General features: G+C 40.5%; 1 protein-coding gene and 1 non-coding gene across 3 annotated transcripts; one reads left to right on the top strand and one right to left on the bottom strand.

Annotated features, from left to right (window-relative positions):
- Window positions 1-16,360: 16,360 nt before the first annotated feature.
- On the bottom strand, window positions 16,361-16,463 carry LOC124523246 (U6 spliceosomal RNA). Its single transcript, XR_006964966.1, has one exon. It is a non-coding gene; the product is annotated as a U6 spliceosomal RNA (small nuclear RNA).
- Window positions 16,464-30,498: 14,035 nt separating this feature from the next.
- NPR3 (natriuretic peptide receptor 3) lies at window positions 30,499-102,039 on the top strand. Of its 2 annotated transcripts, none has more exons than XM_047074201.1 (8): window positions 30,499-31,255; window positions 44,581-44,703; window positions 54,776-54,942; window positions 91,476-91,611; window positions 97,305-97,399; window positions 98,771-98,906; window positions 100,806-100,890; window positions 101,928-102,039. In XM_047074201.1, exons 1-8 carry the CDS (start codon window positions 30,499-30,501, stop codon window positions 102,037-102,039), a joined length of 1,611 nt encoding a protein of 536 aa, XP_046930157.1. The 2 variants fall into 2 exon arrangements, with proteins under 2 accessions (XP_046930157.1, XP_046930151.1); XM_047074195.1 differs by having other exon boundaries at window positions 100,803-100,890.
- The last annotated feature ends 42,140 nt before the right edge of the window (window positions 102,040-144,179 follow it).

Genomic DNA, 144,179 nt, shown 5'->3' with positions numbered 1-144,179 from the left:
TGCCTGCCCAGCACCCATGAAGCCAACCTCTGGTTACTGCCCCTTGATTTTCCTTTCTGGAATGCAGTCTTGGTGGAACTGCCAGTCACAGTGCCCCCTCCCGCCTCCACTCCCATTCCCTGGCCTGGGGCTGGACAGGGGATCCAGATGATGTCAGGCAGACTCTCCCTGGAATCTGAGGCTTGAAGCACAGTGACACAAAGACTGAAAATAGTTGACGCTGATTCATTCCAATGGTGGAGGCCCCAAACAGCCTCCTGCTTATTAATTCCTGCTACTTTATTCCCTGGGTTTGCCTAGATTCTGTCCCTCCCCAAAGTTGCTGATCAGCCATTACTTTAATTCTGTAGGCTAACCTTACCTTTCAATGAATCCCTCTATTTTTGATAAGGTTAGCCAGAGTTGGTTATATATACACAACCTTTGATGGGGCCATAAGGGTAAAGTCTGGTAGAAAGGGTTAGCGATAATGCTAGGTAGTTTTGTCTGGAGTCAACAAAATAATGTGGAAATAAAGTCATATGGATAGCATTTACTGGGGCTCCTCATCGGGCTATTCATTCTATAAACACTACTGAAAGAAACTGTGGAGCTTAGCGGCTTTAGCATCAAATAGAGCTGGTTCTCTGACTTACCAGCTGTGTGTGACCTTGAGCATGCTACTTTAACTCTCCAGGCCTGTTTCCTCAGAGGTAAGTTGCAGATAGTAATAGTATAAACCACATGGTATTGTTGTGAAGATTAAATGAGACAAGATACATAAAACTTACAGTAAATACTTACAATATAAGGTGCTATTATTACAGTTTTGATATGTATTATGAGACAGTCATTGAATTACGTGCTGGGGGCGCAGAAGTAGTAAGAGAAAAGAAATTAAATCCACCCATATTTTTCTCGGAAAAAACATTGACTTTGAAGAAGTACATTGATAATCTGCTTCAAGTGCAAAGCAAGGAATTAAGCATCTCCAGGGAAATGCTTAATTAAAAGCCAAGTGAGGATGGGAAAAGAAATTAGCCAAAGAATGACAGATCGGAGATTTTAGAGTAAAAAGTGATGTAATATGACGCAGCCTGTGTGAAGTTAGGGGACAGTTGTTATCTGTGGTTTATTTCTGGAGTTCTCTATGGGATTATGGAACTAAGGGATGGCACCCAGCCTATAATTTATATTATACTCCAAAAACAGACCCTTGAAATGGGATTTGGGGATTGGGTTGTGTATATATTCAAGAAGCACAGAGATCACTTACTTGGTAGGGGAGAAAGAGACATAGATAATTCATGGCATGCAGTGGCATCATGCCTACCCAAATTATCACTGCCTGACAGCAAGAAGTGAAGTGCAGGTGAAGGGCACAGCGTGGAGAGATCAAGTGGCTGTGGGACTTAATTGCTATAGCGATAGTAGTGTTTGTAAGGATCATGGAGTCACCTGGCTCCTTCTGAGAACCCTAGACAGTCCAAGAGAAATGAAAAGCTTTAAAGATAAACTTAAGAATACACACAGGGAGCCCGAAGGCCTCCATGACAGCTTTGAGGGAATCCTTCCTTCTTTGTGACTGCAGGGTTGATATGGCTGAGGGGTAAAGGGTGAAGAGGTACAAAAACGATCAAATGCTTATACCTGCTAGGCTTACCTGGGGTAAGGGCAGTGGTGGGCCTGGAGCGGGACATGAGATGCGGTTGGTTTGAAGACATTTGGGCAGACATGGACAAGGCTGAGAACTTTCAGTCTGTAAATTCCCCTTAACTCCCTTGCCAACTGAGGAAACCCCACCCCTCTTTGAGGGAACAAGCCTTCCTCTTCTAAAAAAGTCTTTTATACCTGGCAATTGTCTCCCAAACTAATGTCATCACTCATTGCCTCCAGGCCCATAACAAGAGTTAAAGCCTAGAGAGCCCTAATAGAGAGGCACAAAGGCTGGTCTGGGAAGAGAGAGTTTATACAAAGCCACAAGATGTCACTGATCTGTATTGACAAGAGTCTGGGGAGCAACTATGAGAGCAGGCTGTAAAGGTGTTAGACAAAAAGGGACACTATTTAAGGCTCTTTTGGTCTGAATTATTAACATTGGAGTGCTCTTCAGGGATTCTACATTTAGCGTATTGACTTTAGTGCGTTAAGTTGGCTAACCAAAATCTGCACTCAGCGGCCATGTTGTGACAGATTGTATTTTCCGAAGCTTTTGGAATATATATCCCATCTCATATGCTTAGCTCTAGGCTAAGTCAGTTCTCTTGCTATCACAGTATAGTTTGGAGGACAATGGTCATTTTGATATCCCATAGAGGATGGAATTATGCTAAATGGGACCTGGTGGTCAGGAGGTAGCAAACCCCTTTGATGTCTTACCAAGAAACAAGTATGCCTTAGGACAAATAGGGTCTGGAATAAGAAATGATTGTGCGGTAAGTCTGGCTGAGATCCCAGCTGCCCTGCCCCTTGAACCTTATGACCAGCCTAACCGGCAGTAGGAGAAAATTTCTTTGGGAAAAGAAACTCCAATATAATAAAAGTAAAATTTTTATTTTCTAATTTTTATAAAATAATACATGCTTCTTACGAAAAAATTAAAAAATTTTAAAATGTTTATTTAGAAAGAGAGGGGCGCCTGGGTGGCTCAGTCGGTTAAGCGTCTGACTTCAGCTCAGGTCATGATCTCGCCGTTTGTGGGTTCGAGCCCCACGTCAGGCTCTGTGCTGACAGCTCAGAGCCTGGAGCCTGCTTCAGATTCTGTGTCTCCCTCTCTCTCTGACCCTCCCCTGCTCATGCTCTCTCTCTGTCTCAAAAATAAATAAAACATTAAAAAAAAAATTAAAAAAAAAGAAAGAGAGAGAGAGAGAGAGAGAGAGAGATTGTAAGTGGGGGAGGGACAGAGAGAGAGGGAGACACAGAATCCGAAACAGGCTCCAGGCTGTCAGCACAGAGCCTGATGCACGGCTGGAACTCACAAACTGTTAGGTCATGACCTGAGCCAAAGCCAGATGCTTAACCAACTGAGCCACCCAAGTGTTCCCCCTGCCCTGCTTCTTATGAAAATGTTAAGAATACAAGAAAAAAGAAGAAAATAAGTAAACTATAACCCCACAACCCATATAACTGTGGATTCTATTTTGGTGCATCTCCTCTCAGTGTTTTTTTTGTTGCTGTTGTTTTTTAAATGCATATAAATGTCTTTTTCTTCAGAAGAGCTAATTATATAGGACACAGAATTTTATAACTTATTCCATTAAGTATGTTAAAAGCACTTCTTTATTCTTCAGTTAAAAAATCTTTAAACATTTAAAAATTTTTTTAATGCTTATTTATTTTTGAGAGAGACAGAGACAGAATGAGAGTGGGTTAGGGGCAGAGAGAGAGGGAGACACAGAATCGGAAGCAGGCTCCAGGCTCTGAGCTGTCAGCAGAGCCCGACGCGGGGCTCAAACTCACAGAGCTGTGAGATCATGACCTGAGCCGAAGTCAGAGGCTCAACCCACTGAGCCACCCAGGCTCCTCTAAACATTATTTTAAATACCTGTTTCATGGTTTGTTGTATGGATAGCTCATAATTTACTTAATTTCTTAGCTGTGGATAGTTAGATTGTTTTCAGTCTTTAGCTGTTATGACAGGTTTTGCTGATCAACCCATTAAAAATTTTATTCTATTAAACTAAAACCACAACCTATAAAAGAAAGAAAGCTATGACCTGAAAAGTAATATTTCTTTAAATAAAAAAAATTTATGTGGAAATAATATACATGCATTTTAAATTGGGGAGGAGGAAGGTAAAGCATGCATGTGTCCTTGCAACAATGTAAAACTTACTGAACGTAATGCTTTTGTGATTTAGGTGATTAGTTCAGCTCCATATCCTACCGCTTGGAGTGATGTCTGGTACAGAATTATGTGTAAAAGCCACAGTTTGTATACATTTCCCTTTTTTTTTTTCCATAAGAGCTGATAAATATCAAATAGCACTTCTACATGACATTTCGGTTTTGGTTAATTCCGCCTAAGAACGACTTGCCTAATAGGGGCCTGTATTAATCATGATTTCTATTTTCCATATTTTATGACGTTTGACATCTTGGGAGGCCCTGGCTGGGGAGAGACTGCCCCTCCCAGGGCTGGCTGGTTCCTGGAGCCCCAACAGCTCCCTGGTGAGTGTCATTTTCATACGCACATTAACCCATCCAAAGTCTGACTCTCCAAAGTCTGACTCGCCAGCTACTTCCTTTATTTCACTCACACGCCAAACCAATGTTTCCCCTGCCCTAAATCAGGTACTGGGCAACTGGAGACCACCCCTCTAGCTTAGAGCCCTGCAAAATTATTCAAACTACTCAATCTTAAACTTGCTCAAATCTGTCAATCCTGCCTCACCCCTCTCTTCCCCCAGGAACCACAATAAAGACTCTGGGTCATCCTTTCTCCTTTGCTGCTTCTGCCTCCTGGCTTTCCCTTGGGGCCCTGGCCCTGTGTGGTGTGGTGGCCGCATCCACGCCCCCACCTTGGGAAACGTAAGGAATAAACTCTTCTTTCAAAGGCAATCGTCTCTCTGTCTGTCACCACCATATTTGACTAAAACAAATCCCTAGTACATCTTAGAACACCTACCTTTTCTCCTTAACCATAAACATTCTAAAGCTGCCTGGGGTCCCAATCCCTTAGCCTTTCCCGGTTTATGGCAACATCCATGCAGGGCTGGTGGGCATCTGAGGTTTTAGGAATGCCCAAACCCTGAAGTTCTATACACTGTGTGGACAAAGTGGTTCCCCCCATAATACAGAATGCCCTTTGGGTATTACAATCTGGGTTTTGTTTTTTACTTTTAACTGGATCTTCATGGTCTTTCCTTGTTCAAAAGAAGAAAATAATCCATTATTTTGCTTCATAATCTTTGAATAGCTGCATGAAACAAGAGGGCCCCTGGATTTTAAATGACAAAAATTTATCTATAGCAAACGGAAATTTTACCCAGTGCGATTCTTTCCCCAAAGCCCAGTAATGGGCTTGTAAAAGATGTTAACCAAAGCCTCCATTTGATCTCCATAGCTCTGGCAGCTTAAAAATAACTCCTGCTGAGAAACAGAAAAGTGCCGGCAAACAATGAGATGAGGAAACACAGGCGCTTCTAGGAAAACCTGTGATTCAATAGGAAAGTATAAATCAAACAGAAATAGAACCTGAGGGCTTATGTACATATTAAAAAAGACTTTTTTTCCCCTCTGAAAAATAAGCTTGGTAGATAGCTTTTTTAAAAAAATGACTTACTTGATGAAATGCTGAATTGAGAAAATGTAGAAAATTAACTCAAACATTAAATGCTCACTGAGTAGCACGTTTACACACTGCAGGCTCAGGACAAAAATTGCAAAAGTTCTTAATAACATAATGTGTGGTAATACAATAAAACCTGTCGTACCGAGGAACGATAGAGTCACCACGCCTTAATTCTTGGCTTGTCTTCAGTTGGTGGCAATAAGGTATTCCCTTCACTTTCCAGGCCCTCCTCCATCCGTGAAATCAAAGAATTGGACTGGCTGAATTCTTCCAGTTCTAAAAGTCTGACATATTAATAATTTACTTGAGACTCTTTCTGTGACAATTCCAAGCCCATCTTTAGATCTTCAAATTAGAAAACCCTCTGGTAGGGACCTTTCCTCTTAATTTATTAGCAGGACCAAACACTTCTGATATATGTCAAAATATAGATGCATGCATTTACAATTTATAATAAAGAAATGAAAAAAAAAGATTAATGGCTAAAATGGAAAACTCTTTGACAATGATTTCTCGAAGCAAGGAGGGTAGATGGTGTTCAGCACAGCTATGGAGTCCAGAAGCCCACCACGTTGGTAGGCTCTGAATCGCTCTTCACTATGAGAGTGACAGTTGACACTGGCAAGTTCGATCCTAGTTCTGGTTGAATCTAAACCCCTTATTTTGCTTGTGGAATACTCCTTAGGAATATGGGCTTTCAAATTAAATAACTGGGTTCGGATCCCAGCCCTGTCACATACTACCTGTGCTACTGCAGACAAATCATTCCATTTTTTTGAAGGCAGTTTCATCATCTCTGAAATGGAGCTGAAATGCCTACTTTGGAGAGTTACTGTGAGGTTTCAATGAGATAATATATGTAGAGCACTCAACTGTGCTTTGTTCTTGTGGAGCGAGCACTCAAAAAGGAGTTCCTCTTACGGTTCTTCAAAAAACTAAAAACAGAACTACCCTACAACCCAACAATTGCACTACTAGGCAGTTATCCACGGGATACAGGTTTGCTGTTTCGAAGGGACACATGCACCCCCATGTTTATAGCAGCACTATCAACAGTAGCCAAAGTATGGAAACAGCCCAAATGTCCATGGATGGATTAATGGATAAAGAAGATGTGGCATATATACACAATGGAGTATTACTCGGCAATCAAAAAGAATGAAATCTTGCCATCTGCAACTACGTGGATGGAATTGGAGGGTATTATGCTAAATGAAATTAGTCAGTCAGAGAAAGACAAAAATCATATGACTTCACTCATATGAGGACTTTAAGAGACAAAACAGATGAACATAAGTGAAGGGAAACAAAAATAATATAAAAACAGGGAGGGGGACAAAACAGAAGAGACTCATAAATATGGAGAAAAAACTGAGGGTTGCTGGAGGGGTTGTGGGAGGGGAGATGGGCTAAATGGATAAGGGGCAGTAAGGAATCTACTCCTGAAATCATTGTTGCACTATATGCTAACTAATTTGGATGTAAATTTTAAAAAATAAAAAATAAAAAAAAGGAGTTCCTCTTATTATGCTATATTGCCTTCTCAGATCTCAGTTCTGTGCCCTTATGATCTTGTGAGATTAGGAAAAAAAAAAGAAAAAATGAGATATGATTTATAATAATATAAAGGAAGCTGGGGGGAATGGAACATCTAGTATAAGAGAAAGATGAATTGTTTTGCAAATATAGAGAGTAGATCCTAATAGAGTTTACAAAGGGAAATTAAGAAATGACAGATTAAAAAATTTCAGTATCAGATTGGGAAGGAACATGACATTTTTTAAAAAAAGTTTATTTATTTTTGAGAGAGAGAGAGAGAGCGCACACAAGCAGGGGAGGGGCAGAGAGAGGGAAACACAGAATCTGAAGCAGGCTCCAGGCTCTGAGCTGTCAGCACAGAGCCCGATGAGGGGCTCAAAACCCACGAACCAAACTGTGAGATCATGACCTGAGCCAAAGTCAGATGCCCAACCCACTAAGCAACCCAGGCACCCTGGGAAAGAACATGACATTTTGACTGTCATAAAGCTTTCATACCACAGACATTTTGATAAGCAGATGGCAAAGGGTATGATTACTATTTGGGTGGTAACAGCAGAAAACAACCAGTGGCTTCACATCTTCTTCATCACCCTGGAGACTGAAATACATTCAAGGCCACTAAGTTTTTTTCTGCTTGGAGTAGACATTTGCCTTTTTTCCCCCGTCTTTTAAGAGTTCAACTTTTTTTGTAAGAGCACCCAGCTCATGTTACAAGTCTTGATGGGAGGAGACACCCACCTTCCATGTCAGAAGCCAAAGGGAACATTTTCTCCTTTCCAACCTGCACACACAGCCAGGGCTAGCCCTGGAACTGAGGTCTGCAGACTGGACCGTCTCTCAGACTCTGGCTCCTCTCAGAGATATAGCGGCATGTGGGCTGGGCTCTCGCTGGGCCTACCCCTGCTGAGTTCTGTGGATTATCTATTTTACGGCTTGGTTGTGAGCTTTGCATTGCCTCCAGTGGCTTCCCAGTGAAATCCCCTTTTTGCTGAAGAGAACCTGTTTGGTGCCCCAGAAGCGGACTCTGAGGAAAGACTTTGAAAGCAAGTAGCTTATTTGGGGGGTGGCAGAAACATTGGTTAGGAGGGTGGTGAAGTGAGATGGGAAGGGAGGCAGCTGATACAAGGTGTATAATCACAGCTACCACTGTGGGCCCCTGAAATGACCCCCCAGCGGAAGGAACTCTTCGAACCTGTGGAAACATGGATCTTTGAGTTAGCTTGCTTACGTCGGGCAGGCATTGGGATCGCGGGCATTGGGATGGTTATGCACTGACTTCTGTTAGTCCTAGCCTGGGGACCGCTCTGGGGCTGCTCACTGTCCCACCGTTCCAGCTGCCCTTAGCACAGGGAGGGCAGGCTTCTCCTGCTCTGGGGAAAGCCTCCAGTTAGAGATGCAGCCAGTGGCGGTTGACTCTGGGCTGCAGCACACAGAGGGGATATAGGTGAGGTGCTGAGAACGGCCAGTCCCAGTTGCTTGAGAATCAGAACCAGGACTGACACATGCCAGAAGCAAGGCTGCAGCCACGCCGGCCACTCCCGGGTCTGTAATGCCAAGGTCACCTGCCTCTCTGACACGTCCACGTCTTCCTAATAGTCTCAGCCCCCCAGGCGCCCCTCCTTCCAGATGACTGGACCTCGGCAAAAAGAGGCCAGGCAGCTGTGTGCTGGCTGGTAGGGAGTGGAAAGAGGAAAGGCTCTCCTTGACCTGATTTCCACAGTGGGAGGCAGAGCACCGAATCCCACCTAGATTGTCCTAAAATTGGGAGGAGTGGGGGTTGGGGAGGCCGTGGGGGAAAAACCCTGATGAATATGCATTGCAGAGATCACTTCGGCATCTCAATTTTCACCTACATTGGCATCCCCACACCATGCAGCCAAACAAGAAAATCACCTGCCTAACATGATGAATTATTCTTCATGTAACTAATATGAAGCCCCCCCAGGATCTACACCCATCTCCTGATCTGGCTATTAGGCCAAAAAACAGGGTTAAATCACAGTAAAACTCGGCTGGAGAAGTGCCAACCTGCTAGGGAGGATGGAGGCTGTGTGAGGGAACGCACTGACATGCGCTAGCAGCAGCCGGGAGGATAGAGACGGAACCGGATCCTGAGGGTGCCAACTCAAGGGGGATTAGAGCTTAATGAAATAAGAGTTGATCACGGGAGCATTCTTCCATGATATGCAATTTAACACCTTTGGCAATGACCCTGGGAAATGATAGTTTTTGAAAGTTTGAAGAAAGGCAAGGCCCACACCAAGTGAAGTAGAAATTCCAGAACTGCTGTGGCAGATGGTGGAAAAGTAGGTCAGAAAGCTCAGAGAGGAGTGCATGCTGGAATGGACATACAATTGAAGACCAGAAAGCCCATTCTGGGGAGGGGCCCAGAGAACAGTCCATTTACCAACATATTAAAGAATGCTCTGGTGAGAGGGCACCAGATTCACTCTTTGGTTGTTGTCCCTGTAGTACAGGGCTGACGATAGAACTGGGTTTCCTGATAAGAAGGGGATAAAAGAACTCCAAAATAATAAAGACCAGCAGGTCTTTAATCATCAGAAGCAATGAGGCTACAAAATTGAAGGGTCATGGGGGTGGGTGGATCTGATGTCTAAGAAGCCTACAGAGTTGGTTAATAGATGTGCTCCCCGGGAGAAAGACAGATGGGCAGGCAACAAAGGTATTGCTTAATTTAAACCATTGAGAGAAATCAAGGATGGATGATAAAAGGGTTGAATGCAGCCAGCCCTAAAAGTCATAATCCTTTGCTCAGTTTTCAGACATGAGCTGTTTTAAGACTCCGATACCTTGAATTTAGGAGCCATGTCTCCAGAAGGAAAGATACTGCAACAATATGACAAGTAGATATAGTAATGTTTCCTCTAGTCCTTTCCCAGAGAGACCTGTGGCCATTTGCTTAGATAACCAACCACTGGGGAAAAGGAATAACCAAACATTTCAAAAACTGTTGGACATAGGGGACAAGTTGACATTGCTATCTTAGAACCCAAAGCAGTTTTATGGATCACTGTTACAGTGGGGGCAAGTGGGAGGCCAGTAATAGAGTCTTGACCCAGGTCTATTTCCTAGCGGGTTAGCTGGGTCTATAGACTGACCAGTGGCCATTTCCCTGGTCCCTAAATTGGTATATGGCAGAACCTCTACATTTGCTCCTGGGCCTGAAAGATAAGAGCACCACAGTGAGAATCCCTGAAGCTCCTTATCCCCTGCCCACTGCCCCAGCCCAGTTAATATTACATCCTCATGGGAAATAGCACAGGCTCATGTTACCCTAAGTGATGTAGGGGGTAGTGGCCCTCATGCATCCCTGTTTAATTCACAGATTCGGCCCCTACAAAATCTAGACTGATCACGGAGGACTACAGAAGATTACCACCACTCAACCAGGTAATATCTTGAACTGCAGCTGTTGTGCCAGATTTGGGCATGTACACAAAGCCTTAGGCACAAAGATAGTGGTTAATGAACACTGATGTGAATGAACACTGAAGAACACTGATGAATGTGCTCCTTTCCATTCCCGAAAGGAGGATTAGAACAGTTTGTATTTCACCAGAGGTGGACAATGGTATACATTTATGGTCTGTGAATGCTCTTACCTCGAGCCCCTGCTCTTTCCACATGAGGTGGATGACTGTTCGGCCCAAAGCTCTGCTCCTTGTGAATACTTCCCTTCACTGCCGTGTTTCAGGGCTGCCCCTGAATTGACTACAGCATGGCAGCAGTCCATTTTCAGCCCTGTGCCCCTTCATCAGTTGGTCAGAAGGGGGCTCTACTCCATACTGCTTTGGGTGTGAGCTGAAAGAGGGAAACATGATAAACCCACCTAGAATGCATTCCTCTGCATTATATTAATGGATTTCTGTCACCTCAACTTTGTTTAACATTGGTCACCTTAGGTTAATATTGGAGAAACCCAAGCTGCCTGAGGTGGCATACCGTGAATCCAGAATCTTAGGTGAAGTTACCTGTATCAGTCTAGGTTCAACCAGAGAAACAGAACCAATGGGAGATATATATTAAAAGATTTATTCCACAGAATTGGCTTAGGTGATTGTGGGGGTGGCAAGGCAAGTCCAAAATTTATAAGGCAGGTTTGCAGGAAAGGCAGGTCAGATTTCTTGAGTAAGAGCCTTATCTGCTATCCACGGGTGGAATTTCTTCCTCATGAAAGACTCAGTTCTACTCTTAAAAGCGTTTCAACTGATTTAATCAGGTCTATCCAGGTTACCTATAGTTTCCTTCAGTTAAAGTCAACAGGATTGTGGACTTTAATTATATCTACAAAATACCTAGAAACGCCTAGATTAGTGTTTGATTAAATAATTGCAGGACTACAGCTCAACCAAGTTGATGCATAAAAGTGACCATCACAGTACCTATAACATTAAATCCAATCTCATTAAAAAATCAAATCTTGTAATGTATATAGCATGGTGACTATAGTGAATATAACTTTATTGCATTTTTGAAAGTTGCTAAGAGAGTAAAGTTCTCATCACAAGAAAAAAATTCTGTAGCTATGTTTGGTGACAGATGTAATCTACACTTAACGGTGGTGATCATTTCCCAGGGTATGCAAATATCTAATCATTATGTTGGACACCTGGAAATAATACATTGTATGTCATTTATACCTCGATAAAAAATCAAATATGAATGTTTTTCATTTCTTTAAAGAAATACTTCATTTTTTTCTTACGTTTTTATTTAAATTCCAGTTAGTTAACATATAGTATAATATTAGTTTCAGGTATAGAATTTAATGATTCGACACTTCCATACCTCTTTGACATCGGCCATAGCAACACTGCTTACTAAATGTGTCTCCTGAGGCAAGGGAAACAAAAGCAAATATAAACTATCGGAACTTCATCAAAATAATAAGTTTCTTCAGAGCCAATGAAACAATCAACAAAACTAAAAGGCAACCTATGGAATGGGAGAAGATTATTTGCAAGTGATATATCTGATAAAGAGTTGGAATCCAAAATATATAAAGAAGTTATAAAACTCAACACCCAAAATAATGCAGTTAAGAAATGGGCAGTTAAGGGGCACCTGAGTAGCACAGTCAGTTAAGTGTCCGACTCTTGATCTCGGCTCAGGTCACGATCTCACGGTTTGTGAGTTTAAGCCCCACGTGGGGCTCTGAGCTGATGTTGTGGAGCCTGCTTGGGATTCTGTCTCTACTTCTCTCTTACGCTCCCTGCATGTGCTCTCTCTCTCTTTCTCAAAACAAATACACTTAAAAAAATAAAAAAATAAAAAGAAATGGGCAGTTAAGAAATGGGCAGAAGATATAAACAGACATTTTTCCAAAGAAGACATCCAGATGGCGAAGAGACACATGAAAAGATGCTCAACGTCACTCATCATCAGGGAAATACAAATCAAAACCACAATAAGACAGCACCTCACACCGGTCAGAATGACTAAAATTAACACAGGAAACAACAGATGTTGGCGAGGATGTGGAGAAAGGGGAACCGTCTTACACTGTTGGTGGGAATGCAAACTGGTGCAGTGACTCTGGAAAATAGTATGGAGGTTCCTCAAAAAGTTAAAAATAGAATTACCATACGACCCAGCAATGGCACTACTAGGTATTTATCCAAGAGATTAAAAAAAAAAAAAAGACTTCCTTTTTAAGGGCAGTTTTAAGTTCATAGCAAAATTAAGAGGAAGGTATAGAGGTTTCCCATATTCTTCTGCCTTCATATGTGTATAATTTCCTCCTAATTATCAATAGCTGACACCAGAATGGTACATTTGTTACAAATGATGAACCTACATTGACACATCATAATCACTGAAAGCCCATGGTTGACATTAGGATTCATTCATGGTGTACATTCTATGGGTTTGGACAAATGTATAATGACACATATCCATCATTATGGTATTAAAAAGATGATTTTCACAGCCCTAAACATACTCTGTGTTCTTTGTATTCATCTCTGTCCACTCCCCAAACTCTGGTAACCAGGGATCTTTTACTATTTCCATAGCTTTGTCTTTCCAGAATGTCATATAGTTGGAATTGTACAGTATGCAGCCTTTGCAGATTGATTTCTTTCACTTAGTAATATGCATTTAAGGTTCCATGTCTTTTCATGGCTTGACAGCTCATTTATTTTAGTGCTGAATAATATTCCATTGTCTGATGTGCCACAGTTGATCGATCCATTTACCTACTGGAGGACATCTTGATTGCTTCCAAGTTTTGGCAATTATGAATAAAGCTTCTATAAACATCCATGTGCATGTTTTGTATGGGTATAAGTTTTAAATTTCTTTGGGTAAAAACCAAGGAACATGACTGCTGGATCATATAGTAAGAGTATGTTTAGTTTTGTAAGAAACAGCCAAACTACTGTACCATTTTTCATTCCCATCAGCAATGAATGAGCGTTCCTGTTTCTTCACATCCTTACCAGTATTTGGTGTTGTTAGTGTTTCAGATTTTGGTCATTCTGGTAGGTGTGTTGTGGTTGAATTGTTTTTTGGCCAGCAAGTTTTTAGATCTTTCCATTACTTTGTGAGTTATTTGGGAACACTTTTGAATAAAGAGTTCACCAATACCACAACAAATAAAACTGAGTGTTACTGGGTACTAGGCAGGGCACTTTGGATTTTACCTGTATTGTGTCCTTAAATACCATGAGATCAGTACTATTGTTGCCCTCTTTCATTTGTGAGGAAAGTGAGGTTTAGGGAAATTGCCTAAATTCATTCAGCTGGAGTTCAGTCTAGGTCTGACTGACTTCAAGTTTCTGGCTTTTTATTTTAGAACAGTTTTAGATTTACAGAAAAGTTACAAAGATATACAGAGAGTTCCTATATTCCCAGTGCTATGGACTGAATGTTCTGTCCCAGAGTTCATACGTTGAACCCCAGTATGATGATATTGGGAGGTGTGACCCTTGGGAGGTGATTAGGTAATGAGGGTGGACCCCTAATGCATGGGATGAGTGCCCTTGTAAAAGAGAACCCAGAGAGCTCCCTCACCGCTTCCACAATCTGAGAACACAGTGAGAGATTGGCTCTCTATGAAACAGGAAGTGGGCCATCACCAGATGCTGAATCTTCCAGCACCTTGATCTTGGACTTCCAAGCCTCCAGAACTGTGAGAAATAAACGTTTTTGTTCAAGCCACCCAGTCTATAGTATTTTTGTTACAGCAGCCTGAATGGGCTAACATACTCAGTTTCCCCTAATAATAACATCTTATGTAACTATGGTACATTTGCTCAAACTATGAGTTTAATACTGCATTACTACTTACTAAGCTCTAGACTTTGTTCAGATTTCACCAGTTTTCCCACTAATGTCCTTTTTGTATCTCAGGATCCAGTCCAAAATACCAAACTGCATTTAGCAAAGCTTAAAGTTTTGTGGTACCTGGGTGGCTCAGTCAGTTGAACGTCCGACTTCAGCTCAGGTCATGATCTCACAGTTTGTGAGTTCGAGCCCTGCATCAAACTCTCTGCTGTCAGCACAGAGCCATCTTCAGATCCTTTGTCTCCCTCTCTCTGCCCCTCCCCTGCTCATGTTCTCTGTCTCTCTCAAAAATAAATAAACATTAATAAAAAATTATAATAAAAAAAGCTTGTGGTTTTAACCATTTCACTTGGATTGCCCTATAGAGAAGTTTATAAATCTACAAAAAGGTATACAGTTCCATAATTGTTCTATGGGTCTGGGTGACACAGCTTAATAACGGGACTGTTCAGGTTGAACATTTTTGTTTTCTTTGAATATGTTTGACTGTTCTGATTTTCAGATATACTTTGACTTTGGTATCTGACCTAAAAACTCAGAAACTTTTCCTTAATGCTTTTTGGAATAGGTCTCAGTAACACTTTTTTTTAGTTTCTTAGTTTTTCAGAGAAACAAGCTCCCTAATAACCATGATAGTGCTACTTAAAACTTTTTTTTTACATTTTTTTTTCAACGTTTATTTTATTTTTGAGACAGAGAGAGACAGAGTATGAACGGGGGAGGGGCAGAGAGAGAGGGAGACACAGAATCGGAAGCAGGCTCCAGGCTCTGAGCCATCAGCCCAGAGCCCGACGCGGGGCTCGAACTCACGGACTGTGAGATCGTGACCTGAGCTGAAGTTGGACGCTTAACCGACTGAGCCACCCAGGCGCCCCAAAACTTTGAAGTCCTCTTGTCCTGATGACTTCCTTCGATATGCCTCTACTGACCTCTTCCTCTTCCTTTCCATTCCTGTTGCTATCAATTTAGTCCATCCAGGAAAAGACTGTTTCACATCTGGATTATTATAAGAACCCTCAAAGGCTCTTCTAACCTCTAGACTCCCTTCAGTTCCAAACCCATCTTTAATATCATGACCAGACTGACCTTTTAAAATCTTTAGTTTCATCATATTATCCCCCTACCTAGAAAATCCTCAGGCTCTGCTTGATGATTTCGGGAGAAATAATCAGGCTCTAAAATGTTATTAAAACCTTTCTCTGTTCTTTTTCCAAACCATAGTCCTATGGTTTTTCCAGATGAACCCTTCACCCTAACAAGTCCATTCCTCTGAGTCCATCCAGAACACTGTCACTGACTCAGAGTTCATGCTTATGAGACTACCCTTGTTTGGAATGTCCATTGTCTTCTCTTTTCTGTGTCCAAATATTTTCTATCTTTTAAAGAATGTTCAAGGTTTATCTGATGGCTCTCTAGGATGTATGAAGAATAATTCTCTTCTCTTAGTAATTCAGAACCTTTACTGTTTAAGTTTATCAATGTGTAAAAGTGGTGAAGGGAAGCCAATTTGTAGTTCTAATTATGACCTTTATGTGTCTTCTCATTTTGTTATTACCACTACCCACCTGTACACAGTCTCTGTCTGGGCAAGATTCTCTTGCCTTGTGCTCCTGGGTACAACTGGAACAAGAACAGAACTTCTAAAGACTTTCTGTAAAACAGAATAAAATGAAAATAAACACCAAATTTCAAGAAGCCACAAATAGCCCAATTTACAAAATATAAATTACTCAATCTACCTTTAGTACTAGTTAGGATTAAGTTCAGATGTATTGGCCAAAAACTCAAACAAAGAATGGCTTAATAATTTAGTTTGTTCATTCTTGTAAAAGAAGCCTACCAGTCTGTCACTGGGGACTCAGATATTGATTTTTCTTTTCTTTTTTCAGTCATCACTATAAACATTTATTTTATTAAAAAAATTTTTTTCAACGTCTATTTATTTTTGAGAGACAGAGTGTGAGTAGGGAAGGGGCAGAAAGAGAGGGAGACACAGAATTCAAAGCAGGCTCCAGGCTCTGAGCTGTCAGCACAGAACCCAATGTGGGGCTCGAACCCACGAACCGGGAGATCATGACCTGGGCCGAAGTCGGACACCCAACCAACTGAGCCATCCAGGCACCCCCTAAACATTTATTGACATATATCTAGCCACCATTGTTAAAATCTTTTTTTTTTAATTTTTTATTTTAATCACCCGGTGCTCATCACAAGTGTACTCCTTAATCCACATCACCTAAAAATGTGGAATGCTCACAAATTTGTGTGTCATCCTTGTGCAGGGACCACACTAATCTTTGTATTATTCAAATTTTAGTATATGTGCTGCCAAAGCGAGTGCAGATACTGATTTTTCTACTCCACCATCGTTGGCACAAGGACTCCATTCCTTGTCATTTCACAGTCTAATATTACTGCTGGAACTCCAGCCATCATGTACATATTCCACGGAGGAAGAAGGGAAAAGACCAAGGAGCTCAGTATGCCCCTCCTTTAAGAGTCTTCCTGGAAATTTTACCCAACAATTAATTTCCACTTACATTTGATTAGTCATATTTGTTATTATTTTATTATTTTTTATCCTTTTGGGTTTTTGATTTTATCTTTAAAAATGCTTATTTATTTTTTGAGAGAGAGCGAGAGACAGAGAGAGACCATGAATGGGGGAAGGATATAGAGAGATGGTGACAGAGGATTGGAAGCCGGTTCTGCACTGACAGCAGTGAGCCCAACGTGTGGCTCGAACTCACGAACTGTGAGATCATGACCCTAGGCAAATTCAGATGCTCAACCAACAGCCACCCAGGTGCTCCTCAAGTTTTTATTTAAATTACAGTTTATTAACCTACAGTGTAATCTTAGTTTCAGGTGTATAATTTAGTGATTCAACCATCATTTAATAAAACACTCAGGGCTCATCACAAGTGCCTTCCTTAATATTCATTACCCATTTAGTCCATCCATCTGTCCACCTCCCCTCCAGTAACTCTCAGTTTGCTCTCTGTAGTTAAAAGTCTGTTTTTGGGGAGCCTGGGTGGCTCAGTCAGTTAAGCGTCCAACTTCAGCTCAGGTCATGATCTCACAGTCCATGAGTTCGAGCCCCGCGTCCGGCTCTGTGCTGACAGCTCAGAGCCTGGAGCCTGCTTCCGATTCTGTGTCTCCCTCTCTCTCTGCCCCTCCCCTGCTCATGCTCTGTCTCTCTCTGTCTCAAAAATAAATAAAAACATTTAAAAAAAAGTCTGTTTTCTGGTTTGCGTCTTTTTTCTTTCCCCTATGTTCATATGTTTTGTTACTTAAATTCCACATATGAGTGAAATGATATGGTATTTGTCTTTCTCTGACTGACTTATATCACTTAACATAATGCTCTCTAGCTCCATCCACATTGTTGCAAATGGCAAGATTTCATTCTTTTTGATGGCTGAGTAATATTCCATTATATGTACCACATCTTCTTAATCCATTCATCAGTCGATGGGCATTTGGGCTCTTTCCATAATTTGGCTATTGTAGATAATGCTGCTATAAACATTGGGGTGCATGTATCCCTCCAAATCAGTATTTTTGTATCCTTTGGGTGAATACTTAATAGTGCAACTGCTGGATAGTAGGGTAGTTCTATTTTTATCTTTTTGAGGAAACGCCATACTGTTTTCCAGAGTGTGATTGGCCACATTTAGTTTCACACTGCCATACTTAGTTTCGAGGGAGGCTGATCAATATAGTTTTTCATTAGAGAAGATCGTTGCCTTGAATAAAATGGGGTTATGCTAATAAGCACAAAGGGAAGAATGGGTATTGGGTGGACAATTAGCCCTCTCTACCACACATTGCTTCTATGGCTGAGAATCTCTGTTCAGAAGATGTCCTTGCACTACAAAGCTCGAAGTCACATTGTCTCTTTTGTACTTTGAACTTCTCCCCAGTCTCCATGTAGGGGTGTTGTCTTAGAACCAATTATGTCAGCATTTCCTCAATCTCCTGGGCTGGCTCACCCCAGAAGAGCCAAATATTTCTGTAGGTTTGTCTTTCTTGGTTTCAGTTTTTGGCCAGTGAGTCCCACCTCTTTCTAGGTGACTCTCAGGAAAACACAAGTTTAGTGTAATATGTTGTGGAACTGTCCTCTAGGATAGTAGACTGTAATTTTAATGGCTCCCAATAAAGCATGGATCTGGTACTTACCCCCTATGTGATGCCTTTCCACGTTGATTTTGGATTTGGCCATGTGACACACTTTGGTCAGTGAGACATCAACAAATGTCAAGCCAGAGACCTGATATGTGCTCTTGCACTGAGGCTTGCCTACTTTTATCAGCTCTGTGTAAGAAATGCAGGCCATCTTGTCAGAGAGGCTGCATGGATAAGAATGGAGACATTCCAGCTGGCAGCCCCAGTTGATCTCCAGGCATGTGAGTGAGGCCCTCTTGGATCTTCCAGCCCCAGATAAGCTGCCAGATGATTATAGTCACGTGAGTAATTCTAGACAAAATACCAGAAGAACCACCCGGTTGAGCTCACGTACAGGATCATGAGTAAATAAATGGGTGCCGTTTTAAGCCATTAAGTTTTGAGGTGGTCTTTTATGCAGAAAGAAACCTGAGCCATCTTGGATATTGCTCAGAGATGTTGTGGCTTGGGCTAGGGTTGTGGATGGGTCATACCTGCTAACCACAAGGCTGTGGTTTCAGGAACATATGCTCTAGTAAGCACTTGTTCTCGTCATTCAACATCCTTTCTCCCTCTTTTGGTAACAATACTGGGGTTTTACTTGGGGCCGTCAGTTATTCAGTTCTCACACGTGATTGCTTTGGCCACAGTGTTTGGACAGGAAGAGGTAGGTGATCTAATTCAGACAATTAAAAGTCAGGTTTAGGATTTGCTCAAATTCTCTTTTCATCTAGAAGACAGACTCTGCCGTTATGTAGGGTCTGAGGAAACTGGCTCAGCCCTCTTTTTTGGTAATGAAGACACACTAAACAGGCATTAGGAAGTTTTGCTCTAAAGACGTTCCTAAAGGAAACCCTCGTGTAGAGCTTGTGGGGACGTAAACTGATGCTGCCATACTGCAGAGTAATCTGGCCATAATAAATACAAACACATACACCTCTGACCCAGCAACAAATGCCCTAGGGAAACTCTCTAGGGGACACAGATGATCATCTTCATCAGAGCAGTTTCTGGCAGCAGAGAATTAACACTAGTTGAAAGCTAGGAGGATGAACAAGTGAAATATTGTGGAATACTATGCAACATTCAAAAGTAATAATGTAGTTCAGCACCATGGCTGGTTGGAAGATCTTGGCACTCATCTCCCCCACAAAAACAAACAAAAATCCCAGTAAGTAAACAACTACAAACTGGTGAAAACAGCTCTGGGGAAGCTCTGGACTACAATGAAGGAGCAGCAGAACTCTGCAGAGCTAAGAAACCGAGGATGGCTGCATAGAAAAGAGTAGGAAACATTTTACCTGTGTCATCCCCTCCCCCTGTCCAAAACAACTCAGCTCCAAGAAGGATCCCCTTGGAGGGATTTTACCCCATGGAGGAAAAAGAGAGCAGAACCCTAGTAAGCCTCACTGCCCTTGCAGCCTTTGCTATTGAGGACACCTGCAGTCCTCACCAATACAGAGACCATCTGATGGAGCTGCCCAGACTCCCCACTGGTCCCCACTGCTATGCTTCTTCCCCATGGCTGGAGCTGTCACTGCACTGACATAATAAGGGCTATTATATGACAAACCCACAGCTAATATTATACTCAATGGTGCAAAGTGAAAAGCCTTTCCTTTAAGATTAGGAAAGGTAAAAGGATGTCCACTCTCACCACTTCTATTTACCATAATATTGGAAGTCCTAGCCATGGAAATTAGGCAAGGAAAAGAAATGAAAGACATCTAAATTGGAAAGGAAGAAGTAATAGTATCTCTTTTGCAGATCAGATGATCCTATATAAAGAAAACCCTAAGAACTCCACTAACAAACTATTAGAACTAACAAATGAATTCAGTAAAGTTGCAGGATATATAATCAACATACAAAAATCAGTTATAGGTATCTATATGGTAACAATGAAGTATCTGAAAGAGAAAGAAAGGAATCCCATTTATGGTGGCATAAAGAACAATAAAATACTTAGGAATAAAGTTAACCAGGCAAGTGAAAGACCTGTGCACTGAAAACTATAAGACAAATTGAAGAAGACACAAATAAATGGAAAAGATACCCCATGCACTTGGATTATACGAATATTGTTAAAATGTTCACACTACTGAAAGCAATCTACAGATTCAATGCCATACGTATTAAAATTCCAATGGAGGGGCGCCTGGGTGGCTCCGTCGGTTAAGCGTCCGACTTCGGCTCAGGTCATGATCTCGCGGTCCGTGAGTTCGAGCCCCGCGTCGGGCTCTGTGCTGACAGCTCAGAGCCTGGAGCCTGCTTCCGATTCTGTGTCTCCCTCTCTCTCTGACCCTCCCCCGTATATGCTCTGTCTCTCTATGTCTCAAAAATAAATAAACATGGGGCGCCTGGGTGGCGCAGTTGGTTAAGCGTCCGACTTCAGCCAGGTCACGATCTCGCGGTCCGTGAGTTCGAGCCCCGCGTCGGGCTCTGTGCTGACAGCTCAGAGCCTGGAGCCTGCTTCCGATTCTGTGTCTCCCTCTCTCTCTGACCCTCCCCCGTATATGCTCTGTCTCTCTATGTCTCAAAAATAAATAAACATGGGGCGCCTGGGTGGCGCAGTTGGTTAAGCGTCCGACTTCAGCCAGGTCACGATCTCGCGGTCCGTGAGTTCGAGCCCCGCGTCAGGCTCTGGGCTGATGGCTCAGAGCCTGGAGCCTGTTTCCGATTCTGTGTCTCCCTCTCTCTCTGCCCCTCCCCCGTTCATGCTCTGTCTCTCTCTGTCCCAAAAATAAATAAATGTTGAAAAAAAATTAAAAAAAAAAAAAAAACATTAAAAAAAATTAAAAAAAAATTCCAATGGAATTTTTCAAAGAACAAATACTATCCTAAACTGTTTATGGAACCCTAAAAGACTCCAAGTAGCCAAAACAATACTGAGAAAGAAGAACAAAGCTGAAGTATCACACTTCCTGATTTCAAACTATATTACAAAACTATAGTCAAAACAGTATGGTTTTGGTATAAGAACAGGCACACAAACCAGTGGTCAGAGCTGAGAGCCCAGAAGACCCACGCATATATAGTCAACTAATCTTTGACAAGGGCAACAAGAATGCACAATGGGGAAAGGGTACTCTCTTTAATATGATATTGGGAAAACTGCATATCTACATGCGAAGGAATGAAATTGAACCTGTATCTTACACCACTCACAAAAAATTAAGTTGAAATGAATTAAATACTTACATGTAAGACGTGAAATCATAAAAATTATAGACAAAATCAGGGAAGAAGCTCTTTGACATTGGTCTTGGTAATGATTCCTTGGATAAGACACCAAAAGCACAGGTGACAAAAGCTGAAAGAAACAAGTGGGGCACATTAAACTAAAGAACTTCTATACAGCCGAAGAAACCATCAGGAAATTGAAAAGGCAGCCTATGGAAGGGGAGAAAATATTTGTAAACCATATATCTCTCTCTTTCAAAATAAATAAACTTAAAAAAAAATAATAGAGTACTGTATACTTGAGTACTTGCTGAGAGTAGATTTTAAGCATTCTCACCAAACACACAAAAAGAGTTAACTATATGAGGTGATGTATGTACTAATTACCTTGACCTTGGTAACTATTCCACAATATATATGTCTATCTCATCATGGCGTTGTACAATGTAAATAAGTACACTTATGTTTGTGAATTATTCCTCAATAAAGTTAGGAAAAAAAGAGATCACCAGTTTTAAAAATTAAACAAAATTAAACAAAACAAATTAAGGATGTAAAATTTTCACCTAATAGTTAAGATCTATCCATGTCATTCTCTGTGAAAATGAGAAATAGGACAATACAATTTCTATTTTGGAATAACATATGCATGCATGAGAAACACTCTTTTTCAAGAATATAGATGTATCAATGGCATATATTAAACACAGAAAGATGATCCCATGGAGTAAAAGGAATGTGAAGAGAGCAATGAAGGAGAGAAATTAAGAAACTTTCAGATCGATATGTGCCAGATTGAATGTGCCAGGAATTGAGGTTGTGATTAATTAAAAAATTTGTACCTGAGGTTTAAAAAACCCCATAATGATTTATTACAACATGAATGATTTGCAATTTGAGACAATTCATACATGTAATATACACTTGAACATGAGAAAGTGGCCCACGTAGAAAGTCTTCTCCATGTCATACTTTGAGACTTCCAAGAGTCTGCAACGCAATGGATTCTGTTTAAAATAATCTTTACTATTTCCCCCAGGCAGTTAGTAAAGGAAAAAGAGAATATGGGCTGACAAGAGAATATTTTTGTAGGATGGATGAAGAGGAAAGAAGAACATTTAATGCCAAAGGAGTTGTCAACAATTGAAAAGTAACAATGTCAGCTTGAAGAAACAATTTTCTCCACTAGTGTCAGGGCGAAATTTGATGTCACAACATGATCACCAAAAGTATGAGAGGGCAAATGTCAAGAATTTTCCTGATGTTTTCCTCATGGCATTCTATTCTATTTTAGTCTTATGTATCAGCTATCCAAGATTTAATACCTAGTGGAATGTACTTGCTGGAAAGAAATAAAAAATTGCATCTCACGGCATTGAGCATTAGTGTGACAGAAATGTTCCTCATCGACCTTAAATTCCAGTTCATAGCATTACAAAAGATAATGAGCTGATTTCTTTTAGGGTACTGCATTTTTCTCACTGGCAAGAAAATAATCAAGAATTGAGCACGAGTGATGAGATGCTGGTGTATCAGTGTGTTGAGACCTCTTAAAATTGATATTTAGGATTTTTAGCTTATAAGATTATTTGTATACTCAGAAATCCAATATGGTCATATCTGAATGTTCTGAAAATTATGAATTTAGAAGTTTATATATATGTGAGTTTGTATCTATGAGCGAATTTCTCTTTGAATTATCTCTTTTTTCCTTTCATTACTTTACTATTTCTCTTCTAAATTCTGTTTTATGGGAAATTTGTATTCTTTGGATTTATCAATGGTGCAGGATTAAAGAAAAAAATCGCAGCCCTCATGCAGTTTATATTCTAATAGGTTAATGTTTGTTAATTTAGAGTACAAACTGTTCGATACTGTAATGTAATAACACCAGGAAAATTATATTTATGTTTTTGAAATTTGATATAATTTTGTCCTTATAACGTTTCTCCTAAACATAGCATATTCGGCCATTATAATGTGATTGCTAGTGCATAGATTTAAGTATAACTTGGGTCAAATCATATCCCCAAATAAAACAAATGACTGTCTGATATGATAGGTTTAAGCTATAGAACACCATTATCCTTGATACACTATAGGGATTTTGAAAGGTTTGCTGAATTGGACAAGAGCATTAAGCCCTGGGCCTGATACTTTTATTACCTGGGTTTTTAGTACATTAGGATACCATTCTATTCTTTTCTCATTATTTATTATAATGTACACAATCTATAAATACGTTCCTTGCAACACAATCCTCTTTGTACTTCCATATAATCTTTCTATTGCTTCCCCATCCTCAAAGTCCTGCCCCTTTGAGCAGCTGCTTCTATTTTTTTTCTCTTTTTAAAGAAATCACTCTGTGATGTATCCCTGTCTCCCTTGTTCCTGTTAGTTCTCTGAGGTTGGAGGCAGCCTGGATTTCTGGAGGCTTTTAGATGTTAAGGGCAGCTGTGGGTGGCAAACATCAGTGCCTGCTCTCTTTGCTCCACTGTGCAGAAGGAAGAATATTGAACTAGCTCTTGTCTCAAGCTTACCAGGAAATATCTGAGGTTGGACATCCAGGGCCAATATCACAGTGATTGCCAAAAGCGTTTCCCCCTAGGGAAGCCACTGTCACCAAATAAACATTATTAAGTGAGGTCTGTTGTGATGAGGCAATAGATAGTTCTAAGCAAGTTACACATAAGCCACATCATTTGGGGTTTTGAATTAATTCCTTCATTCCATAAACATTTATTGAACACTTACTTGGTGTAGTACTTTTTACCAGGCATTGAAAGGAATTTAATAATGAGAGCTGCCATTTATTAATTTCCTCCTGCATACAAAGGACTGCATCTATTTTTTCTGATCCTTACTCCTACAACTCTATCTATCTATCTATCTACCTATAGATATATTGTTTATATATAAAAATATAATATGTTTATAAATATATATAAATACATATATATTTACAGTATATATACTACAATATATATAACATATATTTTTATTTTATTTTATTATTTTATTATTTATTTTTTAATATATATATATATTAACGTTTATTTATTTATTTTGGGGGGGGAGGGACAGAGAGAAAGGGGGCGAGAGACTCCCAAGCAGGCTCCGCACTGTCAGCACAGAGCCTGAGGTGGGGCTCGATCTCACTATCTTGAGATCATGACCTGAGCTGAAATCAAGAGTCCAATGGTTAATGGACTGAGCCACCCAGGGACCCCAACACCAGAACAATATTATTTTCTCCATTTTAGAAGCAAGAAAATTGAGGCAAGTGGGGAAACTGGCCAAGGAGGTGAGGTGATAGCCTACTGACGTGCTGTGAGGGTTCTACGCATGTGCTGGCTCCCCAGGACGCCACTCTGAAGCCTGGATCCCAGCCCTGATGTGCCTCCCTGGAAATGGAAGTAAAACTGAGTGTGCTCATAACCCTGAGGAGCACGGTGGAAGCTCAGAGGGGAGAGGTGGATGTTGCTGAGGTTTGTGGCTGTTAGTAAAGGCTTAAAGGAATAGCACAATCCAAGAGAGGAGGACCCAATGGCTGTGGATTTTGCCCTAAGGACATTTTCCCAAATTTCCACTTTATATTTTTATGTGCTTTCACAAATCCTTTCTGGAATAATTCAATGCAATGTACAAGTAATTATACCAACAGAATATAGTCAGTATTGGTATGCATGAAGCTGAGGCATATACACTGTTTTTTGTGAATGAGATACTCTACATTAAATAACTTACCTCTAAATCAATGATAGGAGAATTCTTCATGTGGCTTGCAAATCCTAGGAAACATGTCAGTACTCAGGTTAAATCAGACCAGTTGTATGTTTTTCAGAAGTCTTTCTAACGTCACTTTGTCTCAGGACATCTTCAAAGGAGTGAAAACAGAATGTAGTTAATGGAAACCTGTAGTTAATGGAAACCTGACAGTAATTTAGAAACAAATCTGACCATAAGGAAGAAAATCTGTTAGAGCTGTGTTTTCAAAAGAATCCCTCAAGGCCACCTTTCACTGCAGTTTCTGATGAAATTGAATCATAAATTTAAATAGAAAAAATATGTAATTGCTATTATTTATAGTGCTGGAAAAAATCCTAGATTTCTATAATAGAAGAAAAAGGGTCAATCAATGAATAGGGTCCCTGCTAAAGAAAGCTAAAACCCTGAGGCAAAGTTTTAATTTAATTTTTTGGCATTCACCGATTTCCCTCCCATGTCTTGAATGGTTCCCTCTAAAACATCAAATATATGTTAAAAATAAAACCTCAATACAATACTCATTAAATTACAGAAATGTTGTGAATTGTGTGTAATATTCTTTCATCTTTTCTGCCTCTAGGGGGAAGTGTGTTTTCAACAATTCTGTCCCCAGAAGGTATTTTCTTTGTGGGCTGAAGGCTTCACAGGAATATTCTTTAATGTGACCTCAGGGCTGGCTTCACAAGGGAGATGTTCTCTGCGAAAATCTGGAAGGGCTCTTGCTTTAGAGATTGCCATGGGGATTGTGAGGGAGAAGATCATACAGACAATTAAAACTGGTGGAGAAAATTTCCTTATAGCATTTCTAACACATTTCAAAGAATTACATGTTGAGGTTCCTTAGATAATGCTGTCTTTCCTGGTGGTAGAGGAATTAACATATAGACACTGCTTTCATTTCAAAGAGCTGGAAACCAAACAATTGAATATAGAAAACTGGCCACTTTATTTTAAAGTTAAAAAAATATAGTTTGTGGATATAGATGAAAACATTTCTAAATCCTATAAAAAGTCTATTAGTTTCTGTAATAATCATGTTTAGAGCTAACATTGCCTTTCATTTGGGTAATTTTCTTTTATTTTCCAGGACTTCCCTCTAACTTTCTTTTGTTTTCATTCAGCAATTGTAGCCATAATGTACTAAGTGAAAAGGTTAGCAATCTTCCACCCCCCCCCATATCAGTGTTTTACAGAATTAAAAGGAACAGTATTTAAAAACTGAGTCTGAGGGATGAGTTATTTCTATTTGTTTTCTTTTCCCCTCTCTTCTTGGTTTGATTCACTTTTATGATTATAATGCTGCAAAAAATTCTATTATAACCTATTAATAATTATCTTAGTGTGCTGTATATCCTCAAAACTTAGCCACATATAAAATAAAATTTTTATACAAAGACTGTTATTATTTAATGAAAATTAGCTTTGTTTCCAAACCTTTTTTAGATGGTATAATAGGTGGTAATGCTTATTTCTAATTCAATCTCAGGGATGAAGATATATTTAAGTATGTATTTTCTATTCTTTGGCCTTAATGAATGAAAGGTGTCAGGCTGCGTGACTTCTAAAATCTTTTCTAGTCCTAAGATTGGAGAACTTCATGATAGTCAAGATATTCACACAGACTTCCAGCCATTTGGAAAAATTTTAGTTTGATGGAAAGTAAACTTGTAATATTACAATTCATATACTTAAATTACTTGATGGGGTTTCCTATGATGTGCATATTTTCAATTAAAGATTTTTCTTCAAAAATCCTAATTTCAAGGGGGTGCCTGGGTGGTTCATTCAGTTGTATCTGACTTCGGCTCAGGTCATGATCTAGTGGTTCATGGGTTTGAACCCCCCATCAGGCTCTGTGCTGACAGCTTGGAGCCTGGAGCCTGCTTCAGATTCTGTGTCTCCCTCTTTCTCTGTTCCTCCCCCGCTCATGCCATCTCTCTCCATCTCTCAAGAGTAAATAAACATTAAAAAAAGTAAAAATCATAATTTCTATAAAATAAATAAGTCCTGGGGAGGTAATGTATAGCATGTTGACTACAGTTAAGACTGCATTGCATATTTGAAAGATGCAAAGAGATCTTAAAAGTTCTCATTACAAGAAAAACATTTTTGCAACTATGCATGGTGATGAAAGTTAACTAGACTTATTGTGGTGACCATTTCCCATTATATAAAAATATGGAATCATGTTGTATATAAATTATACAACATAATACATATTACAAGACTAATATAATGTTATGTATTAATTATACCTCAATTAAAAAAATCCTAATTTCTGCTCATTGAAAAATTTTAAGGGGTGCTTTGAACACCAGCATGGGCAGTAATGCTGGTTTTTCTGGTTCTGCTGTCTAGTTTGGGGGCTCTTCCTTTCCACAGGTTGGTTTCTCGGTGCCCTTGAGTAACAGGCTGGAAGTTGAGAGCTCTGATCCAAAGGCCACTGGGAGACTATGATACTCATCCAAACGCAAACGTACTGCCCTGGGCGTGACCCTCGGTGCCGGTGGGGCAGAGGCCTTCACGCCCGGTGCCACTGAAACCCCAGACTCTCCTAATAAACCCACACCACATAGTGTGCAGAATCATATCGCCATTGGCTGGTGTTCCCCAGACGCAGGGCACAGAAAGCAGTAATAGGAAACCTTGGTTCCTTCACGTCTCCTGGCAACCAGTTTCAAAATCCATTTAAGACCCAAGGAATTCGTGATATAGTCGTGTTCTCTTTTTTCTTTTTCTTTCTTTCTTTTTTCTTTCTTTCTTTCTTTCTTTTTCTTTCTTTCTCTCTTCCTTCCTTCCTTCCTTCCTTCCTTCCTTCCTTCCTTCCTTCCCTCCCTCCCTCCCTCTTCCTTCCATCCTCTTTCTTCCCAGGAGTTCAGGGAGGATTTAATTGCTGTGAAGTGCTAAATCTAATTTCCAGTATGTGCGAATTACCTCTTTGTGGAATTAAAATTTTATACAGATGCCTCTTTTGCTGCTGATTTGCAGCTCTGATTAAATAAATGAGAGTTCATGCAGGGGTTGGAAGGTCCTACTTGGAAGTTTTAGGGATCATGGTGCATAATCTGAAATCTAAATGACCCAGAGAGTGAAATGTTATCCATAATCACACTTCCGGTGCCAGAAAGAGCGTTAAGGAGGTGTTTTAAATGGCAACAAGCGCTGTTACTTGAAGTTGCCACGTCTCCTTAAATCCCAGTTTGCCTTTTCACCGTCACAAATAAGAGCGATTGCTGTTTGGGGCCTCCGTGTTTAAAAGAAAAAAAAAAAAAAAAGAAAGAAAGGACAAAGAAAGAAAAGAACAACCAACAACAAACCAACCAAATGCAGCGCCTGGGACGGTGGCACCGGCGATAGCAGTCAGTCGGATGCAAGTTTCTGCCGAAAGAGGGCGTTGGTCTAAGACTAATAGAAATTCGTGGACACAGACACCCAGTCTAATGAAAGCCCATTTAAAATCATTTTCACCTTATTTTAATTTGTGGCCTTTAAGTATCAGAATTCCCCAGTCCAATGTAGCACGTTCACACTGCAAATGACCTCGGCGTGTTGTCACTTTCAGCGGGTCAAGTTCCATTTGGACCTGCCCTGAAGCGCGGCGGACTTCCGCGAGGCTCCTCTGGCCGCGGACTTCACCGCCGTTTCCATCCTTGTCCCCACTGCCGTTGTGGCTGTGACCAGTGGCAAGCCTAGGTCTCCGACACAGGACCTCTCTCGGCAGTGCAGAACCCGGAGCACAGTGTGTCGCGCGCTGGCGAGGAGAAGCGGTTAGAGCGGAGGGTGGTGCTGCTGCACCCAGGGGACCCTCGAGTGACGATTTAGGGAGGTCTCTTTAGCTACCTGGTTTGGCAAACAAAACCCTGAGGACGCTTCGGAGATGCTCTTCAAACTATTCGCCACTTCGAGAAGCGGAACTCTTCGCTCGCCTTTGGGAGCAACAAGTTTCGCTTTTCTGCTTGCAGCGCGCCTGAGGGGCTTTGCGCGGGGACACTGGAATCCTGGAAACGCTACGACTCCCGCGCGAACCCGCGTGGCCCAGGGGGAGGACGCGGGCGCGTAGCAGGGGAAAGCGGGGTAGGGAGGGGTGTAAGTAACGCCTCGGCTAGCTGGGAGTTCTGGGTCCTCGATCGAGCCGTCTGCCCTGGGACCTTGGTCCCTGTTCCCTGACCTTGCGCCAAGGGACCAGGAAGGTCGGTGCCCGCCCCGAGTTGGCGCGTCAGGAGGGAATTTGGCCGGAGTGAGAAAGAGGTGAGAGCGAGCGGGACCTACGGAGTTCTGCAACGAAACTACAAATTTCTAGGACCACCCCCTTCCTCTAATCCAGTTATTTTTTGCATGGTGTGTGTGTGCCTGTGCGCACTTCTTTACTATCAAACACATTTCCCTGTGTAAAGCCTGGAGCTGGGGAAAGCGCTGCCGCGTGCGCGGCCAGGGTAAGGCGGGGGACCCCAGGGGTGGTGCGGTGTGCTGGGGGCTCCCGCCGGTGCGGACGAGGGCGACTGCGGCTTTAAGGCCAAGGCCGAGGGGTAGCTGGGAGCTGTTGGGGTTAGGGACCCGGGAAGGGTGGGAAGGTAGGGGTGCGGGGAGGAGCCCTGATGTAAGAATGTTAATGAGAGGCTCCCCCAGCCCAGCCCCCATCACTCCCCACCCCCACCCACCCCACCCGCTGGAAATACAAGCCCAGCCTCGGAGCGCCTTGTGTGGTAACACGCTCCGCCGCTGCCACGCTATTTAAACGCGGACTATGGATCCAGGAACCGGCGCTAATCAATGAGATCAAATGCGGGGGAGATACACCGTCAATTACAAGCACTTGGACAAGTCTAACTTTTTTTTTCTTTTCTTTCCTTTTTTTGTTTTGTTTTGTTTTGTTTTTTACAAATACGCTTTCAAAAGCAATCTTAGCAACGCCCAAATAAGAAGCCACCTCTAAGTAAAATAGTATATATAAAGGGAGGGCAAATATATATATATATTTATTTATAAGTATATATATATATATATATTACAGGCGTACAGGTTTACACGCGGTGAACTTTTTCTTCCTTCTCTCTCTCTCTCCCTTTTTTAAACGAGTGACATTGCAAAGGACTCTTCCTCTCTGTCTTTTGTTAAGTTAGTGAAAGGGATATTCTATTTTCTTAGAGCGCCCAAGGGGGCGCAGGGACCTCGCAGAGAAGAGTGGGGAGGAAAGAGGAAGGGTGGGTGGGGGGCAGAGGGCGAGTCGGCAGCGAGGGCAAGCGCTTTCCTGCGGCACGATGCCGTCCCTGCTGGTGCTCACTTTCTCCGAGTGCGTCTTGCTTGTCTGGGCGTTGCTGGTCGGCAGCACCGGTGGCGGTGGCGGCGAGGGCGCCAGCCCCGGCGGAGGGCGCCAGGAGAGAGAGGCGCTGCCGCCGCAGAAGATCGAGGTGCTGGTATTGTTACCCCAGGACGACTCCTACCTGTTCTCCCTGGCCCGGGTGCGGCCGGCCATCGAATACGCGTTGCGCAGCGTGGAGGGCAACGGGACCGAGAGGCGGCTTCTGCCACCCGGCACTCGCTTCCATGTGGCTTACGAAGACTCGGACTGCGGCAACCGCGCACTTTTCAGCCTGGTGGACCGCGTGGCGGCGGCACGCGGCGCCAAGCCGGATCTCATCTTGGGGCCGGTGTGCGAGTACGCGGCAGCGCCGGTGGCCCGGCTTGCGTCGCACTGGGACCTGCCTATGCTGTCGGCAGGGGCACTAGCCGCCGGCTTCCAGCATAAGGACACGGAATACTCGCACCTCACGCGCGTGGCACCCGCATACGCTAAGATGGGTGAGATGATGCTCGCCCTATTTCGCCACCACCAGTGGAGCCGCGCCGCGCTGGTCTACAGCGATGACAAGCTGGAGCGGAACTGCTACTTCACCCTCGAAGGGGTCCACGAAGTCTTCCAGGAGGAGGGCTTGCATACGTCTGCCTACAATTTCGATGAGACCAAAGACTTGGATCTGGACGACATCGTGCGCTACATCCAGGCCAGTGAGCGAGGTGAGCAGGAGCGCGCCCCGGGCTTCCGGCCTTAACCCTACCGCTCTCGGCGGCTCTCCCTACGTACCCGTCCGCTCCTCTGCGGAGTCCACTACCCACTGCTGCACAGAGGACAGGGGGAGATCGCGCACACGGGGATTCGCCGGGGCGTGCGCTGTTTGGCTGCGACAACCTTTGACTATCGCCCTTCCAGGTCTCGGGGTGAATGCAGAGGGCCTGGGGGAGGGGCGTCTGAGCCTGCAGCTCCCGCTTGACCAGGTCCGACAGGTGCTGTCGAACCGCTTGGGCTTTTCTTCCTCCCTCCCCCTTCACCAGCGCCAGTCTAGTGATTGCGGGCGCACTCCGATGCCCTGCTCCAAACATGGTCTGAAAACGTCTCAAGGCCGAAAGAACTTGTTGCCCAGTCGTTTACCGACGTGTCGCCCCCCACTAGTGCGGAAGCGTATGCGGACTCACTGCTGGCTCGCCGCTATTTGGCTAGCTTGGTTGTGCGGTTTTCCTGGCTGCTCCTTCCACAAATCCCAGCTTTCTTTTAAAGGGTCATTGTTTCGCCCTTCTCATTTCTTCTGTGCCCCTTATAAACGAGCTCCTGCGGTTTCCACCAAGAATGCCTCGTTGTGTCTGGACTCAGGTTCACTTAACACCCCCACCCCCGGTGCGTTCGAAACCGCGGTCTCTAAAGCGTCCTGACTGAGGCTTTGCGCGAGAGAGCGCTGGAGAAGCGGGCGCTGTGCTGCTTTTCCAAGTGTACCCCCCCAAGTTTTCTCCCCGGGTCTGTGGAGGTTTGAACAGCCACCTAACTGAACAAAGCTCAAGGTTGAGGATGGCGGCTATGGCTACAGCGAGCGGGTGGAGAAGCGGGTGGTCGCGGATACCTAATTGCAGATGCCCCCAATAAGGCCCCTTTTACAGCAGCGTAGGCTGCGTGAAGGTGGGCTGAGGTCCCAGTAAAGTGCGGTTCCCTCCTTCTGGGTGTCAGGTTTGGGGTGCAAGGTGCTCAGGGAATCCCACCTCTGCTCCTCCTCGGCGCGCACGTGCCTGGATTGTCAGTGGTGCAGTCCGGGCAAAGCTGCCCACGACCCCACAACCCCACGACCCCACGCGGGGAAGCTAAAGGGGAGAAGGACTGAGCCAAACACAGGGCTAGCCCACGATTTGGCAAGGCCAGGCGCCTGGACGCTGGCCGTGGGACACAGCGCAACCGGAAGCTGGGGGCCTCAGGAACAGGTGAGAGTGGGCAGAGGCTCCACGGAGGATGGCGCTGTGGCAATCCCTTTTTCCCAGGTTGGCCACTCGGACTCGACTCCGGAGTGAACGCACTCTTTAGAGGGAGGAGACGGGAGGTGTTGACAGTGGGGATGCACCGCCAAGTTTTGAGCGTTGAACTCCAGTCTGTCTGCGCCGAATCCCTGCCAGACAAGCAGGCGGGGCGCCGGTTTCGCTGATTATGAAAAAGGGCACTTGTGTCCAACCGCTGCGGACTCGCCACGCCCGGCGGAGAAACCCACGTTTACTTCTTTCCCCTCTCCCTGTCCCCAGGTTACCGCAGACCCCTGCAGACCTCGGGTTCCTCTGTTCTTCGGAACCTGGTTTTTCAGCTCTTGACTTTCGAGGGCCAGGCGTTTCCAGGGCCTGGCTTTGGAGGCCAGGAAGGGCTGGGAATCGGGGGCGTGTTACCCTGAGGGCGCGGGCCTCGATCCGCCTAGGCGTCTATGCTGCCAAAGCCCTGAAGGTCTAAATGCTGGTGGTGGTGAGCCATGTACACATGGCCTGCGATTCCTGGCCTAGAGGAGCGGTCAGCCCAGAGGAGGACAGGCCCCTCAGCCTCACAATGGTGTGGCTGAGGCGAGGGGTAGAGAGGAACCAGTGCCCTGGTAGGCCCGGGGGCTCAGAGGCCTTGGACTATAGTCTGGTGCTGCCGATTATTTTAAATCCCGGAGCCTCAGAGCTGTTCCCAGGTCTTTTTGCTGCTGCTTCTATGTTTTTCTTTCACGTTTGAATTTAGTAGTGGAAGTTTGCTGGGCTGAACTGTATGCTTTACAGGTGATAAGGCCACCATGCTTACTCTGAAATACATTTCCAGCAGTGATCTGGTGGAAATATAAATATTCAGAAATATACAACCAAAGTTTCTCTCCTAAGCCTTCACCCCCACTCCCCATTTCTGTACCCTCAGGAGAGAAAGTTGCTTGATAACAAAGCTCTCTTTGGGCACCTTTTTAAAAAATTAAAAAAAATTTTGTTTATTTAATTAAAAAAATGTTTATTTTTGAGAGAGAGACAGAGCGTGAGCAGGGCAGGGGCAGAGAGAGGGGGAGACACAGAACCTGAAGCAGGCTCCAGGCTCTGAGCTGTCAGCACAGAGCATGGTGGGGGGCTTGAACTCGCAAGCCCTGAGGTCATGACCTGAGCAGAAGTCGGAAGCTTAACTGACTGAGCCACCCAGGTGCCCCCAGAATGGTTATTTATTTATTTTGAGACAGAGAGAGAGCAAGTGGGGGAGGGGCAGAGAGGTGAGGGGGAGAATCCCAAGCAGGCTCTGAGCCATCAGTACAGAGCCCAACTCAGGGCTTGACCCACAGACTGAGAGTTCATGGCTTGAGCCAAAATCATGACCTGGACTGCTCAACTGACTGAGCTACCTGGGCGCCCCTTTCTGGGGACATTTTACTAATCACTCTTACTTCTCCATAAGTGGTTAAAGTACTAATCACTCTTACTTCTCCCAGAGCACCTGCCCTGGCTCAGGCATTCACTGGCAAAACAGGTGGGCTGCTGCTAAACCTCGGTACCTCGGGCTCCTCAGGTCAAGTAGGGGTGGTTGGGGCACCCCATCTTGGGGATGCTGGGAGGGCTAAATGAGCTAACACACGGGATGTGCTGAAGCAGTGCCAGACACACACTAAATGCGAGGTTTTATTATAGTTATTACTATTTTATGTATGTGATGATAATCGCCCTTGCAGGGGTGAGGCCCTGCTGTGGGGAAAGAACCCTGGAAGGAGAAGCAGGTACTCTGGCTTTGGCATCTGCACTCAGCTGCTGTGTGGCCGGGCATGGCACTGACTTTCTCTGAGGTGGAATTTCCTCCCCGAAACGGTGAGGTTGGATGAGAATCAGGCCTCTTCACACTGATCCTGGGTTTGGATTTGTGCTCATTCAGGTATGAAACATATGACGGACCACGTTTTTGTCCTTGAAAACTCCATGTTAAACCTCAGAGAACTAGAGAGTCTCCCATCTCCCCCCTCTTTTGGAGGTAACATTTTTGGCAGTTTTTTTGATCTTAAATTAATCTTTATTATTTTTTTTAATGCTTATTTATTTTCGAGAGAGAACATGAGCGGGAGAGGGGCAGAGAGAGACGGAGACACAGAATCTGAAGCAGGCTCCAGACTCTGAGCTGTCAGTACAAAGCCAGATGCAGGGCTTGAACTCATGGACCATGAGGTCATGACCTGAGTTGAAGTCAGGTTTAACCGACTGAGCCACCCAGGCGCCCCTGATCTTAAGTCATCTTTAAGATCATATCACAGATGTCTGAATTTCTTAATGGGTAAAAACTGATAATGCCACCATCTCAAATAATAATATGACTAAAATTTTATTTGGTCATGTGCTGTACTGTAAAATGAAGGGACATTAATCATTCCTTTTAGGGACTTAGCATTGAAATCAATAGTTAAAAATTTCCCCCCTCTTTTATCTTTAACCAACATATATCATCACCAAGATACACACACCTGAGTAAATATTCATAAAAAATAATGATCTTTATTTAAAACTGATTCAATTCTAACGCCTACTACTGCCCTCAGTATTCTATACTCAGCAATAAATTTAGTTTCAAAAAGGCTAGTTTAAAAATAAAGATTTTTTCAAGCAATAGAGGCTAGCAGTTGTTTTGTCTATACATGTTATGAGATGCAGAACGAGAAGTCTTACACACACACATTTTTGTGTGAAGAACTATAGTTTTATCCTTTTAGTTATTAATATGTCATTACTCTGGGGCTGCATAACAACTGTAGAGATAACAGTATTTAATCAGTACAAGAGCCATTTATTTTTAGAATTAGCCTGGGGTAAATGACCAAGTGGTGGGTCAGCAGAATTTTTGAGCAAAGAATGCATGTTAAGTGTAAAATAACTAACACACAGCAGGGGAAGAAAGAAGCATTGTAAGTTGTAGTGTTGAAATTCTGAAAGCCTTTGGAGTAGATGGAACTTTGTGAACAACAAAAATAAAAGTGCAATCTCTGTTTTGCAAATGAAATCCATTGTTGTATAGCGTAGGAACAGCCAGAAAGAAGTATTTTTTAAAAATATTAATCTTATGGGAGTTAGTTACATAGTTTAAAAAGTCAGAAGATTGGACGTTTGGGTGGCTCAGTGGGTTAAGCGTCTGACTTTGGCTCAGGTCATGATCTCACAGTTTGTGAGCTTGAGCCTTGCATCCGGCTCCATGCTGACAGTTGCAGAGCCTGCTTGGGGTTCTCTCTCCTTCCCTCTCTCTGCACTTCTCTCTCTCTCTCTCTCTCTCTCTCTCAAAATAAATAAATAAACTTAAAAAAAAAGTAAGATTACACAAGCCTTATTAGGAACAAGAATTTCCTATCTTGTATTTCCCATTTCTCACTTCCCAGAGGAAAGCTTTTTTTGTTGCTGGCAAGTATATTGGTTGAAGCAAAAACAGTATTTGATCAAATCAGCAGCTTTTTCTATCCCCAAATTCTTTCCCTGAGAAAAGAAACAAGTGGTTGCCTTCCATGATGCTAATTTCAAAAGAAATATTAGCCATAACTTCCCATACCAGTGAATTTTTAATTTCATATTTTTTACAGATGTTACCTGTGAATTTATTTATGTAACCTTCCTCAGTCTACACACACACACACACACACACACAATTTATTTATTTATTTTTAATTTAATTTATTTTTTAAAATTTATATCCAAGTTAGTTAGCATATAGTGCAACAATGATTTCAGGAGTAGATTCCTTAATGCCCCTTACTCATTTAGCCCATCCCCCCCCACAACCCCTCCAGTAACTCTTTGTTCTTCATATTTAAGTCTCTTATGTTTTGTCCCCCTCCCTGTTTTTATATTATTTTTGCTTCCCTTCCCTTATGTTCATCTGTTTTGTATCTTAAAGTTCTCATATGAATGAAGTCCTATGTCTTTGTCTGACTAATTTCTCTTAGCATAATACCCTCTAGTTCCATCCATGTAGTTGCAAATGGCAAGATTTCATTCTTTTTAATTGCCGAGTAATACTCCATTGTATATATGTACCACATCTTCTTTATCCATTCATCCATTGATGGACATTTGGGCTCTTTCCATACTTTGGATATTGTAGATAGTGCTACAATAAACATTAGGGTGCATGTGTCCCTTTGAAACAGCACACCTGTATCCCGTGGATAAATACCTAGTAGTGCAGTTGCTGGGTCGTGGGGTTGTTCTATTTTTAATTTTTTGAGGAACCTCCCTACTGTTTTCCAGAGTGGCTGCACCAGCCAGTGCAAAAGAGATCCTCTTTTCCGCATCCTCGCCAACATCTGTTGTTGCCCGAGTTGTTAATGTTAGCCATTCTGACAGGTGTGAGGTGGTATCTCACTGTGGTTTTGATTTGTATTTCCCTGATGCTGAGTGATGTTGAGCATTTTTTCATGTGTCTGTTGGCCATCTGGATGTCCCCTTTGGAGGAGTATCCATGTCTTTCGCCCATTTCTTCACTGGATTACTTGGTTTTTGGGTGTTGAATTTGATAAGTGCTTTATAGATTTTGGATACTAACCCTTTATCTAATATGTCGTTTGCAAATATCTTCTCCCATTCTGTTGGTTGCCTTTTAGTTTTGCTGATTGTTTCCTTCGTTGTGCAGAAGCTTTTCATTTTGGTTCATTTTTGCTTTTGTTTCCCTACTTCTGGAGACATGTTGAGTAAGAGGTTGGTACGGCCGAGGTCAAAGAGGTTTTTGCCTGCTTTCTCCTCGAGGATTTTGATGGCTTCCTGTCTTACATTTAGGTCTTTCATCCATTTTGAGTTTGTTTTTGTGTATGGTATAAGAAAGTGGTCCAGGTTCATTCTTTTGCATGTCTCTGTCCAGTTTTCCCAGCACCACTTGCTGAAGAGACCATCTTTATTCCATTGCATATTCTTTCCTGCTTTATCAGAGATTAGTTGGCCATATGTTTGTGGGTCCATTTCTGGGTTCTCTATTCTGTTCCATTGATCTGTCTGTTTTTGTGCCAGTACCATACTGTTTTGATGATTATAGCTTTGTAATACAGCTTGAAGTCTGGGATTGTGATGCCTCCTGCTTTGGTTTTCTTTTGCAAAATTGCTTTGGCTATTCGGGGTCTTTCCTGGTTCCATACACATTTTAGGATTGTTTGTTCTAGCTCTGTGAACATGCTGGTGTTATTTTGATAGGGATTGCATTGATGTAGATTGCTTTGGTTAATATTGACATTTTAACAATATTTATTCTTCTTATCGAGGAGCATGGGATATTTTATCATTTTGTTGTGTCTTCTTCAACTTCTTTCATAAGCTTTCTATAGTTTTCAGTGTATAGATTTTTCACCTCTTTGGTTAGATTTATTCTGAGGTGTTTTATCCAGAGGAAAGTATTTTCAACCCTTGCAGCTATTTCTGTTGGTATTTGGCTTCAGACCTCCAGAAAACAGGTTACTTTGATTATTTCAGTTTTTGTTTTTCTCTCTTGCCATCCCAGTGGAAGATGTTAGTTTGGTTCTCTTCTACTGCGTGTTCACCACACACTCAAGGTTTTCCTTGCAGCCATTCTTTCAATGGCTGTGTGAATATTTTTGGTTAGCTCAGCATTCAATGTCTATATCATTATTGCCTTCTAAATGCTATTTGTAGTTGGCCCATATAGGCTATTACAATGATATTTCCTTTATTGCTGTAGTTTTCCTTGGGCTAAAAAAAAGTCTGTTTTTGATTGTTTGCTTAGTGTCCTATGAGCTTATAACTAAATCATCTATCAACTCTATTTTAAGCCCCCTGAAATTTTCCGGTTTGGTTATTATCTAGGCAGTTTGCGCAGTGTCAGTCTGGATTCTTTCCCCAACACCCCCCTGTATCTCCCATTGCCTCCCTATCTCTCTCTGTCTAGATCTCTATGGGTTCGTCTTTCTTGGCTTATGCTCTTGTTTTGGTGAGCACATCCTCCAGGAGTTTCTCAGAAAGGGTGGATGAGAGCTAAAGCTTGATACCTTTCATGACTGAAAATGTCTTCATTCTTCCCTTATACGTTATTATGGAATTCTAGGTTGGAAATCGTTTTCCCTCAAGATTTGAAGGATTGTCTTCTAAATTCCACTGCTGCTACTAGGAAGCTGAATTGATTTGGATTCTTGACCTGTTGTTTGTTATCTGTTATTTTTTTTCCTGAAAAATTTTAGAATTTTCCTTTTGCTCCCAATATTTTAACATTTTTAAAAATTATTTTATTTAAAAAAACTGTTAATGTTTATTTATTTTTGAGAGAGTGAGAGAGAGAGAGAGAGACAGAGCACAAGCAGGGGAGGGGCAGAGAGAGAAGGAGGCACAGAATCCAAAGCAGGCTCCAGGCTCCGAGCTGTCAGCACAGAGCCCGATACGGGGCTCCATCTCATGAACCATGAGATCATGACCTGAGCCAAAGTCGGACACTTAACCAACTGAGCCACCCAGGCGTTCCTTAGAATTGTATTATTTTGATGTTCAATCTAGGCTTCCTGGATCAAAACGTTACTTTTCTTACTCTTTTTCTTCTATTTGCCACCTGTCATTTATTTATTTATTTATTTATTTATTTATTTATTTATTTATTATTTAAATTGAAGTTAGTTAACATAAAGTGTAGTCTTGGCTTCAGGGGTAGAACCCAGTGATTCATTTCTTACATATGACACCCAGTGCTCATCCCAAAGAGTGCCCTCTAACGCCCATCACCCATTGCCCATTTAATCCATCCCCCCCACCCACCTCCCCTCCAGCAGTCCTCAGTTTGTTCTCTGTATTTAAGGGTCTTCTATGGTTTGCCTCCCTCTCTGTTTTTATCATATTTTTCCTTCCCTTCCCCTGTGTTCATCTGTTGAGTTTCTCGAATTCCACATATAAGTGAAATCATATGATATCTTTCTCTGACTAATTTCGCTTAGCATAATACACTCTAGTTCCATCCACGTTGTTGCAAATGGCAAGATTTCATTCTTTTTCATCACCGAGTAGTATTCCACATATTCTTAATCCATTCATTAGTCTTTGACATTTGGGCTCTTTCCATAATTTGGCTATTGTTGATAGTGCTGCTGTAAACATTGGGGTGTATGTGCCTCTTGGAATCAGCATTAAAAATTTTTTGTTAATGTTTATTTTTTGGGGGGGACAGTGTGTGAGTGGGGGAGGGGCAGAGGGAGATGGAGGCTCAGAATCTGAAGCAGGCTCCAACCTGTGGAGCTTGAACCCACAAGCTGTGAGATCATGACCTGAGCCAAAGTCGGACACTTAACTGACTGAGCTACCCAGGTGTCCCTCGAATTAGCATTTTTGTATCCTTTGAATAAATTCCTAGTAGTGCAATTGCTGGGTCGTAGGGTAGTTCTGTTTTTAATTTTTTGAGGAACTTCCAGAGTGACTGCACAAGTTTGCATTCCCACCAGCAGTGCAAAAGGGTTCCCCTTTCTCCACACTTTGCCAGTCTCCGTTGTTTCCTGATTTAATTTTAGCCATTCTGACAGTACCACCTGTCTTTTAAAAAGAAATTCCTCTTATTTAGATATTCCTCTGACTATGCCCCAGATTTCTATTAAGTTTTGGTTTCTAATTTCTGCTATCATATTTTTGATTTTCAGCACATAGCATATCTTGCTTCACTTTCATGACATAACATCTCTTTTCCTTTTTTTTTTTAAAGTTTATTAATTTTGAGAGTGAGTGAGCAGGGGAAGAGCATAGAGAGAGAGGGAGAAAGATAGAGTCCCAAGCAGGCTCTGCGCTGGCAGCACAGAGCCCGATGCGGGGCTCAAACTCGTGATCCATGAGATCATGACCTGAGCCGAAACCAAGATTCAGATGCTTAACCGAATGAGCCACCCAGGTGCTCTGAAAATATGTTTTTACTGCTGGTAAAACGTATTAGAAAATATGGATTTAGCTTTGTTGCCAAGAGGGCCTATTTGCTATTATTTCTCCCCTAATATGTGCCCTCCACAAGCAGACATGTCCCAAAAAAGGAAGGAAGAAAAGGCTGGGTCCAGCATGCCATTTTTGGTTTTAGACTCACCAATCCAACAATTTAGTCCTTTTCCTCTGGGGTGGGTGGGGGGAGAGGGATAAATGGCGGTCCATTGAGAGAGGAGGAGTGTCACTCTCTCAGAGGTTGCTCCAGATGGAAACTTGAGCCGGGGGAAAAGATAGCCTCCTAACTCAGTTATGCTACCTGCTCTGTTTCTGGTTCTCTGAATTGACCTCTGTAGTCACCCCTCTGCACTTCTCTCTCTGCCCTTCTTAGAGTGATTGCAAGAACATATTGTGATTGTGAGAAGTCACTTACAGAAGACACTGGGAATCAGATGGTGGAGGATGCCATGGAACATCACAAGTTCTTTGGCAAAGAGAAAAATAGAGCAGAATGAAGAACACCCAGAAACTTAGGATCACACTGTCATCCCCTCTTTCAGAAATTTAACAATTTGACCAAAAAACTTAGTATTTATATATTTAACTATACTTAAATACAACACAAATTGTCTTAATTGACCTTCATTTAAGCAGCCTGTAGGATTAGCTGAAGGTCTCTTTTTCTCTGTACACTTTATTGACTGTTGGTGAATGCTGGTAGTTGTATACTTCTCCTGAGTATGCCCACACTCTTCTCACACTTGTCCGTGTCCTTTCCAAGAGTTGTTGCCAAATGTGTTTATACCACTTGTACTTATTATCATAAGTATGTAATTTAATTAGTTATTATATAAACTGATGAAACATGAGTAGGAAGAGAAAGCTATTTTAGTGAAAACTATTTTAAACCTTCTGACAGATTGTATAAAGGCAAGTTGTTAAAAATAGTTGCTGTGGAGTTAGGCATGAATGAAATAGCCGTAAGAGATTAGGGAACAGCCTACAGATCGAGAAGGATTCTGCATTCTCTCTGCTCTGCTGGTGTCTGTGAGTACTTGTTCCAACTTAAACTGGATGATAATGTACATTATGGGTTTGTTTTATGCAAGAAAAAAACAATATCCTGTCCATGGACTTGGAAATTAAGATTTCCTTTTTGAGAGTTTAACTACATGGTCAATACAAAGTGGATGAGGTATAAAATAATCAAAATCGGGGCACTTAGGTGCCTCAGTCGGTTGAGCATCTGACTTTGGCTCAGGTCATGATCTCACCGTCTGTGGGTTCAAGCCCCACATCGGGCTCATTGCTGTCAGTGCAGAGCCTTCTTGGGATCCTCTGTCTCTGTCTCTTTCTGCCCCTCCCCCGCTTGTGCTCTCTCTCTCTCTCTCTCAAAAATAAATAAACCTTAAAAAAAAAAATCAAAGTCTGCTTACATAGACACACTGCTGCTGTGGGTCACTCTTGCCCAGCCCAAGCAGGTACTGACATTTTAAAGAAAGAATATGTCTGTCAGAAGGTTTGGTCTTGGTGGTGATAGGAATAGGGAGGAGATGGGCCAGGACTGTAAAAATAGACAAAGAAGTGATAGAGGGGCAGGTGTTGGGCATAGCCTGTCCAGGACTTGGGGAAGCTTGTGCTCTGGCCTAAGGACACAGCCTGCTCGGTCCTGGGCCACGTATAGCACTTGTATGGCCTGGTGCCTTTGGGTGCCTGAATCCTCCAACTGACGTCCCTGAGTCTGATTTCATCCTCACTAGCATTCTACTACCTTACAATTTGGCTTATCAGTTGGCATGCCCGGGTACATGCTGACACAAATGTGTTCGTGACCACTCTGGTTATCATTGAAATCAAGTAGTCTGCGTCTCAGGGTGCCTAAACACATCTGAGTTAGGGGGTGCCTGGGTGGCTCAGTCAGTTAAGCGTCTGACTTTGGCCCAGGTCATGATCTCATGGTTCCTGGGTTCAGGCCCTGCATCGGGCTCTGTGCTGACAGCCCGGAGCCTGAAGCCTGCTTCAGATTCTGTGTCCCCCTCTCTCCCTGCTCCTGCCCCTGCTCACGCTCTGTCTCTCTCTCTCTCTCTCTCTCTCTCAAAAATGAATAACCATTAAAAAAAAAACCCAAAACATCTGAGCTAGGTTATTGGGACTCTGCCTGTAAGCAATGACTCTATTTTTTATGTGCTGACAGAATCAGGTTCTATATCCAGGGGTTTGGAGCCAAGCTCCAGACTATGATCAGTTGATCAAAAGCTGATAAGAGCTGCTGGACAGTCAGCCAGAGCCTCCCACGGCCTTCTGCAGATGCCCACTCTTGGAATCTGTGCTTTTCAAACTTGTCCAGCCTCAGCCTTGTCCTTATTGGCTGCTCTGTAGGACTCTATGGCTCTTTTGTCATTCCAGCGTCGAGAATTGAATCAGAGCTAAAACAAGGGTCTAGGTCATAATAAGCGATGAAGAGTTTCTTTGAAAGCTTCCTTGCTAAGGCACCTTGGAATTTGACTATTTATTCCAAATATATAACAATATTTCCAGGCACAGATAACACCTATCCCCACAGTTATAGACCTTTAGGAGTTTTGTATTGTTAAAACTTGTTTTTCAGAGCTTTTACCCTGCATACAGAGCCCTTTTGTGGTAAGAAATGTCAGAGTCATGACTGAACACTTTGAATTAACATGCACAGTAAACAGAATATCAAGTGCGTAAACCTTCACGTAGGTTTGTTTTACGTCTTTCAGCACCCATGCTTTTTCAAAGAACGTGTACATCGCGGAGGGCTGCACGCATGGTGATAATATGGTTATAGCCCCCAGACCTCTCCAGGGCTTCTGTTTCCATGTATGCAGCAAAACACAGTGGTCTGTGTTTTCATGGACCAGGGCCATCAACAATGATCAAATTAACTAGATAACGGCCAGGTACCCACTTCACTGTTGGCTGATGTAGCTCTTATGTGGCGGGCAACAATGTTCTGGAGCTGTTTAAAGCTTCTCAAGTTTGACAAGTGTGGGTATAAGCTGAGAGAACATGAGGTGGGGCCTGGAATTCTGTTAACTATTTCCTATATATGTAGAGACAGCTTGAGAAAAATGTTTCAAAATTCAGACAGCAGAAAGCTTATACCCCTCACTGAATCCTGATTTGCCAAATGACTGTTCTCCCTCAAACCATTCAGTTTGCTTCTTCAGGAAAATGTATTTTCCATGCTGTTAAGTATTAAAAGCAGTTGACACACTTGACTGGCTTATATTGGGTAAATCTGATGAAACATTTGAGGTATTTTTAAAGAACTTTATTTTGAAGTAATTTTACACTTTTGGAAAAGATGTAAGAAAGTATAAAGAACCTTTGCACAGCCTTCACCCAGATTGTTACCAATTATTAACATTTTGCCACATATGCTTTCATTCCAAATCTCTCCCCTCCTCCTTCTCCTGCTCCTCTTCAAACACACACACACACACACACACACACACACACACACTCACACAATGATCTTTTTATGGACCACTTGAGAAGTAGGGCCATCATGTTCCCTTACCCCTAAATACTTAAGTCTGTGTTTCCTAAGAACAAGGGCATTCACTTACGTAACCACAGTATAAATATGAAAAGCAAAAACTTGAACACAGATGCAACACTGCTATCTAATTTACATACTTATTCAGATTTCTCCGGTTGTCTCAATAATGCCCTTTATAGCAACACTTTTTTATTATTTTTTTTAGGATCCAGAATCACACACAGTATTTAAATTTCTGCTCCTAAAAGTCTTTTTAGTTTAGAACATTTCATCAGGCTGTCTTTGTTTTCATGAAACTGATCGTTTTCATGAGCAGAGGACAACTATTCTATAGACTGTTCCCCAAGTTGAGTTTTTGGCCTCTCTCCTGATTAGATTTATGTTGCCCATCTGACATTTGGATCCTGGGTGTAAGCTCATGAATGTGTTCCCATCGTTGATGATATTGGCTTCCATCACTTGGTTATGCCGGTGACCGCTTGCTTTCTCCACTGTAAAGTTACTATTCACTCCCTCTGTAATTAGTAAGTAATGAGTGAGGAGATGCTTTAAGGGCTATATTAGTACCCTGTCTCCCTCCCCTGGTTTCCGCGTCCCTGCTATCCTCTGGGAAGGGGTGTTTCATGCATGTTGTTTGTTCCTCCTTCCCCAGTGGTGATCATGTGTGCAAGCAGTGACACGGTCCGGGGCATCATGCTGGCAGCGCACAAGCACGGGATGACCAGTGGAGACTACGCCTTCTTCAACATCGAGCTATTCAACAGCTCTTCCTACGGTAAATGCTTATACCGCTTCCAGTCTCCCCTCCCTCGAAGGTGTCAAAACGAGGTCATGAGAAAGCGAGTAATTTGAATTACCTCAATAGATCTGGTTCCATAAAAAGGGTTTTAGAAATCTGTGATATTGAACACTCTGGGGACTTCTTGTAAGTTCTCACGCTTTTCTTCTCTGAGAACTCAGCAAGCAGATACCTCATACTGGTGATGGCAACAGACTTGTTTGGGAGTGAGCATAGCTCTCTCCAGTCCTCCAGATGGTTGTAAATCCAGGCCCTAAAGACCCCTCCTCAGTGTGTTTCCAACTGCAGGTTGCCACCATGATTGACTATCGGAAGAATGTTAGTGAGATTTGGGCATAATTTTTAATAGGATAGACTAGAATATATCAACATAATAGAACATGCCAAAGTGTATTACACATTGCATGTGTATTATTTCATAAAACTTTTATTTTGGAAATATAATTGTATGTGTGTATATATTTATACACGTTACACATGTGTTTGTAATGGGTTATAGTGTGAAAGTAAAACAACTATTACTGTAAATTGAGGTAAAACCTTTTAAAAGCTACTGCTCCCAGCCCCTCTTCCTTCCAGATTACTGCCCATTAAGCTTCTCCTTTGTAGAAGTTCGAGATCCACCAACACATATGATTGAAAGAATATAATTTCTTAAAATGGATCTGGGGAAGTTCCCAGTGTTCCTGTGATGGAGGGTGTTTAAGAAGGCCATGAAGATCACAGATACAAAACATTTTCTCCCTATGTGATTAGGGCTCTCTCTGAAGGAGACAGTATAGAGCAATGGCACATTTTCTTAAATACTGCATCTTGACTGCTCAAAGCTGAGCAGTTATAGGGAATCATAAGTGTGCTTATCACAAATGGCTTGTTTATGCTGAGCTCGACTTCCCAGTTCTTGCTGTTGAGATATGGTTAGACAGGATCTAAACATCGAAGCATCCACCTCAGTTTCCTGCTCTGATACCCTGGCTTATTCAAGCAACCCAAGCAATAGAGCATTGTGCATAAACAGATAATAAAACACAGTTCTCACAGGGATAAACAAAAGTTGATGAAACACAAGTAGCTACTGCTTCCTGTAGTGGATAAGATTGGAGATTTGAGGCTTGTAGGGTAAACACCATGTTTTTCCTCCTTGCTGCCATGGTTATCTTTCCCCTTCTCTTTGCATAAGCAAAGTGCTGCTTTCACTTTTTGACCACAGATCAGAATGTAATTATGTTATTGGCTATAGCATTGAGTTCACTGAGATAGTAGTAGAGACTGGTGAAAAATGAAAAACATTTATCCTGAGTTTTGTAAGTTGGTAATGCAAACATAGTATTTATTTGGAGAAAATGATGTGAATGCACAGTATAAATGGGCCAGGGCAATGCAAATATTAGGTACCGGAATTTCTTGCATCTGCAGGTAAAGCTTGTATTACTTTTCCTTGCTAATTATAATACATGAGTATTAAGAAAATTTGAGAGAAATAGAAAATCACAGGGCAGAAAGTAAGTTACTATAATTCTGCCACCCAGCTAAAAGTATATTGATAATATGTAGAAGCATGTACGTCTTGCTTATTTTATAAAAAAACATATTTACGAAAATATTTTTTAATAAAGTGTTGATACTGTTTCAAGTGTGGCTACATAGTATTTTGTAATGCTGATATGCCATCTTTATGTAAATAGTCTGTCATTTTTCAATATTTATGCTGTTCTCAGCTTTTTACTATTAAGAACAGTCCTATATTGAGTGGCTTTGTATGTGCGTGCACACATGCACATACACATAGTTATACATACATATTATCTGTAGGATAAGTTTCTTGAAGTAGAATTTCTGGGTCAAAAGTTTTAAGTTTTGATAGATATTGCCAAGTTGACCTCTAAAGAGGTTTACCACTTTATGCTTTTGCAACAAGCTATGAGATTGTCTGTTTTTCTGCATCCTTACATCATCTAACTTTTAAATTATTTTATATATTTGAACTTCTTTTTATGTCCATAAGCTAAGTTTTTCAGTTTCTTTATTTATATTCTGTACCATTCTTGTTGAGTTCATTCTTAGAGGTTATGTTTTCTGGTTGTTACTATGATGGTGATCATTTCCCATTACATTTTATAATTGTAGTTGTTATGTAGATAAGCTATGAATTTTTATTTATTTATTTTGCAAGAATTCCACATATTAAATCCTCTGTTCCAGTAGTTTTTATATCATTTTCATATAGGATAAGAGTTTTTCCTTCATTTTGAAGTTGAATATATATTTTTCTTTTCTTATTGCATTGGCAAGAACCTCCAGAATATTATTATATTATATATATAATATAATATATATATATAATATATATATTATATTAATTTTTGACTTCTTGAACTGAAGTACATGTTAAGGTATTCTTTTATTTCTAGTTTCTTAAGTGTGGTTTTAAAAATTGGAAATGAGCAGTGAATGTTATCAAATACACTTGACATATACTTTTAATAAATTTCCCAATATTGAGTCCTTGTAGTATTCTTGGAATTAAGTACATTTTGTCATGATGACTTTTTTAGATGCACTGCTGATTTTATGTTTTTAGAATCTTATTTAGGATTTTTGAGTCTATATTCATGAGTGAGATTGGACAGTAGTTTTCTTGCCTTGAGGTGGTACTGCCAGTTTTAATATCAGGTTTATATTAGCTTTATAAAATTAATCGGGACACTTTCCATTGTTTTTGTGCTCTAGAACAGTTTATATACCATAAGAATATTCCTTGAAAGATGGAAACAATTCAACTCTGTATCTGGACCTAACTTCTTTTTAGAGGTAATTTTTGAAAAACTTAAAAAAATAGTTTTGAAATAATTTTAGACTTAAAGAAAATCTGCAAAAATAATATAGAGAGTTCATGTATATCTTTTACCCAGATCCCTCTAATGTTAACAACCTAAATAACCATAGTACAATTATCAAAATAAGAATATTAACGTTGGTACAATACTACTAACTAAACTACAAGTCTTATTTGAAATTTACTACCTTTCCTCCTAATGATCTTTTTCTGTTCCAGGATCCAAACCATTTAGTTGTTGTATCTCCTTAATCTTTACCAATCTGTGATATTTTCTTAATCTTTGTCACTTATGACCTGACACTTCTGATGAGTTTGTTATTTTGTAGAATGTCTCCCAGTTTGGATTTATCTGTTGTTTTCAATGGTAAGATTGAGTTTAAACTTACTTGGCAAGAGTACTACAAAAGCGGTGCTGTGTCCTTCTCATTGCATTATATTAGTGTATAATCAGTGTAATTTTGGGTCAACTTTTTAAAACATATTTTTTCCATGAATTCAGTTTTTCTGCTTCTTGAAAATTTAATTGCAGAGTTACACAGTGTACTCTATATAACCTACAAAGTATCCTTGGTGTTTCTGATTAGGTACCCTTTCTTTTTCACCTGATGGTTGTCAGGTTTTGGGCTCTGGCATCAGTCTCTCTGAGGGGCTGTGCTCTTGGCAAATTGATGCAACCCTGCCCTCCCCCGCAAGTCTTAGTTTCTTCTAATGATAATAATAGTACTTACTTCTTCATATCAGGCTGAGTAATAAATGAGATAATGTATGTGAGATACATAGAAAACTTGTTGAAACATAATGAGTGTTTAACAAATATTAGCTTTATTATTAGTGTTAGTTTGCTTTGATGATTATATATAGTACTCAAAAAATGGTAAGTTCATAAACTCTTCTTGGTATAGTTTTATAGATAAGTTCAGGCCATACATTCCATTAACAAATTAACCAACTTTATCTAATACAGCCTAGGAATGGATGTAGGTGCATTAAGAATTACATCTGCATGCAAAACTCCCACCTATAGTGATTTAAACAAATGTAGAGGTTTATCCTTTACAGAGGTGGGCAGTTGAGAGCAGAGGTGGTCGTTCCATAATGTCATCAAGGATGCAAACTTCTGTTTTTTGGCACCTTTAATCTTAGTGAATGGTGTCCATCCTCAAGATCACAAGATGGTGGCTAGGACTCCAGGGATTGTGTCTTCAATCTAGGCAAGATGAAGGGGGAAAGAGACCATCTCCGTTGACTCAGTTCTGTTTGAAGGCTCTCTGGAAGCCTCTCTCATTAACTTCTTACATATCATTTGCTACCCCTAGTTGTGAGGGAGGGCAGTAAATGTGCGCTTTCAGCTGGACTCATTGTTGTCCCAAATCAATTTAGGAATCTGTTACTAATGGAGAAAGAAGAATGGATGATGGGAAACAAATGTCCATGTTTGCCACAGACCCTGAAGCCCTTTCCTCCTCAGAGTAGAAGCAGTAGACAGAATGTTATGGCAGGCAGGGGGACCTGGACCAAGATTCTGGTGTCCATTATCAGTAAAGGGTCCTCTCTGAGATTTTGTGCCTGAAGAATCAGATATATGTTCAGGAAAAGTTTTTCAACATCCTCCTCTCCCTGTGCTTCCCCCATACAAGTTCTAGGAAAAGGCTCTCTTTTAATTAATACTTAACTTGCCATTGGATTAAAAAAACATATGGGCACTGTGTTCATATTTACTGATTACTGGATTGTTTGGTCTTGATGAGTACTCAAAAAATTATCAGATTTGCCCAAATTATATTGTTACAGGAATTCAGAATATACTATGGGGGGTGGGGGATTCAAACGATGGAAAATAAGACCGAAAGGATAGGTTTAACAAAATCTAGAGAGAAGATGATATATATTGCCTTGTAGAGTTTTTAATAGCACCTCTTGGCATTCTTATTCATTGGCATTATTGTCTTTGGATGTAAGTTAGGTGGCAGGTTATTTAGGTGATCCTGTCCAGGACTGTAAGATTACTGTAGAGCTTTCTTGACTTCCTGATTAACTCAGAGAGCACTAATTAAGGTGAAGATGAAAGTGAAGTAGAGCTAGGTGAGGCACATAAATTGACTTGCTAAAAGTGGAAAAATAGAAACATTGAGGAGAGATTAGATTTATTATGTTTTGCTATAAAAATAGTATATGCCCATTAAAGTCAGTTTGTGACCATGAGAAAAGAAAACGAACTTTCATACAATCTTTGAACTGTAACATTTAGACGCTTCCTCCTCTGATCTTTCTTTCTGTGTTACTTTGTTTTTAACATTTTTGTCATCCCATTGCATTGCTCAGTTTTAAAGCTTGGAACACCCCAAACTCTGATGAAATGAATGTAGAGCAGGTATGGCATGGCACCAGTGTTTGGAGTCTGTCTTGCATTTGAATCCTGCCACTGTTGTTTATTAGCTAAGTGGCTTGGGGCACATTAATTTCCTTGAGCCGCAGTTTCCTTGTCTGGAAGGTGGCAATCATACTTAGATCTTCTTCATGGAGTTTTTATGAGGAATAAAGAATGAAATGCTATAGAAAATGCCATTCACAATGGAATCACGCAGTAAGTGGTGCTGTTATTACTGATGGGAGGAAGACTGGACCAGCCTAGCTCATGACAAGCATTTAACACCTAGACATTTGGAGAAGGTAGAGTGAGGCAAGGTCAGTCCAGGTGAACTCCAGGCATTCATTTCTTGGATGTATTCTGTGATATTTCAGCTTGTTATCCCAGTGTGGGTACCTTTTGCCAGTTCCAGCTCCCTGGCCACAGGAGGGCTTGATGGTGAGCAGGTTACTTCCTCTTTCACAAATATTCTGTGCCCTTACTCTAAATGCTAGCTTGGGACTCCGTGATGTTTAAAACAAAACAAAGCAACACTTTCCTCACTCCTGAACCAACTTCAAAGAATCACCTTCTCTGCCCTACTTTTCACTAGCAGACTTCTTTTTCATCTTCTTGATCCCTTGCTCAGGAGCATTGAAAGAATATGACATTAGTGCTCACCACTCTGAAAGTGCCATCATCAGGGTCACCAATGACCTCACTACCAAAGCCATTGGCCTACCTCAGAACAAGTCTCTGTGCCTCTAAAGCAGTGCTGTCCAGTGAAACTTTCTGTGACGCTGCCTCTGTTCTGTTCTAGGTTGCCCAGTATGGTGGCTACTAGCCACACAGAGCCATTGAGCACCTGAAATGTGGCCAAGTGTGACCGAGGAACCAAATTTAAAATTTTATTTAATTTTAATTAATTTAAATGTAAATTGTCACACATGTGGCTGGTGGCTGCTCTATTAGGCAGCACAGCTCTAGAGAATTTTGTATTGTTTCCACCCATTTGTTTCTGGAAATCCTGTTTTTCTTTCTTTCTTTCTTTCCTTCCTTCCTTCCTTCCTTCCTTCCTTCCTTCCTTCCTTCCTTCCTTCCTTTCATTTATTGTCAAATTGGTTTCCATACAACACCCAGTGCTTATCCCAACAAGTGCCGTCTGCAATGCCCATCACCCACCTTCTCCTCTTCCCCACTCCCTAACCCTGTTTTTCTTGGTTTTGGTGGCACAGCATTCTTTGGTTCTCTGTTAGCTCCTCTCTGTCTCCTCTTCCTCCTCCTGCCCACTAGAAACAGCATCCACAGGGTGTCTGTGCTCAACGCTTCTCCTTCTCTTTCTTATCCAATGTGGTCACTCCCTGGTTTCACTTGAAGCCATTTGGAAATGGCATCCAATACTCTCTAGTGCTCACTCCTTTTTCTGGCTTCAGACTGCTATTTCCAACTCTAGCCTGGTGTTGTCACTTGGGCATTCTGTAGTTAGTCACCTTGGGTTGACTGTGACCCTAACTGAAGTCATTACCATTTCCACCTCATATCCCTCTTCTGCCATCTGGCTCTACGCTTTCCTTTAATAACATCCCATTTTCCTTTCCTCTTTGGCGTCATCAGCGACGTGCCTCTCTTTTTGTTGTCCCTCACTCCCTAACTCTTCAGAGTCTTGAGATTCCTCTTGCACTGTCCTCTGCTTTTATTCTCAAGGACTCTCCCTCTTACGATTGTAAAAGCAGTAAATATTTTGTATTTATAATTTACTAGATTCAGAAAAATGCAAAGAAAAGAAAAGAAAAGAAAATTTTCCTAACTACCCAAAGAGCCATGTTTAGTTTTTTGGTGTGTGACTTCCCATTAGAGCCTCTTGTAACCTCTTGCCTGGATTACTGTGGCTGTGAACCCTCCGTGTCTCCCCATTCTAATCCATTGCTATTTCCCAAGGCATGATTCTGATCATGTCATTCTTCTGTTACACTCGTAAATCTCTAGAGGCACCCAGTTGTCTACTGAATTAAATTTGTCCTCGCTGATGGGGCATCATGCCAAGCTAACTCTGCTTTTCCAGTGTTCAACACCCTGTGTATGGGAAATGTTACTGACATATTACAATAAGAAATGCCCACAAAAGTGAGAAGTTACAGTATCAATTATGGTTGTGACAAGGGAACTATTAATTTTGCTCAGATTTATTTAAGCATTATTGTTTCCATTTTTTTTTTTCTAGAAGACAAAACTCTACAGTTATTCCTCTTTGGATTGTGGTAGACAGATTTATTACATTGGATTTCACTTCTTTCAGAAAAGAGTGTTTTCCTATTTCATAACAGAGATAGTTACTGTTTCCAGTTGTATATGTATTTTCTAATTCCACAGAATAAAACCCTTTAGGGTTAAGTATTTTCTTTCTTCTGTGTCTGGAGAATACTCTTTCCCGGAGCTTAGAAACTCTGACCCTCTTTGCCTACAAAATACCATTCCTTTTGAGTCTTGGTATCTCAAATCAATTATAAATGAATCAATAAGTATTGATTGCATGCTTATAAGAAATGGGTTCCTCCTTGGGATGAAGAATGTTCTGGACATTCTTAGAATTGGGGGTCTTCCTGGCAAATGGATCTGGCTCCTTAACAGAGACTGCGTTGCCTGGGTCTTGAGCATCCCGCTGGGTCCCCTGGCTGGTGGCAGTGGCTGTAACTCACTCACTACGGGCACAGCTGCTGTGCACGTTGCAGCTTCCTTGGTGTTTGGGAGGTTTCATATGAAGGAGGAGGACTTTGTCAAGTTTTGTTTGGTGGCTTGAAATTTAATCTGTGCTCATTGAGAGCGGATCTAGTCCTTAATGAATTCTGTCCTCAGCTCTGTCTTATTTATCTTTTAACAGCTCCCTGGCACAGAGTAAGCAATTAATAAATGGTTGCTATTAATAGGATTATGGTTATACAGATGCCCCCACAAATAAATTCTTTGCCTCTGCCTTTTCTCATGCTCTAGACTGAGGCTCCCAGCTGCCTACTTGATGTTATACACATTTGCACCTTTGCCTGTGCCACAGGCTCTGCCAAGCACGCCTTTCCATCCTGCTCTCCTTCTATTAAAATCCTATTCACACATTTAGGACCAGCCGATACCTGCTCCTCCACCTCCCTCGAAACCATCCCCCTTAGGAGTGTGGGAGCCTCTTGCCTCTTCCTGTACCCTCTGCATTGTTTCTTTGTATTCCCCCGTCTCCTGCTATAGTAAGCTAACTGTTACCCTGTAATAACTTCAGTTATTTACGTGTCTATTTCTGAATCCCTCTTTTTTTTTTTGAGAGAGAGAGCGAGAGAGAGAGAGAGAGAGAGAGAGAGAGCGAGCATGAGTTGGGGAGGGGCAGAGAGAGTGAGAGAGAGAGAAGGGGAGAGAGGATCCCAAGCAGGTGCCACACCCAGTGTGGAGCTTAATGGGGGGCTTAATCTTATAGCTGTGAGATCATGACCTGAGCCGAAACCAAGAGTCAGATGCCCAGCTGACTGAGCCACCCAGGTGCCCCTCTAAACCCCTCTGTGATGGTGGTGGAGACTGTTCAAGACGTTCATGACGTGTCCTGTGCTGGCTATCACAGAACCTTGTGTGTGGTATACAGTTAGTTAGTGTTTGTCTGATTTAAGCTGTGGTAGAAGTTCCAGAGCCACCGACTCTTTATGGAGCTTTGTCTGTAAGAGCAGAGTGAGTGCCTCGAGCCCTGGCTGCACACTCCCCAGGCATCCTCACTGCTTAGCTGCTGGGCTCCACGTGTCCACTGTGGACTAGGGGCTTGGTGTGAACAACTGACTTTGATGTTGAACTCTAGCGGGCTGAATTCCTTGTTGTATTTCCAGAGATCTGTAGGGGTCATAATGGTAATTCATAGAAACAACAGTTTATTGCCACATGTTGGAAGCCCATGTTTCCTTTTGGGGTCCTGCAGGCCACATATTTCCTCAAAAATGAAATCATAACGAGAAGAGTAATGATTCTTATCCGTGTAATCTGCCTTTGCTTTTGTGAGAGGGAGTGCTGTGAAGCAGGGAGGACCCAGTTTCTCAATGCCTCAGTTTCCTCATCTGTAACATAGGATAATGTGCCCGAATCACAGAGAGTCTTGTAAAGATTCAATGAGTTTATATGTATAAAGTGCTCAATAAACAGAGCTTTTATTGTTATATATGTCCAATAAATGTTAGCAATTTTAATTTTGTTACTATTGATGCACTGATGAATATTGTCCAAAAAATAATTGTTATGGTGCTCCCAACACTACAGAGATATAAACCCTCGTGTTCACCTGAGCTGCTTTTATTCTGAAGAGATTCCAGAAATATTTCAAAGAATATCAATAATGTCAAACTTTTCCCTGTGAATGGTGCCAGCTTTATCATACTTGTGCATAAGTCTTGTGCACAAGACTTGTGTTGTCACACATAGACTTTCCTGTCATTCCACATCTACATAACATCAGGTTTGTTGCACAGTAGTAACAACTCGGTTGACCTCCACAGTTGATTGTAGGTATTAAAAAAATGTGAATGGAAAGGAAGACAAATTTACTTCTTACTCCTCCAGTGCTGGATTCTCAGGTGCTGAAAATTACAGTTATGTGGTTGAGGCAGTGAAGTCCACAGTGCTTTTATGTTCCTCTCCCATTTCAAAGGAACACGTGTCCAAAAGGCCTTCTTCTCCTTTGAGGATCTTGATGTGGTCATGTTATATCCAAGTGCAGAACTGTGACAATACCGCTTGCCCCAGCTGCCAAAAGTAACATGTAGTGACACGCTGCAGCTGAAGAGGGAGAATGGTCCCTTTATGGTGACTGCCTTGGAATTATAAATATTTTTCTTTCTCTGTAGGAGATGGCTCGTGGAAGAGAGGAGACAAGCATGACTTTGAAGCTAAGCAAGCATACTCATCCCTCCAAACAATCACTCTACTGAGGACAGTGAAACCTGAGTTTGAGAAGTTTTCCATGGAGGTGAAAAGTTCTGTTGAGAAACAAGGACTCAATGAGGAGGATTATGTAAGTTCTTGATTATGAGCCGAGACCTTCAGCATCCCGAAAACAGTCTTCTAATTAAATCAGAGGTGACAGTGTCCTATTCTGAACCATTCAAAAATCCCTAGGTTCACGTCTGAATGTCACTGAACTTTTTGTCTTTTTTTTTCTGACCAGTTCCCCCCTCCTCCATGTCCGTCACCCCACTTTTCCAACTGCTGCAGGAAGGAGAATTGCTTTTTGTGGGTACTTGTGGCCATGCTGAGCAGATGTCTATACACTTCCAAGGCTTATTCGACTGGGAGCATGGTGGGGGAGAAGATGGACGAAGGAATGCCAAAGTTTTGCATGCCTAATTTTTCCAAAGCTTGATGGCATAAGATATTTTGGGTTTTAGAAGGCTCTTTCTTTCGGCCATCTTTTTGGCGACTCTGCTTTTCTCTCCTGTGGTAGCGTCACTTCCCCTTGGGTATTCTCGAGCTTCCCACTCCATTAGTGGTGTTTTACTGATGCATTTTCCGAGGGTGGACTAGGGTCAGAAGCTTTGGCCACACTAAGGATTGAGCAGAGAACTCATCTGAGAGGTGGCACCAAAGACAGCCGGCCACACCTCACTTGATGCCATTGTTTTGCTGCTTCTGGTGTACTTTGCTATGCGGGCGCTCAAACTCTGTGTCCTTCCAGCAAATTCTTTTCTCAGAGCAGGGTGAGCAGTGCACTCCTCAGGCTGGTTGGGGGGTTGTGTGTGTGCCGGTTTTCAAAACTGTTCATTCCACAGAGTCCAAAGTGGAAAAGGAGCACCTTCTTAATGATAGATATATGGCTTTGGATAGTCCTTGCCCAAAGTGGATAATGACCATCTTCGTAAGACGAGCTTCATTTGGTCACTTCCAAACAGGGCCTCTCTCGATTTCCTTATTTGAAGGAGTACAGGGTGCAGACATTGTCCTCAGACAGACCTACATTCAGAGCTTGAGGTGAACACTTTTTAGCAGTGTGATCTGGGGCAAATCGCACAGTCTTTGTCCAAACTACTGCTCCCTGTTGGAAGGATTACAGATAATCTATCTGAAGCTTTTAGTGCTATCCGCATCACAAAGTTGGAGCTCAATAAATGAGGCCTCTTTTATGCTATTATTATATCATACCTGTCTTTGTAAGAATGATTTGCTATCAAATAATGTACAAAAGTTCTCATGAATATATTTATTCATGGCTTAAATGTTATATATGTGTATAATATACATGTCATTTAAAATATATACATATGCATACATACCGGATGGTTCTGATTTAGAAAGCCAAAAGGTGTGTGTATACGCAAATGTGAGCCATGTATGTAATTTAAAATTTCTAGTAGCTACATTTTTTAAATGATTTCAGGAATAGGATTTAGCGATTTATCACTTACATATAACAGCCAGTGCTCATCCCAACAAATGCCCTCCTTTTAATGCCTCTTGCCCATTTAGCACGTCCCCCCACCCAACATTCCTCCAGCAACTGGCAGTTTGGTCTCTGCATTTAAGAGTCTCTTATGGTTTGTCTCCCTCTCTGTTTTTATATTATTTTTGCTTCCCTTCCCTTACGTTCATTTGTTTTGTATTTTAAATTCCACATAGAAGTGAAATCATGTGATATTTGTCTTTCTCTGATTTATTTTGCTTAGCATTAATACACTCTAGTTCCATCTGTGTTGTTGCAAATAGCAAGATTTCATTCTTTTTGATCACTGAGTAATATTCCATTGTAAATATATACCGCATCTTCTCTATCCATTCATCAGTCAATGGACATTTGGGCTCTTTTTATAATTTGGCTATTGTTGATAGTGCTGCTATAAACATTGGGGTGCATGTTCCCCTTCAAAACTAGTAGCTACATTTTTAAAAAGTTAAAATAACCAGGTCAAATTAATTTGAATAATACATTTTTTTTAAAAAAAATTTTTTTTTTCAACGTTTATTTATTTTTGGGACAGAGAGAGACAGAGCATGAACGGGGGAGGGGCAGAGAGAGAGGGAGACACAGAATCAGAAACAGGCTCCAGGCTCTGAGCCATCAGCCCAGAGCCCGATGCGGGGCTCGAACTCACGGACCGCGAGATCGTGACCTGGCTGAAGCCGGACGCTTAACCGACTGCGCCACCCAGGCGCCCCATACATTTTATTTAATTCACATATAAAATGTTCTTTCAACGTTTAATCAATATAAAAATTATGGATGAGATTATATATTCTTTTTTATTATATAAAGTCTTTGAAATTCAGTGTGTGTTTTACCCTAATAGCATGTCTAAATTCAGTTCAAATGCTCAGTAGTCATGTGACTAGTGGCTACCATATTGGAGAGTGAGTTCTGAATAATGAAAGAAGTAGAACTTTTGCAACAGAGACCAAGTTGAAGGAAACCTATGATAGTATTGTCATTATCCAAATCCTTTGCCTCAGGAATAGGAAAGAATGTAAAGGGCACTGAGCACATTTTGTTTGGCCTCCTACCTGAGGCTGTTGAAGTTAAAGTATTACAGTAGAGGCTGTCCAACACAATGATACTTCTTGGGCAAAAGAAGTATGTATCTTTGTACCTGCTACAAAGATCCATAACATATTCCAAACCATGTGTCAGTGCTTTAGAGATTAGTTGTAGTTGTGGATTTTAATACTGCTTCCCTCTGATGATGGGATCATTAAAACTGACTTTATAAATAAATAAAAATTATGAGTAGAAATTAGAGCTAGTTATAGTAATTTATTCCAGTTCTGAAAATATGTCTACTTTTCATACTTACGTGTGTTTTAGTTGGGCTCTTTTGAGTTCATCAGGTTAGTTTAGACAGGAGGTTGTGGGGGCTGTTGTGGGGGTTATTGTGGGAGAGGGAGCTGTGGGAGCCAAAGACCCAGGAGCTGGTGCAGCTGGGACTCACAGGTGTGAGACTTTGCTCTAATGCAGCAGGAGATGTTTAGCACAACTAGAAAGACTTAGTGGTCTTCATTCTAGGGCTCAGCTCCTTTCTAGGTCATTCTGCTTCTCTTCTTTGTACTAATGGGTTGTCTTATCTCTTTACTTAGAATTTCAGTTCATGACACTCATCATGGGCTCTTCGGCCTCTGCTATCGATTTCAAATCCAGCAACTTTGGTGGAATCTCTTATTAGTCCTAAAATTTACCACTTATTCTTTGAACAATCACATGGCTTGTGGATAGAGACAATTTTCTTTCTTTTCAATTCTTCTCCTAAGTATGCTTGATTGAAGGTATACTTCATTAAATTAAGCATATTAAATTAAGTATATTTTATTAAAGCTTTTAATGGCACTGGCTAGGATTCCAGTACAGAATTGAATATAAGCAGTGATAGTGGACATCCCTGCCTTGTTCTTAACTTTACTACAAAGAACATATAACACATTTCATATCTGTTCATATCACTGTTTAAACATAATGTTGAGTGTGAAGTTTTTGGGAGAGTCCTTAGATTATGGAAGTTCCCTTCTATTCTTTGTTGGTGAAGTTTTGTTTTGTTTTGAAAGAATTACATATTTTGTTGGAATAACTGAAACGAAAATAGCATAGCAAGCATCGAAGTTTATATAATGTAGGTTTAAGTTTATATAATATAGGTTAGGGGAAAGGCTTTGGACACAGGTTAAAAAAATTTTTTTAACGTTTATTTATTTTGAGAGAGAGAGAGAGAGAGCAAGCAGGGGAGGGGCAGAGAGAGGGAAACAGAATCCCAAGCAGGCTGCACGCTGTCAGTGCAGAGCCCGATGTGAGCTGGATCTCACAAACTGTGAGATCATGACCTGAGCCGAAATCAAGAGTCAGACACTTAACTGACAGCCACTGGCACCCCCAGACACAGTTTTTATTGTAGGCACTGTAAATTGTAATATATCATTGACACTGTGTCATATATGTTAGTATTGTATTCATCATATTTAGCATGTTGGGAGCATCCCTGGAAAGGTCGTGATATTCTCAAAATGCAAAAATTTGAGGGGCGCCTGAGTGGCTCAGTGAGTTGAACATTCGATTTCAGGTCAGGTCACGATCTTACAGGTTTGTAAGTTTAAGCATTGTGTCAGGCTCTGTGCTGACAGCTCAGAGCCTGGAGCCTGCTTCAGATTTTGAGTCTCGCTCTTTGTCCCTCCCCCACTGGCTTTCTCTCTGTCTCTCTCAAAAATAAATAAACATTAAATGAGAAAAATGCAAAAATTTGAAACTTTAAATTTTTATAAGGCTATACTAAAACATTGGGAGGTTGGAATGGCTATGATTTTTTAAGTAAAATTACTATCCTATATTTTTAACTTAACAAATTTTGATGGATTAATGCAATTTTGTTTCCAAAAAATTGATCTCCTTTCTCTTCCTCTCTCCGTTTTCCCCTCCATTTTCACCCTTTGTCCTCTCTTTTTAAATTTGAGTTGTTATTGAGATAATTGCAGAGGTACATGCAGTTTTAAGATGCAATACAGAGAGATCACTTGTATACATTGCCCAATTTCCTCCATTGGTAACATTTTGGAAGATTATGTATATACGATCACAATACAGATATTGACACTGACCGTACTCAGCTTTCCTCAGTTTTATTTGTACTCCTGTGTGTGTGTGTGTGTGTGTGTGTAACATAGTATATGCATATTAAGTTCTATGCAGTTTTATCACCTGTGTAGGTTGGGGGTGTTTGAATTTTATCAAATGCCTTTTCTGTATCTGCTGAGATAATCAGATGGTTTCCTCTTTATTCTATTATAATGTAATGAGTTACATTAATGAGTTAAACTTTCCTCTTTTCCAGTTTTATTGAGCTATAATTGATATATAACATTGTATAAATTCAATGTTTGATATATGCACATACTGTAAAATGCTTACCACAATAAGTTTAGTTAATATCCATCACCTTGCATAGTTACAAACTTTTTTCTTGTGATGTGTTTAAAAATTTTTTTTAATGTTTATTTATTTTTGAGAGAGAGAGAGAGAGCAAGCACTAGCGGGGGAGGGGCAGAAAGAGAGGGAGACACAGAATCTGAACTCAGGAATGGCGAGATCATGACCTAAGCCAAAGTTGGACGCTTAAGACTGAGCCACTCAGGCGCCCCTCTTGTGATGAGTTTTAGGGTCTAGTATCTTTGTAACTTTCAAATATACAATACAGGATTGCTAACTATAGTCATCATACTGTACATTAGATTCCCAGAACTTATTTATCCTATAACTGCAAATTTTTGTACCTTTTAATGACCTGCATTACTAGATTTTTCTAATTTTAATAATGTCTGCACTCCTGGCATAACTCTGGTCGCTCTACACTTCAAGACTTTGAGCTTTTCTACTGCCCAGGTCGTATAGTGGAGAATAAGAGGCTATTTGCTGCCTGTACATTAGCATCTCTGGGTCAAATATCTACTCTTGTTTCCCTTGTCTTTGGTGGGTGGTTTGGTGGGTGCATGTGTGTGGTGTATAGAAAATCAGATTGCTGGGGCACCTGGGTGGCTTAGTCAGTTGTGTCCAGCTTTGGCTCAGGTCATGATCTCTTGGTTTGTGAGTTCAAGCTCCGCATCAGACTCTGTGCTGACAGCTCAGACCCTGGAGCTTGCTTCAAAATCTATGTCTCCCTTTCTCTCAGCTCTTCCCTGGCTCATGCTCTGTCTTTCTCTCTCTCAAAAATAAATAAAAACATTTAAAAAGTTAAAAAAGAGGATTATTTAAAAAAAAGAAAATCAGATTACTTAGGGCTCTTCTATCATTGGGGCTGTGGGTGTTGCATGTACTGTAATGGTCATTAGTACAAGTGTCTTATGATGATATTTCTACCATTCCTATAGGTAATATAAAAATATTTTTAAAAGTACATTTGTTTTCTTACTATTGAACCTACTGGAGACCTGTTCCATTCTGATACATCATGTTTTAGTAGGGCCCACGGGCACCACTGGAGATGGTGTGACCTGATGGTTAAATATGCAGGCTGGGGGTGTCATAGACCTGGTTCTGTCTCTTACAGTTCTTATCTTGGGCATATTTCTGAAACTCTGTGCATTAGTTTACTGACTCTAAAATGGGGATAATAATTTTTAACTGACAAGGCTGTTGAAAGAACTCAAGGATTGTATATAAATAATACTTAACACAATGTCAGGCATTTAGTAAATATTCAATGGATGATAGCTATTATTTCTCTTACTCTTGTTTCTTATACTCCAGACCAAAGTGTATGATGCTCCTGCATGCCTACCGTAACTAGTACTTGTACTTAACCTTCAGATCTCAGCTCAGATACCATCATCTCCATATGTGTCTTTCCTGACACTCCAAACTATCTTATGGCACTCTGATCCTTACCATCATAGCCTCGCAGCTAGGTGGGGAATTTTCTTTTTAAAAATTTTTTGGAATGTTTATTTATTTTTGAAGGAGAGAGAGAGACAGAGCGTAAGCAGAGGAGGAGTAGAGAGAAAGGGAGACACAGAAAGCGGGCTCCAGGCTCTGAGCTGTCAGCACAGAGCCCAATGTGGGGCTCGGACCCACAAACCGTGAGATCATGACCTGAACCGAAGTCGGACACCTAACCAACCGACTGAGCCACCCAGGCGCCCCATCAGCTATGTGTGGGATTTTATAATTAAATCTTGCCTCTTCTACCAGACTGTCACCTCTGTGAGAGCAGGAACTATGTCTGTTTCTGTTTATTCTTGCATCCTTTTGCTGTATGCTTGGCATAAAGGAAGCAGCCAATACACTTAAGCTTTTATTATTATGCTTATTAGTTTAGTTATTATTAAACCAGAAGGACATCAAATTCAACCTACTCCTAGCATGGTGACGGAAAGGTAGAAACTGAGGTCCAGTCAGGTGAGGTGGCCTTTCCAAATGTAACCTGTATGCTGCAATCAATATAGCAATGGTGAGTGTTGAATAAATCCTATGCCTAGACCTTGTTAGGTCCACAAAACCAGGAGTTCAGTTTCACTTGTCCTGTGGGAGATGGTATTGGGAGACAGTAATGGGTTTTCACAATGGGGATTCTGAAGACCCTCTAGCAGTCATTAGAAATCTAAAGTTAGAAGTAAAGCTCTGCTGGAGAGGCCCTCAAGTAGCAAAGGGGCTCCCAGCGTGGCTCAGACAAGTGTTTGCAGAGTGCCTGCCTGGCTTTCTCTAGTGGTTTTATTGTGTTGCCCACATGGGGAGTGGCTCTGACTCAAGGATATCTTAATGGGTGTTTGGCCTTTGCCATGTGAGTGGTTCCAATTCTAGGGCACTGGTATTTGGTTTTAGAATGCACTGTGTGGTGGCCAAGCCAAGATTAGTTGCATCCCCTGAATCCTGGTTCAGTGACTTTCTTTTTCCACTACATCAGTCTGACCCTTTTATTAACAACATGCCCACTATGGGGAGTGAACCCGTGACTTGAAGATTAAGTGTCTCAAGCCCGACAAGTGAGTCTGGCAGGCAACACAGGCTGAAGGACTTCTCTTCTTTTCTTGCACACTGCCTCCCCAAATATACACTTTTAAAATACCAATTTCTCCTTACTCTTTCACACACTTCACAAAATCTGCTGGGACTCTGTCTCTTCTTCATCAGCAGCAACCTGTATTTCCTATTTTCTTCTGGAGTGTAAATCATTATTTCTTAGATCATGAGATGTTGTTTACTGAGTGCTCCAGAGAACAAGGCTGTGAGCTTGATATGTGACCATGCCGTGGTCCCATCTGGGGTGAGATCCTCATCACCTACAAATTCTTAAGCAGGTATATAAATATCCATGGCCACGAGCTCTGGAAGCCCACAAGATCTGCATTTCTGTGCCAGGATGGATATTAAACATTACGCGCCTCAGTGTAAAGCATTCTCATACACTGACGGTACTCACAGAGATGTGGACCATTTATCTTGTAGCAGACCATATGTGGTGCATATGTGAAAATATCCATGTTTCTAGAGAAATGACATTAAACACAGTGGAGTGGGTTCATTTAGTTCTTTAGTGAGAAGTCCCTTCCAAATTCATCCAAGTTTCCATGACCTCTTTAAGTGGATAATGATCTCTTGACTTAGTGTGCATTAACTCTATACTTATGTACAAACTTTTGTGTGTAAGTGAACATGTGCGTATTTCTAGAGAGAGGGGCCAGTACCCCCCACTTGATTCTTAATGGGGTCAGTGTCACAAAAAAGTAAGAATCATTGAACTAGATGATGGCTAGTCAGCATGCCATTTGCCCAATTATTGTCCGAAGCCCCTTTTATTCTCATGGATAGGGCACAACATGGTGTATACACTGCTGCACTGAGAAATCACTCCCCTGGAAGAAAATGAAGGAACACTTAAATGCTTGAATATTTACTAATCTTAAATTTGAAAAACATTAGTTTTATTGCTGAGATGAAAGAGATACCAAGTCATTCCTTCCTTCCTTCATTCTGGGCTAGGGAGTCAGTCTAGTCTTTCCAATTCCTAGTGTTTTCACACTGTCTTTAAGAGGTAGACTCAAATTTGTCCTTGCTACTATTTCTCAGTTTAGGCTGAGCCAGTGTTGGAGACATCTCTTCCTCTCTGGCAGCCTGTCTGACTTCTCAGTCGTGTAAATCCCACTCTTGGCCTTGCCCCTTTCTCTCTATTGTGTTTGGCACTTCTGAAGCCCATTCACTGGCTGGCTTCACGAGCTGTTGGCTCTGCCTTTGGGTGAAGCTCACCTTCTTTCCCTGATGTTGTTGTTGTTTAAATCAAAATAATATATGCCATTCTAGATTGACTATAACAAGTGAAAAAAAGAAACAGACTGAATTAAAAATAAATTTATGGTACTGTATGAGTTGTAGACAAACAGGAGTGTCCTGTTCCTCTCTATTCCTGACTTCCATTCCTTAGCGGCAATAATCCTTAATGTTTCTATTGGCTTTTTCTAGTGTTGCCCTCTGTATTTCTAAAATAGCTTCTTGGTATTGCTGTTTTTGATATGAGAAATTTGATATAGCTCATCATTTCCTAAAATGGAAAAAGATTTAGCTCCTTTGCACACTTTCTTTACAAATATGTACTTTTCCTCCCATCCTCCTAATATTTTGTAGCATAGTTTTTACTTACAGGTACATTCATAAAATTTGAATAATAGCTATCCCACCTTATTAAGAGCTATTATTATTATGACCATATATATTGAACCATGTAGCAGAACCGTGTAGTGTTCTATGATTACATTTCCTTTCCTGTGTAGCTTTTTTTCTCCGAAGTTAATAATTTCCTTCCTTTTTAAAAATTTGCTTCCATGTAGTTTTGTTTCATTCTCATTCCCTAGAATGATGTTAGTGATTTTTTTTAGCCCTTTGTTTTCCTGCTCCTGTTTAGAGTAATTACTTCCTTTAGTATAAACCTGGAAATTCCTTCAGTTTTCTCCTGTATCAGTTTCCCTTTTTAGTGGATATTAAATCTCCTTCTTAGTTGAATTTCACCTTAGTTTTGAAGAACAAGATGATATGAGTAGAAAATCTTTTGAGACTTTGAATATCAGAAAACATTTTGTTTTATTTTTATATATAGTCAGTTGTTTAGCTGGGTATAAAATTTTAGTTTGAAGATTAATTTTCCCTCAAATTTTGATGACATTGCTCTATTGTTTTGCAGCTTTTGGTGTTACCATCCTGATTATTTATCTTTTTCATGTTATTTTCTTTTTCTCTATCCCGAAGACTTTAGTATTTTCTTTACATAATGGTGATTGCTTAATCAGAGTCTAGTCTGGAAAAATTAAATACTTCAACAGAAGGAATTTAATTGGAGAAACTAACTTTAAAGTGTAGAAAGAGCCAAAACACCAAATAGAATAGTAAGGCAAGCCAGAAATTAGCAACAGCAAAAAGCCATTACCACCTCCAGAGCTAGAAAGACCAGGGAAGAAAGAGTCTTACGGGATCAAAGACTTAGAGCTGCTCATAGGAGCTAGCAGCATGGAACAAATACAACCTCTCCCAGAGATGGTACCTAAGGCGAGGTGAGAGAGAGGAAGACATATCCTGGCTTTCCCCTTACTTCCTGACTCTTCCATCAGTGCTTCTTTTGGCTGAACCAACCAGAAGTCAACTGACAGGGAAATGCAGCCTGGAAGAATCGTCTTCCTATGATTTAGAGCAAAGCAAAGCAGGTGTAGGGAGGGAAATGAATTGGAGACCATAAGGCAGACAAGTGGCTCACTGGTGCTCTGATGTTTCACAATGATTTCACCTTGGTGTGTGTCTTTTAAAATCTTTGTGCTGGTCACTTTGCTTGCTCTTTCCAGAAATTTTAAAGTTGGATGTTGGCTCTTGTCAGTCAATTCTCTAATTTTTTCTCCCATTTTCCAACTCTGCATTTTTCTTTTCCTTTCTGAGAGATTGCCTCACCTTTATCTTCCAAAGATATTTGGAATTTTTAATTTCTGCTATCATATGTTAAATTTCTAAGAGTTCTCTCTTGTTCTCTGAGTGCCTCTCTTTCTAAAAAATAGTACCCTGACATTGTTTCCTGGATTCAATATCTTATCTTTCTGCATATATCCTTTCTTTCATCAGTTCTAGAACACATTTAACTTACCTGAAGTCGGGATCCATTTCATAACTGGTAGACTGTCATAATTTAGTAAGTAGAATTTTTTTCTAAGGGAACATAAAACAAAGGTGCTTTTTATAATTCTGGTATCTTACTTTTGCTGACACAAGGTGTTTTTTGTAAGTTTTCTTTAACTTACATTGCATTTTACTTACATCAGATTCCTTATAAAAATATTGTGATTTCTTTCATATTACAAGGTTTTCTTAAACTGTTGGTAATCCTTAGCTGTCTGTTTATATTTAAGGGTGAGCCATGAAAGAGGCTATCTAGAAGCTCTGTGTGCATGGGAATGTGTCTAGAAGTAGACTTTATTGTAGGGTAATAACATGTTGAGCTAGCTTTTTCAAAGGGTTATCCCAAATATGATTAGCTGGAGGTTGTATCTCCTAGGCTTATCAGTTTCATTAAAGAATTCTCCTCCAACGGGGCACCTGGGTGGCTCATTCGGTTAAGGATCTGACTTCGGCTCAGGACATGATCTCGTGGTTTGTTTGTTTGAGCCCTGCAGAGCCCAGCTCTGCACTGACAGTGTGGAACCTGCCTGGGATTCTCTCTCTCTCTCTCTCTCTCTCTCTCTCTCTCTTTCTCCCTCTCTGCCCCTCTCCCACTTGCACACATACTCTTTCTCTCTCTCTCTCAAAATAAATAAATAAATAAACTTAAAATTTTTTTTGTATATAAGAAAAAAGAATTCTCCAAATCTCTTCTTGAGAATCATAAGCCTTTCCTACATTCTGGGAGCCCATGGTGGGGAAGCTTCACCTTTAGGATTGCAGACTTTCCACTTAAACCTGATTTTCAGTTTTATGCTTCACCTGAGCTCTAGATGTGCCTGGTACCTTCCTGTTCAGATCTTTTTTTGTGTCAACACCTTCAGCCAATAAACCTCCTTTTTTCTGCCTGGTTGGGAAGGGGCAATTTTTTTTCTGGGTAAGGTTTGGTGATGGCTGGAAGGTGGGGTGCACTTGAGTTGAAGTGATCCATTATTAGACTTTCAATGAATCCCGCCATTTTCATCTGCAGGGCATCCCTACCTCCAGAGGTAACTAGTGTTTCCAATTCTAGAACCTCTGTACAGGAATTCTTTGTTTCTTACTGGAGCTGCCTGCCCTGTTCCTGTGCACACTCTCGTTTTAGTTTTTCAGGTCTGTTGAATTGGTTACCCCTTTCCAGCTTCCAAAATTTTGTTGACATTTCTCATCTATTTCCTTCCTGTACTCTTTCCACTTATAAGTTTATACCTTAAAAGATATTTTTATTGTTGTTTTGGTAGGGATTTTGGAGGGAATGTGCGTTTTACCAGAGTGGTTTACCAGAAGTCACCCTGGATTGTTGACTCTCAGTACCGTGTAAATGTTCAGAGATGGTGATGGCATCTTGGGTTTTTTTTTTTTTTTTGCTTGTTTGTTTGTTTGTTTGTTTGTTTGTTAGTGCAGGGGTAGGAGGGTAATCTTATATTCAAAGCAAGGAAGAAAGAGAGTGTGTGTGTTGGAGAGAGGGATCTATCATGTTTCTTTTGGCCTCAAATGCTGTAGCTCCTTTAGAAATTCCTGTTCAGTTATAGTTTCCCTTCTAGTGGCTACTTTTTCTTGATTTACCAACTTAGTGCTCACTCTTTCCCCCTCACAGACATACCTGCCTTCTGTGATTCTTTAAAAGCAATTATATAAAAGTGACATACATTGACAGTAATACTAAGAAAACGGTTGTCTTTTACAGGTTTGTCATACTGGTGTATGAAGACCTTTTTCTATTTTATGTCTAGGGCTAAACTCCTCTAATACAGCTTATGGACCAGCTTCACTTGTAAGTGATTCCTTTGTATATATACAGGAACATCATCTAGGGATCCTGTTGCCAGTATAAGTAGAAGTTTAGGTTTTAAAGTAGATTTTTTAAAAAGCCAAGTCGACTCAGTTAAAAGTTTGAAGATGGGTTATTTAAATAAAAATAATGGGAGCTATTTGTGTCCTGATATGTTATTTGTAATTTGTCACAATGCAGTGGTAGCAGTTTAAAACCCTTTCTAGAATCTGCTAGGACTCTTTTATTGTAAAACAAAATATTTCAGAAAAAAAGTTAAAAGACATTTGAAGATGTAAAACATGTTAAGGGGCCCCAATGTGGGGCTCAGTTACCTTCCTATGTAGGGACTGTCTCCTCTGAATGTGATCCAACCCTTAGTTATCTCCGGGGTTGCAGACAGCATTACTCTAGAGCCAAAGGCAGCCCAGCTGGGAAAGAGCTATAGAAGAGAAGGCAGAGTTCCTGACTGTGAACTAGGGCAGTGAACTTGGGCCGAGAAAGCCTTTGGCCAGGTCCCTTTACCTCTTGGGGCTTCCTCTGTTGTAAAACCAGATATTTGGGCCACCACCTCGAGAAGCTTTCCCATTTCCGGGTTTCTGTTATTAACATGTGGAAAGTGTTTTTCTAATTTAGAATTGTCCTTCTCTGGGTATGGAATGTACATATCCCTTACTGAAAAATCACAGTGTAACAATCATCACAAGTGCTCCCCAACCCCCCCCACCCCCATTTTTAGGAGACTTTTATGACAATGTACTATTCTGCTGCTTGTAATATTACATCAGGAAAGTCTCTTGGAAATTTTCATTACTCCAGCTTTAAAAAAACAAAGGACCAACTTTTCTTCAGCTTTGAACTGGTCACTATTCTATGATGTGTAGCTGTTTATATATGCATAATTCACCTTTGTATACATGAATTCAGTAATTGTAGTGTTCTGTCTTCAGTTTGCATTAGCAAAGATACAGCTACAAGTGTACTTTTGCAAGCACAAAATTACAGCGTAGTTTTTAAGAATGGATCAGAACTGTTTTTTAGTATTTCTCCAGTTAATTTCAGCAATGGCTTTTTGTTGTTGTTAAAGAAAGGTGTTCTAGTTATAAAGAATATGTAGAGTCTTTTTTCTATGAAATAATGCTTCATCCTTAGTGTTTTGGCTTTCAAATTCAGTTTCATGCTTCTTAATGCCACCTCTGTTCTTGACTTGGGGTAGAATTTGGTAACTGCTGTTTTTATTTCTAACCAGGTATTCTGAGCAGGGGGTGATTTTATAACCTTGAATATTTGCTCGTTTGAGGTTATGGGCCACCCATAGCTTGTTTTTTCTCCTTATTTAAAAGTTGAAAATTTAATTAAACAAATATTCCGGCAGTGTTTGGTGCACAATGGTATTGTTAGGGAGGTGGGATATGTATTTGGGCATTTCCTCTCTTCCAGGTTTCCCTCTGACACTCAAAAATGAAAAGGGAAGCTGGAGAGCAGCTGATGTATCTAGCCAAGGTATTTGAACAGAGACAAGTTTAATAAATCATTGTTTAGATAGGCAGACATTACATTTTGGAAAGTCCGAAATGTTGAAAAACAACTCTCAATTCCTTCAATGAGGGGACGGCCTAGCAGTAAAGCTGTCTAAACCAGCTTGTATTTTGACACTGGTTTTGCACAGGAACAGTGTGGGAAGTGACATCAGTTGAAAAGTTATCAGATCATCAATAAAATCTTTGCCAGACACTTCACCCCCTCTTGTCTTAAAATAGTATCATTTAATTGACTCTGTGCACTCTGATTGAGATTTTTAAAATTAGCTCTTCGGTGAAAGTAATGTAAGAAAAAACCCGCAGCTGATGGGTGCAAGCCCTGTTGGCCCCTCTTCTCGTGAGACTGTGCACAGGCAAGTTTTCGTGTCTTCCAGAGATACGTCAGAATGGAGGAGACTCTCCCCCGTGCACCAGCCATCACCCCTTTTTGTCCTCACCCCCTTTCTTTAAAGCCAGCCCGGGAATAATTTGTCCGAATGAAAAGACCCTTTCAGGCACTGGAGAGCTTCGCTAATTGTATTTGAAAGAGTAAAAGCAAACCACAAGTTGGCTTTTAACAGCAGAAAAATAATGAGTTCACATGCCAACATATTAATAAGATTAGTTTTATTAGGAAAATGTAATCAGCAGACAGTGGCACTGCAAGAGGAATGGCTTATTAAAAGCCATTCTTTTTTCCAGCTAAAGAAATACCAATTGGCTTTCAGAACACATTTAAATAAAGATGTACTGAAATCTGAAATATAGTTACTTCCCTTTTCTTGAAATACAGAGGAAGAATCCTTTGAAATAGATTATTCTTACAACTTTTAACTCAATTAGTTGTGCCAAATTAGAATGTTTTAAAAAATTGGGAATCTCCCGGTTAAAGTACTTTTTTGTTTGATTGTAAATAATTGTCCATTTGCTTGTGATTTTCACATGTTGGCAGGTGTGGATTGCTTAATTGCAAAAAATACTATTTTTTTGCAGAATAGGTGCAATCTGAAAATGTTTAAAGAAGAGCCACAGTACCTATGAGAAAGGACTTTTCCAGGCAGTAGGTTTCATTTTGACCTTTTGAAAGACAATTATTGTTTTTTCCATTTCCATTGTGTACAGTGATGTAATTTCAGTTAGAAAGATATTTTGCAGTAAGGGTGACAATATACTCAAATATGCATGACTAAAATAGCAATGCAGTGTGGAAATGTATTTCACAATTGAAAGGCTAAGCTGTTTTACTTTTTTTTCACATCTATTGTCACTTAATGGAGTAGAGGGCATTTTAGTACATTTGGCCAAATTCTTCACAATGAAAACACAACTTAACTTCTTTTTTTTTGGTGTTTATTTATTTTTGAGAGAGAGAGAGAGGGAGAGAGAGAACAAGCAGAGGAGGGCAGAGAGAAGAGGGAGACACAGAATCTGAAGCAGACTCCAGACTCTGAACTGTTAGCACAGAGCCTGACGCAGGGCTCGAACCCACGAACTGTGAGATCATGACCTGAGCTGAAGTTGGATGCTTACCAGACTGAGCCACCCAGGCGCCCCTTAACTTCTTTTTAGAATTATCAGATCACATAAAATATGGACTGTGGATACATGACCAGTCTAGCTTGCAGAAAGAACGTGCATTAGCTCCCACAATTATACTCCTTACCGTAAGTGAAGGAGCTAATGGCAAAATTGTAGAGGATGAAAGCTCTGATTTTTTTTTTTTTTTTTTTTTTTTGCTTTCTCCCCTGGTTCTCCTGGGCGCTCAGGGTCTCAGCATCCGTCTTTTTCTACTTGGTGAAGAACTCATTTACACAAAGATACTGGGGTTCAGCAGATGGGCCTTACCAGGATATCACATTTAAAGGAAGGATCTAGAAAAGGAAGACTCACATAAATGAACCTAAAGGTGGTATTTTGTTGTCAGGAGGAGCCTGACATATGAAAGAGCCTCAGGTGAAAGAACCTCCCATATGTCAGGATTCATTCTTTCTCGGAGAGCTCTGCTCAGGAGACATTGCTTTAGTCAGATCACCCCACGGCTAGAGCAACACAGTGATTTCAGAAACTTCAACTCCCTTACACGAAGCCTTGCTCTATTTCACCAGTAGAGCAAGCAGCAAAAGGACTCTGCATCTCACATAATTTGACAGGAGCCAGAAGAGAATGCCCGTGTGTTCAGCCTTCCAGCTTGGGAGAAGGGAGGCAGACAGGGCCTGGCCAGCTTTGTTGGCCACTGCACTAACACAGGACTCTGGTGTTCGATGCTGACAGCAGCCACAGGTTTTTAAAGTCCAAGGGTAGATTTCTGGTTCATGAGGCCTGGCCATTGATGCTGCTGCCCGTGTGGGTGGATGTGGTGGAGGAGCCCAAGGTAGTGGTTCAATAAATATTAATTAATGGGCATTAAAACAATTGGTGACCTTGGGGCATGCCACCTTGTGTGCCAGAGACTTTAATCTGTGAAATGGAGAAAACCGCACTGAGTTGCTCTTGGGAGTTATGAAAAATGATTGTAAAGGGGTTTTATAAGCTTAAGCGCTTTGAGTGATAGTGTCCAAAGAAAATAGCCCCAGTAGCTGAGAGCAGAAGATCCCATAGCCCTGCAAGCAGCAGGCAGTAGCAGTTTTAAATGACACCCTTCCTGGGGCCCAGCCAATTGTTAAAAGAGAGGAACTAGAATAATATATTGCTAGGGACTCAGTCCTCTTCCCAGTTGTGAAATTTGAAAGTAGCTCAAGCTGTAAGAAATTATTTTGGATTAGTATTTATTTTCTGATTCTTTCCCCTCTGGAGTGAATTTGCTTCATTTCGTAAATTTCTAAAAATCTTGCTCCCACAGGCTGTGATTGGAGGCAGGGAGGAGATGAACAGGGGATATCTTTTTTTTTTTTTTTTTGGTATAATAAACAATTTGACAATTGGTCTAAATTTGGAGATCTTTATTAGTTATTTCCTTTATTCTATCCTTTTCCTGTTATCTCTGTGTGAGATAATTACCCACTCACCAAAGTCAGATGGCTGTGTTTCTATCCTGTCATAAAGATCTTGAAGATTTGATTTCATTAGCAAATGGCCCTGTGTCAGATTTGCCCAGTGTTGCCATACAAGTTACATGCATTTCAATTTTAGGACATTTTTCCTTCTCTCTTCTCAGCAGTGACATGTATTTATGTCAACCTTATGTCCAAGAATTTCTTGGGTAGAACAGATTTCAGGTGTAGTTCATATGCTCTCTAGGTGCACATGTATTTTTATTGACCACTTGACCCAGTTTATCACCATGTGTATAGTTAAGCCTGAAGATGGTTATTGTTTGAATCTGTGTGGATACCATGAAGCATTTATCGAGGCCTTCCTTTGGTCAAGGCATTGTGCTGGGTCCAATGAGGACAATTTAGTGTCTGTGTGGGTGTCTCTGGAAGGATAGTTAAGAAGAGATGGGGACAGATGAGCCTTCTGAGTGAAGCTAAGTGACTCCAAGCTTAGAAGTTGGAATGCCATTAGACACATTTAGGGAATAGTGAGCAAAATAACCTGGCTTGACCGGAAGGATTTCACAGGGGAGTAGTTTGGAAAGGTCTCCTGGTTTGAAATTTGCCCCTCCCTTGGCTTCCAAGACACCACCGTCTCCAAGTTCTCTGCCCACTGGGGTCCCCCCTAGTGTCCTTTCATGAATCCTCTTTTCCACTTGCTCCACAAATACTGATGTTTCCCAGGGTTCTTCCCTTGGCCCTTTTCTCTCTAAACACCACTTCTGGGCAGCACATCCACTTGTCTAGGTGGGATGTTCATCTCTGTGGATAGCACCTAAATTTGCATCTCCAGTTGCAACCTCTCTCCTGAGTGGCAGGCCCCGCTTTCAGTTTCCCACTGGCTCCTCCACCTGGATAACACGGTATCTGCCTGCCTCATCCTTTTTTTGGGAATTGCTCCATCTCAGCACTTCACTGGAATAAGCATAAAGGGGGTGAGTGAGGATGGAAATTTGAATTCAATGAACTTGTTCTACCCCCAGAAGGAAGTAGGAAGTAGGAGACTATAGTCAATAAGAGATTTTCAAGGATTTTGAAAGTAGAGCAGCTCCAGGTGATGACAAGGTCTAGGGTCTTACTCCCCAAACAGTGGTCATGGAGTAGCTGCATTAGTATCAACTAGGAGATTGTAGAAATGAGGAATGTTGGTGCCCCATTCCTCAAACCTACTGAATCAGAATCTGCATTTGAACAAGATTCCTAGGTGAATTGTATGCACATTAAAGTCTGAGAAGCATTGGTCTAGGGCATGTGCATGAGAGTGAGTTGAAATTGAGTGCAGATGAAATTTGTCAGATAATGGCAGTCAGGGAACCAAGAGGCTATGGTGTTGGACGAATGAATAATGCACAGGGACATTGAAATCTCCCAGTATGAATGCAAGAACGTGGGTGGAGAGGAAGAATGTGAGCTGACTGCCAACCTCCTTAATGCATTCATTATGCCCAGGGAGTGGGGGAGGGTCCTTGCATCAGATGACAGTGATATTTGACAGAGAATTTTTGACATCTCAGTTCTTTGAGAACACAGTCTCTAATTAGGACTTTCCCCCTTTAAGTTCCCTGTCTCAGCTCTTAAAATAACATAGCAGGTTCTTAAATGATGATGAATTGGCTTTATAAGCAGTGGACTTAATGAGGCTAAGCCCTTTTTTTCTAGCTTATTTCAATTTACAATTTGTCTTTTCTTTTTCTTCTTCTTTTTTAAAAATTTAAAAATTTATTTTTATTTTTTTAGCAGCCCTAGAGCTCTCTTTAACAATTGAAGAATCTGGTATCCAGTATTATTGCCCCCCCCCCCCCGCCTTGATCCTATTTCCCTGACAATTAAAAACGTGTTTGCTAGGATAAACTTTTGCGTTCTTTTTTTTCTTCCTCCTGATATGCAGATAAGGTCTTGGAAATCTTATGTTAGAGAAGTCGTGTTAGTCTTTGAAAGAGGCTGATATCCTTGGTGTTCTATCCCTGCGTGTGAATTCGGTCCTTAGGGAGGTGCCTTGCTTGATAAGCAAGTTAACACTGATGGTGGTGCTGGTTTGGAGTCTGGAGTCTTTAGTTCTGGTTGTAGCTCCTGATATCTGCGTGACTTCAAGTGAATCAGGCAACAGTTGTGGGCTTCAGTTTCTCATTTACATAATACGCTGGTTGGACTGAAGGAGCTCTAAATTCCCTCATGTTGTGGAATTTTGTAATTCTGTAATTCTTTTGGGCTATACCAGGAATTTCTTCTTTTGTGGCCAATATGTTTATTGAGCTCAGTCTTATTCTACCTTTTAAAATATTGGAACTGCCGCCATGATTCAAAATCATGACACATCTGCATCTAGAATACTGTCACTGTTTTGGTAACTTTCTTAAGAGTAATGAGTCGCCTCACATTAGCAGAGTGTATGTTAGCTCTACAGATTTTAAGAAAGAAATGGAGTATCTTTTAATTGCTCAAGGGGATGAAAAACTTTTCTTAATGAGATAGACTTAAAAAGACCAGTCTCTTCAAAATGTATAATAATATGTAGCATGATCCAACCTTGTGAAAACTATGGGCATTTCTTGAAATTTGAAGACTTAACTGAATTCTCAAACTGTAGACCTGAAGGCATACTTTCAGGATAATTACAAGGAATGACTATTTTTCCTGGTAGTTAGTAAGCATATGAAACTCATTATTTGCATAGTTTTCAAAGGCTGTCTTAAAATATGTTCCAGAATGATTCAGATAAGTTCATTATGATGGATTCCAAATGGGACTGAGAGTGTGGTGATCATTTGGTATGTTGCCCTATTCTTTTAGCATGATATTTAAGATCTATAAATGTCTTTAAAAAATTATTGATTTAAAATTAAAAAAAATTTTGATTGATGATAGAAGACAAAGAACTAGACTGAACAAAACATGAATGTTGACCTGATTGTTAGTATTTTCATACGTTCTAATCGCACCAACTGTGGAAAATTTCCATTATTTTCCAGGCTGGAGTTGTTCATTTAGGGAACTGATTAGTAAAGAAAACTTTTTTTTTAAGAGAGAGAGAGGGAGGGAGGGAGAGAGGATCTTAAGCAAGCCCCATCAGTGTGGAGCCTGACACAGGGCTCAACCCCGTGACGCTGGGATCATGACCTGAGTCAAAATTAAGAGTCAGATGCTCAACCAGCTGAGCCACCCAGGCACCCCAATAAAGAAAACTTTTTATGTGGGAAATTTAAAATATATATAAAAAGAGGGAGCACGATGTAGTGAAGCTCCATGCCCCCATCACTCAGCTTCAACAACTCAGTGTAATTTAATCTATAAACTTTCCCCCACCTTCATCCCCAACTCCTGATAATTTTGAAGCAAATCCAAGGTGTCCTCTATTTCATCTGTAAATATTTTAGTTTGTATCTAAATATAAGACTCTTTATTATTTTATACAAGTATAGAATATAGTATTGGTAACTATAGTCACCATGCTATATATTAGATTCCCAGAACATATTCATCTTATAACTGAAAGTTTGTACCTTTTGACCGACATCTCCCCATCCATTTCTCCCATCCTCAGTCCCTGGCAATCACCATTCAACTCAGTTTCGATGAATTTGACTTTCTTACATTCCACTTAGAGGTGAGATCATAGAGCATTTGTCTTTCTCTGACTTATTTTGCTAGCATAATGCCCTCTAGGTTCACCTATATTGTCACAAATGGCAGGATTTCCTTCTTCTTTATGATTGGATAATATTTCATTGTATATCTACCAGTTTCTTTATTCATTCCTCAGTGGATACTTAGGTGTTTTTTGTGTCTTGGCTATTGTGAATAATGCTGCAATGAACATGGGTTGGCAGATGTCTCTTCAAGATATTCCTTCAGACATATACCCAAGAAGTGAGATTTCTGGATCATATGGTAGTCATAGTTCTAATTTTTGAGGAATTTCCATACTGTTTCCCATAATGACTGTACTAATCTACAATCCCACATACAGTGCACAAGTGTTCCCTTTTCTCCACATCCTTGACAATATTTGTTATCTCTTGATTTTTGTTTCATTTTTTTACTTTTTATTGAAAAATTAAAAAAAATTTAAATTTATTCTTGAGAGAGAGAGAGAGACAGAGAGCAGAAGAGGGGCAGAGTGAGAGAGGGACACAGAATCCAAAGCAGGCTCCAGGCTCCAAGCTGTCAGCACAGAGCCTGATGCAGGGCCCAAATCCACAAGCGGTGAGATCATGACCTGAGCTGAAGTCGGACACTCAACTGACTGAGCCACCCAGGTGCCCCATTTAGTTTTTATTTTTTAAATATTTATTTTGAGAGAGAGAGAGAGAGAGAGAGAGAGAGAGAGAGAGAGAGCTCAAGCAGGGGAGGGGCAGAAAATCCCAAGCAGACCCCATGCTGTCAGCACAGAGCCTGAAGTGGGGCTTGATCTCACGAACCATGAGATTATGACCTGAGCCAAAATCAAGAGTCAGATGCTTAATCCACTGAGCCATGGAGACACCCCTTGTTTTTTAAATAATAACCATTCTAAGAATTGTGAAGTAATATCTCATTTTGGTTTTGATTTACATTTCCCTGATGATTAGTGATGTTGAATACCTTTTCATTGTACCTGTTGGCCATCTGTATGAACTGTTTGGGAAAAATGTCTATTTGGGTCCTTTGCTCATTTCTAAATTAGATTATTATTATTATTCTCTGTTGACTTGTATGAGTTCCTTATGTATTTTGAATATTAACCCCTTAACAGAAAAATGGTTTGCAAATATTTTCTCCAATTCCATATGTTGCCTTTTCATTTTGTCGCTGTTTCCTTTGCTGTGCGGAAGCTTTTTGATGTGATATAGTCTCACTTGTTTGTTTTTGCTTTTGCTGCTTGGGCTTTTGATATTATTGTCATATCCAAAAAAACATTGCCAGGACTAATGTCTACGAACCTTTCTCCTATGTTTTCATCTGGTAGTTTTATGGTTTCAGCCTCACATTTTGAGTTAATCTATTTTGAGTTAATTTTTGTGAGTGTTGTAAGATAGAAACCAATTTCATTTTTTTACATGTGGATATCTGGTTTTCCCAACACCATTTATTAAAGAGACTATCCTTTCTCTATTGTGTATTCTTGGTTCCTTTGCCAAAGATTAGTTGATCATATATGTGTGGGTTTATTTTTAGGCTCTTGATTCTATTGTATTGACTTCTGTGTCTATTTTTATGCTAATACCATACTGTTTTGATTGCTATATTTTTGTAATATGGTTTGAAATCAGGAAGTATGATGCTTCTTGCTTTGTTCCTTTTTCTGAAGACTGCTTTTGCTGTTTGTGATCTTTTCTGGTTCTATACAAATTTTAGGATTTTTTTTTATTTCTATGAACATTGCCATTGGAATTTTAGTAGACATTGTATTGAATCCATAGCTTGCTTTGGGCATTATGGGCATTTTAACAATATTATTTCTTCCTAACCATGAATGGACAGGATATTTTCCATTTATTTGTGTCTTCTTCAGCTTCTTTTTATCAATCTCTTAAAGTGTTCAGTGCACAGATATTTCAGTTCCTTGGTTAAATTTATTCATTCCTAAGTAGTTTATTGTTTTTGATGCAAATACTCTTATTTCTATTATCATAAATTTGTTTTACCTGCTCTTAAACCCATATAGCACATACTATATGAATGGAATCATACAGTGTATACTCTGTGCCTGGCTTCTTTCACTAATATGCCATTTTGGAGATTTTTCATGTTTTATGTATTCACTTTTCTCTTTTTAAAAGTGCTGAGTAATATTTTATTATATAAATATGCCATAATTTTACAATCTATTCTCCTGTTGATGGACCCTTTTTTTCAGGTTGGGACTATTATGACTAAGGCTGCAGTGAGCATTCTTGTACAAGTCTTTTTATGGACATATGCTTTCATTTTCATCGGGTAAATATGTAAGAAAGAAATTGCTGGGTCACAGCATAGGTCTATGTTTAACTTTCTAAAAATCTGCCAAAGTAATATTGTTTTAAATCCCCACTAGCAATGTATGAGAATTACAGTTGTTTTAAAATCTCATCTACGTTTGGGGTTGTCAACTTTTTACTTTTAGCTATTCTGATGGGTGTAGGATGGTACCTCATTGTGGTTTTTAAACTGTATTCCCGTGGTGACTAGTGATTTTGAGCCTCTTTACATGTGCTTGTTGGCTTACTTTACTTTTGTAACTTGTTTGATGAAGTGTTTTGCCCAGTTTTAAATTGGGTTATTTATTACTTTTGTTATTGAATTTAAAAGTTCCTTTTTAAATATTCTGAATGTAAATCAGAAATATGTATAATGAACATTTTCTTTCAACTTTTCACTTCTTGGTATTTTTAATGATACTTTTTGATGGCAGAGGTTTTTTTTTTTATATTGATGAAGTCTTTTTTTAATGTGTGTTGCTTTTTTGTATTCTCTTTAATAAAACTTGCTAATCCCAAAGATAAAAAGATATCCTGTTTTCTTTCACAGCTTTATATAGCTTAAAAAAATTTTTTTTTAATGTTTATTTATTTTTGAGACAAAGAAAGACAGAGCGTGAGCATGGGAGGGGCAGAGATAGAGGGAGACACAGAATCCAAAGCAGGATCCAGGCTCTGAGCTGTCAGCACAGAGCCTGATGTGGGGCTGAAACTCACGAATTGTGAGATCATGACCTGAGCTGAAGTCGGACACTTAACTGACTGAGCCACCCAGGCACCCCTATAGTTTTAGCTTTTATGTTTAGGTCTGTGATCCTTATCAAATGAATTTTTGTATATGCTGAGAGATAGGAATCAAGTTTTAGTTTTTTCCCATATTTTAAAAATAAATTTGTTCCATTACCGTGTGTTGAAAAAATTCTGTTTTTCCCACTGTGAATTAAATGCCTTGGTCAAAACTCAGATAACGATATTAGTGTGGATTTTGGATTCTATTCTGTTCCTTTAATCTATTTATTTGTATATATACCAATTCTATACTGTCTTGAATACTGTGGCTTTACAGTAAATCTTGAAATCTGATAACACAAGTCCTCTAATTTGCTTTTCTTTTTCAGGGAAGTTTTGCATGTCCTAAGTTCTTTCTTTTTTCTGTATAAATTTTAGAATCAACTTGTCAATTTCTAAAAAAAAAACTTGCTGGGATTTTTGATTTGGATTGTATTGATCTGTAGACCAATTTGGGGAAAAACTGACATCTTAAAAACACTAAATCTTCCAATCTGTGAACATATATCTCTCCATTTATTTGAGTCATCTTTAATTTCTCTCAATAATGTTTGTAGTTTTCTGTGTGGCGGTTTTGCATGTCTTTGGTTAAATTTATTGCTAATAATTTTATGTCTTCTGATACTGTTGTAAGTAGAATAAAAAAATTCATCTTCAGTTTTTTGTTGGTAGAATATACAGTAGAATATACAGAAAGTACAGTTGGGGTTTGTATGTTCACTTTGTATAGTTTCTGTTCTTTAGATTGAGATATTTACTATTGATATATCTTTTTAAAAATTAATTAATTTTTATTTATTTGCTTATTTTAATTTTTAATTTTTCTAACATTTATTCATTTTTGAGAGACAGAGAGAGACAGAGCACAAGGAGAGGGGTACAGAGAGAGAGGGAGACACAGGACCCGAAGCAAGCTCCAGGCTCTGAGCTGTCAGCACAGAGCCTGAAGCAGGGCTTAAACTCACAAACTATGAGATCATGACCTGAGCCAAAGTTGGCCGCTTAACTGACTGAGTCACCCAGGAGCCCCACTATTGATATCTTTAAGATCATGGACTCAATTTGCTTTTAAACTTATCCAGTGAATATTTCTTTTTTCAATATTGTACTTTTTAGTTCTAGAATATCCACTTGTTCTTTTTTAAACCTTACATTTCTCCGCTGATTTCTCATTTGGTCCTTCTTTTTGGTCATCTTTTTCTTTAAGTCTTTGAACATATATAAATCTGCTTTAAAGTTCTTATCTGCTGATTTCAACATTTGGATCATTTCAGGGTCACTTTTTACTCACTATTTTCTTGACTATAGATGATCTCTCCTGCCCCTGAATGTCTACTTTTTTTGAGTTTGTAATAGATGTTGTGGATGATATTATGGAGAGTGTATTCAGTTATGTTCCCCTGAAGGGTGATTTTTGTTCCAGCAGGCAGTTAAATTACTGACCACCCACTTTGAACTTTTGGAAGCTTGGTTTTATTTTTTATTAAGGTGATTCTGTTTTGGGTTACTTTCAGTTTTAGGATGAATCCTTAGTCTCTTGGTATAGACTTTACTTCTAAGGTGTGGCCCATATGGGGTTTTACCAGAAAGCCTGAGATATTTCTCAAGTTACAAACTCTAGAAGGCAGCAATTTAAATGTTCCTTAGCTTCTTCAGCTTTCCAGCTGTTGCTTTCTACTGGATTCCTTGGTGTCTTTCTTGTATATGTGCAGTTTAGAAATCAATTAAGGACTCGGGGCGCCTGGGTGGCTCAGTCAGTTGAGCGTCTGACTCTTGATTTTGGCTCAGGTCATGATCTCACAGTTTGTGAGTTCGAGCCCCACGTCAGGCTCTGTGCTGACTGCATAGGTCCTGCTTGGGATTCTCTCCCTCCATCTCTCTCTCTCCCTCCTCGGCTTGCTTTCTCTCTCTCTCTTCCAATTTCAAAATAAATAAACATTAAAAAAATCAACTAAGGACAGAAGTTTATGAAACAGGTTGGAATGCTCCCTTCTCTGTGGCTCTCTCCTGCCCAGGATTTACTCCCTCATTGTATGTCCTCAATATCAGCTCTGAACTACACCCTCTGACCTCTAAAGCCAAGAAGGCTGTGACTTTCTGCTTGAGTCCTAGATACCCCAAGACAAGGAGTACCCTTAGAAGAAAACCATATACGTTTAGTTTTTATGAAATGTGGTCCATTTTTTCAAGGATCAAATTTCCTCTGTTTTTGGCCTCTTTTTTGGTCACTTCCTATTGTCTTCAATTAGTTCTTTTTAAAACTTTTTGTTTAGAGAGTTTAATTTCTTTTTGAAAAATTAATCTAATACAAATTACTCTGCCAGTACTGGAACTCTTTTTAAAAACACAGCTATAATACTATTACCCCACCTGAAATCTTCCAATAATTCCTTAATTTCCTTTAATAAACAGTGTTCAAAATGTGTAGAGAATTAAGCTTCTTGTAGGGGAGATAATATTTAGTTTTATTGTGTGTGTGTGTGTGTGTCTGTGTGTGTGTTTAGCAAACTTGATGGCAAAAAATTTATTAAAAGAAAAAATGTTCGGCAGTGTCCAACTCTTGATTTTGGCTTACATCATGATCTCACAGTTCATGAGTTCAAACCCTGCATCAGGCTCTGTTCTGACAGTGTAGAGCCTGCTTTGGATTCTCTGTTTCACTCTCTTTCTGCCCCTCCTGCTCATGCTCTCTCTCTGAAAAATAAATAAACATAAAAAAAAGAAAAGAAAAAGGTTCATTCATTTACTAGCTGAGGATTATTTGTTAGTTTCAGCATGAGAATCCTGTATTGGGTGTCAAAATCTGGAAGTCTTTCTCTTAGAAGTACCTGCTGAATCAATTTTATGGCAATCTCAACTACATTAGACCCAGTCAAAAGCAAAGAGTATGTGAAAAAGGCTTTTGAGCAGCTAAAGCAAACATCTAATTTATTAATTTTATTATAGGAGAATCTCTCAAATCCTCACTCAGAAACTGTTTACCCCCATTTTAAGTACAGTTATAATGAGCTTTGTGATTTCTTTCTCCAGCTTACAGAACATTAATAGTAGTAAGTCTGAGAGAAGAAGATGGCATCTAGAAGTAGGCACAGTGAAAGTAACAGGTAGTGACAGGTGACAGTGGAGTCAACTCAAGTGAGTACAGTCTCTGTGTTAGATGCAGGGCTAGATTCTAGGAAAACTAAGGTACCTAACATATGGTTTGTGCATTAAGGGGCTTGTGGAATGTCAGGGTATGGAGGCATGCAAAAGAGTAAAATAGACTGGTGAGTGAGATAATATGTGCACTAAGTGTACTTGTGGAAGAAAGGAGGAATTGGGTGGTTCAGGGAAGGATGCAGCAAGAACAAGTTTGAGTGGCTCACAGAAAGTTGATGTGTCCATTAGGATCCCGGGAGGAAATAAAAGACACACTGAAAGGAAATGAAAGAGAACTCAGTAAAGGGACTATTACAAAGGTAAGTGTGGAATTAAGGAAAATCAACAAACAATGGCAAAGAACCTCATGGCCTGCAAATGTGGGAAGCTGTTACAGCCCCTAGACTAGAAGGGGCAAGAGGAGGGAGAGGTTTCTAGCACCCATGAGGTCTGTGGCTGTTGGGGAGAACCACCTGTGGCATCTGGTGGAGGAGTGCAGCCTCTCACATCCTGACCATTATCTCCTTCTACCCTCTCATCTGCTGAACCAACCAGAAACCAGAGGGCAAGGGGACCCAGTTGATGTTGTCCATATATGCCAGCCTCACAGGGCACAGAGCTGGTTGAAGAAGGGTGGAAGGTGGATCTGGAGAGGGTAATCTGAGAATGTCCAGTAAAGTTGAGTAGGAGTTTGCTTTGGATGAGACAAGACTCATGTGGAGGGCATTCCAAGCCCAGGGGCTAATGCGTAAAGGTACTTCATGGCATGCTCAGAGAATCTAAGAGATTTTGTAAAGAGTAAGGCATAAAGTTCTTTTGGGAGTGTGGCTAATAATAAAGAGTGTTTTTCACCACCCTGAAACATTTAGACTTAGTTCTTTAGCTGTTGAGAACCCTGGAGTCACCAACAGGAATGGCTAGATAAGGAGATGCAGAACAATCAGTAGCCAAGGGAAGGAAGCATTTCAGAAAAGGAGGTGGGTCCCAGCTCATGTTCTATCAGAATGGAAGAAGTGAGAATATCCAGAAACATAGAAGTCTGGTGTCAGCATTGTGTAAAGAGCCCAATACACTTTCCTTTTCTTTTTTCTTCTCTTCTCTTCTCTTCTCTTCTCTTCTCTTCTCTTCTCTTCTCTTCTCTTCTCTTCCCTTTAGAGAGAGAGAGTGCACATGTGCACATGGGGACAGGGCAGAGGGAGAGGGAGAATCCCAAGCAGGATTCACACTCTGTGCAGAGCCTGCTGCAGGGACTCGATCTCATGACCATGAGATCATGACCTGAGCTGAAATCAAGAGCTGGACACTTAAGCGACTGAGCCACCCAGGTGCCCCCCAGTACACTTTTCAATAGCAATGAAGCCTACTGGACTGGCTATTGTCATAGCCTTACATATGGAGAATCGTAATAAGTTAATATCACATTCAGCATACTTATGTTACCAAGGCAGGAATGTATGTGGCTAATTTTACAAGCACTTCCATCAAAAGTGTTTATATTATTCAAAAACTTTGATACTTAGAGAAATAATGTTTAAGAACCTGGAAACTGCTGATATGAGACATCTTTTTTTTTATTTGATGAAACTGGGTAGATGAAGCTTTGCTACATTTATTACTATTATTTATCAAAGTCATCATATTTTATGTTGTGTGCTAGTTAAAAAAACATTACATTAGTAGATCTTTTATTACATGGTTTGGCTGCTGATGTGCTTGGAACGGACTGGTCTCTGAAGTAGGACCCTCATCCTTAACATCCAGCTTGTTTAGATGCTCCTTTGGCATAACAGGCCTTTTTATTAATTGCTGGAACACAGTTAACTTTATCTGAGTCAATGACTTATCAGAACTCCTGATCCACTTGATCTGAGTCATGTTGTATTAGCTCTGGCTTAAAGACTGGATTAAGAAACGAGGGACAGTTAGCTTGTTGCCTCATGTACCTTCTCCTCCTTTCTTCTTTCATCTTCTGCCATCTCATTCCCCCTCTAGGTGTGGGTTCTATTCCTCCATCACCTTGAAGAACATTGTCTTAGTCTTCTCATTCATAGTCTCTCATTGCTCTTTCCAGTCTATGTACTCAACTTGTAGAGCTACCAAGTCAATTAAAAACACAAAGTAGAGCACAAAGCTTTTTTTCCAGGATTAGTTGGCTGAGCATATCAATAAGATAAATGTCATAACTAGGCAGTTCTGGTTTGGACCCCTACTAAGAGCTTGTCCGCCCCAACATTTTCTGGAATTTTGACCTAATCAATTGACCAAGATATCTCCATTCTGTTAAAGGGTTAGTCAGAGTCTCTTTCAGGGGATAATAACAGGACTTATCTATGAAAGTTTTGTCAGGACTAAATGCAGTAGAACTTAAGTGTTTACATATCTCTTAGCATGTAGGAGATGTTCAGTAAAAGTTAGCTGTTAGGATAATTATCTGGCAGTAAAGAGAACTGCTTGACTTTATTCAACCTATCATTTTGTAAACTTATTAGACACATTACTGCTATTTCTAGAGTCATCCATTACATTTTAGAGAATTCTTCCTCTGTGGAATACAGCTTGGGAAACTCTGAATTAAAAATTGAACAAAATTAAGCTGCTGACTGTTCACAGTGATTGAATAAATCAAAAATGCTAGAACTAGGAATTAGTGTTCTGGATCTCAGCTCAGTCCTTACCACATCTTGAAATTGCTTAAAGAAAAAGGGACTGGTTTTATTTTAAGATACAAGACAGAAATGAAAAGAAGTAACTACCACCCCTCCCCCCCAAAAAAAAACCCACCTAAACTTGGATTTTTGCTCATCTCTTCCTTGCCATCGTATCTATAGATGACTCAAGAAATTCAGGAGAAGTGATCTGAAGTTCTCAGGTTGTCTAAAAGGATGTCATCAAGTTGGAGAAATTAGAGTTTACATGTGCTTTCTGATTTTGGCCTTTTGGAAATAATGAAGCCAGAAATTGTCCTCTCATGTTTCCTTGTCTCCATCTCCCTTTGACTTGGTCACCCCTTGTACTGGCTTGGGCCTACCTCACTATCTGCTGCATGCCCCAGCCCTTCTCTCATTGGATTTTGGTATACACATTTACCCACTTCAACATTGAGCCTGACAGGACCACAGACCCCTGGGAAGAGAGGCCAGAGAGTGTCCAGAGCAGTCTTGGGGGTTTGGTCACCAAGCCTTCCAGAGGTACATCTGGTCAGGTACTGGTGGAAATCAAGGCCAAGGGCAGACATTGCTCACTTGATCATCTGAAAGCCAGGGACAATTATGTCATTATGTATGTGTATTTCTCAACTAAGCCATCAAGGGTAAGGGTGATGAGAAGCATCTGGATATGACGTGTGTGTGACACATTCAGAGGGTAGATATATCAGATGACTGAATTCTCTGCATGAGCAAGGGGAGAGTTTTTAAGTCATTATCATTTGCTTGTGCTCCACAGCCACCAATTCCAACAGGCCAATTCCATGGAGTCCTCCTCTACCTTGTTGCTCCCCACCAGCAGGCCCCACATGGCCTTCCTTGCTGAGGTTTGCTTGTGTAAATAAATGAGTGCCATGTATCAGCACTGTGGTGCCTGCATTTAGCCTCCACTGCTGCTGCAGTCATTAAAAGGGCAGTCAGTTGCTGTGGTATGGAAGACAAATGAGGGGTCATAAGTTGACTTAACAATCTTCTCAGGACTGCTTTTGTTTAATGATGCATTATGTGTTAGGTGATGAGAGAGAGAAAAAAATCTACCTCTGTTTGTCGGCAGCTACACTCTAGGCTATAAGATCTGAGTTAATCCTAGTAGGTATTGCTATAGGGGTGGGGCTGAGCCCAGGATAGAGATAGTTATTTGAAAAACTTAAGGCAAACCCCAGCATAGGGAGAAAGAAATATGTCAGATATTATGGCAATGCTTCGGCCTAGCACATAACTGGGTTCTGGCTCTCTCCCTGATGTGCTGCCTCACTGTTGTTAATAAGCCACTTGACCTTTGCATTTCCTCAGATTTCAACTAGGATAAGGATTTAGATTTTCAACTTAACTTTCCTCAAGGCTAAAATAAGCAAGTGACCAAGTGTGAATTCCATGAAGGCAGGCCCAGTACAGAAGAGCAGACATTGGGAGTGTCTGCCAGTAAGAATGAGAACTCTGCCTTTTGGTGTTGAAGAGGTTGTGATGTCCATTGGATTATGGAAGTTCTTGCTGTTATCCTAAATTATAGAGTAAAAAAAAAAAATTTATGTTTATATTTGAGAGGTGAGGGAGGGGCAGAGAGAGAGGAGACACAGAATCCAAAGCAGGCTCCAGGCTCTGAGCTGTCAGCACAGAGCCCGATGTGAAGATTGAACTCCCGAACCATGAGATCATGACCTGAGCTGAAGTCAGAGACTTAACTGACTGGGCCACCCAGGTGCCCCCTAAATTATAGATTTTTAATTTTTTAATTCAACAGAAAGTTGAATTAAAACAAATAGTATCTCTGTTTTTATTGCATGTAGATCACTTGTAAAGTGTTCATCAAATGTATAATGTTCTCTAACCTTTGGCCTACCCATGTAGCATGCCCAGGCAATTTCTTTCCCCTGTCCATGATCAACAGGGGCCCAGCTGGATAAGTTTCATTTGAGGGTCTTATTACTAATTAGACAAGTTGCCATTGTTCCTGCTATGATGGACCCGTCTCTGGGTGTCCTGGACCCGTCTCTCTTCTTACCTTTTCAGAAAGCCATCAAAATTTCCCTTTCCTCCATCTCCCCTTCAACTGAGTGAGAGGTTAAGGGTCATGTCTTTTTCTTTTTTTTTTTTTATATATATGAAATTTATTGACAAATTGGTTTCCATACAACACCCAGTGCTCATCCCAAAAGGTGCCCTCCTCAATACCCATCACCCACCCTCCCCTCCCTCCCACCCCCCATCAACCCTCAGTTTGTTCTCAGTTTTTAACAGTCTCGGGTCATGTCTTTTTCAAAAGACTTTTGAGAAATGTTGCCCAACACCCTCAGCTTTCCTCATTTGCATTACGAACCATTGGTTTGTGGCAAGGAAGATAGAACCACTGTGTGATATGCTTGAGTTACGTGGATACCACAAGCAAAATCCCGGGGCAGCCTAGCCTTAGCATTTAACTTTGGTAGCTTTCTCCCAGTAGCCTCGGTCTGAGAGCTTTAGAGTCTTTCTCAGATATCCAGACATCCCAGGAGCTAGATTACTGCTGTGTTACTCATTCTCACTTTACAGAACAGCTGAGGCATGCAGCATACTTTGCTTACTTGTTTGGAACTCAGGCATTGAAGAATTCATCTATCAATCTATCAACTTACCCCCCCAAAGAGAAATAAGAAAGACTTTGCTCACTGTCACAGATAAGAGCCATGTTATGAATGGCAACTCTATATGCTCAGTTAAAATATAACAAGATTTCTATTCAGCTTTCCCCATGATAGAGGATTAAAAAAAAATTAAAAAACACTAATGGACATGGCTGACAGGCACTATCAGAGACGAAGGCCAGTGGCAAAATGGCTTTCTTTCATTTGGAATATCTGATGCTGGCCAACTAAAAGGGCAAGATCAGGAGGATGGAGATGAAATGATGAGAGAGTTAGTGCCAGCATGCTACCTTGTTCTGGAAAACTTCCCAGAGTGAGTGGAAGATGATGAACGACTTCCATCTTGTTTAAATGATAGATACTTTATTTGATGATACCCAGCACAAATAATTATTACTCTGACTCTTGTCCCTCATTGCTTCATAACTTTCTGCTTCATAACTTTCTAGTATGGAGTTCATCTATGTGTTTTGTGGAACTGTGGGGCTATTTGGTTGAGATTGTAAACTCCCAGGGCTCAAGAACTACATTGTTCTCTCTTTAAAAAAATTTTTTTTAACACTTATTATTGAGAAAGAGACACAGAGCATGAGCAGGGGAGGGGTAGAGAGAGGGGGAGACACAGAATCTGAAGCACGCCCCAGGCTCTGAGCTGTCAGCACGGAGCCCGATGCGGGGCTCAAACTCACAAACTGCAAAATCATGACCTGAGCCAAAGTCGGTCACCTAACCAACCGAGCCACCCAGGCGCCTCAAGAACTACATTGTTCTCTTAACTCTGTTCGGTATCTAGCAGGGGAATGGCTGCATTTAGGAATTTAATTAAGACTTATGCTTAATGACGGTACGGAAGAGCTTTTTGGCTAGAAATGATGCTAAATACTGGAATACTCAGGTAAGGGTATCCTATTGTCTTTGATTAGTAACTATAGCATGATCTGTCATGGATCATGGATTTCGAGGTTCAAATTTTGTTATGACCACAGGCAGGGGGACAGAGCAGATGATCTTGTTCCTTTCAGCCTGGAGGTCGAGTGAAAAATGTTTCAAAGGCAACTTAATACTCTGGCTCTTTTTCTTCCTCATTAAAAAAAATGTTTGCACTTGTGATTTTTAGTGTCTATAATGTGCTGATGGGCTTTCCTCCCATTAAAAAAACACATGTGGATGTGAGAATGTTCTCCTCGAGAAAAGACGGTCTCTGGGGTTTTGCTTCTGGCTTGAAGTCCTATGAGGTAGGTGTTATGAAACCTCCTCCGCAGCAGCCCAGGGTGCCAGTGAGCCTCGGCGCAGGTCAGCAGCTCTCCTGCTAATTTTGGCAGGAGAGGGAAACACTCAGCCACTTTGAGAGGAAAGAAGGTAAATTTTGCGATCCATTTGCAAATCAAGATAGAATGAGTTTTCAGACCTGGCCATGTGTTCAGAACCTATCTATTCTCTTCTACCATCAAACCTGTTAGGAAAAGGGTAATCCAAATTCATGTTTCTCAGCCAGATAATCTGCAATTGTAGAAGGGGCAATTTAGAGGGCACAGCAAGAAGGAAGGAAGAGGAGGGGCCAGAAGGTGGTTGATGCTGGGGCGCATGTCCAGTGCTTTGGGTGCCCAATGTCAGCATGGTGGCCCTAGGTTTTGAGCAGGAATCAGGAGGGGGAGGAAGATAAGTGGAGAGCTGATACCCAGTGGCTGGTAATTTACAATTTAACAGGGCTCAGACTAGGCTCCCCAGGAACAAGGAGAAGGAAAACCTTCAATTAGAGAGTGCAGAAAGACTAATGGGGAGTGATGCTCTTTTGGTTCTCAGAGTACTGAGAGGATTAGACCAGAGTTTTTCTGAGCCACTTTATATTTCCCATAGTCCAGGGCTGTATGACTTCCCTGTGTAGCAGGATGAGTTTTATATAATTATCCTAGGGAAGATAGATTTTTTTGAAAAATGTTTTTACCATGGCCTAAGAAATTACACAGCTAAAGACCACTATGTTATTTTTTTTTAAGTTTATTTATTTATTATGAGAGAGAGAGTGCAAGCAGGGGAGGGGCAGAGAGAGAGGGAGAGAAAATCCCAAGCAGGCTCCATGCTGTCAGTGCAGAGCCCAATTCAGGACTCAATCTCATGAACTGTGAGAATGGAGCCAAAATCAAGAGTAGGACGCTTAACTGATTGAGTCACCCAGGTGCCCCTAAAGTCCACTTATTAAAATTCATTAACTCATCAGCATGCACACTTTCTTAAGCCATGATGACTTCATGGCTTAAGTGAAAATTTCATATTCCTTTGGAAAATTGAATTAGCATAGCCAAATCAGCAGAAAATCATCTTTGACTAGATGTTATTTGTACATCATTCTTCTTTGCCTAAGAAAATAATGACTCTCTGAGACTTAAGATGATGGTTAAGAGTGAAAGCCAATGTCTACCATTTGCTTTCTTAGTCCCAGAAACTGTTTCTGATGTTTTATATGCAATCACTAATTCAGTCCCCTGAAGAGCTCTGTGGGATGAGCAGGCACTAAACCCCCATTCAGCCAGTGAGGAAATTTAAGATTAGGGAGATTAAGTAATGTGTCAGGGCTAGGATTAGACTTTGGGCCCTGCAACTAATTCTGAGCTTTTCTGCGATCAGACACCTCTCTTCTCCCAGATGGTCTGTGGAACTGACCAGTGCGGGCTGCACACCTTATGCTTGGGCAGAATTAAGGGTGTGACATTCTGGAAGTAAGAACACTGCTTGGCATGTTAAAGCATGAACAAGGAGTCTTAGTTTCCATTAAGTGTAAAATGGGTCCATAAGATATGTTATACCATAAGTAGAATGCTTATTTTCTGAATACTGCTGTTAGGAATTAAAGGCTAAGCAGGATCCCTAGGTTTATAATTCTCTATATGTAGACAATAACAACAATAAAACCCAACAGTGAGTGCCAACTCTGTTAGGCACTGTTGGAAGTCTTTTACATCTATTAGTTCATTTAAACCTAAGAGCAACCCCACGAGATAAGTACTACTATTTTCCTCATTTTCCAGATATGGAAAACTGAGGCCCAGAGTTGTGGAGAAACACATCCAGGAAGTGGCAGCTCTGGGTAGTGAGCCCAGGCTCTAGCCATTATTCTAAACAGCCTCTCAGCACTGGACTTTGGCAAATGCAAAACATTTGCTTCTATGACAAAAAACAGGACTCACCATCCTTAAGGATGAGATGAGGCCAAGTAGCACTGGACATTGAGCTGTGTTTTCTATGGATGTTTGTGTATTTGAACTAGGTGATGCAGGTCAGTTGTGGCTCTCTTCCTATGGGAACCTTTTCTAGGAATGAGGCATAGAATGCCTCCTCACAAAGACTTATGGTGGTCATCTGTGGAATGCCGAATTCATTCTGCTCCACGGCATTCCATTCTTGACAATTTCTCTTGAAATAAAAAGACTTGCTTTTGTGCATGTGTGGTGTTGTTTTTTTTTTTTTTGTACTTTTATACAGAATTTGTAAGCTACTAAATTTCAAGATTGTATTTTCTCATTTCATGTTCAATGGGTTTAAATATGGTATCTGAACTTTCAAATGATGCTTATTGAATGAAACAATGCTCAAAGAAATTAAATGACTTCCCCAAATTCACATGGAGCTTAAGTTTCTTGAGGGGAAGGGCTATCTTACTTAAGCCAGGACCTGGCTGGGATAAACCAATGGCCCAGCATATTTCCATTCCTGTCCTTAGAACTTGGGGTGGGGAGGGGTAGTCCAGAGGGTGGGTAGAGATGGTCAGATCCACAGGAACCAGTACAAACACAAACTGGAAAGAGAAACTGAGATGCCATTGCTGATGGAAGAGAGGACACAGATGCCAGGCAGGTAGGAATGGCAGTGCCCACAGATGCCAGGCAGGTAGGAATAGCACTCCTCTTTGAATCCTTAACACCAGCACTAGAGTAGGCTTTCAATAGTATCCAAACATGAATGAGTGAATCCCTACTGTTCTTTTAGTCAGTTTTATATTCAGAGCATGGAGAGATCATGGTGACTGATGGAGATGAAAACCTAAAGGGGGAGGTTGGACTTAGGCTGGCTTGAGGTAGAGAGTAGACGTGAGGAAGAAAGAAGGCACCCGTATAGAGGGAACTATGGGCAAGTGTGATGCACCTGGAATACTTAACCTCCTCAACAGGTACAATTTCCTTGACTTGTGTAATATCTTGTCTGCTCTCCAAATTCCTAAACCTGGGAAGGATTTTCCTCACTAAGCCAGTACCAGGAAAATCATGGCATGATTCTTGTTGGCTACACTTTGCCCATCTCTGCCATTGCTTGTGAACCTTGAGTCTAACTTGTTAACCATTTGATTTGCTTACATTATTCATGAACGTTGAGTCATTGGTGTTTGGGCTCACCCAACTGGGGTTTCCTTTTCAGGTTAACATGTTTGTTGAAGGATTCCACGATGCCATCCTCCTCTATGTTCTGGCTTTACATGAAGTACTCAGAGCTGGTTACAGCAAGAAGGATGGAGGAAAAATTATCCAACAGACTTGGAACAGAACATTTGAAGGTGAGGATTTAGTCTGTAAGATGACAACACTCTGTAGATGATCAAGCTGCTTCTTCCCTGGTTCTGTTTTTCTTTCTTACAGCTATGGGACTTTGTCAGTTTCCTGTTTTCCTCAGCTGTAAAGTAAGGATAATATGTCAAGTTCAAACTACCTCACAGGCTTGTTGTGAAAATTAAATGAGATAAAGCTTGTGAAAGTGCTTTGAAAGAATCCCACTGAAACAGGAAGTACCTTGTCTCCTTTTGATTGTTAGATAACAACTCTATAGTTCTTCAAATTAAATTTGTCACAAGCCTTATTCACAACAAATAATTAGTTTGTGAAGAGTTCTGTGATCAGTTTTAAATGAAATAATCCCAGATACACATTCATCAATTTAATCATGGGTAGTTTGAGATTATAAGCAAGTCTAATCAAGCCCTCTGTTTTTATTTTATTTCTAAAATGGTGAATATCAGCTGTGGCTTTCTTTAGAACAGAGAAGTATATGAACCACAGCAAAAAAAATGGCCCATAATCTCATCACTCAAGCAACCTCTGTTGACATTTAAAAATTGTACAAGAATGAGACTATTCTTGGCTGGAAAATTTAAACAGTACAGAAATGTACAAAATGAAAAGTGAAAGTTTTCCTTCCCACCCTAGTCTCCTCTCCCTAATGTAACCACTATTAACAATTTCCTATGATTTAGTCTAAAAATATTTTGTGCCTTCTGCCAGCACATATGCATTTATATATCTTATCAAAAAAATTTATACAAAAGGAACCATACAATGAATGTCACTTTTCCATCTCATCTTTTTTTTAAAACTTGTATGTCAAGTAAAAAATTTTTCCATATGAGCACTCATAGATTCAGCACAGTTTAAAATGATGGTTCTATATTTTTCTACTATATGGTTGTAAAAGGATTTCTTTAATCAGTTTCCTATTGACGGATACTTCAGTTGTTTACAGTTTTTGCTGTTATGCAAAATGCTATCTCAAGCATCTTACACATCTTGATGAATTTTTGTGAGTACATCCAATGGGGAATATTTCTAGTCGTGAGATATCTGGGTCCAAAAGTATGTTAGTTCCTTTTAAGGTGCATTAAATATTGCCAAATATCTTCCCAAAAGGTCTCCTGGTCTGAATTCTTGCTAATAGTGTATAGAATTCTGGTTTCCTTTCACTTCACTGATAGTCTCAAAGAAGATTTACATGGGACTCAATGAGAATGACCCAGCTGCTGGAGCCTTGCAGATGTCAATTTTATATTCATGCATCCATTTATTCATCAAATATTCTTGAGCACCTGCTATATGCTAGGCACTGTTCAAAGTGCTGAGGATTCAGCAGTGAGCTAAAGACCCTCCCTGCAATCAGTTGAGCTTTCCAGGTAGTGAAGGGAACTGGTGATAAACAAACAAATACACCATTTCAGGGACAATAAAATAAAGCAGGGTAGGGAGATAGACAGTGACAGGAGGGGGTGGTGGGAGGACTGCTAATTTAAAGAGAGTGGCTGGGGAAGGTCTCTGGTACGTTGAAGTTGAGTAGAGACCTGAGTAAAGTGAAAGAAATTATGTAGATGTTTAGGAGGGAACATTCCAGACAGAGCAGTGAACACAGAGACCTTGAGTGTATCTGGCGAGAGACTGCCGAGTGGCCCCCCTGAAGAGCAAAGAGGCCTGTTGGGCTCAAGCACAGCACGTGAAGGGCAGTGTGATAGGAGCCACAGTCAGAGAGGGAGTGGGGGACAAATCACATGCATCTGGAAGCTGTGCTGGTGATTTTAGTTTCCACCCAGAGTGAGATAGAAAGCCACCAGAAAGTTTTGAGGGACATGATCTTTCTGAAGTCTTTAAAAGGAGTCCTTACGGGAACTATGTGGAAAATAAAGTATAGTATACTGATGGGTATCATTTAAAAACCACTGATATGGAGTACAGATTGCTGGACCAGGAGTTCAGGGAACCTGCATCCTAGCCACTGTCACAGTATTTTGGGCTTCTCTGTCATCACCTGTATGAAGGAGTTGGACTAGCTGATGACCGACAAGAGCCCTTTCAGTCCTACATCACACTAACTCTTCCTGGGAGCACTTTCATACACTGGGCTATGCTTACATCTATTTGCAATTCAATTAATGAAATTTTTCAGTGATGGGAACAAGTACTGCCAAGTCTAGATTTGGAGCGCGCACGCTCACACACACACACACACACACACACACATATTCATTTGGGACTTCAATGCACTCCATTGCTTCATCCTGCCCTCGTTTATTAGGAATGGTAGGACAGTGCTGAGAGGTCAAGTTCCAGTTGTCTGGGCAGCAAATGTGACAATTGGCTTTAGTTTCTCTGTGGTGGTTTTAGTGAATGTCACGTCTTACTTGACACTAGAGTAGCATCTACGTTAAGTTTAGACAGATTGTAGGACATGACAAACAAATAAGCCTCCAGGATTGTCTTGCTCAACTTGTGACTGCTTCAGTTGAGGAGCTGGAATCCAATCAGATAATTCAGGGGGCATATTAGGACAGAGTCAGATTTCCCAGAAGTTGTGCCCAATACACTGAGAAACTAGTGTGTGTGTGTGGACACAACCTTGGTAGGCCACATCCCATTTTTAGCTGTTCCTTACTACATGGTGTGGTCATTTGTTCTTGGTCTTCTGAAGGAGGTTGTTAAGGGAAGGGCAGGTGCCCACAAGGGTTGGAATTCAGCATTGTATAGAGGGCATGGACTAAATTTTCCCATAGGTCATCCTGATGCTTCAGTTCTAGGGCCAGGTCTACACAGACAATATGAAATGAGTCCTAAAACAATCAACTATATAGTCAAGTCTAAACTTAGACTCTTATTTGTCCAGATATAAAGATAATTGAAGCCAATGTAAGTTTTGGGCTTGAATTATTTGGAAAGCCCATTTTATTTGCTAAACAATGATCAGTCTGAGGGTAGCTCCCAAAAGAACTCTGAGAAATGGTCATTCTGTAAGTGACCATTAAATTGTTAAGGGAAAAATACTCTGGATGTTATTTGACAAATTTGGATTTTATTACTGTGAAACCAATGACCGTCTTTCAAGGCTCTCAATAAATGGCCTGGGAAGAAGCTGAATTTCCTCTCTGTGGGAGAGGTCAGAGTGACAAGGTAAATAGGACTGTGGCTCAAACCTTGAAGTCCACTACAGGCCAATGGAAATGAGGGTGGAAAGTCTCATTACTTATGTACAGGAAAATTCTGCTGTCAGCTTGACAATCTCACCTTATACACAATACTCTCAGGTGAAGTCTCACTTGCTAATTGGCCACCTGAGGGTTCTCACCCCATTTCTTGGCAGAATTGTAATAGCTTAAAGTGTAATGAGGTCTTGGATTACTAGGGCCACCTTGTCTTATAAAATACTCTACAAAACCCTTAGCAGAACACATCTTTCTTTATAAACACCTCTGAACAGGATAACAAATGGTTTTGGATAGACAATATGTTTGGAGATAAATATGATGTTTTCAAAAGATTTTAAAAAATGTTTATTTACATTTGAGAGAGAGAGAGACTGAGCACGAGCAGGAGAGGGGCAGAGAGAGAGGGAGACACAGAATCTGAAGCAGGCTCCAGGCTCCAAGCTGTCAGCACAGAGCCTGATTTCGGGCTTGAGCCCATGAACTGCGGGATCATGACCGAGCCGAAGTCGGATGCTTGAGTGAGTGAGCCACCCAGGTGCCCCAAGATAAATATGATGTTTAAAAATGACATATGTGACTTAAACATTGTATAGGCTGTCAAGAATAAACAAGTTTAAGATAGGTGTATCCTCTGTAACCGGCATATATTAGAAAGACAAAAAAATCAAGATGAATGGTAGCTCCATTCTGTTTGCAGCAAAGTAGACCGAAGTCTGGAAAAATCAGTGGGCCCTCAAACCATAACCAAAAGGACAGTAAACCCAAATACTTGCCCTCTCCAAACCACACTAGAGGATGGAACTTTCCCTTGGGATCCCTTTTCCCAGACATTCATTTTACTTCCAGAGAGAATCAAATCAATAGAAACACTAAGAATTACACTGAACTTTAACACAGTTTAAAATGAAAGAAAACAAATTGCCTTAGTTAATTAGAATGTGGCTGACCTATGCATTCTCTTGCTTAGTTAATGAAAATTACAGTATAGACATTTAATATCAACTAATGATACATATTCTCTTTTACTGATTAGCTGTCTAAGCCACTGTTGCTAGCCAAAGAAAATTGAAATCCTTTGTGTGGGCACTCAGGCTTTCCATGCTCTGGCCATCCTATGCCAGCCTTACGTCTCACTGCTTCCTTCCACACGCATGGGCCACCTACCCCAGAATGTCACAGTCCCTCTGGTTCCTTTCAGCTTCCATGACTTTGTAAATATGAACAAGGCTGGCCTTTCTGCTTAGAATACTGCTACTTCCTGATGGCTGCTTGTCTAAACCGTGGATTTTACTAGTATTCCTATGAAAGATCTGCTCTTTTACTGAATCCTCCTTGAGTCTCCAACTGGATGTGCCAGCTCCTTTTCTGAGTGGTGTGGGCATGGTCAGATGCCCTCTCCCAGATTCTGGGCACAGTAGTGGTGGTATTCCAGGCACACTAACAGTAGAAGAAAACAACTAACTTCTTTTATACTTGTGGTGGAAGTGTTTTACCTGTTGTACCTCATTTAATCTTCTCAACAGTCTCTTGGCTGAGAGGTACTAGTGTACCTCTTTTACAGTCCTGAAGGTGGAGACCCAGAGGGCTAAGTCCTTGCCCAGGGTCACAGAGCTAGTGAATGTGAAAGCTAGGATTAAAATACATGCAGTCAGATTCCAGTGCGAACAAGTGAAATCCTTAGTCCAGGCTGCCCCTGTCTTGAGTGGGGAATGTGTCCAGCTCAGCACCTAGTAACGACCCAGAACTCATGTGGATAAACAACGAGTGACTTCATGTATCTATATGAGATGACAGATGTCAACTAAACTTACTGTAGTGATCATTTCACAATATACCCAAGTCAGACCTTTATGCTGGATGCTTGAAACTCATACAGTGAGGTATGTCAATTATAGCTCAATAAAACTGGGAAAACACCCCCAAAACAAAACACAATAAAAATGAATTAATGAACACAAGTAGGGTGAAGACTAGCTCTTCTTTAGCTCTTGGCTCCCATGGCCTGTGAAGCAGGCCCTCTGCTCTCCTGTACATTGAGTGTGCCTATAGTGATGCACATTCACTGAGTCCTGGGCCTGGAATGACTTCTATAATGTTTGGCCAGTGATAACACGAACTCATGACAGGTCTAGGAGTGCACCACACCTCCAGCCTCTCTCTCTTTGCAGTTTTTGTTTGTTTTTAATTCATACAAGACTCTGGGATAAATAAGCATGCTGCTTTCAGGATTAGCCTTAATCTTTTTTTTTTTTTCTAAACATATTCCCCAAAGAGGGTCATTTATTTCTTTTTCTTTTCATTTTTAAATGGAGAAATGTTAAGAATTTAGGAATGCAGACACAGATGAAATTACAATGTCTTTCCAAATGCCAACAAAAATGCTCAGAGTCTGATGAGCTTCCCTGTGGCATGAGTTTGTTTAAAAAATCCTGTCAATTCATTTTCTTGTTTTTGTTGGCAGACAGAGGCCTTTGAAGTCACTAACTTGGAGTTCTTCCCGTCTCATCCTCTAGGTATTGCCGGGCAGGTGTCCATAGATGCCAATGGAGACCGGTACGGGGACTTCTCTGTGATTGCAATGACAGACCCAGAGGCGGGCACCCAGGAGGTGAGCGAATGAGACTCTGCCTCAGCTGCTCCTTCTGCTTGTTGAGGTTCCAAGGAATGCATTTGTTCTGGTGTCCAAATAGCTGTCCCCAGAGCAGCCTCCAAATAAAAATGAGCTGGAAATCTAGGAGTTTCCAAGTAGAGAGGGCTCCCTTCTGGTTGAGGGGATCCTGGAAGATTTCAAGAAACGGTTCCATGTTTATCCTGAGTGGGGAAATCCTGTTTCCAGTGGCCAAATGTGCTTCTTTGATGGCTCTCATCCAGGGTTGATGTTTCCATAGCACTTGATGTGACCCTGGCCTAAAGGGCTTGCTGCTTTTCTCTTAGTACACATATATGTGGCCTTTGTGGGAGGAGCAGAGCCAGCTGGACCTGACACTTGCTGCATGTACTGAATGATTTTTCACCCTTGGAGTGGCCTGAGTCTCATGTGCATTCTAGTCTCTCCCTCTGTAAAGGGAGGATAGTAATAGTCTATTATGGGCTCGCTGTGAGGTTAAAGTATTTGGGACATGCTCCGTACATGCCAGTGATTGTTGTATTTTGGTGATTATCTAGAATTCTTTTTACTATGACATGAGCTAGGCTGTGAGAGCTTGCTGGCCCTCCTTCAGAAGACAGAGGGGGAGATGTCGCAGGCCACTCAGGAGCAGTGTGCTGGTGCCCAGGAAAAAAAGAGAAACAGATCCTGAGAACCTGGGTGGGAAGGTACTTCTAGATCAGGGCCCAGGTAGCTGATGGAACATCTGTTTGAACCAGGAACCGTGGGTGAACCTTGAAGTGAGCATCAAAGAAAACTGAACCAAGTGAAAAAAAAGTTGTTTGGAAATGGGGTGCAAATGGGATAAATTCAGCAGAGAGGAGAATGTAACTCTCGAAATCAGGGAATAATCTTCCAAACAGAGGAGGGTGAAACAGGATGTTCCTAAGAGATACTTTTGACCCTTTATGTGCCCAGCTAATTGAGTGGTATGAGGCTGTGTACCTGGACTGGCTTAATCTGGGTATGAGATGCCTGACTCTCTCCCACATCCCTAAAAGTAACTGGGGCCTTACAAAGGGCTGCCTGTGTGTGGGCTGCTCTGTGGCAGACGGCAGACGGGTCAAGCAGCACCTCCTCGGATGAGCGAGGGAAGAGCCATGAGTTCCAAGATTATTGTTTTCTGTGTAACCACTTTCCTGCCATGGGGAGCCACAGTTCTCCCTCAATTATGCCTCCTTTGAAAGCACCATCAGTGACCACAAATCCTGACTTACAAAGTCCTCAAAAACACATCACTATAGTCAGTGTCACAGGGGAGCCCACCCTATGCCTCCTTTGGAAACAGATAACTTCAACCTTTCAGTTTGCATGTTTTCTGCTTTTACGTAGGTTATCGGTGATTACTTTGGAAAAGAAGGTCGTTTTGAAATGCGGCCGAATGTCAAATATCCTTGGGGACCTTTAAAACTGAGAATAGACGAAACCAGAATCGTGGAGCATACAAACAGCTCTCCTTGCAAATCATGTAAGTTTAGAGACTTAACTTGTGCTGTGTTTCACCATCTTTAATGTCAGTGTTATGCAAGTTTAAAAGACAGATGTTCTCTAGGAGCTCATGTTCTGAACGTTCAGCTTTCTTTTTCCGATGTGGTAAAACCCAGGGGAACGGTTCACGAACTGGCACCCCACCTTCACCAGAGGTTTCTAGGTCTTTCTTCTCTTTCATCTTTTCCCAAAATGCTAGATGACTTCTCCCTATTACTCCATCTCTTACTATGTATCATCTCTTAGCATCTGGCCTTGCTAGTTGGGGAAAATAAAAAGATCAAATAGTAAATGTGTAGCAAGTCTCAGTCTAATCTTCAGTTTGTTGGTACCTTCCTACCCCTCAGACTTAAACACTCCCAAATTTGCAAATTAGCAAATAAGTGTAAAATATATTATTCATGAGAAGCCTTGTCATAAATATAGAAGCAAGTGGACATTCTTTTATTCTTAATTAAAATTTTTTAGTGTTTATTTATTTTTGAGAGAGAGAGAGAGAGAGAGCATGAGTGGATGAAGGGCAGAGAGAAAAGGAGACACAGAGCACAGAGCCTGATGTGGGGCTTGAACCCATGAATCATGAGATCATAACCTGAACCAAAGTCAGATGCTTAACTGACTGAGCCACCCAGGTGCCCCAGCAAATGGACATTCTTTTTTTTTTTTTTAATTTTTTAACATTTATTCATTTTTTGAGAGAGAGCACAAGCAGGGGAGGGGCAGAGAGAGGGGGAGACACAGAATCCAAAGCAGGCTCCCAGCTCTGAGCTGTCAGCACAGAGCCCGATGCAGGGCTTAAACTCATGAAATGCGAGATCATGACCTGAGCTGAAGTCGGACACTCAATGGACTGAGCCACCCAGGCACCCCACAAGTGGACATTCTTATAAGGAGCTTACAAATAGGAGACTGTTGGAAATCATTGCTTTAGAGAGACCCTTTGATAAGCTAGTGAGGGAGAACCAAGTGAATATTGATCTTTCAGGCCAGTTGGTCACTTTAGGCTAATGTATTTATGCTTATTATTTTGGGTCCAGCCTTCAAACCATGTTATTTATGTATATGCAATAATTACGGGGAGGAGTAGGGCAGAAGTGTGTTAAGAACATTCTCTGGAGTTACTGGACATGGGTTTGAAATCCCACCCTTGTCACTTACTGGTTTTGTGACCCTAGGAATATTCCTTTACCTCTTTAAACCTCAGTGTTCCCATATGTAAAATGAAAAAAAATGCACCCAACTCTTAGAGCTGTTCTGAGGATTAAATGAGATAATGCATTAAAGGCTGACACTATACTGTTTATATAAAGCTAGCTTTTTGTCATGTTTATATAATAACTGGGACACTACTGAATTTGATTGTTTCAAGTTGTTATTCCCATCTTTGCAAAGCTATATAGGACATTTTGACATGAAACTCTGGCTCTGGTGAGAGAACATCTAAAAACAGAATATTAACCCAGTGCATTTTTCACCAAATCTTCTAGCACTTTGAAGTGTCATCATCCATCTGTGAAAGTAAGATGTGCTGGGTCAGTCCCATGGTCTGTCCAGTTGTCTTCTCTGACTATGAACTCAGTGTGGATGTGTCTAAAACTTCAGTCCTTGTGCTCCTCAGATACTTTTGGAACCTGCTTTTTCTCATTGTTCTCACTCTCTTCGAGTGGTATGTTCGTCCATCTGGTCCTTTCTTAAATGCTTCTGAAGCTTTGCGCTTAGCAAACAAATGAAGGTGCAGGATCCCCTAGAAAATCTTTCTTAAAAAAAGGGAAAATTTGCCTCAAGTGGGAAATTGAGATACACCTTCCAGTGAATGAAACTTGAGACATTTCTGTTTCTCAAAATGAACTCTGATTATCTATGTTTATTTTTTAAGCAGGTGGTCTAGAAGAATCGGCAGTGACAGGAATTGTTGTGGGGGCCTTACTAGGAGCTGGTTTGTTAATGGCCTTCTACTTTTTCAGGTGAGAACTGTTTTTATCAAGTTTTAAAATTCACTCTCCTTTATTGCCCTTGTCACTTGCCTTTGCACAGTCCTCCCTATGACTTGTCTATATCTTGCTCTTACCCCCAAAGCATGGTGGTTAAAAGAACTAAGCAGTTCTTCTGTGATGGTCTTTGTGACCCTGGTGGTTTGGTGGTCAGTGGGTTAGCATACTGGGTAGCGGGTCAGGCTTTCTGTTACATCCCCCCTGTCGGCCACAGAGCCACTGCTATCCTTTGATCACAAATATTCTGGCACAAATTCCTACTACCCACCAAATGTGTAAGTAGAGAGGGAATGTAGACAAAGGAGAAACAACTTACCTATTCTTAAGCTTCCTCCAATTCAGAAATAGGTGTCTGAGTTCACCTTCTGAAGAGGAGGAGGTGGCCCTTAATCTACATTCTCAGGCTGGTGTGTGCTCAGTTTGGAGAATCCATGTGCTTAATTATCACTGTGGTTAAGCCCCAAAGCTTGTAAACTTGTAATATTTATGTGTGTTCAAGATACTGATAGTCCCAAATGATGAGGGCGATTCATTCCTTTGTAATCTTTGGTGATTGAGTTTGTGGCTTATTCTCATGTCATTAGACCAAGATTTCTTCATTTCTGTATGGAAATTTAACTCTGGGTGTATGTGATTCTTTGTGGGAACAATTGTATTCCTGTTCCTTTGGTCACAGTATACTTAGTCTGATCTTTATCTAGGGCACATCCTGGGAGTTAGGGAGAGCTTCTGTGGCAGAACAGACAAGACTTAACCCACAAGGCACCCAGGGAAAAAGGGGGAGGTTTGTTCTATGGCATTTCAGAAAGCATGCCAATTTTCCTCCTTGAAGAAGTGCATAATGCCTTGGGGCACACAGCTTTAATCTCTGACCAGGGTTTCATATTCTGTCACTTCTCATTTATCAACCCAAACCCAGATGTCCCTTGAGGGCATTCTTTGTAAGAGAAACCATAGTATTTTGTAGCCAACTGAGGTTTTATTACTGCATTCACTTTCCCTTTACCCAGGAAGAAATACAGAATAACCATTGAGAGGAGAAGCCAGCAAGAAGAAAGTAATGTTGGAAAACATCGAGAGTTACGGGAAGATTCCATCAGATCCCATTTTTCAGTGGCTTAAAAGAAAGCCTTTTCTTTTGCCCTGAGATTCTTTAAGGAGATAGATGGGATGAAAGACATCAACGGAACAGAAGGGGCGCTCTTGAAGAACTCATTCTTTTAAGCAGTTAGTCATTTTGTTGTATAATTTCTTTAGAAGCTCAGGAACTATTATTAATCACCATATGCCTCCTGGCCTTTCATCTCATGACAAGCAAATATGAGAATATAACATCACTCTGTTTAAATAGTCATACTGTTTCAGGGCCTATGATTAGATTTATGTTTTGAAAATGCGATGTCTCCATATCTTGATGGCTTTTGGGGACATTTCACATAAGGCTACAACGTGTGGTTTTCTTAAATGAAATGTTTTATAGCTAGAATAAAATCATTTTTAAAGTAGAATATTCTTGGAAAGAATTTAACATCCAAAAAGAAGAAAATGTAATGAAAAATCTCAAGGTTGGAAATACAGCATTCCTTTTTCTAGTGCTGCTGGATGGATTTGAGGTTGAGGAATGCTCTGTCCAATGTATATATTCAGGTCCTGATGTCATATCTTGAAAAAGGATTTCCTGCCTGTCTCCTTCAGTGTCTCATAAAAGCTATTCTGGAAAGTTGTAACTATTAATAAGAGGATTTATATAAGAAAGGCAAATCTAAAATGTTTCATTTTTTAATGTAAAAAAACCCTATTTCACACTAACATTTTATTTTTAGGTATTTTTAATCTTATATTTTGCTATTAGAAAATGTGTCTATTTTTTCATTTTGAAGATTGAATTTCACTTATATTTTAAAAGCATGGGTAAAGTGTACCACAAAACAACGATGATGAAAGATGCTTCTCTTTTTCTCTGTTTCCCTCTTGCCCTTGGTTATAGCCAAATGCCAATTGCTGCTTTAATTACAGAGACCTAGAATTGTATTCAGATCACAGACTCTACAGGAGTATAACAATTTACCTGTTTTATTTTATTATTATTATTATTTTTTTAATATGAAATTTATTGTCAAATTGGTTTCCATACAACAACAATTTACCTGTTTTAAATGCAAGTTATTTTCAGGATGGACCTCTTCCAGTTCTGGTCAAATGATGAGTTTCAAGATAAAGGGTGGAATTTATTGGAATTAAGTATGGTTTAAGGCAGCCTTTTCCCTCAAGAACAACTTTATAAAGAGTATTAGAATTTAACAGTAAGCAGAGATGATAAATTTAAAAAATGCACACATGACGTTTTACTAAAATTCAGTGATGTTTTGGTTAAAAGAGGGAATCTACATAGCTTTTATATTCCTTTTTAGTTGATTCCACAAAGCTTAATAGTCATCCGCTAATAACCCGTGTAATGGTGGGTTATGGGTGTATATGTAAGGGATTTGAACAGAGTTGAATAGGTATTTGCTGAATACCTACTTTGCACCCAATACTCTGCACAGAGGTTTAAACTCAGGTTGCCATTTTTGCTTATAATTTATGGAGAAAACAGTGAGAGAAGAATAGGAAGTTGCCAGATTAGTGTACTATCTTGTAATTATGTCACTAGGGGCTTTCCTCAATAACATTTTGAACATCTGGAAAATAGTTTTAAAAATTATCTTAATGACTATAAAAGACCATGTATAGAGAGGAAAATAGAGGAATTAGAATAATTCCTTGGTAGTGATGGAGGTCGTAGTTGACACAGGTAATAGTGGAGGCGGAGAGAGTGAAAGCTGTGTGTCTTGGAAGCTGGCCTGAGGTTGCTTCCCAGGAGGAGTCTGCCTCTGTCACTCCTACTTCAACCGGCCAATGGATTATTTCAGTGAATGAATTATTTCTGTATAAGGCATATTTTCCCTCCACGTTTAAAAAATAGGATTCAGGCAGCTGGAGAGCACATAACAGAATGAGCTATGATCAACCGAAATGACTATACTGTAGTTCTCCATAGTGGATGTGAAGGAAAAAGTGCTGACTTCAAAAAAAGATGGAAAAAGAAGGCAAGAAATGCAAGCTCCAGAAATTCCAATGTACGAAGAGAGTTTGGGAGGTATAATCTAGAAAAGCAAAACATTTAACAGCTCAGGACTCCTTAAAGTGAAAACATAATGGAAGGTTTGCGTCTATCTTATTTTCGTGAATTGAGAGCTTATTTCTCTCTAATTTTTATTTTTCAATGATATTTTCAATGTATTTTAGAGATATTCATTTTATACCATCTCGTGTTCGTAAAAAAAAATTAAATTTCAAGCCTATGTGCTTATTACAGGGGAAAAATCACTCTACCTGGTTGTAGTCTTTGGGTATAAATGTTTCTAACCTTTCTGGAATTTATATAGGGGCCCATTAACTCTAACATTTTTAAAGCAAATATCTTTTATTTCTACTTCAAGTAGTAGAATAGTTCTAAACTTAATATTTTACATCCAGATAAAATGGTAGAATTGAGATTTTGAGTCTTTTAAATGTGGCGGAACAAATCATGAGGTTTCTCGTATGTGCATGCCATTCTCTTCCAATCTTAAAGCAGTTCTGATTGCTTCTTTACATGTCTGGTTTCACTTCTTTCCTCCTTGAAATCATCCATGTGTTACCAAAACTCTGTTAAGTTTTGAAAACTCTATTACGTTGGAAAACTTTGCTAAAAGTATAGATGTTTGGCCCAAGCTTACCCTGGGTTAAGACCTCTGGAAATTATAATTTGGGATTTAAGTTCCTAAGTGCTAAACAGCACCTTTGACAACTAGTCATTCATACTCCACCAGAAGCCACATATCATACAGTAAAATGAGTAAGGCTTTAGTTCTTAAATCACCCTATAAATTTTTACCCTGAAATCTAGGGTGTTCAGATTTCAAAAGGGAAACTTCATCAGTATTTTTCATCCGGACAAACAAGCTGATGTTTATATAGGTCAGAATGAGTATATACTTTCTGTATATACTTATGGTGTTGGAAATAAGTATAGGTTTTATGGTCATCATTGTCACCTTCTTAGGGATTTTTCCCCCCCTGGACTCAAAAATAAAAGCCTTCTCCAGATGATCATTTCTATCCAGAAAGAAATTTCTGTATAGAGTGCATATTTTCCCCCAGGCTGATCACAGATTCCATGAGGAAGCCCCTACAGCATTACATTTCTCCGAACTGTCAGCTTGTCCCTTTCCTGAACTACATACATGGTTCCATAGGCTTTAAAATAGTTCGGTTATTATTATTTTTTTTTTTTTTTACATTTCAGATGCTATATTTAGTGGAGGGAGAAGAGAAAGGCATGGAAAGATAATGCCCGTTTCTCCTCTTCTCTAAAATTCAGATTTTTACTTTACTCACAGGCTTCTAGAGTTAGCTTATTCCAGGTACCTGTGTCCCCCTTTTCCCTAATTTACCACTTTCCTTCTGGTTGGTACTGATTTTGGAAGTGTAAGATATGCCATTGGCAGGGAAATTAAAGCTATTGTATAGACCTCATACAGTGACAATTCAGAAAGTCGTTTCCGTGGCATCACCACCTTCTTGTGAGTGAGTATACTGGGCTATTTGTGGAAGTCTGTTTAGGACGCCAAGTAAAATATTATACCACCAGTATTAAGGGGGTGTTTATAAATTGAAAGGAATGCGGACCTATGTTTCTTGGGACACAAAGAACCCAGATCCTGAGTGGATACAGGATAAAGCCAAACACCAACCAAAATCAGGCCTCTCGATCTGTATTTCATGGGTTTTGTTTAGTTATGCCCTGTTGGTTAGTGCTTCATGGAGAAGCTGAAAATGGGCTGAATTTCTTCTTCACTGGAACAAACTGAAACTGTCTGAAAACATGGAATATGTTTTGGGGGCAGTGCAAAGCATAGAAAATGAGAAGGTGCTGTTCAGAAGGATCTGTTTCCTTTTCAGTTGATCTTTAAACTACAGAATACCCAGTAGTTTAGCCCATCTTCAATAGCCAGACTCAGCAAGAAGCTTGGGACACACCCAGCAAGAAAAGTCAAGAGTCTGATCCTCCGAAAGAAACAGAAGAGGGTGGCATTGCAAGCTGCCACTGTCTTTACCACCCCTTTCTCCCCTACTCCCTCTGCCCACCCCTCCACCATCCATCATGGCTCCAAAGATGCATCGGCATCTTGCCCATGCAGGTAGAGACTTGAGTAGGACCTCTGCACTTCCTCAGAGGGAAAGAAGAGAAAACAGTGCTGCCTGTAAGAATGTAGCTGGCTTTGGATCAGAACCCTATGCTGACTTGACCACACATGCTCTCGGGGCAGTTCAAGCCTGTGATGTGCGTATATTCCAACAACCCTGGCTTTGGTTTTCAGCATGTAGATCTCACAAATGTCTCTTGCAGGCATATCCCACAGCTAGACTCTAGGATTAAAATGACTTTCAAAGGGTGCTGGATTGGAGTTTGTTCAAATTTTTCATTAACCACTAACGTTAATTCATACCAAAGGGAAAGCAATTCTAAACCAGCTGATGCTGTTAATGTTCATGTTGTAAACTACTTCAAACACGGTGAAAGGGTTTCAATGGGAGCTGAGTCTCGGAAGTAAAAATCTGTATGTTATAATAGCTCTTTGATGTATAAGGTGTGGAATGATTTCTAGGGGAAAGATTTGAACAAGCAAAATTAAGAGTTAGCAAAGATGCTGTTGCTTTGATTCACGTGTTTAAAGATCTAAATTTTATGCACAGGAATAAAGGGCCCTTCCACCAAGGGTGTAAATAATAACATAGACTACCAAATTTTGTTTGCTAGGGGAACAAAGCTGTCATACAATAACTGGGCAGAAAATGTTGAGAAAGAGGAAAATTTGGATTTCAAAACCAGATACTCTATTATTTAATGCCGACATCTGACAAAGTTCAGTGTGGTGTGTCTTACTTATAAGACAGTGATAAGGCGCTCCCAATAACATGCAGATGCTGTGAGTTTGCAGACCTTTTTGCTGGGTCCTGGGAACCTGAGCTTTGTGTCCTGTGTGTGGTGAATGGTTGAAACCAAGAGGACATGGAACAGACACTGTGGAGGATTGCTTTATAGCCCTTGTCTTCTGGGCCATTTATTACTCATTGTTATCTTAAATATAGGACTACCAACCAATATAAATCTACCATGAGGATGGTAGAAAAGTAAAATAAGAGCTGCACAAGCTACATACAATTTATTATTCTAATGTAAGTAGAACTATCTGCATATAATGTGATTTAATTTATTGTTTTGTGTGGAAAATGAAAGTTAATGACTGTGGATATAACCCCTGTTTTGTATAATATATTTTTATTTCTGGTGCAGACTGGTCATTTAAAGTATCTACTTCATTTGGTGTTTGGATATAAATATGTATGTTCTTGTAAATGTTTCTATTAAGCAAGAATGCCACATGCTCACACTATAACAATGGTGTTCTCATTAAAAATACATCCCACAGAAACTTTTTCCTGCTTATAATTCAACCAACATACACTGCACATATCCATATTCTCTGGGGACTTTGTTTTCCTAGGGTGAGTTTAAGTAAAGATTAATTAGTAGATGTGATGAATTGTACTGCTTGAATGGTACCCATGAAAGAACTCAAGAATTTCTGCCCAGCAAAGGGAAATTTATAGAAATAAGAAAAAAAATTACTATTATTTTACTTTTTTATATTTTATTATATATAGAAAGAGAGATAGCATGAGTCGGGGAGAGGGGCAGAGGGAGAGAGTGTCCCAAGAAGTCTCCATGCTCAGCGTGCAGCCTGACACAGGGCTTGATCCCACAACACAGGGATCATGACCCAAGCCAAAATCAAGAGTTGGATGCTCAACCAACTAAGCCACCCAGGTGCCCTAAGAAAACAATATATTATAATGAGTGGTGAACCTTGAATTGGAGGGTAAGGGAAGAACCCTTCAGAAATCCTATTACCTGCATCTCTACAGCTTGAGAACACTGCACAGCTACACAGTTGGCCTCACTGACTCCTATTGCCCAGTTTGAAGAGATCCCAAGTCAGTTTTGTCACTAGAGAGTTCTTCAGGTTCTGGTGTACTCATTAGACTGATGAGATTTAAGCATCTCTAGTTTCCTCAAGGTTGTAAAAAGCTGCTTCATTACCTGGAAGATTACTTATGGTTTGTTTTAAGCCAGAGCACCACATAGCGATTTCCCTGGTCTTCCTGCTCCTACCACTGCCATGGAGTCCCCTGACAGCACCACGGATGCCACTCATACTGGCGGCTTGTGTTTGAGAGGATTCTGAGCCGGATGCTGATTCTGGGCTGGAGGTTGGAGTGGGGGCTGGGGGAAGGGTGTGGAAGGGCAAGCCAGAAATGAAGGGTGGGGCCAGGAAACCTCCAGGAAACATAGGCTGTCTTAGTCCACTCAGGCTGTCATACCAAAAATACCAAAGACTGGGGGTCTGAACCAACAAATTTATTTCTCACAGTTATGGAGGCTGCAAGGCCAAGATCAAGATGTCTCCCAGTTTGGTTCCTGGCGAGGGCTTCTCGCTTATAGATGGCCGTCTTCTTGCCGTATCCTCACATGTCCTTTCCTGGGTGCATGTGTGCACAGGGAGATAGGCAGATAGAAATGTTGGGAAGCTGGAGCTAGTGTACTGAATTGACAACATGCAGAATCTGATCTGATGAATGAGGAGGCACAAGGCACCTACACAGGGTTGGCAGCTAGCTCCCTTAGCATCAGAGCTCGCACTTTGGGGAAGTAAGAACCCTGGGGTTATTTTGATTGAAGGCACAGTTTCAATACACTCACAGAGAGGAAGTAAAGTCACATTTATTACTTACCAATCCCAGAAATGGGTGTGTGTGGGGCAGGTAATGCAATGATAGAGATAGAAATAGAGAGAGAGGTAGACAAGTAGAGAGGGAGAGGGACTCTCTCATGTCTCTTCTTTTTTAAATTATTTTTTAATGTTTATTTTTGAGACAGAGACAGAGTGTGAGCGAGGGAGGGGCAGAGAGAGAGGGAGACACAGAATCTGAAATAGGCTCCAGGCTCTGAGCTGTTAGCACAGAACCCAATGTGGGGCTCGAACCCATGAACCATGAGATCACGACCTGAGCCGAAGTCAGGTGCTTAACCGACCGAGCCACCCAGGCGCCTCTCTGGTGTCTCTTCTTATAAGGACACTAATCCTATTAGATCAGACCCCCACCCTTGTGACCTCATTTCCAAATAGAGCTGCACTGGGGGATTTGAACTTCAACATATGAATTTTAGGGGGAATACAAATATTCAGTCCATAATGTACAGAGTATTCCTAGTGCTTTCCCATATCACCCTGGGGACCACCCTGGGGACCTGGGCCTTCAAGAAGGATGTGTATTACCTCCTCATCCCTCTCTGAACTTCTTCATGCATACGCAACATCCCACGAATGGCCAAATATGCTTCATCACTGTGGCTAGTGGGGGCTATGTTCCCCAGAGGAGCTCTACGGAGCTCCAAACACCATTGATTTAGTACCACACTCCTTCCCTAATGCTAAATCATGGGCTTCTGGAGTTGACAGAAATAGGGCTACTAATAGGAGAGGTACCAATGGCTGTTTTTTTTTTTTTTAAAGAATAGCAATTTAAAAAATCATCTATTAACACCAAACTAGAAGTAAGGAAAAGAATTCCATTTGCAGGCTTTGTGCATCCCTGAGCATCGTTAGCTGCTGAAGCTCTATCATTCCCATTTCATAGATGAGGACACTGTTGGAGCCAGGTTATAACCCGGCTCCATTCTTGTGACTTGCACCCTGTGGTGAGTGGGATTGTCATAGTCCCAACCTCACAACTGCTGTGAAGGCTTCAAACTTAGAACCCTGCCTGGCATAGAGTGAAGCATTCAGTAGGACAATTATGATACTCTCCTGTTGCCCTGGATAAGGGGACAAAGCCCCCAGCTTGTCATTTTTGAGGCCTTTCAAGACAATTTGGCTTGGTGACAAGTAGCCCTGCCCTGCTGTAGGAAGAGATGACAGTAAGGAGGAAGAGGTCCCTCTTCTGTACATTGGCCCCCATCCAAAGGGGCCAGACAAGGGCCAGTGTGGGCCAGTGACAGCCCTCAGAGGGCCAGAGAAGTTTCATTCAAATCTGCTTTCTCCTCGGGGTGGAGGTACCTGCTGGCCTAGTGCATCAGCACTGTCACACACCTGCTTTCTTGCCCTGGCTTATCAGAACCTCTAAGAACTGAAGAACCTAGCATCCCTAAGAACTGCTCCCTGGACATCATTACCCTGCTAGCAGCTGTCATCATGCTAGCAGCTGTCATCTGTCAGAGCAATGCCTGCCCTCCCCCCAATATAAAAGACCCTCATGGGTCCCAAAGAACATCTTTCCCACCAGTGCCTGACCTCAGTCCAAGTCTCTCCTGGGAATTCTGGGATTTTGCAGCACCTCATAAAGGTGTTAGTGGGTGGGTGGGGAGATTGCATAGTGTAGACAAAAGGGATTCTTATTCCACTGCTACTCTAGTGGGCCAAGAGAGACCAGGCATCAGGCAGGCTGGTAGAAGATGATTGCATCAAAGCCCTGAAGTTCCTAATATCTATAGGGGTACCTCCCAGGCCCAGGGACCCCAGAGACCAGAATAGAGACAACACGTCTCTTCCAGAAGGGCCTCCGATAGTTCAGAATGAGGGTCAAGTAAGACAGGTCTGGGAGACTGCATTCCAGGCTGTGTCACCCCCTCCTTATCCTGTAGTGTGGTGGCCAGTGCTGGGTGCTCTCCATGGAGGGTTTGAAAAAGAACCAGCTATGCAGGAGAGATCTGTGCTCCTCCAGCAGGAGCGTCCTGGGTGGTGTCAAAGGTATTTTATGCTTTTAGGAAAAAATCCAACAAAAGACTAACTAAATGAAACTTGTCACCTGGTGTCTTAACTGTATACTCCTCATGACTGTTCTCAGTATTTAATGAAGAATGAGCAAGAGTGTGTGCCCTTCTCAGTTCAGTAACAGTAGTGAGCTATTGAGAGCTCTTTGCATGCCAAGAGACCTACGCACCTTAAATGGGTTAAGCACCATAAATGGGCTAAGCACCTTAAATAGGTTCATTTTCTGAACAATGTGTCAGTGTCACTCCTATGAAGTTCCTATGACACACTATCCATGTGTCACTCTTATGAAGTTCGACTACGGTCACTTTAAAAGTGTGTAAATGGAGGCACAGAAAGGTTAAGTAACTTGCCCAAGTCCTCCCAGCTACCAAGTAGCAGAGCTGGGGTTTGAAGTCAGGCTGCTGTTTCTAGACAATGACCATGCCAAACCACTTAGTCCAGTAGAGTGGTCATTTTTCATCTTCTGTAAGTAGACCTGGCTTCCTTTTTATCACCTTTCACATCCAGATTCTCATCCATCTCTCCCTGTCCATCTTCTCTGCCACCAAACAAGGCCTTTATCACCTCAGCCTCAAAGTAGTGGAGAGCAGCCTCCCAACTCCTCAACCCCCCTCTTTTCCTCCTTCTTTTCACTGCCGCCATGTCGGTCTTCCTAAGATGCTGCTTTGACAATGTCACTGTCTTGCTCAGTAACCTCTAATGAGCTCCCCTCTTCCCCATCAGATTCCACACCTGCCTCTGGTATTCACAGCCCTACGCCCTCAGTCTGGCTTTACTGTCTTACTAGTGGCAAGTCCTTAGGTTCAAATTGTGCTGAATTTGACTTCCTCAAACTGATTTCCTTGTCACACACAAAACATTCCTCACACTTTCCTGACTGCAACTTTTTATCCCTTTTGCTCCTCCTGCCGGGAAAACCTTTGGCTTTCTAGTCGGGTCTGTTTTTCACCCGATGGTTCATACCTGCTGCTCTGCAGACCTCCCCGGCCACCCTGGCTTCAGGTGAGCTCTCCCTCATTCTGGGGCATTTATTGTCTCAGTGATTATGATTGGAGTCTCTGCAGATGCATTCTGTTTGGACAGCTAGTGTTTGCAGAAAGAAAAAAAAGGAATTTTAATGCCTTTGATGGGGCAAATACTCTCTAATTTGCTGGGAGCCCTCCACTCCCAGTGTTTTTACATCCAGCGTTCTTCACTAATTTACATCAGGTTTTGGGGCTTGCACTCTGTCTGTTTTGAACAACCTTGTAGCTTTGTCCCATCTCTTCAGTCGCCACCTTATTTATCCTTTTAACATTATAACTTCCACACTGCTGGTCTTCAAAGAATTCCCTGAAACTTTTCTTTCCTTTTATCTTCTTTGTCAAGTACTAAGTATTCCAAAATAAAACATTTCCTGCACCAGGGGAATTATTACCCAAAGAAACTCTGTATAGTTTTTGTAACGTTAATACTCCATGATGTTTCTGTTTTGTGAAATTTTGTTAAAACTTAGATTTTCTCAAATGGCCTGCTTAAATCTCTGTGTTTTTGTAAACTAACTGTGGGGGTCTCAGCAAACCACAGGCCTTTGTTTGCCTCAGTTTGCCCCTTGGTACAATTAGGAGAATAATAAGTCATTTGAAGGGTTCAAGTGGTTCCTGATATGCAGTGGCAGGTCAACAAATGGGGTTGCTACTATTTTAGCACCTCAAGTTCTTGGGCTCCTAGTGTCAAGATTGGCCCATAACTGTGGCCCTGGGATCTTTCTTGTATGTGACCTTGTGTGTGGTAGATTCTATCTACTCCTTAACTTCATTTCATAGATGAGGACCCTGAGGTGTGCACAACGTTGTGGGTGGGAGGTTCCCAGCAGAGAGAAGCAATGATGGCTCACACTGGTGGCATCAAACTTCCCAGGACCCTCCAGGGCTAAACTATCTCATGCAGTCCCTGCCACAGCCCTGTGAGGCAGGCACTGCGATCATCTCTGAGACAGAGTCTTACACCTTGCCCTGGTCACCCAGCCAGGAGATGACAAAACCAGGGTGTGAAATACGGCAGTGGCCACAGTAACAACATGAGATTAGTGTTGTTCACACCCTAAGTATACCTAGATGACCCTCAAAGACCCTCTCACCTTTAATCTTCTGTCGCATACTGCCCTATCAGACATTGATCGTGATGATAAGAAAAAGATGCTACCTTTACAGCAGAATTTAGGACTGCTGCTCAGAGGTTTCCATGTCACATCTTCAGGATGGTTGTCTGTCCAGGAAGCATTAGCAGTTTGTGCTTTAATAAGAAAAACAAGGACAATAATAGGGAAATGTTCATAAACACTAATTGACTGAATATATAAAGCTTTGGCTTTTTTTTCCCCGTGAGATTACAACTATGATTTTGTGTCTGAGCTGTGAGAATACCTTTTCTATCATCAAATGGTAGTGATAACAGTGGTCCCCCCACCCCCCGCTTTTATGTCTTTACTTGACAGAATTAAACATTGGTAAATGATAGTTGAAATTATGAAATCTATCAGTCTGGAGACATTAGTCTGTTGTCTGATGGGATTACATAATGTCTGCTTGTTTATTCACTGTAACCTGAGAATAGATCCTGGGCCACGCTTCCCCCTTGTTGTATCTCAGTGTCTTAGAGATATCCATCTGTTTAGTAAATCTTTGCTCGCTGATTCTATTAGAGGCCACACAAACCTGTGTCCACCCCAGATTCCTAATAGTTTATCTTTGTCGTCCTTGAGAGATCTCTCACATTCTGACTAGTTGAGTGATTAACAGGCTATTTTTAAACCAAAACTACTGGCAAAATAGACATCTCATGCCTCTGCTCTTTCCTTCAAAGGTTTTCATAACTGTTTCTTAAAACCAGCCTCCAGTGTTAAACTTTTAGTTACATTTACAGGCAGCTCCTATAGTGAAACAGAGCACTAATTATCGGTTTATTATAATAACAATAGTGATAGTGATAATAATGCAACAATACACTTGCAAACGATCATGCTGAAACATTTTTTTCTTACTCTATTAAGCATTTTCTATCTGCTTAAAATTTTTTTCTTGAAAAATTTGAGTATAGGGGCGCCTGGGTGGCACAGTAGGTTAAGCGTCCGACTTCAGCCAGGTCACGATCTCGCGGTCCGTGAGTTCGAGCCCCGCGTCAGGCTCTGGGCTGATGGCTCAGAGCCTGGAGCCTGTTTCTGATTCTGTGTCTCCCTCTCTCTCTGCCCCTCCCCCGTTCATGCTCTGTCTCTCTCTGTCCCAAAAATAAATAAAAAACGTTGAAAAAAAAAAAGAAAAATTTGAGTATAGTTGACACACAATGTTGCATTAGTTTCAGGCCTACTGCATAGTGACTCAACCTTTCTATATCTTATGCTGTGTTCACCCCAAGTAGTCCCCGTTTGTCCCCATACAACACTGCCACAGTATCATTGACTATATTCTCTGTGCTGTGCCTTTTATTCCTGTGACTCACTCATTCCATAACTGGAAGCTGGTGTTTCCCACTCCTCTTCACCCATTTTGCCCTTCCCTTTACCCCCATTTCCTGTGACAACCATCAGTTTGTTCTCTGTATTTACAGGTCAGATAACGCTTTTTGTCTGTTTATTCATTTGTTTTGCTTTTTAGATTATGAGTGAAATCATATGGTATTTGTGTTTCTTACTTAGTGTAGCCTCCAGAAAAGCACACTGAAACATTTTTTTTCTTTTTTCTTTTTTGAAACATTTTTTTTTCTTACTTTAAGCTTTTTCTAGCTGCTTTGACTTAAGAGAAAAAAAGAAAACCCCCCGAAGCCAAAACCCTGTATATTAGTCTGGATGCTTTTTTTTGCATTTTATTCTTAATTTCTACCCATCCAAGATCCTGTATCTTCTCATTCAAGTAAGCCTTGGCCCAAAAGCTTTCTTAGATCTTATTTAAGAATTAATTGTCATTCTCTGGTTCATCTCTGTCATATAAAGAAAATGTGTGTGGAGTTGTGCTGGAGTTGTTTGTACTAGCTTGTGAAAACAATTTATTATAGTTTCAGAAACTTTGTGAGCTGGTTAACAAAGTCATTCTTCAAAGCTAAGTTATATAAGCTTACAATTAAATTCATTTTATTAAAAACAATGGTAATAAATACTCAAAATTTCACTTTCAAATTATTTTGCTATTTTCTATGCATTTGAGAGTATTTACATCTATTCTATCTGTAAGGTATCTGTATGGAAATATAAAATAATCACGTAACACACTGTACATCTCTTCTTAGCTCCACATTCAGTGACATCAGCTTGAAATTGGTCATGTTTTTCCATTTCTTTGTATCTTTTTCAATTTCCTTCATAAGCTTTCTATGGTTTTCAGCATACAGATTTTAACATCTTTGGTTAAGTTCATTCCTAGGTATTTTATGATTCTTGGTGCAATTGTGAATGAGATCAGTTTCTTTATTTGTCTTTCTGTTGCTTCATTATTAGTGTATAAAAATGCAACTGATTTCTGTACATTGATTTTGTATCCTGCGACTGTGCTAAATTCATGTGTCAGTTCTAGGAGACTTTTGGTGGAGTCTATTGGATTTTCCATAATAATGTCATGTCATCTGCAAAAAGTGAAAGCTTGACTTCATCTTTGCCAATTTTGATGCCTTTGGTTTTCTTTTGTTGTCTGATTGCTGAGGCTAGAACTTCCAACACTATGTTAAACAACAGCGATGAGAGTGGACAGCCCTGTCGTGTCCCTGATCTCAGGGGGAAAGCTCTCAGTTTTTCCCCATTGAGGATGATATTAGCTGTGGGCTTTTCATAAATGGCTTTTATGACATTTAAGTATGTTCCTTCTATCCCAACTTTATCGAGGGTTTCTTTTTCTCTTAAGAAAGGATATTGAATTTTGTCAAATGCTTTTTCTGCATTGATTGACAGGATCATATGGTTCTTATCTTTTCTTTTATTAATGTGATATATCACATTGATTGATTTGCAAATACTGAGCCAGACCTGCAGTCTAAGAATGAATCCCACTTGGTCATGGTGATTAATTCTTTTCTCATGCTGTTGAATTCGATTTGCTAGTATCTTGTTGAGAATTTTTGCATCCATATTCATCAGGGATATTGGCCTGTAGTTCTCTTTTTTTGCTGGGTCTCTCTGGTTTAGGAATCAAAGTAATGCTGGCTTCACAGAATGAGTCTGGAAGTTTTCCTTCCCTTTCTATCTTTTGGAAAAGCTTGAGAAGGATAGGTATTATCTCTGCTTTAAATGTCTGGTAGAATTCCCCAGGGAAGCCATCAGGTCCTGGACTCTTATTTATTTGGATTTTTGATAACTGATTCAATTTCTTCACTCGTTATGGGTCTGTTAAAATTTTTTATTTCTTCCTGTTTGAGTTTTGGAAGGTGTGTGGGTGCTTAGGAATTTGTCCATTTCTTCCAGGTTGTCCAGTTTGTTGGCATATAATTTTGATAGTATTCCCTGATAATTGCTTGTATTTCTGAGGGATTGGTTGTAATAATTCCATTTTCATTCGTGACTTTATCTATTTGAGTCCTCTCCCTTTTCTTTTTGAGAAGCCTGGCTAGAGGTTTATAAATTTTGTTTATTTTTTTTAAAACACCAACTCTTGGTTTCATTGATCTGCTCTACTTTTTTTTTAGATTCTATATTGTTTATTTCTGCTTTGATCTTTATTATTTCTCTTCTGGTGGGTTTGAGGTGTTTTTGCTGTTCTGCTTCTATTTCCTTTAAGTGTGCTGTTAGATTCTGTATTTGGGATTTTTCTGTTTCTTGAGATAGGCCTGGATTGCAATGTATTTTCCTCTCAGGACTGCCTTTGCTGCATCCCAAAGCATTTGGATTGTTGTATTTTCATTTTCATTTGTTTCCATATATTTTTTAATGTCTTCTCTAACTGGCTAGTTGACCCACTCATTCTTTAGTAGGTTGTTATTTAACCTCCATGCTTTTGGAGGTTTTCCAGACTTTTTCCTGTGATTGATTTCAAGTTTCATAGCGTTGTGATCTGAAAATGTGCATTCCATGAACATTGGAAAAATAAATATTGTTAAAATGTCAATACTACCCAAAGCTATCTACACATTCAATGCAATACCAATCAAAATTGCACCAGCATTCTTCTTGAAACTAGAACAAGCAATCTTAAAATTTGTATGGAACCACAAAACACCCCAAATAGCCAAAGTAATATTGAAGAAGACCAAAGTGGAAGGCATCACAACACCAGACTTTAGCCTCTACTACAAAGCTGTAATCATCAAGACAGCATGGTATTGGCACAAAAACAGACACATAGACCAATGGAATAGAATACAGACACCAGAATTGGACCCACAAATGTATGGCCAACTAATATTTGACAAAGCAGGAAAGAATATCCAATGGAAAAAAGACAGTCTCTTTAACAAATGATGCTGGTAGAACTGGACAGCAACATGCAGAAGAATGAAACTAGACCACTTTCTTACACCATTCACAAAAAATAAACTCAAAATGGATGAAGAACCTGAATGTGAGACAGGAAACCATCAAAACCCTTGAGGAGAAAGCAGGAAAAAACCTCTCTGACCTCAGCCACAGCAATTTCTTAATTGACACATCTCCAAAGGCAAGGGGATTAAAAGCAAAAATGAACTATTGGGACCTCATGAAGATAAAAAGCTTCAGCACTGCAAAGGAAACAATGAACAAAACTAAAAGGCAACTGATGGAATGGGAAAAGATATTTTCAAATGACATATCGGATGAAGGGCTAGTATCCAAAATCTATAAAGAACTCACCAAACTCCACACTCAAAAAACAAATAATCCAGTGAAGAAATGGGCAGAAAACATGAATAGACACTTCTCTAAAGAAGACATCCAGATGGCCAACAGGCATATGAAAAGATGCTCAACATCGCTCCTCATCAGGGAAATACAAATCAAAACCACACTCAGATATCACCTCACGCCGGTCAGAGTGGCTAAAATGAACAAATCAGGAGACTATAGATGCTGGAGAGGATGTGGAGAAACGGGAACCCTCTTGCACTGTTGGTGGGAATGCAAACTGGTGCAGCCACTCTGGAAAACAGTGTGGAGGTTCCTCAAAAAATTAAAAATAGATCTACCCTATGACCCAGCAAAAGCACTGCTAGGAATTTACCCAAGGGATACGGGAGTGCTGATGCATAGGGGCACTTGTACCCCAATGTTTATAGCAGCACTTTCAACAATAGCCAAATTATGGAAAGAGCCTAAATGTCCATCAACTGATGAATGGGTAAAGAAGAAGTGGTTTATATATACAATGGAATACTACTTGGCAATGAGAAAAAATGAAATCTGGCCATTTGTAGCAACGTGGATGGAACTGGAGAGTGTTATGCTGAGTGAAATAAGTCAGGCAGAGAAAGACAGGCAGAGAAAGATACCCTATGTTTTCAATCATATGTTGATCCTGAGAAACTTAACAAAAGACCAAGGGGGAGGGGAAAGGGGAAAAAAAGTTACAGAGAGGGAAGGAGGCAAACCATAAGAGACTCTTAAAAACTGAGAACAAACTGAGTGTTGATGGGGGGTGGGAAAGAGGGGAAAATGGGTGATGAACATTGAGGAGGGCACCTGTTGCAATGAGCACTGGGTGTTGTATGGAAACCAATTTGACAATAAATTACATAATAATAATAATAATAAAGAAATTGGTCATGTTATGAGTATTTCCAACACAGAAATCAACAAATGCTATAAATCATGGCACATTCCCTCCAGAGACCTGGCTGTTAAATGCTCACCAACATACCAACTGTTTACCATTATCCCCTTCCTACTAAGTGAACCCAGAATGCAACCTGTCAATGATGCTTCTCTTTCACAGAAAAAGAAATTGATATTCTGAGAAGTTACATGATCTGTTCAAAGTCTCACAGTTGATAAACAGTAAGCTCAGCACTAGAGCCTAGGGTTTCAAAAGCCTCTAGCCTATGCTAGAGAATGAAGGACCTCAGACTCTAAAAAGAACCTCAAATATTAGTATAAACCTCCCAGCTTAATGGCTCTGGAGAAAGTGCTGCCCTGAGGGTCTCCCAAGAGATCAAAGATTTGATTCCTGTGACCGAAATCCCTAAGAGACAAAAATGCTTTTATGGCCACAGCTAGGAGTCCCAAATTGCTTTATAAGAAGCCGTAGATATTTTAGTGAGGTTTGTATGTACATTGGAATTTGGGGGATGGGAAGGGGAGGTCCAAAAGATTGAGAGCCCTTAGGAATATGATAATTGGAAGCCTTGCTTTTGTTGAACTTCTTAGAACCCCCATCTCCTCCTAAATTTACAACTCCCACCCTCACACACCACATACCCATACATAGCACACATAGGGAAGTTGGCAACATGATGAAAAATATAGAAAATAATAGGCTTTCCAAGTAAGATCTCAGTCCATGCATTTGTATAATACTTTAACTTGTGGCATTTTCAATATTATATTTATGATGTAAAACCAATTAAGCACACTTATAGTACAGCAGAGAAATTTTACAGGCTTCCTCAAGAGTAATGAATATAATTTTCTAAATAGAAGGGGGAATCCAGCATCAGCCTCCTATATAAACTCTCAGAGAACCACTGCAATTTTTTTAATTCTCTTATAGGACAGTGCTTTTAATATTCTTAATTTTATTCCATAAAATCAATAAAATGAATGTAATAATTGAAAGTAAATTAATGTATTGCTTCATCTTTTCAGGTTGTTATTTGCATGGCCCAGCTACTGCCCTTAAAGGACTAGTGTTTTCTTTTTCTACCCTCACTAGCCAAGCATGTTCAATTCCTCTGTAGGCATCGTATCTATGCTTCTGTGATGGTATTTCTGACTCAATATTTGACTTTCAATTTCACACCCAATTTCCCACCACTCAAATTTTATCTTATTTTCTATCTTAGAAACTTAGGTACATTGTAAATATTTCCCTTGACAACCACAATATGTAGTGTTAATAATAGAGTATTTGTCTAGAGACAATGTTATGCTAAATAAAAACGGGCTGGGAATAGTCTCCTTGTCAAGCCACAGACTTAGGTATTCAAATTGCAGTGACCCCCTGAAATTTTCAAGTCTGAGTGATGCTTTCTGATATATAAATGAAGGACTGTGAATAAGCAAGAAATGGACACTGAGTGCATCTACTGGCCCTCTAGAGGGTTGGGGATCATTTAGATGTTCACATGATTATCCTCTTCACTATTATTACATTCAGACAGGATACTGAGAAGTGTAGGAAGCTTATGCTGTTTAGTTTAGCATAGAACTTTCAATGACAAAGAGAGATCTGGGTAACCTTGATAGATTTTTATATCGCTGTGTTTGTATATCATGTAGAAGATACAGAGTCCAGCCATGTCCTACCTCAATTAAAGCCACTCTCTCATTACTTCACTACATTTGGTGAAGAAGATTCCTGATGTGATCTGGGCTTCTCACCCTTTGCTTGAGAAGCCCATGATAACTCAGCTTTACTGTTAAGTCCCCAAGAGCTTCATTCCTTTCAAACATGTACAAGAGACATTCCTGCAGCCTACTTAGGAAACTATTTCTTGAGGTACAGTCATCACATTTCTGAAAAATTATGGTGGCAGCTGATCCAAAATCTTGGCCTTGAACTCCAGCCAATGTTTTCTTGAATCCAAAGTGTCCTGCCAAAACAAAGTAATTGCACAGCTGACAGAACCTCTCTTGTTACCTCTTAGGAATGACCATAATTTACAGCCTGCAATGCCAATGGGGGTCTCCTAGTGAACATGCCACTCTGGGTGCATTTCAGTGAGTCACCTCAAAGCTAATGATCTTCTCATATTTATCAGGAAAACACAAAATTCCTCATTTCTTTGAGGAGAATGACATCACTGATAAGGAGCTCTGTTTTTACTGTAACTGTATACTTCTTTTTTCCTTCTAGATGTCTACTGGTTTCCTGACCCAACAGTTTGGTATCATTTCCTGGGACCTCCAATACTTGAGGTGCTGGTTCCAGGCTTGAGGTGGCCATGACCAAAGCTGTCACTACAGAGACTTCTTAAAGGAAAGACATCCCATTTGACTTTAAAAACAGGCAGGCAGGTGAGGTGGTTCCCAGTGGGGAGGTGGTTAAGGGGTGGGCAGAAGAGATGAAGAAGATTAAGAGGTACAAACTTCAAGTTATAAAATAAATAAGTCACAGAGATGAAAAGTACAGCATAGGGAATATAGTCGATACTATTGTAATAGAATTGTATGGCAACAGATGGTGAATATGGTTATCATGGTGAGTACTGAGTAATGTATAGAACTGTGGAATCAGTAGTTTCAGTACACCTGAAACTAATGTAACATTGTATGTCAATTATACTTCAAAAATGGACTAAAAAAAAACCTAAGCTCCTACAAAATTCAACTTGGGTATGTGACTTGAAGGTTGTTAAAGCAGAGGGAAGCCAGAAAGAGAAGAAAAAAGAAAGTGAGAAAGGCAATGAAGCAGAGAAAGACCATGAGACTGGTCTGTAGGACAGGAAAAAGCCATCCTCTTAGCATGGGATTCCCAATGCAGCACAAAAAATAAATAAATAAATAAATCACCCAGGCTGTTAATGTTCTAAGTACAATTGAGATCACAATTCAGAAAAGACCCCCTTCTGTGCTGAAAGACTGATTATGTGATGTTGTATAAAGGGTTGCAATCATTCATTGTTAATTCAATAAATGTTTTAAGTACTTGTTGCTAGATGTTGGGGACATAATGATTTTTTTAAAGAAGAATGAGATGGCGGAATAGCATGGAAGTTTTTTTGCATCTCACATCCATGAAATACAGCCAGATCAACACTAAACCATCTGCACACCTAGAAAACTGATTTGATGATTAACACAACAATCTGCACAACATGAACCACAGAATTCAGCAGGTACACGACATGGAGAGGTGAACTGGGGGAGAGAGAAGCCACGGAGGGCAGGGAGCTATTTTTGCTTGTGGAGAGAAGACAGAGATGGGGTGGGGGGAGAGTATGGGAAAAGCACCCCCACAAAGCAGCGGGAGAGAAAGTGGAAAAGTGGAAACAGCCACAAGGACTGAACTAAAAAGGGAGAAAGGAGAAAGGAGAGTGTTTAAATTCCATTAAGAATCTATAAAAGGGGGAGCGCAGAGTCTGAAACTCCACAGCTCAATACCTGGCAGTGCTCTTGTGAGAAGGGAGAATCCCCAGAAGCAGAGTGGGGTCTGGAAGGTTCTTGGTCCACATGGGGAAAAGCAGTTCCACTGCCGGAAGGGCATTTGGTAGAGTCTGTGCAGCCACCTAGTCCCAGCAGGTCCCAGAGAACAACCACATTCACTGGTGCTGGAACAAGGTCATTAAGGGTGAAGCCTAGTGCCAGATGTATGTTGTGGTTTTCCATAACCCCTGAAACACTGCTGCTACATGATTGTGTGAACTTTTTCTGGGGCAGGGTGGTGCCCAGCCGCAGTCTCTGGGTGTTGATAGCAGCATGGTCCTGTGAACATTTGTGGGTGCAGCCAGCACCTGGCCATTGCTTGGTGAGACCCTCCCCCAGCGGATCTGAGTGGGTCAAAGCTGCTGTCCCTCAGAAATGAGGGATTGGGAAATACAGTCACATCTGAGATAAAACTCAGGAGGGAGGTGCTGCTTGGCAACCTGATGGCTTGGTCACAGATAGTATAAAAGCGGGGAGTGGACAGAAGCCAGAGACAAAGGATGGGTGTGCGATTGCTGGTCAGGGAGAGCACAGAGTTCTGATATTAGAGACTGGGTAGCTGGGTGACACCATTTTCACTCCTCCAGCGCATGTGCACACACACCTACAAGCGCCACAAACAATCCACCCCTTTAAGCTAAGCAGCGCCATCTAGTGGAGAGTGGAGCTGTTACACTAAGTCCCGCCCAACCGGGCCAACCTTGCTCTTCAGGAACACCACAAATCTCTCCACCTGCTTAGTTTATGGACTATAAAGTGCTTCACAGTTTGACTCCTAGGGGAAACTAATGTAATTTCAATTGTATTTCGGTCTGTTCTCTGGGTCCATCTATTCAATTTTCTTTCTTTCTTTTTTATTTTTTCTTTTTTGTTTCTTTTCTTTTTCTTGAATACAGAAAGAGAAAAAAATATTTTTATTTCCAATTTTTATTAAAAACACTTTTCTTTATTTTTTCTACTATATTTTTTACTTTTTTTTTTAATTTTTCAAATTCTATTTTACTTCCATCATTTCATTTTATTCTATTTCATTGTATTCATTTTCTCAAATTTTCAACCTTTTTCCTTTTTTTTCTCCCCCCCTTTTTTTCTCTAATCTATCAAGCTCTTTTCAATAGCCAGACCAAAACACTCCTAGAATATAACATCATTTATTTGATTTGTGTGTATGTGTGTTTTTAATTTTTTAATTTTAATTTTTTTACCTTATCAATTCCTTTTCTTCCTTCAAAATGATGAAATGAAGGAATTCACCCCAAAAGAAAGACCAGGAAGAAACGACAGCCAGGGGCTTAATCAACACAGATACAAGCAAGATGTCTGAACCAGAATTTAGAATCACAATAATAAGAATACTAGGTGGGGTTCAAAATAGTTTAGAATCCCTCTCTTCAGGGATAAAAGAAGTAAAAGCATCAGGATGAAATAAAAAATGTTATAACTGAGCTGCAATCTCGAATGGATGCCACGGCAGCAAGGATAGATGAGGCAGAGCAGTAAATCTGCAATATAGAGTACAAACTTATGGAGAATAATGAAGCAGAAAAAAAAAGAATGAGACTAAGGCAAAAGAGCACGATTTAAGAATTAGAGAAATCAGTGGCTCGTTAAAAAGGAACACCATCAGAATCATAGGGGTCTCAGAAGATGAAGAGAGATAAATGGGGTAGAAGGGTTTTGTGAATAAATCATAGCAGAAAACTTTCCTAACCTGGGGAAAGACACAGACGTCAAAATCCAGGAAGCACAGAGGATTCCCAATAGATTCAACAAAAACCAATCATCAACAAGGCATAGCCATAGTCAAATTCACAAAATACTCAGGAAAAGAAAGAATCATGAAAGCAACAAGGGAAAAAAAGTCCTTAACCTATAAGGGAGGACAGATCAGGTTTGCAGCAGACTTATCAACAGAAACTTGGAGGGAGGCAGGCCAGAAGGGAGTGGTAGGATATATTCAATGTGCTGAATTGGAAAAATGTACAGCCAGGAATACTTTACCCAGCAAGGCTGTCATTCAAAATAGAAGGAGAGATGAAAAGTTTCCCAGACAAACAAAAATTAAAGGAGTTCATGACCACTAAACCAGCCCTGCAAGAAATTTTAAGGGGGACTCTCTGAGGGGAGAAAAGACAAAAAAAAAAAAAAAAAAAAAAGAGACCAAAAGCAAGAAAGACTAGAAAGGACCAGAAAACACTACCAGAACCTCCAACTCTACAAGAAACATAATGGTAATAAACTCCTATCTTTCAGTACTCCCTCTAAACATCAATGGAGTAAATGCTCCAATCAAAAGACATAGGGTAAGAGAATGGATAAGAAAACAATATCCATCTATATGCTGTTCACAAGAGACCCACTTAGATCTAAAGACACCTTCAGATTGAAAGTAAGGGGATGGAGAATCATATATCATGCTAATGGTTGACAAAAGAAAGATGGAGTAGCCCATACTTATATCAGACAATCTAGACTTTAAAATAAAGACTGTAACAAGAGATGAAGAAGGGCATTATATCATAATTAAGGGGTATATCCACCAAGAAGACCTAACTATTGTAAACATTTATGCTCCAAATGTGAAGCGCCCAAATATATAAATCAATTAATCAGAAACATAAAGAAACTCATTGATTCTAATACCATAATAGTGGGGGACTTCAACACCCACTTACAGCAATGGACAGATCATATAATCAGAAAATCAACAAGGAAACAATGGCTTTGAATGACACACTGGACCAGATGGACTTCACAGATATATTCAGAACATTTCATCCTAAAGCAGCAGAATATACATTCTTCTCCAGTGCACATGGAACATTCTCCAGAATAGATCACATATTGGGACACAAACCAGCCTTCAACAAGTACAAGATCGAGATCATACCGTGCATATTTTCAGACCACAATGTCATGAAACTCGAAATCAACCACATGAAAAAATTTGGAAAGAGAACAAATACTTAAAGACTCAAGAACATCCTACTACAGAATTAATGGGCTAACTAAGAGGTTAAAAAGGAAATTAAAAAGTACATGGAAGCCAATGAAAATGATAACACCACAGCCCAAAGCCTCTGGGACACAGCAAAGGCAGTCATAAGAGGGAAGTATATAGCAATCCAGGACTTCCTAAAGAAGGAAGAAAGGTCTCAGATACACAACCTAACCTTACACCTTAAAGAGCTGGAAAAAGAACAGCAAATAAAACCCCAAACCAGCAGAAGGTAGGAAATAATAAAGATTAGAGCAGAAATCAATGCTTTTGAAATAAAAAAAAAAACAGATCAATGAAATGAGAAGCTGGTTCTTTGAAAGAATTAACAAAATTGATAAACCATTAGCCAGTTTGATCACAAAAGAAAAAGGAGAGGACCCAAATAAATAAAATCAAGAATGAAAGAGGAGAGATCACAACCAACGCAGAAGAAATAAACACAACAATAAGAGTATATTATGAGCAATTATACACCAATAAAAAGGGGAATCTGGAAGAAATGGACAAATTCCTAGAAACGTATAAACTACCAAAACTGAAATGGAAGAAATAGAAAATTTGAACAGACCCATAAGGAGTAAAGAAATCAAATTAGTAATCAAACATCTCCCCAAAAACAAGAGTCCAGGGCCAGATGGCTTTCCAGTGGAATACTACCAAACATTTAAGGAAGAGTTAACACCTCTTCTCTTGAAGCTGTTCCAAAAAATAGAAATGGAAGGAAAACTTCCAAACTCTTTCCATGAAGTCAGCATTACCTTGATTCTAAAACCAGACAAAGACCCCACTAAAAAGGAGAATTATAGACCATTGTCCCTGATGAACATGGATGAAAAAAATCCTCAATAAGGTATTAGCCAACCAGATCCAACAATACATTAAAAAAATTATTCACCACGACCAAGTGGGATTTATACCTGGGATGCAAGTCTGGTTCAATATCCACAAAACAATCAGTGTAATACATCACATCAATAAAAAAAAGGACAAGAACCACATGATCTTCTCAATAGATGCAGAGAAAGCATTTGACAAAATATAGCATCCTTTCTTGATACAAAACCCTCAAGAAAGTAGGGATATAAGGATCATACCTTGAGATCATAAAAACCATATATGAAAGACGCAATGCTAATATCAGCCTTAATGGGGAAAAACTGAGAGCTTTCCCCCTAAGGTCAGGAACAAGACAGGGTGGTCCACTCTCACCATTGTTATTAAACAAAATATTGGAAGTCTAAGCCTCAGCCATCAGACAACACAGAGATAAAAGGCATCCAAATCAGCAAGGAGGAGGTCAAACTTTCATTCTTCACAGATGACATGATACTCCATATGGAAAGCCCAAAAGGCTCCACAAAAAAAACTAGAACTGATCCATGAATTCAGCAAAGTGGCAGGATATAAAATCAATGCACAGAAATCAGTTGTGTTCCTATACACCAACAATAAAGCAACTGAAAGAGAAATCAAGGAATCGATCCCATTTACAGTTGCACAAAAAACCATAAAATACCTAGGAATAAATCTAACCAAAGAGGTGAAAAATGTATACACTGAAAACTATAGAAATCTTGTGAAAGAAATTGAAGAAGACACACACAAAAAAATGGAAAAAGATTCCATGCTCCTGGATAGGAAGAACAAATATTGTTAAAATGTCAATACTACCCAAAGCAATCTACATATTCAATGCAATCCCTATCAAAATAACACCAGCATTCTTCACAGAGCTAGAACAAACAATCCTAAAATTTGTATGGAACCAGAAAAGATCCTGAATAGCCAAAGCGATCTTGAAGAAGAAAACCAAAACCGGAGACATCACAATCCCAGACTTCAAGCTGTATTACAAAGCTGTAATTATCAAGACAGTATGGTACTGGCACAAGAACAGACACTCAGATCAATGGAAAAGAATAGAGAACCCAGAAGTGGACCCACAAACGTATGGCCAACTAATCTCTGACAAAGCAGGAAAGAATGTCCAATGGAATAAAGACAGTCTCTTCAGCAAGTGGTGCTGGGAAAACTGGACAGCGACATGCAGAAGAACGAAACTGGACCACTTTCTTACACCATACAAAAATAAACTCAAAATAGATGAAAGACCTAAATGTAAGACAGGAAGCCATCAAAATCCTCAAGTAGAAAGCAGGCAGAAACCTCTTTGGCCTTGGCTGCAGCAACTTCTTACTCAACACGTCTCTGGAAGCAAGGGAAACAAAAGCAAAAATGAACTACTGGGACCTCATCAAAATAAAAATCTGCACAGTGAAGGAAACAATCATCAAAACTAAAAGGCAACTGACAGAATGGGAGAAGATATTTGCAAATGACACATCAGATAAAGGGTTAGTATCCAAAATCTATAAAGCACTTCTCAAACTCAACGCCCAAAAACCAAATAATCCAGTGAAGAAATGGGCAAAAGACATGAATAGACACTTCTCCAAAGAAGACATCCAGATGGCCAACTGACACATGAAAAAATGCTCAACATTACTCAGAATCAGGGAAATACAAATCAAAACCACAATGAGATACTACCTCACACCTGTCAGAATGGCTAACATTAACAACTCAGGCAACAACAATGTTGGTGAGGATGTGGAGAAAGAGGATCCCTTTCGCACTGCTTGTGGGAATGCAAGCTTGTGCAGCCACTCTGGAAAACAGTATGGGGATTCCTCAAAAAATTAAAAATAGAACTACCCTACTACCCAGCAATTGCACTACTAGGTATTTATCCAAGGGATATAGGTATGCTGTTTTGAAGGGACATACGCACCCCAATGTTTATAGCAGCACTATCTACAACAGCCAAAGTATAGAAAGAGCCCAAACGTCCACTGACAGATGAATGGATAGATGTGGCATTTTTATACAATGGAGTATTACTCAGCAATCAAAAAGAATGAAATCTTGCCATTTGCAGCTACGTGGATGGAACTAGAGGGTATTATGCTAAGCAAAATTGGTCAGTCAGAGAAAGACAAATATCATATGACTTCACTCATATGAGGACTTTAAGATACACAACAGATGAACATAAGGGAAGGGAAGCAAAAATAATAAAAAACAGAGAGGGGGACAAAAACATAAGAGACTTAGATATGGAGAACAAACAGAGGGTTGCTGGAGGGGTTGTGGGAGGGAGGATGGGCTAAATGTTTAAGGGACATTAAGGAATCTACTCCTGAAATCATTGTTGCACTATATGCTAACTAACTTGGATGTAAATTAAAAAAATGTATTAAATAAAAATTAAAAAAACCCCAAAACCTAGTTTCCAATGCAAAAAAAAAAAGAAAGAAACAAAGGAATAAAGAAACAAAGAAAGAAAGAAAGAAAAATAAGGAAAGAAAACCTAACTAAACAAACAAAAAACCGGCAAGCTCCCTTCTTCTAAAAGGAATAACTGTTGAATTTTTCTGAAAGAACATTCTAGGCTTCACTGTTCATTTTAAGCCAAGGTAGGTTCTAGGCTCAGGATCCTCTGGGCTATAGATTCTAGAATCCAGGAGCCTTGTAATGGGGCAGGCGGGAAGATGGATCCCTAAACTTTGTAAATCTTGGTGAGAAGATTAGAAGCCGAAGGCCTTAGATGACTAAATGCTGCCCATGCTAGAAGACTCTGAGGGTCTCCAGGGTTTGTTACTACACTTAAGAGTCTTCAATGTCTTCTGCTTTCTGATAAAAACATACCCAGAAGAAGCACTGAAGAAAGCTCACTATGTTCATCTTTAGGACCAGCCAGTGGGAAGAAAGATTTGGGGGCTGGTTCTGACAAGCAGGCTAGAAGTCCACCAAAGGTCATCCAAGCGAGATACCTAGTCATGGAAAAATTTCTCTAGAACACTCATTCTCTGTTCCTGCATGGCTGTTAAAGCCCAAGTCCTGGTTTCTGCAAACTCCCCATCACCCCTTCATACAAAGGGCAGTGGCGCTTTGGCTTATGCTCTTACTGCTCTGGAGTTTATTCAGTTCCTTCTGCATTTTGGGACCCTGGAGCTTTCCCTTGATTTTTTTTGTGAGCTCAGTTATACATTTACAAGAATGTTTGATACTTTCTCTCTCTCTCTCTCTCTCTCTCTCTCTCCCTCTCTCCAGTATTTCAATCTGTTCAACAGTGTGCAGTGTCCAGGCAATCATATCCCCCATACTGCCAGAAATAAAGTCTTTGCAATCTGATTAAAGGGAATGAAAAGAGATTAAGAAAGAAACAGTGGGTGCCTTTTCTTACTCTTAGTTGGAAGGGTCAAGCACTGGCAAAGTCCTAAATCTGGTTCTTTAGGTGAGATGAGTTTCTGTACAGAATGGTCTGTATTATTCCTGGGAAGAGCTCTGTAACAGGGGCATTGGTTACATTTTGCTGCAGGTTTCCTGGGTGTGGCTCCTGGATCACCTAACTGAGTCCCGAAACCTCTGTTAGTCATACTTACTACCTGGGGGATGGAGGCTCCTATTTATGCCTATGGACTGGACTACTGGTCTCTGCTTCTTAAGCTCTGGCCCACTGGCTGGTCTTGTTTTTAGTTATTTCTGATCCTGTGGTTTCTCACAGGAATGAGATAAGCCTGAATGTTTTGAATTAATGTCTTGCTCCAACCTAAAGAACTATGTATGCATATCTGCTGGCTTACTTGATCCCCAGGTTTCCCCCCAAGCCCAATCCACTCTTGTGTTTTAGCTCTCAGGATATAAGTACTTTCTTTTAGTCTTCCCCAAATGGATAGGGGCAAATCATATGAAGACTCTTCCTTGACAGTTCAGGTAGTATTGGTTCTAAGGAGAAGAGACTGGGTGGGTCTGTGGTATCAAAAGATACGGATCTATCAAGACATTCAGAATTGAGGAGCCTCAAAGTTGGCAGAAAGGAGGTCTTGCATACATCTCTTCAATCCCTTTTGTATTCTGAGGTTATTATCTCGACTCTATCCTCATTACACTCAATACTTCCCAAGTCACCAGGAAGGACAGGCAAGTCCAGACCCCTTAAAACTTCATTCTTTCTCCCAAACATCTCCTTGTTTTCTGTGAAGAAGTCTCTCACCAGGTTTCTTCTCTAGTTTATTGCCAATGAGATAATTGGAAGTCCTTTTTTTTTATTGTGATAAAAAGCACATAACACAAAATTTGCCATCTTAGCCATTTTTAAGTTCAGTAGTGTTAAATATATTCACAGTATTGTGAAACAGATCTTCAGAACTTTTTACTCTTGCCATTCTAAAACTCTATACCCATTAAAAAACAACTCTCCCTCTCCCAGATAACCACAATTCTTCTATTTCTGTGAATTTGACAAATAGATACCTCATATAAGTGGAATCATACAATATTTGTTTTTCGTGACTGGTTTATTTCACTTAGCATAATGTCCTCAGGGTTCATCCATGTTATAGCATGTGGAAAGATCTCCTCCCTTTTTAAGGCCAAATAATATCCTACTGTATGTGTATACATTTTGTTTGCATTCATCTGTCAATGGACATTTGGGTTTCTTACATCTCTTGGCTATTGTTAATAGTGCTGCTATGAACATGGATATGCAAATATGTCTTTGAGACCCTGATTTAAATTCTTTTGGGTATTGTGAGTGAGATTGCTGGATCATAGGGTAGTTCTATTTTTAATTTTTTAAGGAAACTTCATACTGTTTTCCATAGCAGCTGCAGCATTTTGCATTCCAACAGTGCATAAGGGTTCCAATTTCTCCACATCCTCGCTAATACTCATTTTCTGTTTTTTTATGATAGTAGCCATCCTAATGGGTGTGAGGAGGCAATGTCTTTCTTATACTTCTTCATGAGATACCTGGAATTATGGGTGTTTTGAAAAAATCTGATCAGCTAACCTCTGGTTGCTCAATTCAACTTTCAATGGCAGATGGGGATTCAAATGATCTTCAAAATTCAAAGAAACTGTGACAAATTAAGCATTTTCTGATCAAGAGTGGAAAACATCCAGAACATTTATGTTTGCTTTCCATCCAAAATTATCACTCAATTAATGTTCACCACCAAATTCCACCTGGTTTCGTTACATAAACTTTATAGAGCTCCCCTTACAAGACTTCTGTGTGTTTTCTTAATGATGGAAAGACCACTTCATCTTGGCTTCTGCTTTTCTTCTGTGAGCTCATGCTAGGGTCATTGTGCCGTGTCTTTTATATGTTTGGACTAGACTAGAACTCCAATCCCTCCTGATTCTAAGTCTTGGTCTCTCTTCAAACTGGGGTGGTTGGCTTCTTTTGGAGGTCACAAAGGTCACCTTGGCTACCTCTAAGTAATGACCACAAGCAACATATTTTCACTGTAAATGGCTTTCTTGTTCATCAAATTTTATTTGAGGTTGATATTGGATCAAAACCTGGTGTATTCAGCTTGGCAGCCTGTGTTCCTAAGAGCATCATGCCATTCCCAAGGAGGGTATCTCATGGTGCCTTTCTGCCTGGCGTGCCTCTCTTCTCATGCATGGCTCTAAAATAGTAAATCATATATCTTATATTGCCTTTTATTTCCTAATTATCTCTTGAGTTACAGCCCTGCACCCATTCAGCACAGCAAAGTACATGGCAAGGAGAGAATTTATGACTCACAATTGCTGAATATTTCATCTCATTGCCTGAAGGCAACACAGTGTGCCAACCTATGCTTGACCAAACACTATTAAACATTTCAGTCCAATACAATCGAATGCTTCTGCCCTTGAAACTCACTGACTTTTGGTGCTTTGCAAATAAGTTGGTATGGGACCATAAGTTTTTTGGTCATGTGAACAAAGTGGTATTTCTCAAACTGTGCACCCTGTTGAAGCAACAGATCCTATGAACCCTATCTACTCTCACTTGAAAATACCTTGCAAAAGTACCCTCATCATAATTAAAGGACGCAATAAAGTATGTGAAGGATTGATATGGAAAGGAAATTTTTTTCATGACCAAAACTATGGTGAGGATAAATCAGAAATCTCAAAAAAAAATTAAATGGCAGAGAAGAAAGATTGAAAGAAAACTGGGTCCCTGATGATGTTAATGATATATCTGGAGCCACTATTTAAAAGACTTACTGTTAAGTGACATAATTATTACTTAAGCTAGTTGAGTGGGAGTTCTCAGTTATTTGCAATCCAAGGCATCCAAAACCATGAAGCCATGTGTAGGGTTTTAACAATGGGAAGCTGCTAGAGGGTTTTAGCAAAAATATTACGTGGTCATATATGAATTGCAAAAAGATGGTACAGTTTCACTGTTGATAATGGTGTTGTAGGGGTTTAAGGATGAGTGCAGGGGGAAGTATAAAAGAGGACCAAGTTTGAGAGGGAAAATTATGAGGTACACTTCAGACATGATGGATTTAATAAGCCTTTAAGTTTTCTTAGTGAAGATGCAAAGTGGGCAGTAAAATATATGGAACTTAAGAGCTCCATATTTACCTCTGGAGATAAATTTAAGAGTCAATGATATATATATCAATATAGCAATATATATCTATATCTATATCTATATCTATATCTATATCTATATCTATATCTATCTATATCTATCTATATCTATCTATCTATCTATCTATCTATCTATCTATCTATCTATTGAAGTCCCAGAGATGGATAGATGGCCTTGGGATGAATTCTTGAGGCACTTAAAGATTTAAAATTTTTTTTAAATGTTTATTTATTTTTGAGAGAGAGAGACAGAGCGTGAATGGGTGAAGGACAGAGAGAGAGGGAGGCAGAATTTGAAGCAGGCTCAGAGCCTGACGCGGGGCTCGAACCCACAAACCATGAGATCATGACCTGAACCAAAGTCAAACGCTCAACTGACTGAGCCATCCAGGTGCCTGGAGGCACTTCAATATTTAATGCCATGATAGGAGAGGATGAATCTCCAAAGGAGACAAAGAAGGATATGAAATGTAGGTCTGAATACCTTAAAGTCAGTCCATGAATTTCTACCTCCCAAGAAACCATTGGGCAGAGGACTGGACTTGATGATTTCTCAGAATTTTTCTTCTTCTGAGATCCTTGATTCTAATATAATTATGATTGCTCCATATTGTGGCATCAGTGATAAATACTGTTGAATCTTTTTTTGAATCCTGTCAATCTCAAATAATCCTTCTGCCTTTGAACTTAGATTGCATATTATCTGTATTCCTGTTAGGGCATAATCCTACTTTATATGGTGGTTGTCTGTGACTATGCCTCATTTCTCTTACTAGAGAAGGCGTTCTTAAAGTCTAGAAACATCTTATTTATGTATTTATTCTTCTCCCCAAACTGCTCTACTGAACGGGCAAGGTGTTTTGAATATAGTAGGACACCAATACATTCTTTGGTGAATTAGTATTTGAGAAGTATTTAAAAATACTGAGTGAAATTGCTAATTTTTAAAACTGAATTCTTGAACGCAAACTAGAAAGTCTGACTGAACATAAAAGTAAATAAAGATCTCATCCCGGAGAGATCTAAGGGTCATGGAACATTTCTCTGAAGTCCTCTACCTAGTGAGCAGCCAGCTGTCTACTTAAGGTGGTAAGATTATTACCAATCACTGACTTCCAGATTTCTTATTCAATCTAATCATCAAAACATACAGAAGATAAAATAATCCTTACCCTGGCCAGCATTCTTATGCTCCCAAAGCTGATAATTTTTCTATTTTCTATAGTACTACCAAACTGGATCCTTCCTTAGTTGAGGAAGAAAGGAATGCCACATTTAACCAAAGCAGTCTTCAAAAATGGATTTAGCATCAGAGATCGGTATTACCTGCAAGATAGTCAATGTTGTCAGCTTGGTCTTACTATAGTACAGTTCTGTGACTGTGTATTTAACTGGTGTCCACCCAAAATAACACACTTCACATTCAGCTGAGTTCATTACAAAATCTAAAAGTTGGCAAAAAATTGATCCCTTATTATAGGGAAATTGGGTAAAGCATAGAATAGAAGATTAAATGAAACTTACATTTATTTATATCTCCTATTTGCTGGGATCTTTAACACTGTAATTTCATTTGATAAGAAAAATGAAAGTATATGTGCACTTGTTTTCAGGTCTTACCCATATGTTCCTAAGTAAGTAGAATTTTGAGTATTCTTACACCATTCACAATTATCAATTTGAGATAAAAATTAATTAAATGACTTCTATGTCTGAGGTCTTAAAAAAATCTAGATAGGTACTTTTGCTTTCACATATCTAATAGTCCCTCAAAATTCCCTCTTTTTTAAGCCAGCAACCATTAAGTTACTCTTAAAGCCACACTAAGTACTATTTAATACAGGGGACAGAAAGCCAGATAGGTCTGGTTTTTGGTATCAGTAGTGTCTTTGTTGTGGAGAGATGTCAGTTTCCAAATTCTCACTACACTGTACAGACCTGTGTACCTCAGGCAACTTTATAGCTCAAACCCCACTCCCTGGGGACTTATAGCAACTTGTAAATCCATGAGGAATTTTTCAGCAAAGTTCTATTTCTTAGTTTATTCATGGATTAGACTTATAAGGGTAGATTCATTCTAAGGCTCTAATGAGCAGGGTTTTTTTTTTTTCACACTGAAAAGAACACTTGCTTCTCTTTTTCCAACATTCAGCTTATGATGGTTTTAGAATTTATGTTCTCAGTTATATCCCCCATTGACTTTGAAATCTTAGAAAATACTCACCGTGGTTCTTCCCAGATTCCAGCACTATTCAAAGCCTTTCTTTATGTAGCATTAGAAAATGGAGACCTACAAAACTATTTCACATGAGTTTGTTGCTCTGGTTTACTTCTAAGAACATTGGCTCTGCTCTTCCGACTAACCAGAACTCATGACAGTGGTCTAATAACTGAGCGATGTCTGTTATTAGGGGTGGAGAACACGAAGCGGATTTCCATATTAAGTTTCTCAGAGTTGGGCTGAGGGTAAGTTCTTTTTTCTTCCACTTGAAAATATTTCAGCTAGATTTTTTTTTTAAACAAAGAGATGTCTCCATAATGAAGTCCATAAAACCAATCTGAGAACTACTAATGGTCCCATTGCCCATTTGGTTATATGTGCCAGCACCACATCTGTGACTGGTCTGGATTGTCTCATTTCATTGACTTCTATGGGGCTAACAGTATATGGGCTTTTAAAAACGGAGCTGAATTTCTTTTATTCTTCAATACTTGCTCATTTCTGTTTTACTATTTCTAAACTTCATTCTTTTCTGTTTCACCTAACTCCAAACGCATTTCAAGGGTATCTTTCTCTTTTTTGGATGATAAGACATAACATTTTTTAGATGAAAGGTCCTTTAGAGTTCACCCACTATAATGTCCTTATTTTACAGATGAGAAAAATGAGTCACAGAGAAGGGAAGGAAATTGCTTGCCATAATTTAATGGGATTTGTCTTAGATCCTAGTTCTTCTGAGTACCGATTCAGGCAGCTGCCTAAAGAGGCAATATAATATGAATCAGGGATCAGAACTAAGGCACATATCTGAACAGTTTGTTCCCTCACTATATGACTCTGTATTAGTTTTCTACCCTATGTAACAAATTGCCACAAACATAGTGTTTTAAAACAATATACATCTATCCCTTTATTATACCATACTATATGCCCTCAGCTCTCAGAGGCCATCCTCACTCTCTTGACATGTGGGCCTTCTAACATGCTCATTTGCTTCTATAAAGCTAGCAAGTCTCTAACAAGATTGAATCTTATACAACTTAACATAATCACGGAGAGACATTGAATCACCATTGCCATATTCTATTGGTTAGAAGAAACTCACAAGTACTGCCCAGACTCAAGGGGATGATATTATAGAAAGGCATGACCACCAGAAGATGAGGATCTTTGGGGGTCACTTTAGGGTTTGCACACTACAGCCCCCCCAAATTATTGACTTGGGCTAACATCAGAATGAATTCCAGGTAAGCAATATTTTCACTGTGGATCACCGCAAATTTGCAAATATATTTCTAAAGGTATATCTCCAAGATCTATCCTCTACCTTATTCAATAATTTTATCCTTTTTACCAATGACTCCATGAAGATACAAAAGATGAGTTTTTCACATTTATAGGTGAATGAGATCAGGCTAACAAATAATCTGGATGACACAATTAGGTTCTATTTTTATTTCCATGCTAATGTTATGGGGATATTTTTTTGACTTAAAGAAAATGATCTTCATATTTGAATTTCCTTGTATGTGACCTCCTATTCAGCCAGAGACACCCATTTGCTTTGTGGAATATTAGGATTTTTGCATCAGAAATGCAAGGAAAAAGACAATGCTAAACTTTAAACTCCAAAATGGAAGTTTGGAGTTCACAGACTGACAGTATTTTGAAAGACAGGCTTTGGTGGTGGAGAATAGATTTTCTAAACTTCTTTAGCTCTTAGTAACAGTTTTGATCATGGAGTTTTAATATAGGTAAAGGGCAGAGGGGACTTAGGTATGATGTCACAGAAGTCATTAAGGAAGGAAGGAAAACTCATCCCTTGCAATCTCAGAGGGCTGTGAGAAGGAGAAAGGAGGCAGAATAGGATATGGAGCTCTGATGTTAGGGCCCTTTGGGTCCTTATTCAAGACCTCCAAAATTTAAAGGTGCAGAAGTATTCAGATATGTATATGGAAACCCAGTCATATTGAGATGATTGGTCAGTTTCCCTAGGCATAGCCTGTGGTAACCTGCAAACTTCTGGAATTAGTCTCACAATGGGCTGGGCATCCATAGCTTCTAGTATGGTGTATTACTGACAGAGAGCCAGCTTGATCAAAGGACTCAAGGCACCACTTCAGCTTCCTGTAATCCATCTGTGTCATTCTCAGAGCCCAGAAATTTTCACATGCTGCAGAGAGGGCACATGAGATGCCTAGAGAGCTTGGATTGGACTGAAAACCAAGGTTCACAGTGACAATGTAGGACCTTACCTGAGCTCTGTGATCCTGGAAGACAAAAGATAGGAAGAAATCCCCCATCTTTTTGTGTTCCAGGAAAGGGCTCATTGCAAAGAACCACCCACCGTCACCCATATGACCTAGATAAGATTCTCCCACACTGCCTGGTTTGTCTACAACAAGGCCAGACACACACCTGCTAAATTCCCATTTTGCCTCATAAATCATTAGGTGAACTGCTTTTGTCTATTGACCAATCTGAAAAAAAATACTTTTTAATTGAACTTTAGCTCGTTAGGATTCTCTCCTAACTTCAGGTCTCTGAACTTTGGCCTACCCTCAGCCTCAGCCAGCATACAACCCCTCCTAAGAATAGGCTGGCCTCACAGTAAAATATTCTCTGGTAACTATTCCATCATACCACCCTTTCATCCCACCTCCCCACATCCAGTTATTTTTACTCTTGTTTACTCCTCTCTATAAAAGAACAATTCTTTTTGCTGAACTCCTGAGAAGCATGCAGACTTCATGCTCAAGACATTCTCCCTATAACAATAGTCCCTAATCCTACTGTTTTTCCCTCTTTTGCAACAATCCTTTTGAATAAAGACTCCCCTTAGTAAGTCTGGATTTGTTTTTATTTGATAACAGCATACAGCAAGTTTGTAACCAGAGTCAAATGACCAGAGCCACTGATCCAGCTGTGAATGACCCAAGGCTCAGGTGAGGTCATGGACACCTCTGGGATGAGACCAGTTGAGTTATTCCACTGTACAGACGAGCAGGACTAGAGGAAGTCACTTGGATATGAGGCCCATTTGCATCATCATGAAATCTCATGATTCTTTCCTTCAAGTAGTCAACATCTTGGAGAAGAGAGGCTGGAGTGTTCCAAAGGACTAAAAATTTACTCAAAAGAATCAAGTCAGTTTCTTCTGGCCTAAAAGTCTTTTTCTGAGACACTGTTACCGGAAAATTTTTTTTTTCTTGCCACTCAGCAGGGTCTTATGAGGGTGACTAGTTCTGTTACCAAAAGTTTACAGAAGCCACTTTTTCTTAGCACAACTGACAGTAGTGAATACAAATTTGTGACCAGCTACACTAGAATTATGAATCAAATAAAACAAGATGATGTTCCACAGCAGTAAATGTAAGATCCTGCCTTTGAGTTCAAAAACATGTAAGTACAGGATGCGAATATTTGGTTTAGGAACAGCATGGCAACACTCAGGAAGAAAAAATTAGAGGTTGTATTAGTCAGGAATATTTTGATTGCAACTTACAGAAACCCAACTGAAATTAGGCAAAAGGGCAAAAAGGGAATTTATTGGCTCCCAGAATCCAAGAACAACCAGACTGAGGGAAGGAATGGAGCTGTTGGGTTTCAGGGATAAATGGGGCAAGGGACACAAAAGCCCTGGGGGCTCTCTATTCTAGTCTTGGCTTCTCTTTGGGTGGCATTCTCTCCTTTGGGTTTTCTTCTCTCTCACTACTGATGATGTTTCCACACTACGCAGTGTTATGCTCCTTAAATGCTTGTGAGCCTTACCTCTTCTGACTTTTGCTACTGAACTTAAAAGAGGCTCAGAAAATTCTGTGGAAGAATTCTGATAGGGCACCTGGTAAAGGGCTTTCCTGTAGCCAGGGAAACACAATCATGCAAAAAAGGGCGGTTTTCAAAATAGCAATTCAAATGTGCTTATGGGGAGGGGGAAAGAAGAGGGCCATTCCAAAATTTCATGAAGTAAAGAGGGCTTCTGGATAAATAGCCCTAAAGGGTTCACGTATAAGTGTGTGCCTACATTAATACTAAGTCAGTGAGAGAATGTGTTTCTCAAAGCTTTATGGTAGGAGGCTGCATCTGTAGATGTGAAGTTTAGGGTGCAGCAGTTAACACACCTGAGGCTGAGGTTTTATCATGGTGGTCCTGCTTATAGGAGATTACAGACCACATGGAAGGGACTTCTGGGGAAGCAAGTAGCCTGGTGAAGCAACTCAAACCATTCCATGTTATTGTTGATGCAGCTATCTCGAGGACCCCATGAAAGCACTGAGGATGTTTAGGTTGGAGGAAAAAGCCTAGGAACATGCAGTTGTTGTCAGCTGCTCTTATTCTTTATAAACTGATGCATAGAGACTTCGGGACAACAGACTGATTCAGTATAAGGACTTCCTCATAATGAAAGCTGTCCTGGGGTTGGATGGCTGTGTATGATGAAGTGGTGAGGTAACAATAAATGGCATGATAGGGTTCATTTATTCACTCTTCCATCTCTTCATTCATTCAGCAAGTATTTATTCAGTAACAAATAGACAACAGGGACAAATAGACAACACATTCAATAAGAGCAGCTCATCACTGCACTACATACACCTGGCCCAGTGTACTAGCACTATATTAGTATTTGTTAAATGAATGAAAGATATGAACGAGCGAGGGGGCATGGTTACTGTGCTGGGTACTAGAGATGACCATAGGTTCCTCAAGGAACTGACAATCCAACACTTGATTAACAGGGACGATGCTCTGCATGCATTGTTGCTCTGGTGGATGATGTGCAGGTTGCTTTGAAAGGACAAAGGAGTGGTATTGAAAGTGCTTCTGGAGCTCAGAGCAGGGTTGGCAGAGTTGGAAACACTCCTATTGGAAAAGGTGAGGAAGGTGGAGGGTAATGGGAAGGACATTCCCAGAGGAAGAAAGAGTGTAGAGAAGGGAAAGAGGTAGGGTCAGATGGTGCTTCTTGCTCCTGGGTTGTTCCCTGGACTGATGGAAGCCCTGCTGCAGGACCTATGGTGCTGTGGTTCTGTTCCTTCCATTTCTGCATTGCATTTCCTATTCCTGCCCCATTATATGTGCTGGGCTGGAGGGGGACAGCCAGGGAACTCTAGGTGTGCTGAGGAGCTTTTGGGGTGGGGAGAAAGAAGGAATTGGCTATCTTAGAAAGTGGGTAAAAAGCAGTTTAGGGCATGTGTTCACCTTGGAAATGTTCTATTTAACAACTGGGTCATGCACATCTGGTGTAGAAACTTTTTTCTACCATAAGTGACACCAATAAATGTTTTAAAAAATGTTAAAAAATGTTATTAAAAAAAAGCATGGTAGAAACTTTTTTCTACCATAAGTGACACCAATAAATGTTTAAAAAAATGTTAAAAAATGTTATTAAAAAAAAGCACCTAGGTTCTCTCCACCTTCATAAGGGGAGAGGGCAAAGGTCTAGGATGACCAAGGTACCCTAACCTCCTCAGAAGAAGCTCTTCACTCAGTCCTTCCTCAGAGCATTCTCATTTTCACTGTCACCCCCCCACTCCCTTAACCAAGCTGAACTCTTTTCTCCATTGTGATGTGATGTGATGTGATGTCATGCAATACTTTCAGTCTCATAAAGGTGTACATGATAGTCCAAGTTTAATCTCTTTTACCCATTCATGGTTCATTTACATTTTAATACCAGAGAACATTTTTAGCCAAAGCAATGCCATCCTCAGTGAGAAATTTGAGCATCTTCAATAGAAGTGGGAGGGTTTAGAGGAGTTATGACAAAATTAACTTCTTCCCCCACCAACCCCCAGGATTTTTTTTCACACTGGGGGTCATGCATGGGGAAACCAATTTTGTGAGTTGCAGCTAGTCTTTTAAAAAGAATGAAAGAGAATTGAATAGGATGAAATAGAAGAGATAAAAATATCAGAGTTCATAGCATGTAGTAAGAATAAGTGATGCTTCACAAAATGTATTTCAGGTAAATATAAATATGTGTGTATGTGTAAATAATGTAAATTGTATTTTTTGCTGTGGGTTGTAGTAAAGGCAAATGTTTGAAAATGCTGTCTTAAACTTACTGTCTAGAAAAGTACAATTTGATATTGCCTAAATGATTTGGCTTTTTCTTAGATAGAAATAATCTTGGCTAGTCCATCTTGTTTGGTGGTGGGTTCTAAGCAAAATATTTTAATTGACTTTTTTAAGTCTCATATCAGAGGAGTGGAAGTCTCTCAGTTTTTCCAAGTCCCCTCAAGAAAAGATACAAAATGAAATACCTAACAATTGTTTCCTGCCTACTTAAGCAAATGATTCTTTGCCTGAGATTATAATGCTCCTGGGGGAGCAATGGGAGAGATGAAAACTTAGTGTTTCTAAGAGCCTTTGAGGATTTGAGTCATTGTTAATGTGTATCTGCTCTCCATAAGAGTAAATGTGGATTTCCTATTGGACTTTTCTATTTGTTGAAGGCAGAAGAGCCAACGTGGCTTGTTTAAATTAAATAAGGTCACTGTTTGAATAACTAATCTTGAGGAAGAAAAACTAGATCCACTCCTGGTATTGTAGTGTTCCTCTGTTCCCAAAGGCCAGCTGTATCCTTGAGTCTACAGCCCCAGGTGATGGGGCGGAAGAAGGCACAGAAGTGTTTTTAAAGATGATTCCATTTTATGGTAACAGTATATGAAAATGATAGTCTATACAAACATTTTTCCCCCAGAAAAGTCTCCTGAGCTCTGCAGAGATACATGGAGGGTTCCATTTTATCAAGTCAAAAGGATGACTGAAAGTGCCAAGTCTATTAAGGTGAAATAGATCCCACTGGAAATTCAGGACATGTGTGAGAGCTTCTGCTCCAGGGAAACCACCCAGAATTGTAACCTAGCTGTTTATGTGATAAAGTTTGCCTAGAGTCTGTGCCACCCAGATACATTGAAAAAAAAATGAAAAGAAAAATAAACCTACAATTCTTTGGCTAGATTGATAATGAGTAATGATTAACAAAATGTTCTTTTCCTTGGCCAGACTCCCAGGAGAGAGATTCTGCTTCTCCCAGGTGGTTTAGAGAGGAGCCTGCCTTTGTGTGTTCATCAAGTTACAGAAGGGGAGGCAGAGCTAATGCCTCTCCTACCGGTGAAGTTCCTTGCCTTAGGTGGTCTTTATGGGACAGGCTGCCTTCTCATTACATCGTGATCATTTTACAAGTGAAACTCCAGGAAGCAATGGGCCAGTGAGCAATCCCTCTGACTTCTCAGAACTCTCAGACACACAGGAGTAAGTGGTTACCTTAATGCTATAATGCTTCACAAGTTTCAGAACATAGCCTGGATGCTCCCTCCCTGAAACCCCATATGACACTATCCCTGAGGAAAATACAATGTGCTGAGAGAAGTCACCTCCAAGCCTCATATATTATCTAATTTTAGCATGAAAAATTTTTTACTTAAAAGTAATAATAGCTTGGGGAAGGCTGGGAATATCAAATGCTATTAGTATTTCTCTCACATTTGTCCCCAAGCAATTTGAACAGACTTGTTTGTAGTTTAATAAAAAATGTCTATAAAGAAGTGGTGAAATTAAAAGTGGCATGCTGGGTCCTGGTAAGCACAATTTTAGGGAGATATGGACCACCATGATTATCAGAATGAGGGAGGATGGTGCTATTGACAATGCTGCCTGAGAAATGGCAAACATGATCTTTTAAATAGAGAGCTTTGCTTAGAAATGAATGGTCTGTCTCACATTCTTGCAAAGTTACAGGAATTATGCCAAATATGATCCAAATTTCACTAGAAATGGCTTATGGAGCAGAGAACTATGTTTGGAGAGACAGTTGAAGAAAATTCAGTAAAAGCCATGAAATGTAAATGAAATTTAAGAGGTGGGAGCCTTCTATGAATGCCTGTAAGGAGCCTTTCCCAAGAAGAGTTCTCAATTCCTGTTTTCATCACTTGCAGCCTAATATATTCACTTCTCCTCTGAGCGAGCTGGGCATGTGTATACTTGACATCTCCCCTAATCCTCCATATTACTTAGCAGAATGCAAGAGTTTCACAGATAAAAGTTGAAAGGAAGGATGAAAGAAAAGAAAACAGAAAGCTTATAATGAGGAAAATGGAATGAGGGAAAAGAAAGAAAGAAGGAAGAAGAAGCAAATCCTACTAGAGCCTAGAAAACAAAATGCAGACAGAAATAGAGGCAGGCTTCACTTATCCTGTTTCTTTTTTTTTTTTTAATGCATTTTTTTAATTTTTGAGAGACAGAGAGAGACAGCGTGAGCAGGGGAGGGGCAGAGAGAGAGGGAGACACAGAATCAGAAGCAGGCTCCAGGCTCCAAGCTGTCAGCACAGAGCCCGATGTGGGGCTTCAACCCACAAACTGTGAGATCGTGGCCTGAGCTGAAGTTGGACGCCCAACTGAGCCACCCAGGTGCCCCATCACCTATTTCATAGTCATGCAGTCTCGCTGCAGCCAGGACTCATGTCTGCTTCCTTATTCTGGGAGAAGGGGGGAGTCTTGCCCATTTGGGCTTGGGATATGACCAGGAGTGGGATTCTAGAATAAGCAGCACCCACAAGGCCTCCTAGGAAGGCCAGTCAGATTGAATTAACTTTAGACAAGAGAAAGAGCAAAAGAGAAGAGAAGGAGGGGGCCCAGACGCAGTATGTGGGAAAGAACTGGGCAAGTGAGTTTATTTCTGATATACAGCAGAAGCTTTGTATGTTGTGCAAACTAACAGTAGATACATGAGGTTAGTCTTGGCATGGAGTAGGTTCTCAATAAATAGTCACGGGGTGAGGTCTGATAATGGAATCTGGGGGTGGGCAGAGAAGTAGGTGCTAAAAGACTGAAGGGAACAAATGATTTTCAAGCATATTGGAAAGATTTATGTTTCAAATTGATGTGTCAATTATACATCATTTTATTTATTTATTTTTTGGTGAAGCAATTGCCCTAAGGATCTCGTTGGCAACATGTGTTGTGTTGTGTTGTGTGTGTGTTTGTTCATGGTCATCAAATGGACCACTTCCTAATTCAAGACTCTGAACTATTTTGTTGTGAACTGGAGGCCAAGCCAGAAGCTTATCTCTCTGCAGGCATCACTGTTCCTGTGAGGGGCCACCTTTTGCTCCTCCTGTTTCCTTACTCCTCGTTTCCACCATCATTGCCACTTGGCAAGGACTGGGACCCCCATGTGAACTGTGCACACCTGCTGCTGCTTGCTGATGTTCACTGAAGGCTTAGATTCTGTTGCTGCCAGCACCTCATGTCCCCCACAGAACCCCCTCTCCTTTTTCTGGGATTCCCATATCACTGCTGGGGGTTCTGCAGAGTCCCACAGCTGGACCAGAAGGGAGTGAAGGAGAGTGCTGGCACAGCTTCTGCAGTCCTGAGCTGGAATTTGGGATGTTTTCATTTCAAAAGCAGCTAGCTGCAAGTGGTGATGAGATTTCA

Source organism: Lynx rufus, unplaced genomic scaffold (genome assembly GCF_022079265.1).
Source record: "Lynx rufus isolate CCGP_SWC_20201006 ecotype Redwood Valley unplaced genomic scaffold, mLynRuf1.p SCAF_1, whole genome shotgun sequence".
Taxonomy (NCBI): Eukaryota; Metazoa; Chordata; class Mammalia; order Carnivora; family Felidae; genus Lynx; species Lynx rufus.
This window is presented reverse-complemented; position numbering and strand designations above follow the sequence as displayed.

What these genes read in the sequence shown, in the direction of transcription:
- NPR3 (XM_047074195.1), top strand. Translation starts at nt 30,499, where the DNA reads ATGCCGTCCCTGCTGGTGCTCACTTTCTCCGAGTGCGTCTTGCTTGTC. An exon ending in CAGAGGCGGGCACCCAGGAG is followed by an intron (nt 97,400 to 98,770) that starts GTGAGCGAATGA and finishes GCTTTTACGTAG; the next exon opens with GTTATCGGTGATTACTTTGG. An exon ending in CAGCTCTCCTTGCAAATCAT is followed by an intron (nt 98,907 to 100,802) that starts GTAAGTTTAGAG and finishes TTATTTTTTAAG; the next exon opens with CAGGTGGTCTAGAAGAATCG.